The sequence below is a fragment of the Triturus cristatus genome, chromosome 9 (assembly GCF_964204655.1).
Source record: "Triturus cristatus chromosome 9, aTriCri1.1, whole genome shotgun sequence".
Lineage (NCBI taxonomy): Eukaryota > Metazoa > Chordata > Amphibia > Caudata > Salamandridae > Triturus > Triturus cristatus.
In genome coordinates, this window is record NC_140592.1 from 1,200,238,571 (window position 1) to 1,200,382,749 (window position 144,179).

Genomic DNA, 144,179 nt, shown 5'->3' on the forward strand with positions numbered 1-144,179 from the left:
TATCGATCAGGACAATGGTTTTACAAAATCGTCTTGCATTAGACGTATTATTGGCAAAAGAGGGCGGTGTCTGTAAATTGTTGAAGGTTCAAGAATGTTGCACGTATATTCCAGACAACAGCAAAGAGCTGAGGAAATATATAGTCAACATTACCACACTTCATGAAGAAGCTGCAGTATTGGCGGAAGAGAATGTGTGGGAAAAGATTGGGAAGGGATTTGGACATGTGGGAAGCTGGTTTGCAGATTTCGGAATGGGAATTCTTGGATATGTGCTGAAACCAATCCTGATTGTGGTGGTGTGTGTGATCTGTTTGTGGGGACTTGTGAGAGTGTACAAGTGGTACCGAGGAAACCGAGCTGAGAGGATTCTCAGGGGATATGAAAGACGAATGGCGCATATGCAAGATAGTCAGTATCAGGACCTAAAAAGAATGGAGGGTTTCCGACAAAGTGGGTTGGTTACCACCTCTGTATGAAGGGATTCGTGTGATGACAAGTTGTCATCAAAGGGGGGTACTGATAGAGCGTTGCTGATGCGAAAATTGTAGGGGTGCACCATATTCATTGTTAGTCAGCACCCGCATATAACTGAGCATGTTATCCAAGAATAATGGAAATGTATTCATTGAAATAGAAAAGTAGAAATGTAAACAGGCCTCGAGAGAAGAGAAAGGCCACCAGTTATTCTGAAATGCATTGGTATATGTGTAATGCTTAGTATAAAAATGTCATGCATTAAGAGACATTAAGTCATGTTAGAGGAATGAAGAAGGTAGTTCTCTTAAGTATGAGACGAATAATTAGAATTGGTAATGGTAGTGTGTTTAGTTTGAGGCCTAACCATATATGTAAAGTGAAGGCCTTCGTTTATTTTAGCCATGCTTTATTAGGACGACAGGATTTTAGCAAAGCTTAACCCCTTCGACGCTTATGATGGAACGGTTCCGTCATGCACGTCGGTTGGGCTGTGCTTATGACGGAACCGTTCCGTCATGGCCCTGCCCGCGCTCAGAACCTTCAGCACCGCGCGGGAATCCGCGCAGCGCTGAAGGGGTTAAATTACAGTGAATTGTGAAACCTCATGATGTTAGGGGTTTTTTTCTGTTCAGCATTTGGCTGCTGGTACAAGGCCATGTAGCTTGTTAGTTAGAATGAGTCTTTGTTCAAATGGAATGGAGACAGAAGGAGTAGACATGAAGCGAGTGGATTGGAATGTAAAGTTGCAACTCCTGGTACAGAGAAGGCCTGGGACCCAAGGTCAAATTCGTGGAAAGGAAGATGAAAGGATCCAAATGGAAATCTACTGAAGGAAGAAGCTGCCTGAAGGGGTGTGCTGAAGGACAGCTTTTTGGGGTTTTGTATTAGGGACAGAGCCTCGTGGGTTGGGCAGACTAGACTTAGGAGAGGGACGGAGAGGAGCATTATAGATCGAGCTCTCATATGGTGAAGACTTTTTAGGAAGTTTCACTTCCGACACCTTTTATGCGGTCCTCACCTGGAAGGGAATGTTGAGTAGGGATGTCACCTTAGGATAGAGTAGGGACAGCAATGATTTGACTCATGACTGTAACCTTTGATATCACTATTGCCATAGGGTACTTGATGCTTTTAGAAGCAGTAATCCTGTTTATTTTTAGTCGTATGCGGATACTTCGTAGACTGGCATTTGTATTAGTCCCCATATATCTTTTGTGCCTGGTACTGAGGTGCCTATATATTCAGATGTTTTTGCTGATAATAAAAGGTCAACCTCCCAGATTATGAGTCTTCTTTTCTGAGATGTCCAATTGCGGTAAATACGATTTGATAATTGTGTTTCTTCCCTCTACGCTATTCTGCAAGTAAAAAGATCCTGGCGACCTGAGTGGGTTCTTGTAGGTAATTAGATGAGAACAAGAACCGGCGTTCCCAGTACTTATAAGTATTAAAAAGGAAGGTTTCGGCCTGGCAAAAGGTTTATTTTGGCAGGTCAAAAAGGCAGTTTAAAACAGCACTACAGGATGCAGTGACAGACCTGGGACATGTTTTACACGTTTTGTGGGTAGCAAGATGAGTGCTGCTGCCCACTTGTAGCATTCCATTTACAGGCCCTGGATAGATCTAGTACTGTGTACTAGAGACTGACAAGTAAATTACATTTACTAACTTGGTATATACCAATTGTACTATGTTTTAGGGAGAATGCTCAAGCGCTTTACCACTGGTTAGCAGGGTGAAAGATCACAAAATCCTAATGCCAACAAAAATGAGATCGACGACAGAAGACAAACATCTGGGGGTGACCGTGCAAAAATGGTTAGGTTGCGTCATTGTCAGCGCACACTGCAGCTTTAGGTGTACCATCCAGCAAGGTCTGGGACCCACCTGTTGTGGGAGCAGCATGCATTGTCTCTCCCCTGTATCCGCTTCACCACCACCGGATACAAGGAAATACAATGGTGTCGGAATGAACACAAGGGGTAGGGGGTGGGGAACAAACTAAAACAATAAGTTAAAATCACAGGCTAAAACAAACATCAAAATAATAAACGAGTTGAGTAGTTGTCCTCCTGAGATTCTCCTCAGACCTGGATAATATGCAATGAGCGTGACATGAAATATCACAGATGGCAAGACAGTTCATCACCCCAAAACGGAAGCTGAAAACTTGCCACCTTACAGGAGAGACTCAGCGACTGCTCAAGGCTAGGACCAGGTGGCAGCAACTGGAATACGGACACTTTTATGTGTATGAAGACATGGACTAGGTTGCAGCACCTGGAATATAGAACACTTTTGTGTTAAGGCATCACACTGCAGACCGCTCTTGTGGTCGCAATATAACATAATAATACATAACATAGGCTCAACACATGTTACAAATCACACTATATTACAAACTATATGAGGAACGAACAGATGCACTATCTCTATTTGCATGCCGTTAGAGTAAGGCACCCAATAAACAGTGTTCTGTCGTCACACAAGTAATCAGTATTGTGAAATCACACACATAATACACAGTCACCAAGTGTCCAGTGCCTCCCTTGGAAATTTTTGATGCGCAGCTCAATGGGAGAATACGAAATTCCAAGGTTGCTGTCTGAAAACGGCAAAAAAGTTACAAAGTTTCCTGGGACCAAGAGTTCGCGGCCTACTGGCAAGATTATTCACTGGGGAAGAACCCCACCTAAGGTATGCGGTGGCCACCGACCTGTATCTCATCAAGCGGTCAAGTAAGTTCAAGAAGTACTTATCTTTTCTCAAGGTACTCAACGCAGAGTTACAGGTACGAGAAGTATGAGAAATGCTGCGTTGGGATAACCTGATGCGAAGCGCTGAGCATTCGGGTGCCGGGCTACTAACAGCCCTGAGTCACGTACACATAAGATGGCCACCAAGACTGAGGTTTTGCGAGACTTCGGCGAGCCACATTTACACCTCCGCCTGAGTCCCGTTGTCATAGTGGCTCCTGCTCATGGCGTGTGGCAGGGGCTGTGGGGGAGTTAAAGCTTAACAGTGAGTGCAGGCATAAAGATCCCCAAATGCAGCCTGAAGGTAAAAATAGCAGCAGTAGCTGTATAAGCCTGGACAAGCGAAGCCCTAACCCTGGACCTAGAGTGTGTGTGTGCCCTAAGCACTAATGTTTGTGCAACGAATGCCAGAGCAGATGCATGTGTTTAAGCCTGGATCATCTAAGTCATAACCCTGGACCTAGAGTATGTGTGCACCCTAAGCACTAATGTGTGTGTGCAGCATGCCGGAGGACACGCCAAGATTGATGAAGGCCTGGCAGCAATGGCCACCAATCTGCCACAGTACAAGCGGGCATGGAGGCAACCTGTGAAGTCCTGACAGTCATTCTGACAGAGGAACAAAAACATTTGCCTACACCTAAACCGTTGTCTCTCCTCTGGGAGCAGTGTTCACACCTCTTTCAGGGCTTGAGCACTCAGATGGCTTCAGCTGGAGACAAACGCAAATTAGCCTTCAGAAGCTTTAGGCAGGGAAAGGTAACTTTCTAAAAGTTATTTTCCTTAATATTAAGAAGAAGAATTCAAACTTCACCATTTAATTGGCTTTTGATCAAAATTATTAAAGAGTTGTCTAAATCATATTTATAGCAGGTACCTAATTTGAGACAGCAAAGGTGATATTAATATTGCTTCCACCGTTCCTCCATGCGCTAACCAGTGTTCCTAGAGTGAAAATAGCTTTTGAGTAGCAGTCTCTGTAAGGACAAGCAAACAATGGATTTGTGCTTGCACTATTGTTAATACCATGCAACCTGCCTTATTGACTAAGTCCATTTGGGTGGCTTATTAATATTTAAAAGGGAGGGTTTGACCTGTCAAATGGGTTTAGGATTGACAGGTCAAATTGTATTTTTTTACAATCCTTCTGTTAAGCTACAATGGTAGGCATGAATCCAGGTTTGCACTACCAACGTAGGGGATGGCACAATAGTGCTGCTGTCCACTAGTGACGCTTAACTATCAAGAATTGTGTACAACTTGTACCGTATACAAGGTAAGTTATGCTAATTCAATCATGTTTAAAAAGGGGAGAACACAGGCACTTTAATACTGGTGAACAGGTTTAAAATACATCGAGTTCTAGAGTCAGCATAAGCAGATAGGGCAAAACCACTCAAAAGACGATCATGGCCTTCAATTATGGAATCTTTTCTGGTCATGCAGCATGTTTTGGTTCAAGCTGGAAATTTATTGTGGGGCATTTGCAGGACGCCATTGGCTTGTCTCGATGTTTAGGGGTGTTTCTCTCTTCCTATGAACATATCATTGACATTTAACAAAGATGGAGTGAAACCAGTTATTTGTAACCTTACTTGAAGCAAGTAAACATTACACATATGTTCTCATTGCATAGGGGCAGATGACCCTTACATATATGCTACTGTTGTTTGTGTAACTGCATCCTGCCCCTTGTTTATGTGTTCCACAGCATGATTGGACACACTTTTTAATGACTGAACTTTGGTCATTTAGAGAACATGCTAAAACTGCTGAGGAGATAATTTCAATTTCTAGTGGATGGATATTAAATGATCTGGAGGTGATAGTGCTAAAACAATGCAACAATGAATGACCAGATACAGTACTCTCCTCCTGAGGTGGTGAATAACTGATGAACAGTAATAAGCGAGGGTTTGTTCTCAAAACAAACTCGGCAATGGAAACAATTGTTAAGGGCAATAGGGGCAGCTCACAAGATCAACCCTTATATTGTAAAGTTGTGGAAATGTTACTGAAAGAGATAGTAGCACTAAAAACAATATTAATAGTAATAAATGTAAGATACTAGAAACCCATGTACAACTATGTACCATGGAAACATAATATGAAATTACAAGAAAAAAGGTTAAAAAGGAATGCGTACCCAAAGAAAGGCCTGGAATACCTGCAATCATGAGTGAAAGAACTAGAAATTACAAACATTACGGTGGAGGACTGAGGAAATTCGATTTTCGATCACGATCGAATTGAGCCTCCATTTTGTGCTCCGCCGCCATTTTGTATTGCTCTCACTCAGGCAGCACGACGAACGAAGTCTTTTCTGCTTTTCCTGCAATATTGTGTCAAAATAGCCTTGTGCCTCTGTTTACAAAGCTGATGTTAGAGACTGGCCGAGTACACTATTCCCTGTCTGGTTTTTCTAATCCCTGTCTTGACTATCTGTTGGTTCACACTATTCTCTTCTGACTTTATCTTATCTTCTGGCCTTCACTGTCCTCTGCTCGTATTCTCTCGTTTCACAATTGTCCTCCAAAACACACAAACGTATCTCGCCACCTGCAAGTCAGTTGCGGACACGTTAATACCTTAACCTGTGGGAGGGACGGCAAACACAGTTGGAGGAGAGACTTCATCGGGTTACTCGATACTTATGTTTTCCAATCCTTTCTATTGGCTCTGATCTACTTCGAAACTATTCTCATTGGTTTCTCATGTATGTCTTAGGTGTGTTCTTGGTTAATGTATATGTCACCTATGTACTATAAAAGATTGTGCGCCACGGACTGAAGTGGCAGTCTCCTGAGAACATACCGTGTGTACTTCTAGGACAACTGTACTAGCTGCAGCTAATAAAATCTGATCTTTTACGCCGACAGAGTGTCCCCGTGTCTCTGTTAGCTGAAGCAGGTGAACCCAGGAGATTAAGGCGTACCCTGCGCCGCCAGACCCATAAGGTTTCTGGTTCTTCAGGACAAGATTAGAAAGGACTGCATGAGATTCTTTTGCAACAGGACGTTCTAGCAGGAAATACCATTCGCTACGCGATTCTTTTAGATATGCAACCCACTCTTGAAATCTGAAAGTCTCACCTAATAGCACCTCAGAATCCAACCAATAAAAAATGTTCCAGCACGTGTCCGCTGACATGCTCCCAGAAGACCTAGCAGGGACACCACAATAAAAAACAATTAACACTTTTTTCAAAATAAAACTCTTCCATTTTTTTAAGCATGTTTGGTAGAAGAGGAAGAAACTGAAAGTAGATAGACATTTTTACAATGGGATTTGTTGTAAAGGTAGGTAGGTTACGGTCACCTACAAACCTTTTGCCTTCACCCCTCCTGTTTGCTGTACTCATGTTTGTTGGGTTTAAGACTCTGTGCACTTTACCACTGCTAACGAGTGCTAAAGTGCTTGTGCATTGCCTAAAATATTGTACAATTGGCCTACACCTAATTGGCACATTTAATTTACTTGTAATACACTAGCAAATGGCATTACATGTAAACAGGGCCTGTAATTAAATGCTACTAGTTGGTATGTGGCATTCATTGTGCCACACATTACAGTGGCACTTTAAAACATATCTCAGTCGTGCCACCGCACCCTTTAGTGCAGTTTTAAACTGCCATATTGACCTGGCAAATGTACCTTTTACCAGGCCTAAACTTTAATTCTTAATACTTAAAAGTCACTTCTAAAGTAGTCCCTAAAAGCTCCTAAGGGAAGGAGCATGGTATTTAAAAAGTAGGACAGGTGGGTTTAAGTTTTGCATGTCTTCATAGTGAAAAACTCCTAAAGTTATTTTCCACCATTGGAAGACCTACCTCTCATAAAAGCTATATCATTTGGTACATTATCACATTTAATAAAGCTAAACTTCAGATTAGGAGCAGGTAAGAAAGTACTTCTTGGGCTCTTTTGAATTGTAATTTTAAATCCTTTTTAATGGTAAAGTTGAATTTTAAGCCACAATTATAGAAATGCCACATCTACAAAGTTGGAATTTCTGGGCCCAAACCTACAGCGCCTTTCTGCTTATAAACAAAGTCACTTGACTGTGGCTATGTCTTCTGTGATGGGTTGTGTATTCCTCACAGACTAGGGGACAAAAGGAGCTTAGGTGTGACAGAATGGGCTATCCTGGCAATATGGGTAGGGAAATTGTACCCAGCACTGAATTACACAATAGCCTTTTCTCATCCCCAAATGTCTGGGAGCCAAACCAAGGAAGGGCTGGGGAGTGGGACAGGTGTTGCCCCCCACACAATAGCTGACACAGGGTGTAAAAGATGACACTTTCAGACTCCCACATCAGATCACTTCTGGACCTGTGGAAGACTGAGAGGAAAGACTGTCTTGATGCCCATTTGCTGGAAGGACTACACTGCTGTCCTGCTGCCTGAGCAGGGAAGTATTGACGTGCTCCTTGAAGACAGGATAACCAGAGTTACTCAGAGGGCTAGCTGCTGGTCCTCTGACTGAGCTACAGGGAAACAAAAAGCTCCAGCGACCCTACAAAGTCCCTGGCTACTGCTGCTGGTCCCAGTTGGAGTGAGTGCTGGCACCCAAGTGGTGCCCCCTCAGGTCCTGGAACATTAGTGTGGAGCTAAAGTGGGCTCCCTCTACCAAAAGCCAAAACCTGGGACTTGGATAATTTTCCATGCAAAAACTGCTCTGAGAAGCGACAGGAGACTGAGACCTACCTGCAAGCTGATCCAACAAAGGTGCGTTGCCGGTGGGATTGACTTTGCCACAGCTCCCACTTCATCCTCCTCCACAGCAGCAAATCTCTTTTAGCTGGACCTCTCATTGACAGTATCCAGCCTGCAACCTCAACCCACTGGGGTATGTTGAGCTCCAAAAAACTTCTAAGTCTGAAGGTAGACATCATTACTGGAACCAACGGCGACCAACAGCCCATCGACGGTGACAATTCCCCCTCAGCCTGCAAATCCAGCTTTTCCTGGTCGAACTTTCCTGCCAATGTCCAGGGCTTCACCAAAACTTTGTCCAGTGGCTTCCAGTCACCGACGACCTCCTCTCAGCTACAGCCTGCTACCTTCCCCACTGAGGATTCTACCTTCTCCAGGAAATCTTCAAAACGTCTTCCAAGTCCAAAGGTAACTCTTGACTGGGCAAATCTGATGGCTGTATCGGACCCGTGCTCCATTGAAGTCAGCCTTCACTTGTGATTTTGTCCCTTCTTGTGCGACCAGATTCCCACAGTTGACACTTTGTTCTTTTTGGCACTATTTTAACTAAAAACTTTAAAGTTGCATACTTCTGTTTCCACTGATTGGATTTATTTTGCTGTCATTTTGTTTATTACAATATACCTGTTTTTTAAACTGTTGTGGAATTTTCCTTTTGGTGGGTTTTCAGTTTATTACTGTGTGTGTGCTGCATAAAGATGTTACACATTGCCTCAAAGTTAAGTCCGTCTGCTTTTGTGCCAAGTTACCAAAGGGTTAAGTGCAGGCTAGTTTAATGACTTTTTGTGATTCACCATGACAAGGATTGTGGTTGTTGCTTGAATAAGGCTTCCACCCCTCTCAAACAATTACCCAATTTCCTACACTTACCCTGAGGGAACTGTGGTCCTATTGGTTAGAGAAGAGTCAGAAGTCACCCAACGCACAACTAGTGCCAGGTGTAGATGTGGCACTCCCAGGCACCATCTTCAGAAAACGTTCTGGACTTGTGGAAGAAAAGACCTGCAGTCTGTGACTTGAGAGGAGCCCAGAAGGACTTTCCATGCTACCTCTTGTACCCAGGGCAAAAAAGTGGACTCCAAGGGTTACAAGTCTGGCCAACTGCTCAAGCTACAAGGATACAACTCGCTACAAGAGGCCCTTTCTGCAACTTGCTGACCACTTCCATTTGGAACAGCCCTGAGTCCTGCAGTTGGCTTCTACTGGCGTGAGTCTTGACCCCCCGGGTGCTGTTCTTGAAATTCAGGAATCAATGCCTGTGTCTCACAGGACTTCTCCTGCCACCCTGAATACCTGGGACTTAGAACCTTTACAGCTTGGAGACCTCTGGAGGACTGGGATAAACCTGCCAAGCTGTTCCAACGTTGCCACTGAGCTGAAGATTCAGTTTTCTCTCTGCAGATGCAAATCTGATTCAGTAAAATCTTGCAGGTAAGGTATCTGGCCTTGTGGAGCCCTCTTCGGCTACAGCCTTTCCCCAATAAATGGTTCGAGCTGGGAAAAAGTATCTAAGTTTGTAAATAGAAATCGTGACCTGTGAATGTGAATTGTTGAGGCATAAGGTTTTCTTGCCAAAAACCAACGGCTTCACCTGGACCTCATCCAACACCTCTCCGACTCTGTGGAGCCCTTCTCGTTTACAGTCTGTCTCTTTGCCCGCACAGGATACTGGACTTCCAGTTTTAGGATACTAAGGGCCGTATTTATATAAAGGGGGGCGACCCCTTTCTCTGCCAGGGAAGCAGAGTAAATTACCCCACCTCCCTGACGGAGGTGCTTCCTGCCTAAATTACAAATGACCGCCTAGCTGGCTGGCATGCCAATTAATTGCCATTTTAGCCTTCCTGCAGAGTGCGAGCCTACCCCCTTTTGAAAGCTCGACCTTGTGACCCACACCAGCACAACTGTTGTGTTAATCATATATAAATTGGTCTTATGCATTTGATAGCAAGATGAGTACATACAGGTGACCGTGTCTTAGAAGAAAGCAAAATGTATGAAAAGATTAATTATCTGTAGTGAAACCACATCAATGTTATTTGTAAAATATGTCCAGCTCACTGCTTTTCTCCAAAATGTTTGTAGCTTGCCTAACAATTGCACACAAAAAAACAGAAATAGTCTGGAATTAACCAGCTGAGAACGTTTTTTAGAATTTTTTTCATCACATTAAAACAAAAATCATAATTTGCCATCCAATAAGAAGGGAGTACATTTGTGTAAATACGAATTTAATGTTTCCCTAAAGTACAATGAACCACGTGTCCAAAATAAGATATGATCTAGTGGATTCGACAATAGGAAAAGCCAATTTACTAATAACAATCTTGCTTCAAACTTTTATGAAATTGACTCAGCTAAAGATTATGATTGATATCAAGGCGTATGGTACAATATTTGCACAGCCAATTAACCCAATTGTGAGGGTTTGAAAGGCGCGTTTGGAACAGACTGCAGTTGTTGTTTACTTGCAGAGGGTTTTAACTTTTCACACATGAGCCATTGACGGGTCCTCCTTTGAAGCTCGGCTGCCGAGGCAATGCGTCATCTTGATGCGACATTTTCGCGCCGCATTTCGTAATTGAAGCTAATTATAGAAGAAACAATGAATCACTCTCCGTGAAGCTGATCGCTTTGCGTGCCGTCCGGAGTGCATTTTAATTGGAAGCCACATTTCAAAAGCAGCTTACTTTGTGGCAGGTTTATTTTTCATTATTTACTCCGCACTTTAATATTTAATAATATCGGGCAATAGCTCCGCTCTTCGAACCAACCGGCTGCAGGCGCCCAAGTTTTACAAAGTCGCTGAAGGTTGCGGGCGGCAGAAGTGGAGTGGCATATGTTGAGTCTGTTGGGTACAAGAGAGTAAAGTTTATCGTTTAAAAATAGGAGACGGAATCACTTCACCTCAAACTAGGAGACGTGGTTCAGTCCACTGGATTAGTCGGCAGGATTACGTCACCAATTTAGGCCTTCATCATCACTGACTCCCACGTCGGTTTCGATCGCAATGTTGTGGCTTTCTGCACGTAAAATTCTGGCGCAAATTGTGCACGCAAAAATCGTACATACTGAGGGGCAGATTTGCAAGAAAATGACGCATCTGTAGAGATGCGCTCTATTTATAATACGGCGCACCATGGCACAAGGATTGACAGATGCGTCAGAAATTCTGATCTGTCGGAGCAAAAGTCACGCATTGCAGGAGTCGTGTCGCAAGCATGACGCAACTCCAGCAATGCATGTTGAGGCCTATACTTAATGACCTGCGTCACCCCTTATGCCTGCTTTAAGCAGGCGTAAGGTTTTGACGCAGTGGCGTCCTAGAATTGACACAGTGAAATCTTGTAGATTTTACTGTCACTTTTACAAGGCTTTCCTGCTTGGGAAACATCCACCCTGCATACATTATACCTGACGCAGGTATAATGTGACGCAGGGCTTTACAACATGACGCATCTCCCTAGATGCGTCACGTTGCAAATTAGCTGCATTTTTTACGCCCTTGCTGAACCACAAAAGTGACGCACAAGTTTCGCAAAAGTGTCACAAGGGGCTTGTAAATCTGCCCCTGAGTTTGTGCACCTCTGAAGATGAGAAAATGTACACCCAGGCCCAGATTATGCGCCGGCAACGTGATTCCTCATTTGCATGGGGCCATAAAGACCTTTCCCCTTACAAGGTGCTACTGTGTGCCACGCGATATCACCTCCCTTCTTATAGTCACCGGTGAGATGCCAGTATCACATGTTGTGCACACAATTAGCTGGAAACCATTGCAAATAGCAGGTTTCCACCTAATTGTGTGTAGGCTCTACTCAGCCAATGCCCATTACGGGTGTGAAACCTCTGCAGGGCATCAGCTGCAGCCTCAGAAGGTATGGGGCAGATTTACAAGCCCCTTGCGTCACTTTTATGCTGCTGTTGCATCACTTGGTGGCATAAAAAATGTGGCTAAAAATAATAATATAAATCCTAAATTATCAAATAATTACGGCATACAATCAAGTAGTATAAATCAGCAATACAAAATAACCAGCATAAACAAACAATAAAATTTAGATAAACCTAAAAGAGATAACAAGGAGTAGAGATTTCAAGTCATTCAAGGGGGTTTAAAATTTTCTGCATGGAGAGGTATAGGTTTCTTCAAGGCCAGACGATCAAGATACGTGGGGCCTCATGTAGGTAGCTAAATACCGGTCGGTAACGGCCGAAATTCGGTAAAAAACTCGTTACCGACCGGTATTTAGATAGTTGAGATGTAGGAGGCCAAAAACCCATATTCGGTAAATATGAATTGGTAAATACCGATTTCATATTTACCGAATTCTAAAATACCGCTTCAAAGTTACCGAATACATATTTTCCGAGTCGGTAAATATGAAGTGGTAAATATGAAGTGGTAAAACGGAAAAAGATATGTAGGTAAATTCGGTAATTAAGAAATCCTTGAAAATCGGTAAATAAGAGTCGGTAATTAACACTGATAGAAAGCAGGTGGTAATCATCAACAGTGCATATAAGCAATCCCAAAATGCAACAGCGTGGACAACATGGCCGCTCTGTATGTCATTGCAAGGCGGCTACGTCTACAGGCAGCAGGACTGAGGATATGGAGACGGGAGGAACGCATCTACAGACAGCGCATCACACTCTTCCAACTGACTGACGCAGAGATACATGAAAGGTACAGGCTACACCCCCAAACCATCATGGACCTGATAAGGGACCTGCACCCACTCCTGGACCAGCCAACAAGAAGGGCGCATGCCATACCACCACATGTGCAGGTTCTCTGCAGTCTACACCTACTTGCATCTGGCAGTTACCAGGGGGTGATAGCTGCGGTGGGCGGTGTATCCCAGAGTTGCCTGTCCCGTTTTTTCAGGAAGTTCCTGGATGCCATGATGCAGAGAATGCACCACTACATCAGCTTCCCAAACACACAGGCTGAACTGCAGAAAACTAAAACTGACTTTTATCACATGGCACAGTTCCCCCATGTCATTGGCTGTATAGATGGCACACACATCCCAATCTGCCCACCAGCTGCCACTGAGCACATCTACAGAAACAGAAAGTCCACCCACTCCATCAATGTGCAGGTAATCTGCGATGCAGGGAACATCATCACTGATATCGTTGCGAAATTCCCTGGGAGCACCCATGACTCCTACATCTTCCAGAACAGTGGGATGTACACACGACTGCTTGCGGGAGAATTTGGAGAAGGATACCTGCTAGGTAAGTAACAGTGACGCTCCATAGTACTCAGTGCAAATCATAGTGTATTGAGGCATGTGACTGATTTCTCCCTTCTACTCACCTAGGGGACAGTGCATATGCCGTGCGGTCATTCATCCTCACTCCCTACCTACACCCATCAACCCAGAGTGAGAGACGATATAATGTGGCACACAAATCTACACGCAATGTGGTGGAGCGCACGTTTGGACTATTGAAGAGCAGGTTTCGCTGCCTCCATAAGAGTGGAGGTGCACGCCAGTACACACCCATCTTCTGCTGCAAGATAATTGCCACTTGTGCAATGCTGCACAACCTTGCCACAAAGAGAGGCACAGAGGTCGAAATGACATATATTGAGGACAATGATGATGAGTCTGCACAGGCAGAGGCCAACGCAGCAGGAGTGCCAACAGCAACAGATGGGAGAGTGAGACGGGCAGAGATCACATGCAACTATTTCTGAATGAGTAAGGGGACACAGCCAGTAGTTGGATGCCATAACGTAGTTTAATCAGGCAGCACTACGCCACGACACAAAGGAAAACGTATTCCAACAACAATGAAAAATAAAATTTTGTCAGTTAAGGGTTACTTCACCCAATTGTGTCATTGTTTTGCCTGACGCTTCAATGTTTGCGCCCACGCGCACCAGTGCGGGATGGAATTGAGGGAGCGTCCTCACTGGCTGGGGTACCAGTGGCACCACGTTGACGCCTGTTGCTCCGACGAGTGTCTGGGACAGGGGGGGTTATGCTGCTCCTGCTGGTCGTGTCTTCTGTGTCACCAGCATCCAAAGCGCCAGTTGTTGCAGACTGGCTGGTGAGCAGCACTTCTAGTGCACTCGTGACCCTAACCATCCCCCTGGACACATCTGTGCTGCAGTGTGCAAGGCCCTCCTGCATCGCCACAGAGCGCCTGCAGAGCAGCGATGTGGCAGTTGCCAGCCGGTTCACTGCCCTCGAGGTCAGATCCTTTTGAAGTACTGGGTATTTTAGACCCAGCGGTGCAGGGGCACACACCCTATGACTTCTGGGTTTCACCCTGTTCCGGACCTACAGAAACACAGAGTCTTCTGGGTGAAGTCAAAGAATCGTTTATTGGCTGCAGACCAATGATAGGTATCCTAGAAGTACAACAGCGTGTATGTTCTCAGGAGACTGCTGAAAATCATAGGAACGGACTTCATCTTAAATACGCTTTTCCTTGCCTCAAGCATACATTCCTAGGTTTTATGATACGGCAATATACAAGTGTACATTACAAAGAAAAGGCAGAGTCATGATGACCATCCCACATTCCAGTTCGGCCAGCCCACAATGATTTACACAGTAAGATTCAGATCCCATGTTTGATGTAAAGAGACCCCCCAATAAACATGAGCATCTCCTGTTTTGGGAAACAAGTCATAAAGCAGGAACAAGCAGGTGTGGAAGAGATTAGCCGGGGGATTGTGTAGAATGAAAGGGTTTTATGACAGGTCAAGCCCTGATGCTAATCACAGGTGGACGGAGGAAGGGGAGCTCGTGAGACCGGTTTGACCCAGGGCAGCAGAGCCAGCTGCCCAGGTCATAGAGAAGTCAGAGGGAAAGCCCATGTACTGTGAGGCCCGTATTAACTCCATCATAGCCTATGTGAGGGCAATGACAAGATGGCCACTGCTTCCAAAATGGAACCCGCGTAGTTGAGCAGAATAACGTGTACACAGTGCATTCATAGCTAGAACGACATATAAAGCACTCGTACATGCCGCATTTACCATTTGCGGTTCGCTAATACCAACATAGACAGGGGTAGGGCCCTGTCCCCTACGCGGTCCCGAATATTAAAGTACGACAGACCCTCCTTTTGCCCTTACATAGGCAATCACTATACTCATCTTAATCCGAGTCTAGGTCAATGTTCACGAAGTCATGGAGATGTTGCTGTAGCATCATCCTGTTACTTAGCTCGTCCCTCGATACAGGTTTCCTTACACATAAGGTAGCACAGAGGCCACATATCGCGGGAGCACACTGTATACACAGACAGAACAGGAAAAGAATGGCTAAGATCATTCCAACGACCATCAGAACTTTCCAACCCCAGGCAGATATCAATTCCCAGAACCACCCCATCAGTGACCAATCTCCCTTATCCACGTGTATGGATTCAGATATTTTATGGAGTTTGGAGATGGCTTGATACACTGTTGGAGCATTATCTGGTATGAAAATGCAGCAACTGGATTGGATGACCTTGCATACCCCACCGCGGTCTGCAAGAATAACGTCTAGAACCATGCGGTTCTGCAGAGTCATAAGGCGATCCGCTTGGAGCTCAGCTGTCAGATTACTAAGGGCACCAGCCGTTACATTGACAGTGGATTCAACCACACGAGTCAGCTGTCTCAGGTTCCTACTATTGACCATAGGTCCCCAAAACGGCAGGAAACCCAAGAAGAAGTCTCCCGCTTCCTGACCGGCAGTATCCTCCTTACTAATCACACCTCTCACAACTCTGGTCTTGTGATAGTCAGAGGCAGCAGTAAATGTCGGCGGTAGCAAGTTCGCAATATAACATGTGCCCGAGAAATCAGGGGGCAGCCATGTATATGCTCGGTCATGACAGATGAAATATGTGCCCTTAGCAGCCAAAAACGCAGGGGAAAACTGTGACGGGAAAGTGTACGTTTCAGTACAGTCACTTCTTCCCAGTTGAGCTCTAGGATTCTGACCATTACCCTGTAAGCAGAACCGACCCATGTGGGGTACGACCCAGATTGGAGATGAGATTTTTCGCTGTCTTTCACCCAGACTAATACTATACCCCGTCGCGTTCCATCCTACATAAGGTCTCAGCTCTTCTTTGGGAATGGATGAGTATGCATCAATATCTCTACTCATATCGGCAACTCCTTTCATTAAAGCTTTATTATTGGTGATGGGTCTGATGGAACGCGGTTGGCGAGGGGAGTATGTATCTAGAGCATAGAGAAACATGGTTTGGAATGCCCATGACGATCCATTGTAACTGTACGGTAGCACCAGGTAGGGAATACCCTTGTTAATGGTATGGGGCATTAACCCACACACCCAGCAATTGGTCGTATTCATTACCAGTTGGTGCTGGTGCAAGAGCTGGATAAACGAGTTATTTACGAACTCTGATCGTCTGGTCTGTTCGTGCTCAGGCAAAGGGTGAAAAGAGTGAGAGGAGACAGTAGAAGGAGATATAGGCTGTTGAGTGGGTTCAATGGGTTTTTGAGCGGAGAAAAACACAAATCCTACAATAAACATTATGATACTACACAGTGTAAAAAAGCACAAAAAGACAAAACATTTACTTTTTACAATTCTACACATCCTTGCGTTAAAGTTCATTTCCTCAATCGGTCTCTCCATCTTAAAAAACTCCATCCTCTACTCGGGCCGCTCGCGGTGGATGAGTTTCTTCTGCTAAGGAGTACGCCTGTCAGTCCAGGAAAACGCCCTAGACTAACCAGAACCGTCGACCTAGCGTCTTCGGCCTGTACCCCAAAGTCTTGGCACCGCGACCCTGCGGCAGAACCCGGATGGTGGTTCGAAAAACAAAAATCAAGAAAGTCCTTCAGATGGGAGAGCAAAAATGTCAAAAGGGAAATAATGAGGAAATCTTTATTTGTCCATGGGCCTAGGTCTCAAATTATAGCGGAAACGGCCAGGTGCTGTTTGGTCTTGAAACAAAAGTTCAGGCTCAGTAGTGTCCAGTCGACTTGATGGTGGCACAGCTTCCTGCAGAATATTGTCACTCTCTTGGTCTGAAACTGTGTCTTTTAGGCGTGCGTCACTGAATGTTACAAAGCGAGGTACAATGTTTGTCTCTGAGTCGGCGATACCCTCCTTGACCCACTGGTCATATGGCAGAGGCAAGGGGACTACTTTGCAGTGGGTACCATGAATCCAGTGCTTCTTCCCTTTCACTCGCACTGCTGATCTTGTCGAAAGAAGAACAAGATGAGGGCCGATCCAGCGAGGCTCGTCGTTGCTCTTGCGCTGGAAGTTCCGGACCAGGACCCACGAGCCAGGGTTGATAGGGTGTCCAGGAGGTTCAGAGGCTTGGGGAAGAGTATCATGTACCTGTTGGTGCAAAACACGCAGTTTAACAGTCAAATCATACAGGTAATCGAGCAGTACTGGATGCTCAATCTCACTGAACTTCGTAGGTCTCGGTACACCCCATACGTTGGCGGGACGGCCAAAAACGACCTCGTAAGGACTAAGTCCCACTCGTGAGTGTATGGTCATTCTGGTGGACAGGAGTGCTAAAGGCAGAGCGTCAGGCCATTTAAGACCGGTGCTCGCCTGGATTTTGGCCAGCTTGAGCTTTAAGGCTCCATTGTAGCGTTCTACTAATCCAGCTGATTGGGGGTGATTTGCAGCGTGGAACTTCTGCTTTATCCCTAGCCCTTCACATACATTCTTCATCACTTTACCCACAAACTCACTTCCGTTATCACACCACACCATTCTTGGCATCCCAAACCTAGGGAAAAACTCCTTCACAAGGGCTTTGGCTGTGGATAGGGCAGTGTTATCTTTCAGAGGATAAGCCTCAATCCATTTTGAGAAAGCACAAACAACCACCAATACATATTTCAGGTTGTTGCATCTTTCCATGTGAATAAAGTCCAGCTGCAAAACTTCGAATGGACATGATGGGGGTGCAAAGTGACCAGCCGGAGTTGGGGTTCCCCTACCAGGGTTGTACTTCAAGCATACTATGCAATTCTTGACCACATTCTCTGCACACTTGGGAATCCCAGCATTCTGCCATACTGGAGCTAACAACTTACATATACCTTTCGTACTGATATGTGCCATTCCATGTGCCATAGTAACTACTGGAAGCACATATGCATCAGGCAACAACCATCGCCTATGTTCTGTCAGATCAATCCAACAACCATTCTCATCCAACTTACCCATACTTTCTCTCCACTTGCTTAACTCTTCCTCTGTGGCTTCAGCTTGAAGCGACTTCACACTCTCTATTGTGTTCTCACACATTCCAACATCATTAACCCATCTTGCGGGACCTGCAACATACATTCTAGTCTTCACATTCTGTGCTGTTTCTCTCGCGGTCTCATCAGCAAACGCATTCCCACGTCCAACATCATCCGTGACTTTCTTGTGCGCACTGCATTTCATGATCGCAACTTGCAACGGTAGGGTCAGTGACTCAAGGAGATCATTTACCAACTTGCCATTCTGAATTTTAGCTCCATGCGACGTCAGGAACCCACGCTCCTTCCACAAACGCCCAAAATTATGAGCCACGCCAAAGGCGTACTGGCTATCTGTGTATATGTTCACTCTCATTCCTTCAGACAACACACATGCTCTCGTGAGGGCGATTAATTCTGCTGCTTGGGCCGAATTATGTGGCACTCGTGCAGTTTCCACGACTGTGTGTAAAGTCGTGATAGCATATGCAGCAGTCGTGTCACCATTAGGGAGCTTGAAACAGGACCCATCTACCCATAAAGTGCCATCACACTCAGTCAGGGGAGTATCTTTTAAATCTACTCTCCCTTTCGTCTCTTCTTCTGTCCTGAACAGACAGTCATGCTGCTCAATCTCATCTGAGTCTGCGGGAATTGGCAACAATGTAGCTGGATTCAGCGTATTGCATCTCTTTATGTGTATGTGATTAGCTAACAGTGTAAGTTCGTAGCCCGATAATCGTGCACTAGTCAAGTGTTGTGTCTTAGTTCTATTTAATAATGTATCTACAGCGTGTGGAACCATGACAATCAATGTATTGTCCATTACCAAACCAGCCGATTGTCGGATAGACATCGCTGCAGCAGCTGTCGCTCTCAGACAGCTTGGCAATGCCCTCGCTACAGGGTCCAAGGTGGATGAAAAATACGCGCATGGGCGCGGTCTGTCGCCAAAAGGCTGTGTTAACACTGACAACGCACATCCATCTTTCTCGTGAACATACAATGTAAAAGGCTTACTGTAGTCAGGAGTGCCCAACACAGGAGCTGAACATAACGCATTACGCAATTCCAAAAAACTTTTCTGGCACTCTTCAGACCATGGGATAGGATTCGGTGTGTCTTTGCATGTTAAGGCTAACAAAGGTTTTGCCAATAAAGAAAAACTAGGGATCCAATGCCTACAGTATGAAGTGATGCCCAAGAAAGCACGCACTTCTCTCTGTGTCTTTGGCACACTCAACTGTGCAATAGCTTGAATTCTTTCTGGGGTCAGTTTCCTTCCCTCCTTCGATAAGAGATGACCTAAGTAGGTCACTTCTTGTCGACAATATTGCAGCTTAGAGAGAGACACTTTGTGATGGTAAGCGGATAAATGGCGCAACAGTGACAATGTGGCTTCTTTACAGATCTTCTCAGTATCCGCAGCGATCAGTAAATCGTCCACGTACTGAATCAGGACAGCGCCACTAGGTAAAACAAGTGCATCAAGCTGCGCTTTCAGAGCCTGACTGTATATTGATGGACTCTCACAGTAGCCCTGGGGAGCGCGTTTGAAGCGGAAGCTTCGGCCTCCCAGACTAAAACCAAAAATATCTCTGCTCTCTTCTGCAATTGGGATACTAAAGAAAGCATTCTTTAAATCGATCACTGAAAACCATGCAGCAGAGGCTGGAATCATCGTTAACAAGGCAGTTATATCGGGGACAACCGGAAACTGTGGCACAACAATCTTATTAACTTCTCTGAGATCGATCACAAATCTGTAAACAGGTGGCTGTGAAGGGTCCGTTCGTTTTAAGACAGGTAAGATCGGACTATTGCAAACGTTGCCTCTTGTCTCTTCTATCACACCCTTATGAATCAAGTCGCTAACAATGTCTAACAATGCTTTCTGCCCTTCATTAGAGATCTTGTACTGGGGAATACGTGGCAGTCTGACATTAGCCTTTAAAGTCACCACATATGGCGGTATCTCCAAGAGGCCCACATCATTGGGACCAATAGCCCAAAGGGCATCCGGAAGGGATGACAATTCAGGTGGCATCGTGTTTTTAGACAAGTACATTGGGGAAATTACTTTCTTGCCTAATGTAAGTTGTACTCCCGAAGGAGAACAATACAACGTGGCATGCAATCTTTTCAACAAATCTAATCCCAGTAAATTCTCACCACAACCTGTTGTCAGGATCAGGGGTGCTTTCAGCTCACAAGGTCCAACAGAAAGTGACATGGGACTAGAAATCGGGTTCCTAACTGGGGCGCCAGAAAAACCTACTGAAACATTTATCTCGCCAGACAAAGGTGCGCCAGGGAGTTTTGAATGCATGATTGAACTCTTTGCAGCACCAGTGTCTAGCAGAAAAGGCTCCGTTACATTGGCTGTAGTCACCTCAACATACGGTCCACTCTGATCCACTGGCACTGAAACAACTCCCTCTCTCTGTCTATGGCTGTCCTAGTAATCATTATTCTCTGCATCACCGTCCTCTACATAATAATCATTATTATAATACTGGGCCGTATTGCTAATCGCGTTAGCTTGCTGATCAAAGCTATTGATGGTACTTTGAGGCGGCAGAGGACGCGCGTTCTGGGGAACACTTCCACGCCCTCTACCTCTAGGAGCTTGCTGACCACCTCTACCTCTTGTGCCATACATATTACCGTTCCGCTGCATTAATTTAGGGCAACTATATTTAAAATGACCTTCCTCTTTGCAGTATGAACATTGGTTGGGACCTACAGGGACACGTGGTTGGTAATACCCGTTCATTTGCTGATTGTTCTGAAACTGTTGGGGTTGGTGATAGACACCTTGGGGTTGCCTATAATTATTCTGACCTCCACGTGGCGGATAGGCCTGCTGTAAAAGGACCTTTGTCTTCAGTTCCTTCGTTTTCTTCTCCGTTCTATCTTTCTCGTCTTTATCTCTATTTTCATAATACTGTGCAGTAGCCAGTATTTGCGCTGAAGAAGAAACAGCCCAAGAACTTTCTGAATCTTTCAACTTTTTACACAGGTCAGGAAGTAAATTCTGCACAAACTTGTCCACAAACAACCGTTGGCCACCCTCAGTACTCATATCCTGCCCACTGTGGTCAATAAACGTTTCTTCAAACCTAGTAAAGAAGTCTGACACTGTCTCATCTTTCTTCTGCTTGCATGCAGATAACTTGTCCCAATTTACGCGCATCGCCGGCATTATTGTCTTCATATACGTGATGATTCTACCAGGGAGTTCAGCTACTAAAGGTTCTGGTTTCGCACCACCAGTTTGTCTAGCATCAGCAGCAACAATGTTGGCCCATGTATCTCCTAGTTCTGCATTGTGATCTACATTACGAATTGATCCCCATAGAGGCTGTGGAACAACATTGCCAAACAACATGTCTATGTCGGCCAGATTCATAATGCATGACCCTGCCGTCTGTGACAACTCTTTATAATAACCTGCTGGGTTCTTACGGGGATCAGGTAAGGACTGCTTAAGCGCTAATACTTCAGAGCGCTTCCATGGAACATGCACCCAAACACGCTGGAAATGCGCTGCCACAGCGGGGTTACCACCGACAGCTGCAACCGCTTCCTTCCATACCGGGGGAACTTCTCTCATGGGGTATTGTCGCGCTTTTGCCTTTTTCCCCACAAGGACCTCTTGTTCAAACAATGACTGTTGGCAATCGTCATTCCTAAGTGACAATATAACCGCAACTGCTTTATCTACTTCGCGGTCCACAATTATACCAGTTCCAAAATCGAACCTCACTCTACACAATTCCTGCGGACTCGGATTTTTACCACTATCCTCCAATTCTTCACAGAGAATTTCGCACATTTTCTCAAACACATATCTCTGTTTAGGGGCATCCCATTGATGGAAAGTATTGACAACTGATTCCACATCATAAAGTGAAGGAAAAACGATCCATCTACGCGCCATGTGATCTATTACCTTTTTCTCATCGGGGTTAGGCAATTGGCTGCGCAGCTGCTTACGCTGTAAACCAGGAGTTGCACCAGATGACCCAAAGAGAGGAGACATTAATGTAGTAACCACATTAGCTAAGCGCTGTCGCGCCGAAGGAGAAGCTGAGGCGAGAACAGGGGGAAAAACAGAGGGAAGAAAAGAGGATGTAGAGACAGGTACTGGAGTGATGGAAGGAAGAGTGTTAGGGGAGGCAGTTACTGGATTAGGCAAAGTCGCAGGAAATGTGGGGGCAGTTGGAAGCACCACTGGCGGCGCTTGAGAGGGCTGCGCTACAGGAATAGGAACTGGCTGCAAAGCAACTGGCGGTTGCGGCAAGGCTTGCAGTATATGCACTGGAGGTGGCATATTTACAAGCTGGGGAGGCGCCGTGGCAGTTTGAGCATACGGGGGTGGCGAACTCAACAAATGTGACATCAGGGGATCTTTCTCCTTTTCTTCTGACTCATCCTGCTTAGGATGTGGCAAAGCTGGGTAACATTTGTCAATCCCTAACTTGCGCTGCCTGTGCAATTGCTCATTCATTTGCTCCTCTTCATTGTCTTTAAATTGTACAGCTGCTTGCATTACTGACATACCTCTCTCTCTTTTATTCTTTTTCGCTAACTTAATTTCTTTCTGTTTGGCTTCCTTTCGCCATAAGCGGAAAGAGTCAAACATCGCCGGCCGGGCTTTCTTCTTAAATAATTTAATTTCCAGATTATCTAAAATATCGGTATCAAAACTACCATTTTGGGGCCATTTTAAAACACCATCTTTCCTGGTGTAGTGGATCCACACTTCGTTATATGCAATGGGGCCTACGCCATGTTTCACATAGAGCTCATAAGTTGGAGTTCCAACCGGAGGAACCGGACATGATTCCTCTAGCTGGAAATCTTTTCCACAACCCAAACAAAATAATCTACCAAATAGTCCAGAACCAGGCATCTTCGCTCACTAGTCTAGATCCAAACGTCAAAGGATTATCGAATACGATATTCTCGTGAATACACGAATCCTCTGGCTTTGGGGTTTGCAAACACCAAATCACCAATTACCAAATCAAACCAAACGATCCCGAGGGATACCAAAACAAATGGGAGACGCTCCACTTATACTTAACTGAATATTGCTGATCGATGGCGTCACCAGAAGACTCTCTCGATTGTTTCGCTCTCTCAAACTCGTCAAGGGTCCAAAACAGGTCGATTAATCAGGGCAGCAGTCCTTCGTAGCCGTCGGGACGCGGAGAACCTCGCAGAAAAGACTTTCGGACCACGTCGACATGCAGGGGTCGATGAAGTGGCGGCCTTCCTCCGGAATTTCCACACGAAGCTCCTCACGAACCTCTGGCTTGGACTGGTACCGCTGAAATCGGCCCCACATTGGGCGCCAAACTGAAGTACTGGGTATTTTAGACCCAGCGGTGCAGGGGCACACACCCTATGACTTCTGGGTTTCACCCTGTTCCGGACCTACAGAAACACAGAGTCTTCTGGGTGAAGTCAAAGAATCGTTTATTGGCTGCAGACCAATGACAGGTATCCTAGAAGTACAACAGCGTGTATGTTCTCAGGAGACTGCTGAAAATCATAGGAACGGACTTCATCTTAAATACGCTTTTCCTTGCCTCAAGCATACATTCCTAGGTTTTATGATACGGCAATATACAAGTGTACATTACAAAGAAAAGGCAGAGTCATGATGACCATCCCACATTCCAGTTCGGCCAGCCCACAATGATTTACACAGTAAGATTCAGATCCCATGTTTGATGTAAAGAGACCCCCCAATAAACATGAGCATCTCCTGTTTTGGGAAACAAGTCATAAAGCAGGAACAAGCAGGTGTGGAAGAGATTAGCCGGGGGATTGTGTAGAATGAAAGGGTTTTATGACAGGTCAAGCCCTGATGCTAATCACAGGTGGACGGAGGAAGGGGAGCTCGTGAGACCGGTTTGACCCAGGGCAGCAGAGCCAGCTGCCCAGGTCATAGAGAAGTCAGAGGGAAAGCCCATGTACTGTGAGGCCCGTATTAACTCCATCATAGCCTATGTGAGGGCAATGACAAGATGGCCACTGCTTCCAAAATGGAACCCGCGTAGTTGAGCAGAATAACGTGTACACAGTGCATTCATAGCTAGAACGACATATAAAGCACTCGTACATGCCGCATTTACCATTTGCGGTTCGCTAATACCAACATAGACAGGGGTAGGGCCCTGTCCCCTACGCGGTCCCGAATATTAAAGTACGACACTTTCTCTGAAGTCCCCTGCGCCGTGCTGCCCTGTCCTCTTCGTACTTTGAGCACAGCAGCATGATGGATTGGGATATGTCCCGCATGCCCGCTGCCATCTCAGCCATGCCCCTTGCCATGGTGCTGATGCCCTTTTCAATGTTTCCAAAGGTATTGTTGAGGCCACGCATTTGTCGCTGTACGGACACCATTGCCCTTGCCTGGATGCGTTGTATTTTCACCATGGTGCCCTCAAGCCCTGAGAACACTCCATGGCCCTGCCCAAGGGGAGGTGGACTCTGCGGCCGAGCCCTGCGGCGCCGTCTGCCAACTGTGTGTTCACCATCAGAGTCGGAAGGCACACTGGCATGGGTTACATCCTGGGGTACAGTGGACGTTTCCGGCCCCCTCGAGTCTTCGGACGATGAGTCGGTCACATCCAACCTGGCTGCAGGACGCCTCCTCAACCTGTGCAATGCAGGTGGTGAAGATGGTGGTGACACCTGCAGGAGTGGGGATGCTGGCAGGAGCGGCGATGCTGGCTGGGGTGGTGTGACTGCCTGTGGTGCCGTTCCCTAGGCAGTACTGGTGGTGGCCTTCTCTGCGCTGGGTTTGTGGTGTGCCCTCTCTCCCTTGTCATGGCCAGTTCTGTGCGCAGTAGTGCCTGTAGACAGAAAAGCGACATCAGCTAAGTGTACCTGAAGCATTGTCTTGATGACATGACAATACATTTTCTGTACAGTATCTCAATGTCCTCTGCCTGCTACTCGCTACTGTGTGTCACATGCCCTGTTATTCTGTGCTAATCGTATCATGTGTAGGCTTTCAGGGACTACATCTCCCATGATGCATTGCAGGCATGCACTAATACCTGTACTGGAGTGGGATTCTCATAGCACATTTGGGGAGTTGGGTTAGGGGTGGGGGGGGGGGGGGCACATTGCTGTGCAAGCGTCTTACCTTGTTTGGAGGTGCCTCTGGCGGAGCTGTCAGCGTCCCCAATCCCCACGATGCTTTCTGGCTCAATGGTTGTCTCCACTAGCTCCTCCAGTTCCGTCAGGGCTGGTGCCCTGTTGCGTCCACCTCCTGTCTGGCTGGCCTCTTTTTTTAATTCTGCCACCTTCCTCTTCGTGATGATACAGATGTCGTACCACCGCTTCTTGAGGACATCGATGTCCCGGGGGGTCACTCCCATGGCATTCACCTGTGCCTGGATTCCTAGCCAGATCTTGCGTTTCTCTGACTCAGGCACTTGCTGTGACTGTTTTCCAAAAAGCTTCTGGTGCTGCTTCATGACCTCCTCCACCAGTACTTGCAGCTCCTTTTGGCTGAATTTCAGCTTTCGCTTCCTCTCCCCTCCTTCCCTCTCTGTGTCCTGGCTGGCCATTCTTGCAGTCTCCAGGGCTGAATCAGGCAGTTGCTCTCTTCCTCTCCTCAGCACTCCCAGCCTCTCCAGAGTCTGCTGATTGTGTGCACCTGCCTGGGTGTGGCCACTCCCTGGTTGGGTGGGGTTTAGGTAGCACAGGATTGGCTGATTCAAGTCATGTGTTTTTGTACTACCGATTCGGTATTTACCGATTCGGTAAATACCACTTCGGTATTTACCGATTCGGTAAATTCCGATTCATGTTTACCGAATTTTACCGAATCGTAATGTTTACCGATTGTTGACCTACATATAACTTACCGATTCTTAAATACCGATTCGGTAAAATTCGGTATTTAAGAATCGGTAAAAATTATTTACCTACATATGGCCCGTGGTGAGGGGTAACCAAAAAAGATCAACATTACGAACAGGTTTGCAAGCGGAGGCAAAGGAAACATCCAGTCTATGAAAATGACATAATGAGTTCCACCAGCCTTGTAAGGAAATGTTTGTTAGAGATTTCCAGTTGGAAGATATGTGATGGAAAGCAAGAGCAAGCGTCAGGTCAAAGAGGCCATGTAAGTGTACGGATAAGTTTAAAGATTCAGTAAGACTACCCAAGAAGAGAAAAGAATTTGAGAAAGAAGCAGGAAGAGGGAAGATACGAGAAAGGCATGACCAAATCTTCCCCCAGAAGGTAGAAACGACAGGGCATAGAAAGAGCAGATGAAAAAGGTCAGCATTAGGAGCACCACAAGTCCAACATTTAGAATCAGAAGAGGGTGAAAATCGAGACAAAGAAAGAGGAGAGAGATAGAGTCTATGATATAGATAAAATAAGGATTGAGTAAGAGAAGCAGAACGGGAAATTTTTAAAGATCTGGACCAAAGCTTATCCCAAAGAGGAACAGACCAGGCACAACAAAAATCTGCTTCCCAGGAAAGCTCCACCTTAGTTTTGACACGGTTAGGATTAGGAGATAAGAAAAATTTATAGATGAGAGATGCTTTAGGGAGTGTGGCAAGAATAGTAAGAAGAGGAGAGGGAGGTATCAGTGAGGACGAAGCAGGGAGAGAGTAGAAGCGATCAAGGATAATCGCCATGAGGGTTGTAAATTTCTGCAAAAAGGACCGAGGGCAATGAAATAAAAGTTGAAATTGGGGAAAGGAACAAGGTGAAGTACCATCAAAGAGTTGATTGACCCACATTACGCCTCTCACTCTCCAAGATTTCCAAAAAATTGGTCTGTTTTTTAAAAGGATAAGTGAGTTATACCAAATAGGGGTATTCAAAAAAGATGTACGAGTAATAACAGAAGGAAGAACCAAAGAATTTAAAAGAGAAAAAGTGTGTTTGAATAAGGGAAACAGGGAGTAGGGATTTCTGACAGAAAAACGTACCACTTCGGCGAAGGAGAAAGGTGATATTAATGAATGCTCAATGAAGAGCCAAAGAGGAGTAAAAGGGGAAAAAGTTGATGAGAGCCATCTCGAAGCTTGTCGTAAAGAAAAGGACCTATGATAAAGACGGAAATCCGGAAAGTTAACTCCACCATTAGATTTGGGTTTACGAAGGGTTGCAAGAGAAATTCTAGGTTTCTTATTCTTCCAGAGGAATCGCGAAAGAAGAGAATCAATTCGCTTAAAGTAAAATGCCGGGATATGAACTGGTAACATGGAGAAGGTATAAATTAGAATAGGAGCTATCATCATTTTAATTGAATCCAGTCGACCCCACCAGGAGAGAAAAAGAGGATTCCAGGATGAAAACAATTGATCAATCCTAGAAACAACAGCAGACATATTTAATTTAATTGAGGATGAAATAGAGTTGGAAAACCAAATGCCAAGATATTTAATCTTTGAACCATTCCAAGCAAAACCGGTAGAGGAAAAGAAATGAGGGAGACATGACGAGGTGAGAGGAAGAATTTCAGTCTTATCTGAGTTAATCTTATAGCCTGATACCAAAGAAAAGGAGTTAAATTCGGATAGTAAGGGAGGTATAGAAGATTCTGGATCAGAAATAAACAATAAGATATCATCTGCGTAGGCAGAAAGCTTTAATTGATTATTACCATATGGGAAACCAGACATAGAAGTGTTATTGCGAATGGAAGATAAAAAGGGTTCAAGAGTCAAGACAAAGAGAAGTAAGGAGAGAGGACAACCTTGGCGGACACCTCTTCGAAGAGTAAAAGGCGAAGAAAGTTGTCCATTCACAAGGACCGAGGCCCTGGGAGCAGAATATAACAGAGAGATCAGGGATATAAACTTGGGGCCAAAGCCATGCCAATGTAGTGAAGCAAACAGAAAAGACCAATCAACCCTGTCAAAGGCCTTTTCCGCATCAACAGAAATAGCAGCAAGAGGGGATGAAAGTGAAGAAGCTTTATTTAGTATATTAAGAAAAAGACGAGAATTGTCCGATGTAAGTCTACCTTTAACAAAGCCACATTGTTCTTTGCCAATGAGATGAGGCATAAGGGGATCTAAGCGCATCGCAAGTAATTTTGCAAAAATTTTATAGTGCACATTAACTGAAGAGATCGGATGGTAATTTTTACATAGTTGATGGTCGCGACCTTCTTTGGGGATCAAACAAATGGTAGCATCCTGAAAAGTACCTTCTGCTTTGCCAGATGAATAAAATGATTGAAAAAGGGTTACAAGTTTAGGCAATAAAATGTCTGAGAAGTGCAAATAAAATTCCACAGGAAAGCCATCAGGGCCAGGGGTCTTGCCTTTAGTAAGAGAGGTCATAGCTATAGAAAGCTCATGCAGTGAAAGGTCAAGTTCAAGATCCGGAAAGTTAAGATGAGAATTAGACGGTTTAGGAAGCTTCTCAAAATACTTCTGAATAAGAGAAGGGGTGGGAGGACTTTCTGGGGTGTAGAGCTGCTGATAAAATAATTGAAATTGCTCAAGTATTTCCTTATCCTTATGAAGAAGAGCACCGTCAGAGGAGTAGATAGAGTCAATAAGAGTGCGTTCTTTACGGGATTTAAGATAGTTAGCTAAGAGTTTACCCGATTTATTGCGACCCCCATAATACCGGGCGCTACTACGAAGAAGAATTGAGGAGGCATTATCTGTAGTTAATTTATTAAACTCCAGCTTTGCTCGCAATAGATCCGGTGACATAAATTTGTCTGAGGAGGTATAAAACTGATGTTCCAAAGATTTAATATGTGCCAGAGAGGTTTTCCGCTTTTGAAGTTATAATTGTTTTTTCCGAGAGACAAAGTCAATAACAAATCCCCTCGCAGTGGCTTTAAAGGAGTCCCAAAGAGTATGAGGAGAAATACTAGGGTCAGAGTTAAAAAGAAAGAATTCCTCAACAAAAGAACGAAAAGAGGAAGAGAAATTGGGATCGGTGAGAAGAGCGCTATTAAAGCACCAACGGGAGGGCTTGGGATGCGGTGGGAGCAGGTCAAGATCTGTTACAATGGGAGCATGGTCAGAGATGACAATAGCTTCAATCGAGGAAGACAGTACATTCTGAGATAAAGGCTTAGAAAGAAAGATATAGTCAAGGCGAGAAAAAGATGAGTGGGGAGGAGAGAAGAAAGAATAGTCCAGCGTGTCAGGGTGTGCAAGACGCCAAGAATCAATAAGATGTGATTGCGAAATGGTGTTAAGAAATTGTTTATGAGGCTTGTGTGACGTGAAACGAACTGTGGGCTTACGGTCAAGGAATGGATCAACAATTTTGGTTACAATCCCCACCTAAAATAAATGAATCATCCTTATATTGGATACATTTCCTTGTAATTAAAGGCCAAAAAGAACAATCTGGTTGCACAGGACCATAAACATTGAAGACAGTTAAAGGAATGGAGTTAAGTAGTAATTTGGCTAATATCCATCGTCCATCAGTGTCTGTCTCCTGAGACAGAACCGTACACCTAAGTCTTTTGTGAAGAAGGATAGCAACTCCATTCTTTTTATTGCTGGAAGGTGAAAATAAGACTGTACCCACCCAACTCCTTTTTAACTTAAGGGACTCAACATCATTAAGGTGGGTTTCTTGCAAAAGAATAGGGGTGGGCAGAATTTGCGTAATCGCGTTACGCAAATCTCCGCGAAACGGTAAAAAATCTCCGCGAACATGCAGAAATTCCGCGAACACGCGGAATTGCTTGTTCGCGATACTTTTTTCCTGTTCGCGATCGCTGTTTGCGTGCTCGGGGTGAAATATCTCGCGAACACGCATATTGAGAACGCGAACAAGCAAAAAATTTCGCGAAGTTGCGGAACGCAGATTTTTTGGGCAATTTCGCGTTCTCTGAGGAACGCAAAATTACCCAAATTCCGCAAATTCCGCGAGCGGAACGGAATTTACCGCCCAGGCCTACAAAAGAACCATATCTGGGTTATAAGAAGCTAAATGTGAAAGAACTCTCTGCCACTTAATAGGACTAATAAAACCTTTTACATTCCAAGTAACAACTTTGAATTTACAAAAAACATAGAATCAAATACGACAGAGACAGTAAAACAGATGCATGTGCAAAAAGAAGCCGAAAAAAAGGAAGAATAGGAAAAATATCGAGAAAATAGACCAGAGTAGAGAAGTCGAGGACAAAGAAAAATGAGGAAAAACAGGGCTTGATCAACAAGTAAAGGGGAAAGAAAAGGAAGAATGAAACAGGAAAAAAGGGAAGAAGTTACAAGAAAAGACAGTACATATCCCAGAGGGATGACTGAAGTAAACATACCTGAGGGGAATACGAAATAGGACAACGGGGAAGTGGCGACACTCAACGAGACAGACCACCCAAAACGGGAGACCGGACCGCACCGTACAAAGGACAAGTCCGAATACCAAACGGAGAGGACATCCATCCAGCCATCTAAATAAATAAGAAAGAATAATTTAGATCAAGGAAACACAGACAGAGGAACAAAGAATAAGAATTCAAATATGACACACAATGCAAAGAAATGAGGAAGTTGGGAACAAAATGGTCAAAAACAAAAAGCACACACTATTATTAAACAAGGGAATGAAGAAAATTATAACGAGACGAAAAATGGGGGAATGTGTGACTCTATAAACTGATATTAGAAAACGAATGTATTGAAACAACGATAGAAGTATAAACAGAAAACCTGTAGGGGAAGAAAAAATTAGACATAATCAGGAAACCTGCAAGGAAGAAAAAAAAAAGTCAAGCAGTCAGCCACAAGAAGAGGAGGAAGTCTCCATAGCTGGATTAGAACGTATATGAAGGAAGTTTTTGAGTTCAGCAGGATCTTGAAAAGTCCATGTCTGATTTTGATGAGTAACCTTGAAAGTACATGGAAAAAACAAACCATATCTAGCACCAAGAGATCTTAGAGGTGCTCGCAGAGACAAAAATTCCTTCCGTCGAGAGGCAGTAGCATTCGAAACATCCTGAGAAAGAAACACTCTCTGCCCCAACCAGGAGACTTGACGCTTGGCTCTAGCCGCTGAAAGAACGGAGAGAAGATCCGTGAATTTCAAAAAAAGAATAATGACTCCCCTTGGTTTGGTTGACGTGGAAGAACGAGCGCCGAGTCTGTGAGCTCTCTGAATGTTAAGAGAGGTGGTGGGCGGCATATCCAAAAGCTTCGGAAGAAAGGAGGAGAAAAAGAGCACAGGATCATCCCCTTCCAAAGATTCCGGCAAACCATAAACACGTAGGTTATTCCTCCTATTCCTGTTTTCCAACTCCTCAGTATGTTGCTGGAATGCTAAAACAGACTTTTCCAAAGAGGTAACCCGTTGAGATGTAGACTGAAGATCCGAAATCTGTCGCTCCACAGACGTCACTCTATTATCCATGGATGACCATTTCTCTTCAAAAAACTGCATTTTATCATTTGTTTCCTCTACAAACGGGCGAAGAGCACGAATTTCCTCTAAAAGCATCTCCATGGAAATAGGGGATGGCGATTTGTCTGGTGAGGAGGAGTCGTGTTTCAGACGCTTAGAGGAAGTTGATGGAGGTGAGGGTTTGTTGGAAGGCGGCTGCGCCGAAGAGGTGCGAGGGAGAGACACTCCCGCCATTGTGGCGTCTCTGGGGGGAGAGTCCACCGTGGAAGAAAGCGAGGCTGTTGTCACCGGAGTGCTCCCCGAAGGAATAAAGACGAATTTTGGATTGCGTAACTTGCCCATAGAAAGTTAAATGCTTGCAACCATGGAGTAGATAAGGAGACTGTAGAGCAAGAAAGTCCAGAGTATAAAGGAGCCCACTCACATGCCACACAGTAGCAATGACCATAGGAGAGCAGAGAGAGTGGCTAGAAAAAACAACTCAAGAGTAGACAAGGCAATCCATATACGCTGGGCAAAGAAATGGCGACGTCTGCTGTGAAGGAGTTTGATGAAGAAAAATGTCCAAAAACTTGTATAAAATTAAATTACCACTGGAGGGCAAACAAGTGCAGTTCTATATCCGCAAAAATTGGTGTCAACATCTTTAGGAATGCCCAAACCAAGGCTTGATTGAGTATAGCTGTAGGAAAGCCATAGGGTCGTATTTAAGAGAGCCACAATCTGAAGATTACCTCATTCCTGTGGTGTGCAGCAAAAAAGATTGAAAAATTCAGCTTCCAGGTAACAAAAGTGCATCCAAACGAGTTTGAGGAGGAAGGAGAAAGTGCTAGCAAAACACGAGCAATGCACTAGACAAAATGGTGGCCGCTCTGAGGGGAGAACGAGCGCAGCCAAAAACGGGTCATTCTGACTCTAAAAACGGCGAAAATAGCGCTCACCAGAAGCGCGCTGCCTTCTGCCACCGGAATCCATCCTCCAGTGTGCTCGGCATGCGAGTGAAGTCGGGACCAGGATAAAGTAAAAGCTCCGGTGCGCCGGAGGTCCCGAGTCAGGCTGCCATCTTTGTTGGCGCCGTGACCACGCCCCCCACTGCGTGACTTTTAGGATGCCACTGCGTCAAAACCTTACGCCTGCTTGAAGCAGGTGAAGGAGTGACACAGTGCAGTGGGAATAGGCCGCAACAAGCATTGCTGGAGTTGTGTCGTGCTTGCGACACGACTCCAACAATGTGTAACTTTTCCGCCAACAAATGCATCAGAATTTCTGACTCATCTGTCAATCCTTGCACCATAGTCCGCTGTATTGTAAATACGGTGCGCCAATGGTGGCGCAAGGGTTTTCACACAGGCGCAGGGAAACTGATGCATCTATACAGATGCGTCAGTTTCTTGTAAATGTGCCCCTACGTATTTTACGTGTTGGAGGGGGGAAGTGATAACTTTAAAGTGCCTCAGGCAGTGCTCAGCACAAAGCCCCACCCCTTGCAAGGCACACACCCTCCCCACAAGGTGAAACATTTTCACAAGTTACAGGTCTGGGCCATGGCCCAATGCAAATGAGGGAACACCCTCTCAAGATAGCACTTGCATTATATTTACATCAGCGCAATCAATATTCTAGAGGGGTCTGCAGTCCCTTCTGTAATACTGTAGTGCTCTGGGGGGGTCCTTTGCATAATATGCCCACTGGTAAACATCAGACTAGAGATGTCACTTTTAACAGTGAGCACATTCACACACAAAATAATGGGCAACTTGGTGATGGTGCTTCGGAGTACAATCCCATAGCAGTAAATGCTGAATTGCTGTAGGGCCTGCAGTGGCCTTTCCACTATGCTTGCTGCTGGTCAATGCTTTCCAAATCATGACAAGCAAGACTGCCAAATTGCAGCTCAGTAACTCTTCCATGCGTAGGTCCATTCTCCATTGAAATAGGCAACTGCACATGTGGGTTCATTCTTGGAGTTTGTATGTGCAATAAAAGAGTTAGTTCTGTGTGTTCATAGCCAAGATGTGCACGTGATCTGGTATCTTTTCACTTGACCTCAATTACAGAAAAATTGAATGAACAATCCATAAACACAATATTGACACAAAGACTAACTGGCTGTACAAGTTAGAAATGCATAAATATTGACAGATTTGGTGTTCTAGGGAAAGTTACATTTTGTCCCTCCCTTTATGGCAAAGAGGCCACGTTTGCTGATATCAGGGTCAGTCAATCGCACACTTTGCACCTCAAAATGGAAGGTAGTGGAACCAGAGGCGTGATGTGGTAGGAGAACCACTGATTTATGATATTACTCCCAGTCAGCCAAACCTTAAATTACCCCAAATGTGTTTTAGGTACCCTGTATGGCTTCACTGGCATCTGAGAGGGCTGGCACGGTGGGGGCCAGTGTCAGTGACACCAATGCGTTTGACTTGCACCAACTTCACAAATGTATTACGCACATTGTTGCGAGGCAACTGTTCAATGTGAAGAGAAGTATGTGATGAACAAAAAACAATTATGGAGCATTCCAAATCCCATGGACATGGCCTATTGCCCCTCCCATAAACCCTTCCATCTGCCAATTTATCAATCAGGGACTATCCTATCTATGCTGTCACCATCAGACTATTACCTTTACCCTCGCACGCCTGTCACAAATTCCTCCTCAGCTGAGGAATTGGAGTCGCACTTCTCTTCAAAGCCTAATCATGCTTTGTTTAGACCTGCTTCCATCAATCTACATTTCTCAAACAATGCATATATATCTTGCCATTGTTCCTGAGAAAGTTTACCTTGGAAATGTATGTGGGAACAATTGTAAGGAGAGTTATTTCGTAGAATGTAAAGCCTCAGTCTCATCTTGTTTTAAAAAAAAACAATTGTGGCCTCTTTGTAAATTAGTTTTTTAGATGTTTCATGCTGCTAATTGCATTCATTTTGTCATCATCATAACGTATGTTACTTTCCGTCCTCTACTATCATCCAAAAGGATTGGATCAGGGGCGGCTGGAAACAATAAAATATGGTGAGGCGCGATGACCACATACTCACCGTATATGCTGCACCGCACTTGCTGGTCACCATTCGGTGTCGTCAGTGGGATCGGGATTCTGGTATCCATGAGCAGGCAAGGGAAGGACTTCCTTCCTGCTCGTGGAACACGAATGCGAACAATCCTGGAGCTGCTCTCATGCCTTTTTCAGCATTTGGTTAAAGCATGCTCACCCAGCGCTCATTTTGAGGCTGGGGCCTGTGCCAACAATCCCCAGGATGGTTCACAGCCCTTGGATTGCTGGTTCTATAGTTCGCATGTTGTAAAGGACATCTGTAGACAGCCGGCCAAACTGAGATACACACTGTAGACCAGTGTAGTAATCCTGCATTTGCAGGATTCAGCCCGCCTCAACCCTCGCGCTGTACACAGCACGTGTGGTGGCACAATAAAATGGCATTGATATGCCGATTTATTTATTTGTGCTTGCCTGCTGCACTCGCAGCAGGCTGGGGGATGCTCCTCCACCATTTAAGACAAGCCACCCCTGGATGGGATGTCTCTCACGCTACCTTATGAATTTGGTGAAATTCTGCTTATAGCTGACCAATTTGAAGTGGTCCTTTACTAGTCTTTACCTCCTCCATCAGGATCTCTCTGCTCTGTAGGCAGTGTGTGAGCTAAACAAAATGGAACAAGTGACATCAGCTCAAAGAGCTGTACACAATTCCTTTGGAGGCTGGGAAGGAGTCTCCGGAAAGCTGAAAGTGGATCGCACAAAGGGATCGCACAAAGTATAGCAGCTCTTAACGTTTTGAGTCATTAGTTCTTATTATTCTGGAAATTAGTCTTCTGCATAATGGAGAAGAGGTCTCCTAACAGCTTGCTGTATATGAGCCCTCAGCACTAAAGGCCAAGCATAAGTCTTAACTGAGTGCAAGATATGAATTCATAGAAAACTAGAGCTCCTGCTCAGTGGGAATGTTTGTATGTGCACAGCCAAGATGCACACGTGGTGTGGTGTCTCTTCACTTGACCTCAGCTGCAGGCAAATTGAATGAGAAATCCATAAACACAAAATCAACAGAAAGACTAAGGGCCTGATTACAAGTTTGGTGGACAGGGTTATTCCGTCACAAACGTGTTGCATTTCCTTTCTGCCAAATTACAATTCCATTATATCCTATGGAACTCGTAATACGGCGGACGGGATATCCGTCATGTTTGTGACGGGGTATCCCATCCACCAAACTCGTAATCAGGCCCTTAATGGACTGATAACTTAGAAATAAATAAACATTGACAGATTTGCTTCTCTATGGGAAGGGACATTTCACCCCTCCCTTTCTGGCAAAGAGGCCACATCTGCTGATATCAGAGTCAATCAATTGCACACCTTGCATCCCATCTTAAGATTGCCTTGCTCTATAACCAATGCTAAATCCTTCCACAAGCACATTTATACTGATATAAAAATAACCCAGTCTTAATATAGGTGAGTTTCTTGTAGGATTCAGAAATGGGTTCTTAGCACTGAAGGCAAAATAGGAGCAATCCTACCTTCAACAGAGTGCAGACAGTAAGCATGGAAGGTTGGGAAAGACCATTCAGCAGATGCAACATGAGTTCCTCAGCTGGCATAAAGCAGCCATCAACACTGTAGGCCTTCAGCAGACTGGACGGGAGACCTCAGCTATGCCATATGCACCATCAACGATGAAGGAAGACCTATAACATAACATGTATTTGTAAAACACAGGTTCACCCGTCGGCATCTTAGCACTGAATAACAGGTATTTATTGTTACCAAACTCAATGGTACTCATTTTATCAACCTCAGAAGGCTGAGTTGACCCAGTGGGATTTGAACCTGGTGGGATTTGAAACTGTGACCATGAAGTCAAACATAGGCCCCTACAGTGGATGCATTAGTCCGCTAAGCCACCAGACCCAGCTAAAGCACTTAGCCACATGGTAGGGACCCTCAGCACAACAAGTTGCTTATTATTCCATCAGTAGTGAAGTCTTGACACAATTCCTCTGAAGACTGGAGATGAGGCTTGAGTATTGCTGTCATACAGGAGCCCTCAGCACTGACAGCTAGGATCAATCATCTGCACTGTGGGTTGGATATGGGTTCCAATCAGCAGGCTTGATGTGGGTCCTTAACTATATATAATGGGCATGAGACTCCGTTAAATTGGTAAGGAATCCTCACCAATTTGGCATGAAGCTTTATGTGAAAGGGCAGGAGTTCTCAGAAGGTATGCTCTGAGCTCTCTATCATGAACACTATTCAAGAGTGGATCTCAGGACATGAACCATCATCACAAGTTGAATCAGATTCTACATTAATGCAAGAGTGATAGGAGCCTTCGTCACTATGGGTGGGTCGTGGAACTTCAGAAGTCAGGAATCGCACTCTTTACACCACAGATGGAGACCGCTGCGCTGACCTCACTTGAAATTTTTGTAATACCCACACAATCAATTTTCATACCCGCTGACACCACAATCATTCACTATTTTCTCCTATGGTATTATAGCTAAATGGTTTCACTCGAGACCCACAACATCAGGATCAGTGTCACTACATGGCTCACAGCCCTCCTCCTTCTTCACCCTGATCCCTCCAGCAGCCAACAAAGTACTTCCACTTAAATCTGTTAACCTCTAATGGGCTTCCTCTTATCTACCCTCTTACAAATTATCTTCTATCCCTCTCCACATGCATTCTTCTTTTTCTCTCCTACCTTTTCAACTTTGCTTACAGCTACCATTTACCCTTAATGTGTCACATCTGCAGTGGTACTGCCACATCTGAAAAAAGAAGCATTGGTAGAAGCATTGGTAAAGCCAATAGGTCTTTGGGAACTATTGGGTTAGCCAGTGCCTTTTGGCGATGCTGTGCTGCATCAACAAGATGCTGTGCAGCACAAGCAAACATTAATAACAATGGTTGTGATGTTGTCGCCACTGCTGGAGTACCATTTTGTTGACGCACGGATGCATGATGATGTGTACATTCGCAGAATTCTTTATGCATGTATACCTACTAAATAAACACAGGTGCCATTTTTTTATTACCAAAGTGCTTTTTTTTAAGGCGGGAGGGCCCTCAGCAACTTGCTGCATGGTTCTCTCCTCCAAACAAATTAAAAAACAAGTTGGGCATGAAGGCAAAGGAGGAGTGGGTAGGTGGGAGGCAACAGGCAGCGTGCAGGGGGATGTAAGTGAGCACAGAAAGGAGATCAACATGAGATGGGAAGAAGCACATGAATGAAAAAGCAACACAGAGTACAGGGAAGGCAGGGACGTTGGAGGGGGAGAAGCTCTTAAAATAGAGCTTGCAACATGAGGAAGACTGTAGCATGGTGCACAGCGAGAGGTTTTTGAGGGTATCTAGAGAGCTGGAAAACACATACACTCACAGAGTGCTTGAGCAAAAAGTAAAAAATTGTTCCCAGGGATAAAAACCATCGATTCAAAGAGTTGTTATAGAGGCATAGCTCCAGGGGAAGGAGGAACAGAAGAGGGTCTAGCTGGGACAAGCTGTTGAATAAGAAGCAAGCAAAGAATAGTGATAGTAAAGCCAACCAATGGTAAGCAATGAGTAAGCTGTAAGCACATTTATGTTCTTGGTAAGCACACAAAAGGTTTTAGAAACTAGTCGGCTTGCATTATCTGGTAGGCTCGACCGAATACCGGTCTTTCTTTTCTTTCACTTAAACTACTTAACTGTTTTTGAACTGTATTTCCCTTGTCATGGAGAGAGAAAGTGTATTTCGGGAAGACCCTGAGCATCTGCTCTTCAACCGTCTCTCTCCACTTGTCCACTAAAGCCTTTCCTGATCCCCTTCAGTGTGGTTTTTATGCTCTTAACTCAGCCAGGACTGATACCATACCTTTTCTATTCTATTCTATTCTAGACACAGTTATATAGTGCATGGGTACCTGCAGGCCTCCCAGCACTGGCAGTGTGGCTAAAGAGGAGACATTTTGAAAAACGAGCTCTGGAACAGCCAGGTTTTTAATAGGCCTGGGCAGAGTTTGTGGGGTTCCGCTAGGCGGAACTCCTCGAAGTGCTTAAAAAAACTCTGCCGTGCTCCATGGAGTTCCACCAGCGGAGGAGTGTGGTAAGTCGCACTGCTCGCTGATTTTTAGTACCGGGAGGTTGTCCCACACTGTAAAATCAGCAAGAACGGCACCACACGAAGCACAAGAAGGCGCTGCTTCTGCCGCTCGAGTAGATGTTCTACTTGAGCAGCAGCTTCCTCAACACGAGCAGCATGTTTCTCAATGTGAGCTGAAGCGACCTGCCATGATCTCCCACTTTGATCAACCTCACCGGGAGGTGGTCTAGTACATGATTTTTCTCGCTCGCCGAGCACAGAGTGGGCAAAACTCAGTCAATTCCGCCGGCGGAGCAAAATTTGTTGCCCAATCTCTAGTTTTTAATCCCTTGTGGAAGGGAAATTCCTTATCAAGAACTTGAAGAGAGTGTTCCACAGTTTAGATGCATTAAGTGTAAAAGATCCTCCCCTGCTTTTAGTCTCTTAATCAAAGGGATCTAAGCCAAAAAGGCATTATAGGAGTGCAGCAATCTCCCAGGTTTATAGAAAAAAAGCAATGTTCTAGAGATCGCCGGACCATTGTCAAACAGTGCCCTGTGTGCAATGCAGAGGGATTTAAATGTAATCCTCTCCGTTATTGGCAGTCAGTGGAGGAAATGCAGGGCTTGACGCACAGATCAATGTCTCGGTCGATTAAACAGTAAGCATGGTGCAGAGTTTAGTACCACCTATAGTTTTTTTAATGTGCCTTTGGGGGCTCCCAAATACAGGGAGTTGCCATAGTCCAGGCGGGAGAGGATAAGTACCTGGACCGCAATTCTCTTTGCCAAGGGAGAAAGGAGGGATGATATTTTGTGCAATATCCTTAACATCCCATACCATGTAGCAGCTAGTTTAACAGCCTGGGTATCAAACTTGAAAGACACATCTAGCCACATCCCTAGGTTGTTTATGGCAGGTTTAGGTGATGGGACAGGGATTAGACATCTTGGCCAACTCAAGTGCGCAAGGGAAACTAGTTTATTGCCCAAAAGTATAAGCTTTCTTTTTCCTCCGTTCAGTTTGAGACAGAAGCTCTTCATCTACTCTGAAACCTTTTCCAGACAAAGGCCAAAAGAGGGGGCTGAAGAGCCATCTGTCTGAGTAAGCGAAAAGACCAATTGCTTGTCGTCAGCATATGATATTATCGAAATCCCAAGAGGGAGGATGATCTCTGCAAGAGATCTCAGGTATACATTGAACAGAGTTGGGCTTAAGGACAAGCCCCGTTGTACTCCGCATTTTAGCAGAAGACTGTATCAGACACAGTTTCCCTTAAAAACCTTGTAGGTCCTATCCTTCAGAAAAGACTCCAACCAAGCAAGTGCAGTTTCCATCATGCTCGCATTCTGTAATCTCTCCACAAGGCTATTGTGGTCTACTGTGTCAAACGCTGAGCTAAGAACTAAGAGGATGATCACCACTGAACCTTCTCGATCTAGTAGCCTTTTTGCTTCTCCGAACACTGGCAGCAAGGCCATCTCAGTATTGTGGTAAGGACGGAATCCAATCTGTGATGGATGCGAGATGTCATACCTCTACAGAAAGAGAGACTGATTAGTGTGTCTTTCCAGGATTTTGCTAATCTCTGACAAGAGAGAAATTGGGTGAACGTTTGCGAGATCCAGTGGGCCCAGATAGTGAAAGACTGGCCAGTTTGAGAAGGTTTGACAAAATTACCTCAGCTGCTTTAGCCAAGGTGTGATGTGGGGCTACATCCTTACGAGAGCTCGATTCAATTGTACTAAAAAACTCTGATATGCTTTCGACTGTTGAAGCAGGGAAAACACTCAGATTAAATGGACTGAGGACCAACCTTTTTTTGGAGGGTCCCACAGCAACCCCATAAGGGTTGGCTTGAAATGTGTTATGCGTTTTGGGGGATTTTCAGGTGGAAAACGTTTTCCAGGTCACTACATCGTGCCGCAGATACTTCTGGAGATGGACCAGTAGCAGGAGGTTCTAGTAGGTGTTAAACTACCTGAAACATTTCACGTGGGGCATTAATTTTCTCTTCAAAGCAAGGTGCTTTAGCTTTTCTTTTTATCTCAGAGCGATAGACTCTGGCGGTGTACCGATATTTCTGCTTAGCTGAGTCACCAAAATCTCTTCTACATACTCTTTCTGCTTGATTTCACTGAGGTACAGAGAGTACCATGGAGCAGATTGATTTGTAACTTTTCTCGTGTTAGATTGTATCGAGACCGCCATATCCAATTAAGCTTCTAGTCACTGAGATATTTTATCATTAGTGTGAGTCTGATCAAACCCTAGAGAAGGTTTATAATTCAACAAAACTTCTTTCCGAGTTGCCAAAAGGAGTTTGCATTTGCATTGAGCAATCAGCCAACTTTGACTCTGTCAACCATGGTCCTGCTTTACACCCTTAACATTGTTGGCATTGTTGGCAATGTCCTCAAATGTTTCTCTTTTAAAATCTCAAATTCTGTTTCTGTGTGAGTCCTGGCCTACAGCTCTTTGCCTTGGCAACCATCTACGAACCATTCTAGGCCCCCTTTTGGGCTCATAGCACACCCGCTTACTTTGACAACACTGCCTCCTTAAGATGCTCCTACCAAGTTTATGATGATGAAATCGAAATAATCTTTGCCACTTTTCACACACCTCATCTCTAGACTACAATCTCCCACTTTCGCACTGACATCAGAGACCTGTGGGCTTAGTGAATACATATGGTCAATTTTTCCTTCTTCTAAAAGAGAAATCATCTACTTTTCAGTATCTTCCAACCAATCTGCATTGATTCAACTAATTTTATTCCCATCTGGTGACATCACTCTTTAAACCCATGTCAAAGACTATAAAAATTGCACACTTTCTTTTCCACCATTGCTCTGGCAACCAGATATACATTTATTACATATTAGCCCCCTATGCTTACACCCTATATACTGTGATGTCTCCTCATGTAAAGTGTTTAGGTTCTAAATGCTCTCACTTGTGCTTGCTTGTTCAAAATATTTATAGAGATTGCTATAAACCGAAGCAGATTTGACACGAGCATGAACCTGCATGGTGGACATGAACCTTGGAAAGTGTAGTCTTATTGCACTTCAGGTTGGTAGAAATCAGCCTTTAGACTGCTTTGTGAACTTTAGCTCTTTCTATCAGCTTTTATGAGCCCTCAGCCGGACAGGCACTAATCTGAAGCTTCAGTGATTGACATAATCCCTCAAGACTGCAGATTGCGGACAGGAGCCCTCATCAATGCGAGCTGGCGATGCACCCTTAGATCTGCATATGCAAAGGGCCTTTGAGCACCGCAGACAAGACTGGTTGCTGTGCACTGCAGGCTGGTAAATTTTAGTCTTGAGCACTTCAGACTGGACAGGGTCTCACACATGGTCCATCACAAGCTGCATACCATTGTCGGTTTCCTGTTTGTTCAGTCCATTTATGTTTGTATTGTTCTCTCACTAGGAAATTTGTAAAATAAATGAGAACTATGGGCCTTATTATGATGACGGTCAGACGAAAATCCGACTGCCATCATATCAGGGACGGGACCACCCGACTTGCTGTTGGCGGTCCCGCCATTGGTATTACAATGCGACCGCCATCAAGTGGGTCGCAAAGTGTAATTTTTGAATTGAGGCGTGTGCTGTGGGCTGCAGCACATGCCGCAGTACAAAAAATACACTTTTTGCATGTCCCTGCATTATGTGGCAGGCACCATGCAGTGACTGCCACATGTTGCAAGGATATGTCGGGCGGCACCAGGGCCCATGTCTGAGGGCCAGAGAGTGGAAGGGGGACCCGCTAGGGGCACCAAAAGTCACTTTCTGACAGCCGTCTCATGGTGAGTTAACTGCCATGAAACAGCTGGCGGAAACTGACATTGTAATGCCACCATTGTAGGCATTACAGAATGTCCGATCCGCCCACCATCCTAATGTGGCAGGCGGTAAACACTATTACAATGGCAGTGGGACCTCCACCGACAGGCTGTCAGTGGCAGTCCCACCGTCATCGTAATCAGGTCCTGTGTGCTCATATTTTATGTTTGTTAGAAAAACATAAATCCTAATCCTTATTTTAGCAGTTGTGTGCAAAGCTATTACGTTTCAATTCATGCAACGCCCTGGCTAGCTATGCAGAATGCCTGGCTAACAGCAGTTTTAAAACAAGCATTTGCAATGCAATAGGTCCCGCATTTTGTAGAGTTAGAGCTATTGGCACTGTAAATGACAAAGGGCCAGATGTACGACGCGCAAAATAGCACTTCGTCAATTTGCGAGTCTTTTGCGACTCAACAGTGTTATTACTCTGTTTTGCAATTCCCAATTGGGTCGCAAATAGAGAGGCTCATGAATATTAATGAGCTACTCGCAATTTGCGACCCCATTCGGAATGGCAGGCCCTCCCAGGTATGGTGGCCTGCTGGGCTCAGCAGACCACCATGGCTGGCACTGATTTTAAATAAAGCAGTTTTTTTTTCAATGCAGCCCGTTTTCCTTAAAGCAAAACGGGATGCATTTAAAAAAGAAAAAAAATTACCCCTTCCCTTTTGCGACCCCAATACCACACTCTTGAAGAGGGTAGTAATTTGCGAGTGTTTTGTGACCACAATTGCGGTCACAAAACATTCGTACATAGAAATGCGGACGCAATAAATTGCGACTCGCAATTCCTAAATAGCGAGTCACAAATAAATTGCGACTCGTTATTTAGGAATTGTACATGCCAGCAGTGATTTTGCATGCGCAAACAGGTTCGCAAACCTGTTTGCGCATGCAATATCACGTCGTACATCTGGTCCTAAATGCTCTACCAATGTGTTTTGGTTTGGAGTGTAGTGCATGTATGAACAGAGGACTGAGGATGGGGAATTACCACTGGGAACAGAGACACAGCTTCAGCACTGCCTAGAGGATATAGAATGGGGGAGTTACTGACGGACCAGAGTAGCAGCTGCAGCACTGTCTAGGGGGCTAAGAATGAGGAATTACCACTGGGAACAGAGACACAGCTGCAGCACTGCCTAGACAACTTAGAATGGAGGAGTTACTGACGGGACCAGAGTAGTAGGTGTGGCACTACCCCAGACAGTACCATGTGCACAGGCTGCAGAAAGTAAGCACACTAGAAAATCTAGCAGTTCTGTTAAATGCCCCCACCTAACCCTGTTCTTTAACCTTCCTGCTCCTACCCTTGAGCCCTGGCACCTCACAAAGTTAGGGAAGAACATCCACCCTTTTCCCATTAAACCACAGTTTCAGAAGCGTAGCAAAGATTGCCAGTCAGCACCCTGCAGCAAGGCAAAGGATTTTGGTGCTGTAAAGAATCAGTTTTGAATATGAGGCATGGGTTTGTCTTCTCACACATTTCATCAAACTCTCCAGATTTCATCCCGTTCACTTGTATCCCATTCCCTTCACTAATGCAAGGCCATCGGAAATTCCGGAAACCCTCTAAGTGGCCTTCTTTATCAGAATGAGCTTTTCAAGACAAATGAACAAATAAATACATACAATGATACACGCCAAATATCACAACAGAACTGGACTCAAAACTTCGCAAGGGGTCCCATAAATAGACTCAAAACTCCAAATGTTGCCTTTAGAGCTGGACACAAAACTTAGGATGTGGCCTCTGAAGTGGACACAAAACTCCATGTGTAGTAGCCAAACTTGGACACTTCACTATCCTTTTTTTGTTGCAGTTTTATATAGCTTGAACTTGACCCAAAGGTATTGGAGCGCTTTACATCAGCACCAGTTGCATTACAGATTGACACGTTCATTTTAAAAAAACGTTTATGGCCCAGGGAAATTAAGTGATTTGCCCAGAATCACAGGATGTTTAAGCCTCCTGCCAGACTTGAAGCTGGTTCCCCAGCTTCAAGTGTGGACGCTCTAGCCTTTGGAAGTAGGCACAACATTCCAGATGGTGCATTTAGATTTGGACACAAACCTTCAGATGTGGTACCCTAACTTGGACACACTACTCCAGATGTTGTACTCAAGCCTAACAATGCAACACCAGATGTGGCATGTAGAATCTGAAGCAAACCCCCAGTTAGTGCATTTAGAACTAGACACAAAACTCCAGATGTTGCCTTTAGAGCTGGACACAAAACTCCACATGTTGCTTTTAGACCTGGATGCACAACTCAAGATGTGGCCCCTAGAACTGAACACAGAAATCCAGTTCTGGCCCTGGAACTGAACACAAAGCCTGTAATGTGACCTTTAGAACTGGAAAGAAAATACCAGATGTGCCCCGAGACTGAGGCATACAATTCCAGATGGATCCCTAGGAACCGGTCTCCAAACTCCAAATTTAGCCCCTGTAATAGAACACAAAACTCCAAATGTGGCACTTAACCTGGAAACAGAACTCCAAGTGCAGCCCTCATAATGAAAGGCTAAGCTCAGGATGCAGTGCCCAGAACTAGACACGTAACTCCAGATGTGGCCTTTAGTACCAGAAAAAAGCACCAGATGTGTCACTATATTTGTACATAAAACTCCAAATCTGGCCCTAGAATTAGACACCAAAATCCTGGTGTGGCCTTCAAGACTATACACAAAACTTCAGATAAGGTACTCCTAACTAGACACATAACTCTAGAAGTGGTATCCAGAACGTGCAGAAAAAAACTCCAGGTCCGGCCTTTAAAACTAGTGTAGGAAGCTGGCTCTGTATATATTTACAAAAGTGAGGTATAGTGTGCACAGAGTCCAGTGGAACCCCAAAGGTAGGCACAGGTAAAGTTAGATAGTACCTCACTCTCTATTTGTGGCTGTGTGGTCGAGAAGTAAGGCAGAATCAGAGGACAGAGTTAAGCATTTGTTTTACCCACTCAATCAGCAAATTATTTCACACACTCAAAGACTGAACTTCAGACCAATTGGTTTTGTATAAAAATATTTCTTTAGTTATTTTATTTTCTAGAGCCAAGCAAGCCTGGCACACGTAAGTTAATAAATACTTTGCAGTAAATATACAGTTTGAAATGCAATTGTAAATGTACTTTGAAATGGTTACAGTTTTAATTACTGGTAATGCAATACTGTGAAATGCTGTACATATACTTTGTATCAACTTTGCAATGAAAATTACAGGTAAGTTACTTTTACGTTACTTTTGAGATAACTTTTTAGATTACTTTTTCTACTCAATGTGATATGCCTAGATATCACACTGGGACATTTCCTAGAGAAAAGGTAAGTAAAATCAGTTTTGCTCAATTGTTATTTTTCAGGTTTCCATACAAAGCAACGCCACACTTAAAACATTTTTCAAAGAAAAACAGTCAATATGTTCCTATGGAGAGAAATGAAGTTAACAGTTACCAGGTAAGTAATCGGTCTTTGGAGTTGAGCTTCTGGGGTTAGAACAAGGGATCCCCCAGGGTCAAGGATGCACTCTCGTTACACCCTCATCGGCACTAGGGCGGCTGGGTGCAGAGTGCTGATGCCCAATGTTATCTAACGGGGTACAGGGGGCCTCCGGTTGGCAGCTGCTGGCAAGCAGGCTACTGGGTTGTGGGAGCAAAGCTCTTGGACTTTAGCTCAGGGCAAATGGGGAGACAAAGTAGCACCAAAGGTGCACCCTCAGCAGCACTAGGACAGCCGGGTGCAGGGTGCTGTTTCGGCGTCGGGTGCCCAGTTGGTTTCAATAGGGAACATCCGGTTTGCAAAGGCACTGCAGGCTCGGGGATGAAGGTCTTCTGGGTGCGACCACCACTTTGAGAGGTAAGTTGGGAAGTTAGGGGTTGGTTAGACACCGTTGGTTTGGGCACACAAGGCCACGGGGCGTCGGGTGCAGAGGTGCCTTGTGGGGTCGGATCTTCTTGCTAGCTCCTGGTCGCGGATAGGGGGGCTTTCTGGATTTAGGCTGCAGGCGTCGGCTGGAGGCTTGAGGCAGGTCAGGGGTCGGTGGATCTTGGGTCAGGATCGCCGGGGTGACCTCTCTGTGGTATTTGCCCACTCGAGCTGTGGACAGCCGGTGCAGAGTTGGGCGGATCCGCGGTGTCCGGCTGGAGCCAGAGGGTGCAGATGAACAAATCCGGTGTTCATGGGAGACAAAGTCTTTTTAGTTGAAGGCAGGCAGGTCCTCCAGGATTTTCAAGGTTGCTGGCTGCAGGACACACCAGGATTTCGCAGGAGCAGGTTCGAGTGGGAGACAGGCCGTTAGGGCTGGGGCCAAGTTAGTGGACGTCTTCCTCTTGTTAGCTGCTGCACGGCTGTTCGGTCCTTCTTCTTCTTCTTCTTCTTGCAGGTTCTTGTCTGAGGAAGCAAGGTTCAGGGGTGCCCCTAAATACTAGAGGGGGGCATGAGCCTGTCCATGTTGGCTGAGTCCCCCATCTTCAAGATGGCGTAGACTAAGAGTTGTGCTTCACCTCGCCTCCCCCACCTGAGGGGTGAAGTTGGCAGAGGTGGGCACACCTCTCTCCCTCACTTGTTTTTCCCGCCGGTTCTCCCGCCCAAAGTGGGGGTCAGAACCAGTGGGGACCAGTTGCTGAGAGCAGCAAGTGGCCTGTGGAAGCTCATAAAGGCGGCAAGCCTTTGAAGCTTCCCCTTTGTGAATCCTGCCCATCCTGGGGGAGGAGGCTTGGTACCTCGTCCCAGGATGTGCATTGTTCCATGCCACAGAGAGCAGCAGGCCCAGGGGTCCAGAAACATGTCTGGTGGTAGCACCTGAAAGCAGCTACTCAGCCTGGTGACTAGTTGTAGGTTAGTTTTCAGGGGGCATCTCTAAGATGCACTCTGTGTGCATTTTCCATTAAATCCCACACTGGCATCAGTGTGGGTTTAATGTGCTGAGAAGTTTGATACCAAACTTCTCAGTTTTCAGGGTAGTCATTATGGTGCTGTGGAGTTCGTAATGACAAACTACCAGCACCATATACATTAATGGCAGCACCGCACTTACAATGTCTAAGAATGGATTTAGACACTGTAGGGGTACAGGGCTCATGCACCTGTACCCTCACCACTGGTATAGTGCACCCAGCTAGAGGTGTGACAGAATGCAGAACAATGTCATACATTCACCCCAGTACAAGGATCTGGGCCTAAACCCATCATTTTTTTGCTCACCATGCCATTCCAGTTTGAACCTAGCCATATGTAAATCAGTCTTGACCCTGTGCCTCATGGGAACAGTTTCAGCCCGAACTGCCAAGCCAGGTCCTCCTTGGACTGGAAACAAGCATCCTAGGACCAGTTTCGGGGTTTCACCCCACTTCAGCCAGGATTGCTTGATTCCATTGGCATGGAGAGCACGGGACCCACGTCTGAGCATACCCGTCCCACTGGGGTGACAAATGCAAAAACAGCAGTTGATGGACAGAATGCAGAACAATGTCATACATTCACCCCAGTACAAAGATCTGGGCCTAAATCCATCGGTTTTTTCTCACCATGCCATTCCAGTTTGAACCTAGCCATATGAAAATCAGTCTTGACCCTGTGCCTCATGGGAACAGTCCAGCCCGAACTGCCAAGCCAGGTCCTCCTTGGACTGGAAATAAGCATCCTAGGACCGGTTTCGGGGTTTCACCCCACTTCAGCCAGGATTGCTTGATTCCAGTGGCATGGAGAGCACGGGACCCACGTCTTGGCATACCCGTCCCACTGGGGGTGACAAGTGCAAAAACAACAGTTGATGGACAGAATGCAGAACAATGTCATACATTCACCCCAGTACAAACATCTGGGCCTAAATCCATCTTTTTTTGCTCACCATACCATTCCAGTTTGAACCTAGCCATATGCAAATCTGTATTGACCCTGTGCCTCATGGGAACAGTCCAGCCTAAACTGCCAAGCCAGGTCCTCCTTGGACTGGAAACAAGCATCCTAGGACCAGGGAGGCGGAGTGATCTAAAGAATTATGATGGATTAAACCCAGATCAGTTGACTGGGGGTGAGTGCTTGCAATGTTCAACACTCCGTCCATCATCCCGTTTGGTTTTACACAGGGATGTGGGCCATGTCGACTCTTCACTTGTTCTGCTCCAAGACATGCATCCTGCTAAGGCAGTGTGTGAGTGTCAGGGTACAGGACCTCTAAGGGTGGCACAAAAAGTGCTGCAGCCCAGAGAGGCCTTCTCTGGTCACAGTGCCCTGGGTACTGTGGTACCATTACAAGGGGCTGATCTGTGGCCAGAGATGCCATTTGGGTTTAGGTTTCAATGCAGTTTTAGGGAATGAACATAGGCCCTGGGTACCTGATTAGCAGGAGCCCAGGGCACACTCAGTCAATGCACATCAGCAATTCAGCAAAAAGTGGGGGCAACCATGCAAAAAGAGGCAACTTTCGCACATCTAGCCACAAACTCGAGATATGGCCACCAGTACCACAAGGAGAACATGTGGATGCATTAAAAATGTGCAGGCCTCTTGAACTGAACATAGAAAGTTTCCTTCTGAAGTAAGCACCATGCTCCAGATGCGACCTCTAGAATTGGCTCTGTGCCCAATCGAAATGTCCATAAGTTGCCAATACTCCAGATGGGACCTTTAAACTGGCACTATATTCCTCAGGTACCCTTTAGAAAAAGGCACCTGTGAGGTGCCATACCCCATAACATGACACAATACGGCTGACATCACCAAGAACTAGGCACAGTACTGCAGATGAGGCCACCAGGGCGAGATCCATGCCTACGGATTAGGCCACTACTACAGAGCAATATTACAGATTCAGGTGCATGGGTGTGAAGTGGCATTGGAAACCGCCGTCAAACCCAATGGAGGACTTCAGGAAAGTGCCACTGATGGAAGAGGAGAAAGTGTCCGTGGGAATCAAAATTTCGATTCTTGATGAAGAGTACCTGAAAGCAGATGGGATAGAGTCTGGGTCACTTGTGAGTGACCAGGGGCTCAGTATACGAATGCCCACCGATGTTGGGTGCTTGTGGATAGATGTTGATGACCTTGACTCTGTAGCTGTGGGGACCAGGCAATGCTGAGGATGACCAGGAGCCAGATACGAGCTGTCCCACGAAGGATGTTGAGTGCGGAGGGGTCGGTGTCCAGTGGGAGCACAAACAAGCCTTGGCAAAAGCAACCCATGTAGGAAGTCAAGAAGTTGCAAGAAGAGGACAAGCAAGGTCCAGGAGACTCACCACAAGCAGGGGAGTCAGGGAAATCCCAGAGCAATCAGGAGAGCCCAAAGAACACATAGTTGACCCTCCACAGGACCCACAGGTCAAAGACACTGGAGGACCTAGTGCAGCTTTCCAAAACAACAGGCCACGGAGAAAACAGTGAGATGTGGTTGAAGCTCTTTGCAGGAGAAGTTGCCAGAGGTTGGGGCTACTTAGAGACCAATGCACTTGCTGCAGAATTGCCAACAAGCATTTGCACTTGCAAAAGTACGCCGTGCCAAGGTGTTTGGGTATTGCAGCCCCCACGAGGGATTCTGTCCTCAAACTGGGTGAGAGGGCAGCTCTGGCCTCGAGGGACATAAAAACCTACCTCCTGTCTAGTTGAGCCCTTTGGAGTCTGTAGGAGCTTGAAGTCAGCTGACCGTTCAGCAGTGTTGCAGTGCCTGTGAATGCAGGGGAGTGACTCCTTCACTCCAAGGGAGATTATCTTCAAGTGTCTTGGATGTTCCACAGGTCCTGCATGGATCCTGTAATGTGCACAGGCACAGACGAGGCAGCAGACTGAAAGGTAGATGAAATCAGGCCCAAACAAAGTCCAGGAAAGTCCAGAGTGCTCAGACGGTAGAAGTGCAGTGGTTTCAGTTCTGAATCTTGTTAACAATGAATCTAGGGACCGACACCCAGGTAAGCCCTTAAGTACCCTAAGGAAAGGTTTGGGAAGATTCAGGAGACCCTCCCTGGGGAGGGTCTGGACAGGGAGGAGGTTACGCCTATTTCCTTTGTCCAGTTTCACACCAGAGCGGGAGCTAATGGCTCCCAGGACTGGTTTGAACTGGACTATTCACAGGGACACCAAATGTGCCCCTCATGCAGACTTTTAGGCACTGGCAAGCGCACCCACCCAGCCCTAATACACTAAATCTTGTCTGGGAGGTGGTCACACGTTCCTGTGATTGGATTCCTATTGATCTGCCTTCCCTTGCTTAAGCTTGGCAGAAATGCGTCTTTTGGTCGGCAGCAACCATTTTGTGCTGTCTGGGACTAAAAGGCTGGTACCGGGAACACTGAGAGCCTAACGGAGGGCTCTCCTGATGCTTGGAATCATACCTCCCACACCGTTTATGGTGTGGGAGGTATGATTCCAACATGTTTGATACCAAACATGATGGTACTTGTTGCAGCCGTTTTCGATATGGTCATCGTGCGGTCACGCGATGCACCTCTATGTAGTATATGGCTGCTTCCTGACAACCCAGGAGAATGGACTCCGTAGACTGCAGGGGCACCCTCTCACTTAGAACCAATCATCCTGCCCTCAGGATTGTAAAGGCCTACTAGAGGGGTGACTTATAGGTTTTACGTACAGTGACCCTTATATATAGTAAACCTATATCCTTAGTAAGTGGTGCATGCACCAACTTACACAGGCTGCGATGGCAGGCCTGTAGTTCCATTTTGCATAGTTTCTCATGGGTGGTATAATGCAAGCTTCAGCCCATGGGAGACCTCTGGGGTACCTATGCCCTGGGTACATGGGTAACATATACTAAGGACTGATAATGGTACCCCAGCAATCAATCTGGTATTGTACCTAGGTACTAACATACCAGTTTAGGAAGAACGCTGATAGACTGGGGTCCTGATTAGCAGGATCCCAGTCAGACTAGTCAAAAAAAGTGTCACATCAAGCAAAAAAGTGGGGGTAACCATAAGAAGCAAATCCTACTTTCCCACAGCATAGCATCGAGAATAAGCACAGCACACATAAAACATGGGCCCAAATCAGGGACAATAGAGGGTGCAGGTATAGCTCAGAAATCAGGTACAGGTGTGGGCAGTAACAGTTACATCACAGTGGGCAAAAGTAGCTGAGGCACAACACAGATGGCACACGCAGCAGAGGGCACAGGTACAGCGCAGAGTACAGGACAGGTACAGCAGTGGCTGAATCTCAGGACTCCCTTCCAATTGCTCCTCCCTTGCCCATGAGCCTGTGCTGGGATTTCCTATGCCACCCGTGGAGTGTACCAGGGTGTGGGTGCTGCTAAGGTGCAGGGTAAAGGTTCGGTGCCATTGGTACAGGGAAAGGGGATGTAAGTGATCTTCTAACTCATTACTACTAGAAAGAAGCACGGTGCACCTCAGCCCACTCCAAGCCATAGCTCATCTAACGCGCCACAATCATGAGCTGCAGCACACTGGGCCACTCCCACCCAAACACAATGCTTAATTTGCAGTGAGGACATGACGTAACACACAGAGCTGCCTACTTTCGCACTGAGGAACCAGGTTCGAGTCCTGGTCGCCCCCACCAAGTTAAAAAAAAAAATCAAAATGTAACAATGGCGAAAGGGAAGATAAATATAGACTGTGGCACAGTACTTGAGATTGGATCTGCTGTTGTGGCCGTTGGTGTGCTGCAGTGGGCTCGGCTCCTGAAATGGAGTGGGGTTTGCTTTGGCAGCCTAGGCAGACTCGCACATCAGATCGTGTTGAAAAAATAGAAATGCAAGTTGAAAATAGTAATGCAGGTGATCCCCACGGGTGCCTTGCAGATGAAAAAACATACAGTATTTAAACAAGTGATAGGACTGAGCCTGCTGCAAGGTAAAGCACCTATCATGGGGGCTCTTGACGAGTGTGTTTACTGTCACCAGCCTCAAGCAGTCCCATGAGAGAGGAGGGTCCATCACATGCTGTAAGCGAAGGAAGCCTCAAGGACGATGTGATGAGCAACAAAAATGTTCACTGAGTGAAATCGCCTGGGAGGAAACCAGGTACCCAAAGGAGGGGCATTACCAATAATGCACCACTAACAAGCCAGCATTTCTGAATTTCCACAAATAACAACCAATGGTAATCAATGGGTGTGCGAAAGCCCTTAGAAGAGGATACAACAGGTTTTCCAGAAAGCACAAGCGCTGTCGAGACTCGACCTAAAAATAGAGGCCACTTTGGACAACTGCGGGTCTGGCTTGCTTGATAGCTGTTCACCCTTTACCTATTGTGAGTTCCTACTGGATCAAATATTCCATCTGCATAAAAAACCCCAAGTCACCTCACCCATGCAAAGAGATGCCTGCCCTTTTTCACAGCATAAGGCACCCTTGTAAGCGCACCAAGCCTGCACCACCTGCCTGCCCATAGCTTTCAACACACAAAATCACCGCTCCTACCCCCACTGTAGAATGTCTTGGCTGCCTTCCCCACCATCTACCTCTGTACAGTGGTAAAATGTACCCTGTGCTGCCATTTCTATATTGGGCAGGAAATACTGAATGGTTTGGTCACCCACCAAGTTCCATCTTGAGGATGTCCCTGTGAGGAAAACGTGTAATATTTTATTTGGGATAAGCAGCAGCCATTTTGGCTGAGGTGTTCATTTCCTTTCCTTTGTAATTTTTATGTCCTCTTCTGCTCGTCTTTTCCTGCCTGTGCTATCTATTTCAGTTGACTTCCTGACTCAGCTAAAAGCAATTTACATGCTGAGAGTTTGTAGCTGCTAGTACATCTGTTGACTGTCAATCATTTGTTGCTGCCATAAGCATTTCTTCACCCCCTCCCACTTTGCTGACCATGTAGTTTTTATCTGCCCTTATTTGTTGATAACTATTTCCAAAACTTGCTCTTCATAATTCTGTTCATGTACTTACACTGCAGGAAAACTGTATAAAAGCTCTGTGTTCTGTGACTTCAGTATACTACCTCCTCCAGCACTTGAGAGTGCTGTGTGGACGAGGTCCCACTCATGAGTGATTAATAAACTTGTTATTTATTCCTACTTCAGTGCTGATCTCTACTTTGCTGGTTTTTGAACCTGTGGACAAAAGAGTGATCATGTACCAGTGTACCCCAAAAAAGGTATATTTCCACACCTGTGTGGGACATTAATCATCTGGAATGATTCCACAGAACAGCAGTGGGTACCACTCTGGAGGCAGGGCAGGGGAGGCAGGAAACATGAGCGCTTCAAAGGGAATCCTCTAGAAGTTTCTCCCACTTCAAAGAAGGCACAAGGTATAAATATTGGACCACAGCCACCAAATCTTCAGTTCACTTCTGAACCTGTGGAAGACTCTGCCAGGAAGGACTGCTGTGCTGCTTAAAGGACTGCCATTCTACTCAACTGCTGCCCTGAAGCACTGCTGCTCTGCTGTGCTGACCTGCTGCCCTCTTGCCCTTGGTGAGAGGACTGGAACCTGCAACCTTAAACCAGGACCACAAGAGTGACTCCAAGGGCTAGTCTCTTGAAACCAACCCCTGGACCCTGCAACTGTGAGTCCTACCCTGCCAAGTGATGCCACCCCTGCCCTAGACCCTTGGAAGTGGTCCTGAAGGAGCTCCACCAGCCCATCTGGAGACCCAAGCGATACCAAAGGGGATAATGGACGGAGCGTTTGAGCAAATCAAACACTTCCCCCAGTCAACTGATCTGGGTTTAATCCATCATCATTCTTTAGCTCACTCCACCACCCCAGTTCAGACATGGCCATATGCAAATCAGTCTGACCCTGTGCCTCATAGGAACAGTCCAGCCCGAACTGCCAAGCCATGTCTTCCCTGGATCGGAAAGAAGCATCCTGGGACCGGTTTCGCTTGTTAAACCTGACTTAAGGATTGTGTTGCTCTTATGACACCATGCTTGACGAAAGGGTAACGCAATCCAATGATAAATCTGGGTCTAGGTGTGCAAAAGGCGAACAAGTGAGAATCAGGAGGAGCAAAGTTAAGGCATAAAACATCTTTATTTCGCTCCGCCTAACTTGTAATCAGGACCAGTGTGTATATTTTTCTTGCCGTGCATCAATGTATAGTGCATGTGCACTTCTGTTCCATGCTTGATGCAGGTGCTATAAGTGTGAGGGTTCACGAGTGGGTTATCGTGGGTAGTTATTTTCAGAGATGCTCGGTAAGTGAAGCTTTCTGGCCACGAATAACACCGCGATCTGTTCAGACGTCGCTGCTATCTCCTGCTGCGGGATATGAGGTGCTTGCGAGATGGCTTTATCCCAAAGGTCATGCATTCAGTGACGATCTAGCAGACTCATTTATGATGCAAACTGCGGCAGTGAAGATAAAATCCAAAGTAAGTGGGTTAATAATATATTGCTGGTTACCATGTAATCCGGGCAGGAGGAGGCGGGCTGGGGAGGTTACTGATATAAAGCATGACTGGGACCAGCTGCATGAAGACGGATGCACATCTTTAATAGCTCTTCCTTTAACTGCAAGACATGTACAAGTGCAGACGTCACATAAAACAGGCTCTCCGACTTTGCAGAATAAAAAGGCATAAGCCTCCTCAGTTGCTTTAATTGATTTGTCTGAAAGAAAAAGGACGCATCTGCAAGAGCTGAAATCAATTATCCCTCCCTTGGAGTCCTATAAAAAGGAAATATAAATAATCTATTTGTCCTTTGATGCCACCTTGTTTTGTCCATCCACCTACGTTCATGCTATTGCCTTCTTATCATACAGCATTCCAGCTGTGTAAATTGTGTTTTACGTATTTTTTTGGGTGATAACATGGAATTTAACCCTGCCTCCATAGAGGGACCCCGACTCCATGGGGTAAATTCTATGTGCTAGGAGATTGTGAGTGCACGCCTAAGAGTCTTTACAGCGCAGTAATTTCAGCACTGAACGCAGAATATCTTTGTGGTTACATTTTATTGCTGCTAATGCAGCTGTGTTTGGTTGTAGTAAATGGGCAATGGCAAGGCTATACTCTTGGTGGCATATTTACGAGCCCCAGTGCGTCGCACTTGCACCACACTTTGTGATGCAATGGTGGCGCAACTGAAAAAAGAGATATTCCGCGTGGTCCTGAGTGGCTTCATAATTCTCGAGTAATGTAACACACGCAAATCGCTGCATTTTATTACTCTGCATCAGGAAGGTGTTTCCATAGATGTTCCCACACAACATCCATGGATTTTGACACTTTACCAGATGTACAAGAACAGATAAACCTGGGATTGCACCAAAAAGATACGCCTCCCTGGAGAGGCGTAACAGGGAGAAATATCTTTATTTCTCCTAGTTTCTTCCTCTTTCTATGTTTGCTGCATCTTGCAGTACATATTTAAAGAGGACAAAACCTCTCAGGATTGTTTTTGTGCAGGAAGTTGCCCCTTCCTGCATAAAAACAATCCTGCATGCAAAGCAAGCACCCTTGCACCATGGTGCAAGTATGACTGCGTTCGCGCTAGGCAGCCCATTGTGCACTAGGGCAGGGCGGACAACTGGAGTGCACCATATTTTTTTAATGCAATGCATTCCTGCCCTTTCCCCACCACACAGCAACACATAGCACCTTGCTGCGCTGCACTGCGCCACTACTCCATAAATATGCCCCTTACTATCGACTTCATTATGGCGCTTTGAGATTTGTGATTATATTTGCATATATCAACCCATACACATGACTTTGGCTTAATCTCAATCTCACGACTCTTGTTAGGAATGCATATGTAAACAATTGGGGTAGTTCTCCGTTGAGAACTGTTGGCCAAATATTTGAGAAACATACTTTTGTCATTTGAATACTGAAAGCTGCTACAAAATATATTCAAACAGGGGTTCTTAAGGACTTACAGTTGAGGTATTATGTCCTAAATCTTTCCTATAATTAATGTTATATGGCTCATAATAAGACATTGGTGACTCTTATTAAGTTACCAAATAGAGGCAGGATAGATGACTAGCTGTTTCCTAGAGAACAAGGAGACATCCTCAAGGTGTTGGCTAATAAATAAGGGGTCAAAAAATATTCTTGAAACATATCAATCAGTCCAAGAGGTCTTTAGAGCAACCAAATCAAGTTTGAGAACCTAAATGTTTCTTGGCTCAGAATCCACAGCTTTAAGGTCTTGCATGACATATTACACCCCAGTTAGATTAAATAAGTGGGGCTTTGAGAGTCATCTAAATGCTTCCACTGTGGGCATATAGAGACTGACACATCTCATATATTTGTAAATTGCCCCAAAATTACCCAAAATTGAAAGGGATGTGTATTGAAATGAATCATTTATTGAGGAGAGTGATCACTTGGAAGTTAAAGTTGCATTGCTGGGTTTTCCCCTTGAATTCCAGTCAATATTCTTTGCAATAATAATTACAAGATTAGGAATTTGTCACTCATGGTTACATTTTGCACCCCCACAAGGATTTCCTTGGTGGAGGGAATTTGTATATCTTACAGGACTGAAGTTCTCTCTTCAAGGAAGTAATAATTTGATAAGGGTCTGGACACCTATTATTGATTGGCTTATTTCACTGATTCCTGGAAGACTGAATGAAATTATGTTAGATGTATTGCTTGTAATTGATATAGATGGTAAAGTAATTTTAATGTAGAGGGTTTTGTTGCTGCTACTTGTCTTTTATTTCTGTTTTAGGGGCCAACCTGAGCAGTCACTGGCACACGCCTGAGGGTGAGAGAGTGGCTAGACACTCAGGCGAGACGAGAGAAGCATGACTGGGGCTCTGAGATCGTTCTCAGGCTGACGGAGATAATGCTCGATGACACAAGGCTCTTGCATACATGCTGAATTCACACCCGGTATTTTTAAGAACAATGGTCCCTAGCGTAATCTTGATTAGAAAGACTAGTTCAACATAGACTTCAATGAGACCTATGTGTGTTCCTCCTGTTTCCAGCCGGACAGAGGAGCATTTAATCTTGAGTTTCACAAAATTATAAATTAGAATAGTGAAGACTGATGAAACAAGGGCACAATCCTGTACCGAGTTTTCAACAGAGAGAAAAGGGGAAGATCAAAAATAGAAAGAAATACAAAGAAATAATAGGCAAAATGCTTTGGAGCGACCATGGGGGCTTACAATACAATAATCAACTTAAGTAAGCTCTGGCCAACAGCGTCCACAATACATTTTCACAATGGATACAATGTGGAACTGTTATAGAAAGTCGACGTGACGTTTCGATCCCTAGCTCCTAGTGTAGTGGGATCATCATCAGGACTAAAGAGTTTACAAACAATTGCCTGGTATAAATGCAAAGCCTGTGGAGGTTAATGAGGGAAGAAAGGGGAGAACAAGAAGGATAATCAGCATTTCGTTTGACAACTTTCAACAGAACAACAGCAGAACAACAATTGTGTGCTCAGGAATAGTGCCTCATGCGACAAGTTGTGATGGAAGAGTTGCCAGATTCCTGCGACGATGCGGCGAGTAGGTCGTGTGGTGGTCGTGGCAGTGATGGAGTGCGAGGCAAAGGATAGTGATGGGCGGTCTTGCAGTAGAGGCGATTGGTTTCGCAATTATTAGTTGCTTGGAGAAGTGCCTGGTGCTGGGCAGGGCGTGAGAGTGATACTTGACTAGATTCGGCGAATGCCTTTGCGAACGTAGAGGAAGAGTTGCCAGATTCAGGCGACGAGGCGACGAATTGCGTGCGAAGCTATGGTCGTGGGGTGATTGTGGCAGTGATGGAATTTGTGGCAAGGATGGCAGGTAGTAGTGACGGGCGGTAGTGTAGTGGAGCCGAGCGATTACGCGATTATTAATTGCCTGGCGAAGTGCCTAGTGCAGGGCAAGGAGTGGGAGTGATAGTTACCAAGATTCGGTGAATGCATATAATCATGATGCGTCAAGGTGGAAACGTGGAGAGCGGTTGGAAGCTCCTAGAAGTTGCTGGGGATGGAGAACGAAGAGCGTTAGGGGAGGGTATCCCCGTCAAAAGGTGTTTTTGAAGGCAGTGTGCCGGGCTACCTGATGGGCTCTAGGGGGGAGTTCCAATCTGGGTATCAGCGGGAACGTCCGCGTGGAATGCCACCTCTCATTCCATGTACCCACCAGACATCTCCGCTCTCCCCAACTGGCCCTCGCCACCGTACCTAAGATCCACAATACTGGAACGCCATGCCTCTCCACCTCAGGCTCTCCCCATCTCTGGCACAATTCAGGAAGGATCTCAAGACCTGGCTCTTCGAGTAAACCACATCGCCCAATCGGGCATTGCAAACCCCCCTGCCCCCTTCACCCCCAGCGCCTTGCAGCCCTCACGTGTGAGTAGCCACGCTCAGCAAGTACTGATTGATTGAGATTGACAGAACTGATAGGGTGGGCCCCCTCTGACTGGAGAATATCTGTCCAGTCGATATCCTGGTATATGTCCATTACTTTCAGCTCAAGGAAACCCTCCTTCGCAAATCCAGATACCTTCATCCCCTGTAATTCTGAGGATAAACGCTGACGCTATACCAGGATCTTTCGGCTCTCACACTGCAGAAAGGACGAGATTTTACACCTGTGATCACCTACCTTTGGAACAAGGGCATCACCTATTCCTTGGGACACCCCTTCCGCATAGTTGTTCTCTAGGAAGGGAAGCTCCATCAACTTCGATCGTTGACAGAGACATGCCGGGTGCTGAACGCTGAACAGTCTGAAGAGCGACAGCGGGCATGCCCCCAAGAATGGAAAGTCTGGAAGAGTCTTAGGAGGCAGGGGGGCACAGCCTCACTTAAAGGACTGCCCCTGATCCTGCAACCATGGCTATGGAAAGGAGTGTGGTACTGGACACATTGACTGGTGAATCTAACAGGCTGGAGAAAGCCTGAGCACCACAGAGGCTACCAGCTCACACTAAACAGTAACAGTAACAGGGGTTGGGGACTTTCGGGGAAGGGGTGGGAGGCTACTCGATGGCCTGGAGAGCAAGGGTGGCCATATTAGTCTCCCTCTCTTTCCGAGGTCAGGTGGGTTCTAAACTTGTGGAAATCAAAGGGAGGCTCTTAGCATATACTGTGAGAGTGGGAGACTACACCTACACAATGAATTCTTTATTTGCCCCTAATGACAGCAAGGATCAATTCCTCCGATGGGCTGTGGCAGAAGTAATATTCTCCCAGGACAGAATTGTGCTACTAGGGGGAGACCTTTATATAGTGTTCAATAACGACCAGGACAGATCAGCGCTCTGCTATAGTCACACAGGGGCCCTTTGCTGGGAGGGAGCCCAATGACTGTGGGAGATGGGAATGAGGGACCTTTGATAGGACCACCATTTCCATGCTCAAGACTATACAACATGCCCAAAAGAAATATGCGTGCCTCACTTACTAGGGATGAGGAAAATTCAGACTCTTCACAATGGTAGAGATTGAGTCATGATCCTTATCAGACCATGCCACGGTGTCTCTTGCCCTGGCCCTCCCCCTCTGCAGTGCTTCCCCGTTCATGGAGAATGCGAGAAACCTTGCTCCATATGCCTGAGGTAGTGAAGAGATAACAGACTTCCTTGCCATTAATGATACCACTGACATATCTATCACTATCACTATCCTCTTGAAGACCCTAAAGGCTGTCACTCTGGGGGAACTGATTGCCATATTAGTGGCAAAATCTGTTGTGACAAGAGGGAACATATACGCGTGCAAGTACAGGAATAAGAGCGCATACACAAATGCATGGGAGCCCTGCAGGTTTGAAGACAGGTAGAGGCGCATGTGTGCAGCTAGTGGGTCTGGACAAGGCGTAGTATGCCCTGCTGAGACTCTGACACTCCTTCTATGTGGGGAGTGATAGATGCAGGTGACTACTATCCAACAGACTTAGAGTGCAGCGGCAAGTCACCAGAGTGGACTCCATGTTAGCGCAGAATGGTACTGAGATCGTGGGGCATGGCCTCATTGCATCCACCTTCGGGGACTTTTACAAGAAGCTTTATTTGGAGCAGACTCTCACTTTGGATGAGCCAGGCCTTTACCCGAAAGATGTGCATACTCTGCAACTGATTCCAGGCCAAGCAGACACTCTGGATAACCTGATTCAGATTGAAGAGGTCATTCTCACCAGCGCTCACCAGATATGCCACATATCTCCAGGACTGGATGGCTTTCCAGTCCTCTTTCATAAGACTTTCTGCACTACACTCCCCCTAATTCTAACCTGGCTCTTCACCTCAATTGCTGAGCCAGGAACTGTATTCCCAAACTGGGGAGGGTAAAAAACACTGCAACTCCTACCACCTGATATCCCTCTTCAATGTGGATATTAGATTGTTCACTCGCATCCTAGCTGCACAATTGGGTCCACGTATGTCGGCTCTGATTGGTCCGGATCAGACAGATTTTGTCCCACGCCGACTGTGCAGTGACAACACCAAATGGATCATCCACCTAATCGACAAGGTCAAATGCTCTAGGAGGGAAATAATGCTCTTGGCCATAGATGCAGAGGCATTTGATCAGGTTCATTGGCCTTACCTAGAGGTGATGATCAACCACTTTGGCTTTGGAAAGTGATTCTGCACATGGTTCCTTAATAACTATGGCCAACCGTGAGCGACTGTCCAAGTAAATGGTCAGACCTAAGCCCCCTTTCCCATCCGCAGGAGTACATGGCAGAGTGCCTGCTGTCACCCCTGCTGTTTGCTCTATACATGGAGCCTTTAGCCCAATCTATACTGGACAATCTGAACATCACTGTGGTTAGATTTGGTGGGGAGGAATACTCTGTCAGCGGCAGCCTTTATGCTGACGAAGTCGTAGTGGCACTGAATGACCTTTTTGATAGTCGTAATGGCACTGGATAACCCTGGCCTTTCTGGTGGAAATTGAGGTCTTTGGTCGAGCTGCAGGATTCCGTATTAATATCCAGAAGTACCAAGCCCTCAATGTGAGAAGGTGGTCTGATATATGCTGTCGACTAGTTCTAGTGGGCACCTTGTATCAGTCCAAACAACCCCTTATGGTGAATGGTTAAAGACAACCTTATATGAAAGCTATCCTAGTGGTAGCTATGGAGAGCAGCCTTCAGGCTAAGTCTTGAAGGAATGTAAAGCAGCTTGTGTTACCAGTCTATAATCTCTTGAATGATCAGATGAAAGGACAACCACACCAGGTATATATTTAAAATATATGTATTTAGGTTAACAATCATCCCTCTAGTTTCTTTATGAGACTGGAGTTCGAAGTACTTTAGTTACAAGTGATCAAGCATCAAGCACAAATACACATTTGGGCCCTAGGGGCGTACCAAACCAAATACCAAACAAGCATTGGCATAGCCAATAGGTCTCGCCTTTGGGACCTTGTAAGTGTTTAGCCATGCAATAGTTGTTGTTGCACCAAAGAAATTGTGCTGCATAAATAAATACTTATAAGGTCCCAAAAGCGAAACCTATTGGCTTGTATGCTTGTTCTTTGTAAAGAAATAGATGCTTGTTTCTATTTCTTTACTTTTGCTATAATCGCGGCACCGGCGCTTTATTTTTAACATTAAAAGTAAAGCGCCGGTGCCGCGATTATACCAAAAGTAAAGAAATAGAAACAAGCATCTATTTCTATACTTTTGCTATAATCGCGGCACCGGCGCTTTATTTTTAACATTAAAAGTAAAGCGCCAGTGCCCGATTATAGCAAAATCGCCTTCATGAAGTACCCGTGACGGAGACATATGGCGGCTGCGCGCGTTCACGCGCACATGCACGCAGGCTTTAGGCCAGCGGCTGCAGCACTTTGAAAATCCCCTTACAAAAATTCGAGCAACAGCGCATGCGCTGTTCTAGGCTCGACCTAAACGACTGCTGATGCTCAGATGAGAAAAAGGGTTCGGAATTTTACTGGGTGACCTGACATTTCTGTCTGAGAAACATTATCTAATTTTGGGTAATTCTGCAGCTACTAGGTGCATTTAGAAATATTATATAGCTTATTATTCTTTAGTTTGAGAAAACAAAAATACGTATGCATTCGGTCCTAAAAGAAAATTCTAACCAGCCTGAAGTCAATGTGTAGTTTTGGGAGCATGTTTTTTCTGTTTATTTGATGCAAGCAGACGGCACAGTGGGGGTCAGTCTAAGCCTGGTGTCTCAAAGAGGCGAGTCCCCTGTGTCTTCTAACTCCCCCTCAAATACCCCTTTTAAAGGGAGGTGCATTTAGTGTCACCTTCCTTTGAAGTGGAAGCTGCTGTCTCGCTCGCAGTGCTGAAGACAGCGGCTGCTATTCACAACATACAGAGCTAACGCCAATCACACTGCCAAGTGTGAAGAAGCAGGCTGGAGCCCATCAAAGCCACGTCATCAATCCCTTCAGACCAAAGCAACATGGCGCCAAGAGTGTGGACATAGTCAAGAACTTGTCACTTCCATTAGAGCTGAAGCAATTCAAAGATAAAGACGCACTCTTCTCAACAAAGGCAGCAAGGCCTCGGGTTGCTATTTCACGGTGCGCCATGTTCAAACTGCGATATTCTCACCAGTCAAAGTACGTTTTGCATGCCACCCGTTTAGAATACCCAAGAAGTAGATTTGGCGGGAGAAAGTGAGATCGTGTTTTGTAATAAATTGGGAAATTCACCTTTCTAAATAGTGAAAGTGGAACGAGCACACTGCATAAACATTCAAAATGCCTCAAGCTATTTAAAAAAAAAAAAAAGAAAAGAAAGATTGGATCTTTAGAGGAGGAACCTTTTGTTAATGAACAACTTATGCAGAAAGCTCTGTATGACTGCACCAGCCCCGTGCCAGGACCCACATTTACTAAACTTCACTTAAAAGAGCGCCGCTTGAAAAACAGCAGCGCTACATTGTCCGACTGCTGGAAAATGCTAGAGTTAGAGAAAGTTCCCCTGCTGATGATGTCACCAGCCCCTGCTGATGATGTAATTAGCAGCGCTAGCACAGTAAAGGCTGTTTAGCGTGACGTACGGCAATGTGCCATAGCGCAAAGGTGTGCTGGTGTTTTGCACAAGGGATTTGTACCCAAAGCACACGTCCCGTCCAGTACAATTTCTTGTGTGAAAACAGAGGCAGAAAGAAGCGAAGCCAAGTTCGACATGTGCTTTTCTCTAAAGCACACACATAACAGTATCAAAGGCGTTTGACTTAAGCCCGATTTCACTTGGCATGAGGTTTCGAAGCAAAGCCAAGTGAGGCTATTATTTAATGTATCTGGCTTTGTGCCATACCCAGGGAAGTTCCCCGGAAATACGGCTTGCTTGAATTAGCATGGACGGTCTTATATTGCACAAAATAGTTTGGCACTCGGCAAACGTCAGCTTTTGAAACTACAAAAATTGCAGCACTGCTACTTGCACTAAAAGGTGCATTGAGCTAGGGGCTTGTTTATGAGGAGCTTGCGCCCGCCTTCATGAAGTACCCGTGACGGAGACATATGGCGGCTGCGCGCGTTCACGCGCACATGCACGCAGGCGTTAGGCCAGCGGCTGCAGCACTTTGAAAATCCCCTTACAAACATTCAAGCAACAGCGCATGCGCTGTTCTAGGCTCGACCTAAAAAGTGGTATAAGAACCACAATTGGAATAGGCACTAGGCCTATTGCCTCTAGAATCGCTGGGACCCCAAGGAACCACTCAAGGTAGTGACACAGGGGACCCACGGGAGCTATATGCAGTGTGAAAACATAACCGCGGGTTCCTATTATCTTCTATGGGCAATGTCGCGGTTGGAAATTTAAAGATTAGGGACACTTCTAATCGAGTCTGGATCAAACCCTTTTGGACTTAAAAAGTTCTAGGGCTAGCACCCACGAGAGCACCAGTGTACTCGAGTTACCTCACCCAGGGAAGCCGGGTGCATGAGTGTCTTTTGGTGTCGGGTCGCGTCGTTGATTTCAATAGAAGCCTGCAAAGAACTGCTGCTGCCGTGAAGAGGAGAAGTGTCCGAAGAGATCCAAGCCTGGATCTAGGATGTAAGGAACCTGAAAGCAGAGGGGGCAGAATCTGGGTCACTAGCCAGTGACCGAGGGCAGGATGGACCAATGCCTACAGATGTTGGGTGCTTCAGGTGAGTTGATGGGTGTCTTGACTCTTCAGTCACGAGGTCCAGGAGGCGTCGACGAAGTCCACGAGCCGGATCTCGAGCTGTCCCACAAAGTCTGTTGAGTGTTGCGGTGTCGATGACCAGAAAGGACCCAACAAGCCTTGGCAACGGCAAGTCACTGGAATTCAGAGAAAGGACTGCAGTGCAGACCAGCAAGGTCTGAGGGACTCACCCAGCAAGGGTAAGTCGGGGCACGTCTGGAGAAACCAGGTAAGCTCAATCAGAAAAGGAGTCACCTTTGTGGGGACCTGCTAGCCAATGGGGTAGTGATCGCGAAGGAGCCTCGAGTGGTTGATAGAGATCAGGGTGTGTATAATATTCCCACTACCACGGATAAAGTAATCTCACAGTTACACGCACATGCATACATCATACGCTAGGGCCCATTTCACTAACATACGCTCAAATACTCTACCAGCAATAAACCTGTGGAAGGAAAAACTCCTAAACACCCTGCATCTATACCGAGGTCGATAAGACCTGGTTTTTGTGACTGTCCTTAAGCATAAACTATACAACATATACAGCAATAATCAAAAATGTAAACCCAATAATTGACAAGAAAGAATATCCAACACCATGTTTAAAATTATATTGCTTTATCTAAATTAGTCAAAGAAAATCAATCAGAGTAAATCATTTCTCATAGTTACCTATTCTAGCTAAATGTCAGAACGGGTCAGGACAAGTCTCTCGGTAAATGTCTCTCAAGACGAAGTCCTTTCAGCATCAATCCTCAGCAACGCAGATTCGGTACGCGGCAAAGGCAAAATGGCAAGTGGCAAAGACCCTCTCTAGGCTAACATTTCTTATAGTTTCTAAACAATAGAAAGATACATTGGAAACATAGAAAAAACTATAATGTCCGCCGGACTTGCTGAGCAGAGCGAGAAGGAAAGGATGTAACATCGCTACATTTGAGAATCTCCGCTCAGGAAAAGTACACATAATGAAGACTACGGAACAGGAACCAAGAAAATAAAACATGTATCATATTAATCCTGCTTCTCCTCGGCTATCGAGCCACAGTTCAGAGCTTCTCTCTAAGGCTCCTTTGTTTCCCAAGGCTGCCAAGGACACTTTCATTTCACTTGGAGATCTCCCAAAAACTGCTGCTGTCCTCATGGAAAGTTCTTCAAACCAGCAAACAAGGACCATGGTCAGTTAGCTTCAGGACCATTTCCAGCAGGGGTCTCCCTCGTCACAGTTTTCATATTATAAATCACAGCCAGGCTCATAAATCGGCCATCTTTTCTAGGCCAACATAGGCCTCAATAGACCATCTTAATTAAAAGAGACAAAAACAACGTTACCACAGCATAGTGATTAAACAGTGTTAACCCCACTAATACCCTTATGTGTATGCATTTATCTAGCACTTGCAACATAGAAAAGCATTAATTCGGAAAGCATTTTGTGCTCAAAAATAAACAGCACATAGCAACGTTTAAACATGAAAACACGCACGTTATTTTTAAAACAGCACATTTATGCACACCCACGTGTAACTCTCTCTTGTTAGGACAAACGGATTGATTAATATAAACACACTTTCACAAGACAAATAATTAATTATTAATTATTAATAAATTAGTACAACGAATAGACATGCCAGAGCTTCAAAAGCCACTGAATTTTCAAACTGAAAACTCTGCTCCAGCAATCCCCCCTTTGGTGATTTTATCACCAAATAAACCCAAAAAAAAAATTAGTGAAAATTTAGTCCCATTTTAGGAGAAATAGGAAATGTCTTTTCCCCTTACACAACATTACACACCAGTCACTCTTTCATCATCCCTTTTAGTCTCTAAGTAAACACTCTCCCTCAATTCTTCTAATTCAATTTCTTGGGGTTCTCTTTTCAACCTCTTGTTTTTCTTTTCTTTATTCAATTTCTTCCTCCCTCCCCTGTTTTTACAACACACACACACCAATCTTATTATCAATAAAGCAACAATTATACAAGTTAAGGGAAACAATATTCTACCTATAATAGTACTACCTATTTTTGCAATAAAATCCTTAACAGCTATCATTTTATTAGCTATTTTAGTCCACAAACTCTCAGCTTCAAGTGGTACTAATTCTTCATGCAAATCAGTAATATTTTTGATATAGACCTTCAGGTCTTTGCTTTCGTCTGGAATGTAAGTGCAACAATGTTGAACTTTCAGCATTCCACAGACTCCACCCTCCTTGGCCAATAGAATATCAAGGGCAAGTCGATTTTGCATAGACATGGCACGTACGGCACATAATTCCGTATTCACCAAAAGAAACCCTCCAGCGGTATTTGTCGATAAGCGATCAACCACTGTGGACAGTTTCCGAATTCCATAAGTATTCAAAGAAATTCCCACTGCTGGAATCAAAACCCCAAAAATATCACCCACTATTTCAGACCAAGTTTCTCTCTTAAAACGCATTTGTAAGTTAATATGTTCCACATCTGTTATTTTATCTATATGAAAAATCTTTGGAAAAACCAGGCCCACATAACACGTGCCATACCAATGGTCAGGCAACTTGTAATAAGCCTTATTCCCACAAACATAATATACTCCTGGAAAAATTGTATCTTCTCCACCTCTGAAACCCCAACCTGTTGCAATGAAGTATGTATCATGGCACTCACTAGTCCCGACAAAATATGTATCATATTGGGATTTCCTTCTTGTAATACAAAGTTTACCCTTCTGTGGTGCATCTAGAGCTAAAGTTGGACTAGCCCCATTCTTCAACTCTTTTCCCATCTCAATGTCCCAAATTGTCTCACTCACTTTATATTTTCCTGCTTTCTCATGCATGTTCAATCTCCTTTCTTCTACCATATCCAGGAAAGCTTTCTCCTCTCCTTTCAAACTGCAAGTTAAATTATTCTTAAAAATGTAATCTAATGTTAATCCTTTTTCTTCAATAAAAATCTCACCAGAAGTGTTAGCTTCTTTAGCTGGATTCAGCTCTTTGTTCATTGGCAAATGTCCAAAAATACTATCTCTGTTAGACATCTTATAATCTACTTTCCCTAACAAATAAAAAACACTACTTAAAATACTACAGGAAATACCATATGTAGCTGGTAAATGATGATAAGTAACACCCTCTGAAACGGATGCAGGTAATTGCATACAGACGTAGCAATCCCTTACTTCCATTGTTTTCACATATTCATATAACAGTTTTGAAAAAACATTACTAGAAAAAATTATTAATTGACCTATCTTTGTGTATGTAAGTATTACTAATTCTAATTGGAACTACTTTCTGCGAATTCTTCTCTACATTTGTCACATTCTCTGTATGCATCTCAAACTCTACTTTAAAAGTAACTAATAAAACTAAAACACCCCATAGAAGCATTAATAATCCAGTACAGCAGCAGCACATTCTACACCACCTTTTAAAGAAGGCACATCTATTTCTATTATCTTCTATGTTAGCCATTTTAGTTTAGCCTCTACTACTCCACTACTGTTTGAACTTCTTCAATTCTTCAGCAATTCTTCAGCTTTCAGTTTATCCAAATGATCTCTTCGTTCACTTAATCCAAGTGAATCCTTCCTTTATTCAGTTTGGATACTTGTCATTCTTCACTCCAATTTCTTCAACATCAAATTGTATTAAATCTCCAACATCAAAATCCTCAGTACTCGACTCTTCTCCAATGTCAGTCAAGAGTACTTTCAGAATTTCACCAGTATCTTCCTCAACCACTTCTCTCAAGATCTCTTCCGGATTATCTCGAGTCACTGTTTCTTCTTTTCCTCCTTCAGACAGTGCCACATAAGACCATTCCGGTGATCTGTACTTTTGGTTGGGTCTTCTTACTCTTTTTATTTCCACTGGTTCGTTTAACTCCTTTGATTCTTCTTCTTCAGCTTTTGAACTTTGACTCGAAACTTCATTCACTTGTTCAGCTTTCGATGTACTTGCTCTTATTATTTTGTATCTCAGCCTCTTAACTCTGTTGTTAGGCCAACGATCTCCTCTCAACACCTTTTTCGGCTTTATTTCTTTATTACTTCTTTCTCCAATCCAAGTTCTCTTTCTCAGAACTCGACCCTCTTTTTGTTCATCCTCATCATCTGTTTCAAGTGCCTCTTGTTTCCGTTTTCCAGCAGCTTTCTTCTTTTCCACAGATTTTTTCACCACTCTTTGAGACTTCCCTACTCCTGTCCCTCCTCGGGTCTCCGACACGCAATCTTCTTGCTGTCTACTTGTCCCTTCACCTGGCTCATCGAGAATGTTCCCTACACCTCCTCGGGGGTCTTCCGCAATCTGTCCCTCTCTATCTTCTTCTGACCCTACTTCTTCAAGTATAATCTCAAGTGGTTCTTCAATCTCCTCCTCTTCTGATTCAGGAGTAGTCTCTGTGTGATTTCTCTTTTCTTTTCTTTTTCCTTCACTGCTGTTTGAAACTTCAGGCTCTCTTACAGAATCTGATCTTTTCTCTGATACTCGCAGTGGTTCATTCGAAGCTTTTCCTACTTCTTTCCCCACTGATTCTGTATCTTCATCATCACTGGAATCTGACTCTTCAAAATACTCTTTACCAGTCCCTTCTTTTGGGTTTGGAACTCTCAGAGTATGACTTGCATGTACCCAGTGCTTCACTCCAGCACACTTTACTGCAGTCGTCGTAGTCAGAATAACTTGTCTCGGCCTTCCCCACCTTGGAATCAAGCAATTTCTTCTTCTGTGAACTTTTATCCTCACCCAGTCTCCTGGACTCAGATCATGGGCTTGATTCTTCTCAAGTGTGGTAGCTTCTTCCTCAACCTGGTGAAACACAGAATGAACTGCGTCAGCCAGGCCTTTATAGTAATCCAAAATCATGTCATCAGTTATTGTCACCAACTTATTGACAGGCACGAATGCATGGCGCATTGCACGTCCCATGATTATCTCGTGCGGACCCAAACCAGTAGTTCTATCTGGAGTAGATCTCATAGTCATCAGAACTAGAGGTAAAACATCTGGCCATTTCATGCCAGTGGCTAAGCACATTTTTCCAATTCTATTCTTGATTGTGCCATTAATCTGCTCAACCACACCAGAAGCCTCTGGTCGGTATGCACAATGTAGCATCTGCTGTATTTTCAATGCTTCACAAATCAAACCCATAAGCTCATTTTGAAAGTGTCCACCTCTATCAGACTCAACTGTTACTGGAAACCCGTACCTAGGAATCAACTCCCTTAACAGTAACTTTGCCACTGTTAATCCATCATTTCTTCTAGTCGGGTAAGCTTCCACCCACCTTGAAAATAAACAGACTACCACTAGAACATACCTCAGTCTGTTTACTTGGGGCATTTCAATGAAATCAATCTGCATTCTTGTAAAAGGACCTCCTTCTCGGCCTATTGTTCCCAGACTCACCACTGTCTTTTTCCCAGTGTTAAATTGCTGACAAACTAAACACCTCTGACAGATGCTTTCTGCAATTGTCCTGAACTTTGCATTGTACCAGGTTTGCTTGAACGACCTAACCATCGCGTCCCTCCCCAAATGTCCCTGGCCATGATACATCCTTGCCATTGACGACAAGATGAAGTTGGGCATTACTGGTCTGCCATCTCTGTAGACCCAAACATGGTCTGTTTCTCTTGGAGCACATCCTGCCTTAATCCAATCTTTTTTCTCTTCCTCTCCTGCCTCATCTTGCAACTGTTTCACTTCATCCCAGGTTTCTAAGACATTAGTAAACATCACAGAGAGTAAAGACATTTCCCCTTCTCTGTCCCTGTTGATGGACTGATTTGTTTTGGCACAGTATTGCGCAACATCGTTTGATTAACGGTTTCCGACCGTTATAAAATCCTCCCCTAGTCCATGGGCAGCACATTTTACAACTGCTAACTCCTTAGGAAGCTGTATCGCCTCAAGCAATTTACCAATCATTTCAGCATTCTTTATCGGAGTTCCACTCGATGTCAAGAAACCTCTTTGTAGCCAAAGTTGGCCAAAATCATGCACCACTCCAAATCCATACTGACTATCAGTCAATACAGTCGTCCTCAAATCTTTCCCAATTTCGCAAGCTTTTGTCAATGCTATCAATTCAGCAACTTGCGCAGACTTCACTCCTTTCAATGGTGATGCTTCCATGACCTCTGAAACTTTGCATACCGCATATGCTGCACATAGCACACCATCATCATTTCTCAGGCATGATCCATCCACAAACAACACATGATCACTCTCATTCAAGGGTAGATCCCTTATGTCTGGTCTTGGTTTTGTACAGTACTCAAGCACATCCAAACAATCATGATCATCTTCCATCTTCACACCCACATTTTCAATATCTGGCAAAAGTGTCGCTGGATTCACATTCACACATCTCTCGAGAGTCACATTTGATGCTCCCAGAATCACTTTTTCATATTTAGTCAATCGACTATGTGACATGTACTGAGTTCTACTTCTTGTCAAAAGAATTGCCACATTGTGAGGTACAAATACCCTTACAGGATATCCCATTATGATTCCCTCACTTTGTTCCAGACTCCTGCATGTTGCAGCCACAGATTTCAGACAACCTGGTAAACCCACAGCTACAGGGTCAAGTGTCGATGAGAAGTACGCAATAGGCCTTCTCAGTAATCCATGCTTCTGAATTAACACTGAAAGTGCACATCCATTTCTTTCACTGCAGTACAGCTCAAATTCCTTTTCATAGTCAGGCATACCCAAAGCTGGAGCCTCACACATTTTACTCTTGAGCTCTTCAAATGCTGCCATTTGTTCTGCATCTAGATCCAATGGATCCGTCATTTCACTTTTTGTCAGTTTAATCAGTGGCTTTGCTATCAAGGAAAAATTAATTATCCACTGACGACAATAACCCACCATACCCAGGAACATTCTCACTTCTCTCTGGGTTTTTGGAGCTTTCATTTCTCTGATTATTCTGATCCTGTCATTAGTCACTTTTCTCAGACCCTTTTCAATATTGTGTCCAAGATAATGCACCTCTTTCTTGCAAAATTGCAATTTGGCTGGAGATACCTTTAACCCTCCATCTGCCAGATGATTCAGTAAAGCTATGGTATCTACTTCACAAGCTTCACGTGTCTTTGATGCCACCAGTAGGTCATCAATATACTGCACTAGCACTGAACTCTCGGGCATGATCAAACTTTCCAACGATTTCTTCAATAACTGATTGAATATCGAAGGACTCTCCGTATACCCCTGTGGGATTCGACACCATGCTAAGATACGCTGGCCAAACCTAAATGCAAAAATCGGCTGGCTATCATGATGCAATGGAATTGAAAAGAATGCATGACACAAATCAATCACTGTATACCACTCAGCATCATGTGGAATTTGATACAGGATCACTGATGGATTTGGCACAATAGGACAACATGCCACCACAATTTGATTAACTTTTCTCAAGTCCTGTACGATCCTAAATTTCCCATTGGGCTTTTTTAGTCCCATTATCGGTGAATTACACGGACTACTCAGTAGTTCTCTCAGGACTCCTTGCTGAATCATTTTCTCAATTATAGGAGTTATCCCTTCAATTATTTCTGGTGTCATTTTGTATTGAGGAATGTTAGGATATGTAATTCCCTCTTTTACTGCAATTTTTACTGGATCTACATTATTCATCAATCCCACATCCTCTCCAGTAAAATCCCAAACTGTCCTTTTCACTGTGTCTCTCAGCTCTCGAGGCAAATCCTCCGGATTAAACACAGCAAATGCACCAATTAATTCACTTTCTCTATTCTCTAGAGTCACTCGGTACAAAACATCTTCATCTGGTGTCTCAAAGGCTATTCCATCCGGTGTACAAAAAATTGTGCAGTTCATTTTGCACAACAAGTCCCTACCCAATAGGTTCACTGGACTCGTGTCACAGACAATGAATCTGTGCATGTCTGAAAATTTCCCTATCTGTACCCTTACAGGTTCAGTAAGACGTGTTTTGATTTGCGTATTGGCTACACCAACTACTTGGATTGCTTCATCCGAGAGAGGAAGATTTCTAACATCTGTTGACCTGACAGTTGATCTTGTCGCACCTGTGTCTACCAAAAAAGTAACACTCTCCTCATTTATTTTCCCATCCACAAATGGTCCTGCCTGGTCTATTTCTAGAGTTGCACCAAGTATGCACTTCCTCTCCTCGGCACCGTCAATAATCACCCTCAGACTCACTCCCTTCACTCAATAACAAGTACTGTTGTACTTTGTTAGAACGTCTTGGTTTGTTTACCTGCTCATCATTGTAGAATCCTGAATCCTGATTATACTTTTGTAACCCTCTATTCTGCGGCAAGGGCGGTTTTGGCTCTTGACTCTGCTGTCTCACAACTTTCTGTTGTTGCTGCTGTTGATTATTTCCTTCGTTCTGCACCTGTTGATTTAAGGATTTGTTTTCATTACTTACTAATGGTGGATTAGGACACTCCGATCTCCAATGCCCCAATTGGCCACAGTTGTGACAAGGAAACTTTTTCTTCGCTTCCTCAAGACTTCCTTTTCCTTTCCCTGCATATCTAGGTCTATTCCCTGCATTATTTCCTAGATTATTTGCTTGTTCCACTAACTGTGCTTCCTGTCTCTCCGCAACTTTCACTTGTGCCCACATTGCTTTCTCTTTCAGCTTTCTTTGTTTTGCTTCAATTTCATCACTGAAGTATTTTGCATGCCTCAGGATCTCATCTACTTTCTTACTCTGCCAATCCACTGTGTGCTCACAAATTCTCTCACCAATTTCAGGTCTAAGGCCATATACAAATCTGTATACAAGATGACTCAAATCTTTGTCACCCAGGTGTTCATCTCCACTGAATTGTTTAAATGCCAGTATCAGCCTCTCGTAAAAAGCATGAACTGATTCTTTCGCTTCCTGTTGTGTTCGATCTATCTTTACCCAGTCTGTCTCTTTTGCAGGTACTTTACTCTTCAGGTATACCATCACCTGATCATACTTCCTCATTACCTCTGGATCTGGTGCCCCTGTTCTTGGGTCTCTTGGATATTCCTCAGTAGGCAACTCACAACTATTTTACACTCAGTCCACAAGTCTGCTGGAACAATTATATCAAACAGACTATTCAGGTCAACCCACAGCACTTTTGACAATTTCACAAACCTATCTACCTGACTATACCACTCGACGGGCTTTTCTCTCAATCGAGGGAAATCATTCGTGAATGATAAAATATCCTGTCTGGTCCATGGAACATGTACATATCCTCCTCCAGGTATTTCTCTCATAGGATAATTATCCACTGGTTTCTCCTTTTCTCTCACTGGAAATGCTGAATAAGTTGTTCTATCTTCAGCCTCATCTCTTTTCTTGTACCACCTATCCTTCCACTTTTCTACATCACCCCATCTTCGCAATAATGCTACCATTTCCTTAATCTGTCCTGTTCTACCAGTAGCATTCAAATTTTCAATATCCTTCTCTGTAAAATCCATCCTGTAAGTTCTTTGTAAAGCTTTCACTTTATCAATCTCAACTCCCTGCTCATTTGCTATTGCTCTTAGCCTGTCATGTGTATTTCTTGCTCTCCAGGTAACACTCTTGCACATAAACATTAGTTCACCATCATGATGACTCTTCAGAATCTCTGTTGGAACTGTTCCTGTAACAAGCTCTTCTAGTTCTACACGTAACTTAGCTACATCAATTACTTGTGAATCTTTATCCTTTTTCGGTAGAACCTTCATCCAATCATTCAAATCATCAACTGTTATTTCAGCAGTTTTTCTCACTGGAACCACTCTCTTTTGCAGTTCTAAAATTGGCATCCCTGAACAACTAGCTTCACTAGCATCCAATATTTCACTACATGTGTCATGTCTTGATTGTCTCAGGTCACTTCTTTCTGCTCTTTTGCCTGAATCTCCTGAAGGACCAACTGAATTTGTCAGATTATTCCCAACATATGGAATCACCAGTCCATTCTCACCTGTCCTCTGTTTGTCAAACACAGGCATAACCGGACCTATTGTTACAGGCACCGTAACAGCTTCTAGATTCTTCGTTAACTCCCTAATCTTCTCTGTTAACTCTGTTGTAGTTCTGGCTAATTGTCTGGCATTCTCATCAAGGTAATGATCACTTCTTACCTCAGGTGTGTCATTTTCTGTCTCACTAACACAAACTGTATCTCTTATCGGAGAAACAACTGGTGTACTTTTATCCGGTTCTGGTCTATATGGAGGTGGTCTTTTGTAAATCATGTCATTCAAGACCTCATCTTCATACTCATTAACTCCATATTTTCTTATTTCTGACTCAGGAACCCTTTCTGCTCCTCCTTCAACTGTTCTCATCGGATATAATCCCTCTGACATACTAACATCTCGCCACCTTTTCATTCGATCATGATGAGTCTCACGATCATGTCTCCTCCCAAACATATACCTATAGTACCCTCCAGATCTTTGTTTTTCTCTCTCATGTACTTCCTCTTCCCATTCCACTAAAGCCTCGAACTGTGTAGGTCTCGGTTTCGGGTCAAGACATAACATCTTTTCCCGTAAATTTCTCAACACGGCCAGATTAAATGAACCATGTTCTGGAAATGCTAGAACACCATCTTCTTTAGTATACCTAACCCAATTCTCCAACCATATGCAGGTATGAAACCCATGTCTCGCAGCCATGAAGGATGCAGGTGTTTTCGGTGGAGGTAACAACTCGCCCTCTCTTGTTTTAACATCTTTATCCTTGCTAAACCACTTTTTAACTTTACCAAAAAATGTTTTCTTCTTTTTCTCTTCTTGGTAATACATTTTAGCGTTTACAAAGAACTCTCTACTCCTTCCGTATTATAAATATACAATACGAATTTTCAACCAATAGCAGCGCGACTCACACTAACGCACCAATCCTGGAGCGTCTACGTCACTAAATAGCCCTTCCAATCCTTGCGTGGCTCACACTAACGCACCAATCCCAGCGCGAGCACTATTCTGATCTACCATCCAATCAGAGCGCGGTCTTTCTGACGTCAACAGTCGCTGCAGTTTGTCTCCTGTCTTCTGTCACTCGTCTACCCCTCCTTTACAAAATCTTTTCAGTAGACTTCGTGTCAAAATTTCTACAAAATCTATTAGTTACAACATAAAAACATCTCCATTGTCCGCTTCGCTAACCACAGAATAGTAAAAGAGAGTCTATTTCATAAGAAACCTTTCATTGACACAGTAGCACTTCTTCTACTCTGCCCTACTAACATACATTCATTAACTGTTTCCTCTAGGACTTGTCCAAAGAGTCTTACAATCAACTAAATGTACAAACATTCACGCACATTCATACAAGGAAATATAGTACATACGCACAGAATCCTGCTTCCCGAGAACAGACAATCTGCTCCACTACAGAATTATAACATACACCAACTAAGCAAGCTTTCTTTGCCCAGTTCTTCAAACAAGTTCAGAAAATACCTATTACTCCTCCCGCGATAAGCTTTAACGGAAATCCTTACGGATCCCTGGGACTTAAGACCAGAGTTTCACAGATAACCTTCACTATCATACACACTCCTTATATACCAGAAATATCTAATAGTAATATACGACGATGTCACTGATTCCGAACCCAGACAATGTGACGCGCAACTTCGATTGTCACACGTTATTCCCCAATTCCTTCTTTCCCGAGAGCAGCATATACTTCCCTCTGCCCTACTACGGAACTGCTACAGCTTCCAAGTTCCAGAAGCACTACATATAACTCAACATTACGACTCCAACATATAGTATTAGTACATATACCAACATGGACCAATAATCAATAATCAATAAAAGCAATCTTATCAGATCAAGACAATCATCAAAAACCATCAAACTCTGCTACCAGGAAATTGATAGAGATCAGGGTGTGTATAATATTCCCACTACCACGGATAAAGTAATCTCACAGTTACACGCACATGCATACATCATACGCTAGGGCCCATTTCACTAACATACGCTCAAATACTCTACCAGCAATAAACCTGTGGAAGGAAAAACTCCTAAACACCCTGCATCTATACCGAGGTCGATAAGACCTGGTTTTTGTGACTGTCCTTAAGCATAAACTATACAACATATACAGCAATAATCAAAAATGTATACCCAATAATTGACAAGAAAGAATATCCAACACCATGTTTAAAATTATATTGCTTTATCTAAATTAGTCAAACAAAATCAATCAGAGTAAATCATTTCTCATAGTTACCTATTCTAGCTAAATGTCAGAACGGGTCAGGACAAGTCTCTCGGTAAATGTCTCTCAAGACGAAGTCCTTTCAGCATCAATCCTCAGCAACGCAGATTCGGTACGCGGCAAAGGCAAAATGGCAAGTGGCAAAGACCCTCTCTAGGCTAACATTTCTTATAGTTTCTAAACAATAGAAAGATACATTGGAAACATAGAAAAAACTATAATGTCCGCCGGACTTGCTGAGCAGAGCGAGAAGGAAAGGATGTAACATCGCTACATTTGAGAATCTCCGCTCAGGAAAAGTACACATAATGAAGACTACGGAACAGGAACCAAGAAAATAAAACATGTATCATATTAATCCTGCTTCTCCTCGGCTATCGAGCCACAGTTCAGAGCTTCTCTCTAAGGCTCCTTTGTTTCCCAAGGCTGCCAAGGACACTTTCATTTCACTTGGAGATCTCCCAAAAACTGCTGCTGTCCTCATGGAAAGTTTTTCAAACCAGCAAACAAGGACCATGGTCAGTTAGCTTCAGGACCATTTCCAGTAGGGGTCTCCCTCGTCACAGTTTTCATATTATAAATCACAGCCAGGCTCATAAATCGGCCATCTTTTCTAGGCCAACATAGGCCTCAATAGACCATCTTAATTAAAAGAGACAAAAACAACGTTACCACAGCATAGTGATTAAACAGTGTTAACCCCACTAATACCCTTATGTGTATGCATTTATCTAGCACTGGCAACATAGAAAAGCATTAATTCGGAAAGCATTTTGTGCTCAAAAATAAACAGCACATAGCAACGTTTAAACATGAAAACACGCACGTTATTTTTAAAACAGCACATTTATGCACACCCACGTGTAACTCTCTCTTGTTAGGACAAACGGATTGATTAATATAAACACACTTGCACAAGACAAATAATTAATTATTAATTATTAATAAATTAGTACAACGAATAGACATGCCAGAGCTTCAAAAGCCACTGAATTTTCAAACTGAAAACTCTGCTCCAGCATGGTCACACTTGGAGCTGGCCCACGGGTCACTCGTGGAGTGGAGGCCAACACTCTTTGGTGCAGGAGGTGCTCAAGGCAGGGGCTGCTCAGAGCCCAAAGCACGACTTCGAGGAGGACCAGGAAGATAGTGTTGCCGCAAAAGTTCATGGTGTCCAGAGGTCACAGTTCCATTTCACCTACGATAGCCATGGGCCTCAGCTTTGCTGTGGACTCAGGGGAGCCTCATGAAGTCTGGAAATCTACCTCTGGGGATGCAGAGACTTCGGCGTCCGGCGAGAGCTTCAGAATTGCAGACCAGTCAGTTGCTTCTTTGTTGCCTGCCAAGCAGGGGAGTCACTCCTTGACCCAAATGGAGATTTCTTCAGTCTTCTAGTCAGGATAGAAAGTCGAAGGTCCAGGATATATGTTGCAGAGTTTCATCCAGGGTAATCTAAAGTCCTAGGGACTGGATTCCTATACTTATAGTAAGTTTAGGGGATGGACTAACTCTAAGGCCCCACCTATGGGTGGGCCAGGAAAGAGGGGTGGTTACCCCCATTCCCTTTGTCCAGTTTCACGCCAGAGTAGGGGCAGGTAGCCCCTGCAACCGGTTTGAACTGGAGTATGCACAGGGACACCAAGTGTGCCCCCAGTTCAGGACTTCAAAGCACCAGAGAGTGCTCCCGCCCAGCCCCAATACACAACAGCCTGTCTGGGGAGGTGGGGACACCTCCCTTCGACATGAAACCTACTGTCCAGGCCTCCCCTGCAAGAGTTTCGGTCAGCAGCAAGAGGCCAGACCCGTGTCTGTGGCAGAGGCATCCATTTTGTGATTCCAGGGTTCAGGAAAGTCCTAGCGGGTTTAGCCAGTGTGAACATGGTTCTCCCTCTAGAAGGGTGCAATGCTACCCCCGCCACCAGAACTGGTGGGGGGGGGTAGTATTTCAAGCATTTGACACCAAACACAACATGTTTTGATGCAGCCATCCCAATGTTAGCATTTACCGTGAGGTTATAATGCACTTAAGAGTGTATGGTATGGCTGTATCAGAGAACAGCCATAAGGAAGTATTTCTGAAAGCTGCAGAGGGGCTCAGCTCATGCTTGGGCACCCTCTCACATAAAACCAAGCACTCTGCCTTCAAGATTGTCAAGGCCTGCAATAGGAGTGGCTTATAGGTTTATATGTGTCTGTATAAGGTAGTGATATAGGTAGCCTATACCACAGTAAGGGGTGCAAGCACACCCTTACCCAGGCTGCAGTAGCAGACCTGTGGTGTCATTTTGGAGTGCTTCCCATGGGTGGCATAATATATGCTGCAGCCCCTGGTAGGCCTCTGAGGTACCTATGCCCTAGGTACATAGTATACCATATACTAGGGGCTTATAAGGCACTCCAAAATCCAATTAGATATGTACCTAATGTACATGGAAACCATTTTAGAGAGGAAGCAGCTAGGCTGTGGTCCTGATTAGCAGGGCCACAGCCAGACTAAGGTCGAAAAACAGTGAAACACCAGCAACAAGTGGGGGTACCCATGTGAAGCAGATCCTACTCTCCTACACTCAACCTTTCAGTCCCTCTGGCAACAGAGGCGCTGCTTGCCCGCCAATATCCTATACAGTGGATGATTACCTCCATCTCCAATTTAGGGGGCCTGCTGGCCCCAACATTGAAGTCGACTTCGGCCCTCAACTACCACACCTTACTCCGGCAAATCAGGAGAGACGTGGCCCACTGGAAACACTATCGGATATCCCAGCTTGGGCAGCATTCAAGATAATCCCCCTCCCAAAAATCCTGTTCCTTTTACAGGCCCTCCCAATAGAACCTACAGCAGGTATGATCCAGTCACTGCAAGGAGAGATGAACTGCTTTGTTTGGGCAGATGGGAGGCCTCATATGAGTTGAGAACAGAGTTAAAGGTCCACAAAATAAGATATTTAGGAATTCCCAACTTCCTATACTATTACCAGGCAGTGCAGCTCCGTTGTGTGGTGGAATGGGCTAGGGAGGAATCCGAGAAATGCTGGCCATTTATGGACTTGGCAGTTTATGGGTCTCATCTCTGGAAGTCCCATTTCTAAGATGACCACAGAGAGCATGGAGCCTTTACTCCTCTCCTGTCACTTAAGCCACTCTTGAGGTGTGGGATCAGATGGCAACACTTAAGGGCATATTATCACAGAATGCTACAAGTCGCCCGCTAACACCTCAGGACAGAAAAGATAGAAACTTGAGTTAGGAAGGCAGATGAGGCATAAAAATGGGAAGATGGTTACTAAAGAGCACTTCACACAGCGCATAACATAGCCAGCATCAAAACTGCTACTACAAGAGCTACATATTGGTATTTAACACTGGCACGCCTTCATTGGGGTAACCCGGCCCGTTGCACAAATTGCTTGAGAAGCTGCGGGTCTCCTGTAATGTTACTCCACCTGCTATGGGACTGCCCCAAACTGGGACATGATCCTATCAGAAATAGAAACCCACTTTCACACACGGTTACCTCGCTCCCTGCTCACACTATCTTAGGACTCCCAAACGTTCTCACCTTTCCGCTTAAATCCCTCAAAGGGCAGCACATTGGTCTTGCATTAGGGGCAGCTCTGCAGAACATCCTTACACACTGGGACACTAACAAACTGCCAACGAACCTCAAATGGTTATACCGCTTCTGGCACATATTGGGAATGGAGAAACTCACCCTTGCACTTATCGTTCAGAGCGACGCTTACAGGGAGCTCTGGTGACCGTACATTGCTCTCCCGCTCATGGAATTTCAAGAAATTATGTGCCTTATGTCTCTATGCATGCTGCACTTCATAGATGCTATAACCTCTCACAGTCTGGAGACGCCGACAAGGGGGAACGCACGAATGGTACATAGTGCTGTACTAAACAGATGACATTGGCTATGAGTACTCCGTGGGAAGGGTGAGGGTGATGGGGGAGTTTGGTAGAATTTTTGTTGAATTTTTATCTAACTGATTTACATATGGAGTGATGTATCACTTATTGTTCGCTTGTTTGTCTTCATTGAAATGCAATAAAAAGATTCGAACAATAAACCACAACTGTCTGTCTTCCTTCCTAGAGAGACTATAGCCCAAATGCTTTAACCATCCCCATGGCAAATCTGAGAACATTTGTTTTTTTCAGGAAAAATAGTCGATCCACACCAGCCTGGACTCCCCTGGGTGTTTCAGTTTCAGAAATGCATGGGGTTGGTAGCTTTCCCTGGATGCCAACTGAGATTGGCTCCAATACCACAGCTAGTAGACACATTGCTAGAATTATTTATTTTCAAAGGAAAAATATCAATGTTTCCTTGTTGCATTTTGAGGCTTTTAATATAAAAGCTGATATGCCCATCCACACAAATGGGGTACTGAAGAAGTGTGGGAAAACAGAACAGTAGAGTAGTTGTTACTATCAAATGGATTTATTTCCGTTTTCGCTTCCAAATGTAAGTCACTGTGCAAGAAAAACATATTTTTCAAATTGCCTTCCAAATCACACCATATTGTGGGTAAACCTAAATTAGAACAACTATTATACATATTCCTAAACTCAACTATTAAAAACAATTATTTCTAAATTCTAAATCTTTGGCACATTTAAAAAATGGATAGGTTGCCTTCATACCCATTTGCTATTCACTAGGTTTCACCCAATGAATTGATGCATGATTTGTACACAATGAACAATGAGTATGAGCTGCAGGTCAGTTCATTGCTCTGTTTATCACATGTGTTTGGACAACCATGAAACATGATATATCCCTAAAATGAGAAGAGTTAGACAGATGTAATAGTATATTGCTTTTGTAGATCAGCGTAATAAAATTACAGAAGAAAACACTGTCACCTATTTCTAGTTTTTTGGTAGCTTATTTTTATTTGTTTTTTAATGCAACTATTAGTTTCTTTGAGACAACCGTGAGTGATCTACAAAACTGATCCCTTGCTGGCTCCTTTTATAAAATATACAGATTTCAAGGCTCGGGCATGGATGTCATTCCTGTTTCCACCATATAAACTGCAAGTAGGTAAAAACCATAAAAACAGAAAAAAAATGTCTACCACTTAGAAATTTAAATTGCAGAACCTGTGGTCAGAAAGTGTTTTGTTTTACATATCTGCCTGTTCCTGAAAACAGGGAAGAGAGTAATCCTAACACAGCAAACCTTTTGATGATACCATTATTAAAAAGTGAACCCATGCTTTTGTGCACAGTACCTTTTCCCATTTTCCCCAAAACAAAAATGTTTGCTAAATTGTGGCTATTTACCCGGTTCTTTCCAGAGGGTTCCACTATCCATACACACAGCGTACCACTAGAATCCCCAACATGTGGGATAAAGTGATGCAAATGTGACCTGGGTAGCTGATATTGAAAAAGAAAATGAAGGTTTAAGCTCAAATTGCCCCAAATATCAAATAAGTGCTCACCACTAGGAGGTCAGAGCACTGCGGTTAAAGGGTTAATGTTAATATCCATATTTGCATACTTTCCTCTTTCACTAATAGAGTATTCAGTTTTCAGGTCAATGTAAGAGGAACCAATGAATTTGCTTATGATTATATAGCATGCCAGAGTGCAGAAACACCTAACCCACCACCTTAAGATAATAGCAGCCCTCACCCTCTGCAGGGGTGAGTGAAATTACAAATATTTCTATGTGCGAACTTTGAAAAACATTTGTGAACGTTTTTCAACGTTTCTGGAGTTTTTTCAATGCTTGAAAATTTTAAAAAAACAATTTTGATGGAAAAATAAACACTGTTAGGAAGTACTTAAGTTGAATTTCAAAGTTGACATACAATGTAATCTTTTTGAACTGCAGTTTTTGTCAACTTTGCAAACCTGTGAGTGTGAAAACGACAATTTGCTCATCCCATTCTCTTGATAATTTGGGTGGTCAATAAACCTATTTTTTCGGTTGGTCCTATCCTCCTTTTGAGTGGTCTGTTTATGTGCTCACACTCACTTAGTTTGGGACACCAAATGGCGCACCTTTTCTTGCTCACAGTTAACTCTCTAACATGACTCCTCGATCCACCGACAGTTTGTTCACTAATCACTACACATGAGCTGTGAAAGTGGTGCCTGTCAAGAGCTGGCGGGGAGAAACTGAAACATAGGTGAGGAGCTGCACAATGCAGCTTCCGGGACACTCACACCTTTAGACATGCTAATAGGGAATGTGGAGACCTAGAAGGCATAATGATGCAAGGCCGGCTTTAGGGCAGTCCAACCAATGCCATCACTCTGGGTGCCAAGGCCAAGGGGGCACCCTCTGCATGAGAGGCTGAACTGAGATAAGAGCAGAGTGCAGAGATCTTTGTGTGTGTGGCAATGAGATGATCATTCTGGTGATTAATGCATTTGAGGGCAAGATCTGCATATATTCAGTCACAATTTTGACTCAAGGTACAGTAGGATAGAGGAATATGCTCCTGCTGCAAAGCACAACGTGTGATATGCAGATCACAGATTAATATTTTATGTTGCGAGCTCAGTAGGTTATTGTTTTTATCATAGAAATTCTTATTTTACTTGGAATTCAACAGTAACAATCCTTTAAATATGCATGGCATCAAAGTGTTGCATGCATATGAAATGAGTAGGTTTAGGGCTTTATGTTTTCCCCCAACAATCCTTTGCTATTCTAAAGTTGCTAAATAGAGTTACTTTGGGTAGCAATACAGTTTTATTATTATGACACCTGGGTCATTGTTTTACATTTACAGGATGGAGTTACTGACAGATTGCATATAGTTTGTATTACAAAAGTGATCCAAATCAGGTGCAAGGTGTTCTTTTGGGGTTACCTTTCTTGCATAAATCCTAGATTGCCTTGGATATTAGCCCTTAAGCAACACAAAGTAGCCATATGAGCTACTTTATGTCAAGGAGGCATACCATGACTGGAGCATGGAATTTCCATGCACAAACCCATGGATTTTAACTCTAATCCCTATCTACTAATTTTGGTAGACAAGGGTGGACATCAAAATAATTAAATTCTTCAAGGCAAGCATAAAGTTGAAAAAAATATTTATTTTATCCAAACCTTTCGAACTTTGCAAGTGTGCTGCGCTGTACAGTACACATGCAAAGTGGTAAAGTGTTAAACTTTGTCAAAGCATACCATTTTGGGCCCGAAGGGCAGCCTTCCAGTATAAAACCTAAGCTTGACATTACACAAACACCCTTGCACCATGGTGCAAGAGTGTGTGTTGGCGCAAGGCAGCCAAAGATATGCCAACACCTTAGTAGATATGGTGCTGTCCTGCTCTCTCCTTTTCATGCAACCCAGCATAGCAATTTTGGCTACTGTACATCATAACAAATTAGTTAATATGCTCCAGACCAAGTACTCTTAAGATGTATTGCCTACCAGCATGGATGCCATGAGACTCCTACACCTTGTAGTCCTCATTGTCTTTTCCTACACATTGATTTACACACTTGTACGACTCATTGTTGCTGTATAATGTTTATGATGTAAATTGCTCTCACAGTCTACATTAGGCTGGGTAGCGCTATAAAATAAATAAACCTGAGAGAGGAGCTAAGGAGAGATGGAGGGCACCATTGGAGAGTGGTAGGGGGAATCTGTAAAGAAGGAGATCATTTGGCACCAAAAAAGCTTGCCGCGCCTGGCACTGCTCTGGTCCTGTCATGCGGGCATTTATGGTGAAGAGCAGAATGCCTGTTTTTGGTGCCTGCAGTGCAATATAGTGAATTTATGTACCCCAATGTTTCTCCGAGTTAATGCTGTATTTTCAGATAGTACAGCTTGAAAAGAGTGACCTTGTTCTGCCTCTTTTGGTTTCTGAGCTGCGTTGTCTAAAAATAAAGCACTAACTCAAAGAAATATATGGTTAATTGAATTCACTTACTCACTGCAGATACATAAGTGAGATGCTGAGCTCTGCACTTGCAAAGCCCACCATAATACAGCATTTTCAGCTAAACAACTCAGAAGCGTGAATGACATATGCTGGGAATATGCCCTTGGTGTTTAATTCTTGCATTAAACTTTTTTCAAGGCGCACACATAGTTTCAAAGCAGGGCACCTAGGTACAAAGAGTGTGATTTGTCCAAGATCAAATACTTTGGTAATGTTGGAGAACTCATATTGTATTGCAGGGCTGCTTATTCCAAAGGGTAACATTTAAGCGCTGGTTGCCATGTAAGTGGATGGCACTGTCTATCCCGAGGTAATATCCAATCCAGAATTCTTTTTACTAGAAGCTTACTAACAGCTTTTAGATTGATTCTAAGTACTTCCAGACTTGGGGAAAAAATGGGAATAGAGGAATAAGATTAAAAGACAACTGCCCAAGAGCCCACAATTTAGCCGAATTGAGAGGCCGGGATTCAAATCCATGGCCTAGATCGACACAGGGAGATAAAAAACCTAGAATGGGATTTAACAGGCCATGCTGAGGCACCGTGCGTGGCTGTAATGTAGGACAGTGCAAGTTGTCTCCTTGCATTACACTGCACCGAGAAGGCGTTACATGGGTGGAACGTGGGAACTCCTACAAAAACACCCATATGTTCTGATGCATTACCAGATTTATCAACACTGGTAGACCAGGGAATGTATCAGAAATGTACGCCTTACCGGCAGAGTTGAAATGAGGAGAAATATCTTTATTTGTCGTTGTTATTTCCTCTTTCTATGGGTGCAGCATTCTGCAGCACAATTAGAAAGAAGAAAATGTCACTAAGGATTGTTTTCATGCAGGAAGGTGCTCCTTCCTGCACACAAACAATCCTGCCTGTAACACAGGCACCCTTGCACCCCAGTACAAGGGTACTTGCAATGGTTCTAGGCTTCACTGAGTGCAAGGAGAGGACAAGAATGTGCCTATCTTGACCGATATGGTGCATTCCTGCCCTGTCCCTGCCACGCAGCGCAGCAAGTTGCCTTGCTGAGTTGCGTGACATAATGATAAATCAGGGCCCATATATTCTAGTTTCAGAGTTTCCAATTAGCCCACTAGACCATGACTGGGGTGGCAGTGAATCTGATGGAAATGACTACCTTCCCAGAGAAATGTCACTGGATTGTGGTCTCTGTCTAGATTTATAATTCAATGTCTATTTCCAGCATGTTTCGATAATGTAGTAAAGGAAGGATAAGATGTTAAATCTGATGTACCCCAGTAAATTGTCCTGTTAATTTGTGTGTTTTTCTTAGCACTTGCTGCCTGTGTTGTGTACATTTCTAAATGCTCCCACAATAAGTTCATATAACAGGAAAAAGGTAGAAGCAGATTGGGAAGCCCTTCTTTTGACCTTAGAAAAGTAGAAGGTGACAGGGCAGTATCCAAGATGGACTCTGTTGTTTTCCATTAGTGTTTCAGGTTTTGGTCCGCAGCAAATCTATTCTGATGTGTCCATGATCGCAGTGTCTCTACATGCTGAAAGTGTCTACGCATGCGGAAAGTGTCTACGCATGCGGAAAGTGTCTACGCATGTGGAAAGTGTCTACGCATGCGGAAAGTGTCTACGCATGTGGAAAGTGTCTACGCATGCGGAAAGTGTCTATGCATGCGGAAAGTGTCTCCACATATGCAAAGTGTGTAGGCATGCATAAAGTGTGTAGGCATGCATAAAGTGTGTAGGCATGCATAAAGTGTTTCCACATGCGTAAAGTGTCTACGCAAGCGCACAGTGAATACTCATAGAGAAAGTGCTCTTCGAAGTAATAATGGAAAGCCGGCCACCCTAGTGATAACCAATGCACAATCCACAGTAACAAAATCAATCAATCAGGGGTTTATAAGCGCGCTACCCACCCGTGAGGGTCTCAAGGCGCTGGAGGGGGGGGGGGCGGGGTGCAGCTCTGGGTCAGCCGAAGAGCCAGGTCTTGAGGTTCTTCCTGAAGGTGTGCAGGGTGGGGGAGCGTCTGATGTTGACTGGGAGTTCATTCCAGGCTTTGGCTCCAACAGAATGGTGATGGTGGTCTCCAAGTTATTTATTTGTAGAAATGCTACTGTTTTCGACAACGCAGTAAATAATATTGCTGCACTGTATTGATGGCTGTTTACATTTTAGCAGAGAATTAGTTTGACGGATATGGTTTCTTAATTAAATGCGTTTGCCTGTGCTTGTCTCTAGAAATGCGATTTGTCTTGCGCGTGTCCCTTGATAGCCGCGTGCATTAGAGCGATACAAGTCAGAATGTAACATAATGTGTAGGTTCTCTGTTAATCAAGACATAACAACACACTTTGATAAATCAGCCAATTATGAGGGATGAGTCATATACAGTTAATTGCCTTTTAGTAACTTTACCAAGCGCGTGCACCCTTATCGAGACACGAATGCAAAGATGCTTATATGTGTTTTATGCGGCAGAGGTATCATAAGAGCTCAGCCTGCCCCTTTTCGTATTTAAATGCATATTTTGAGTGCTTTTTTCCAACACAATAAGCCATCACCCCAAGCATTAATATAATATGATAACTCCATCAGGCCGGCCTTTGTGCCATCACTGCAGATTGTTTCTCTGAAATTATCGAGCCATTGTTCCTTGGCAACAGGCAGTTAATTATGGAGCATTTATCCCCGCGACCTTTCTATTGTGGCATTCACTGAGCGGTCACGTCGTGGGCTCTGCACAGGTCTCAGGCTGCAAAGAGAAGTGATAGCCGCACGCGACCCTGCAGTACGAGCGCGGGGTGCGCTGATTGCTGGCAATCAGCCTATTGACGACGAGAGCCCATTGTGCGCCGCACATGGATTAAAGCTCAGAGTTCTGATGCAGTCAAATGCTCCTGGCGCTTGGAATGTCTTCGGCAAATTGCAGGTTGTAAAGGAGAGAACGCGCAGCCCAGTCTGTCCACGGAAGGTCTCCGCCCCACGCATCACCCGGTTATGGGGCTTTTCGACTCGGATCTGCAGCCCAATTTAAATGGGTTTCGGATTATAATTTCCTACATAGTGCTCACCTTTACTTTATCCCCCAATTTAGAATGTTTCATGGTTTCACTTCGCTGAAGAACTTCGATGTTGTGGGCTGATTGATGAAGGCGTTCCATGGCTAGAGGCATGGCTGAGGCTGTCATAACACTGTTTTATGCTAGGAAACATAGGCTGGATTACTTGGAACAGGCTTTAGAGTATCCTTAAAGAGTTACAATGAACATGATGGATTTTCTCCGGCCTTGAGTTAGAAAAGGGATACTGAAGACTGCTGTAAGCCAAAGACGGTCAGTGCTTATTTTGAGCCGGTGGTTGCAAGTGCAGCGCACCAGCTCTCATTTTTGGAGACCAGCGCTTATTTTTCCTAAGCACCCTTTGAAGCAGAGCAAGAGAGAGAAACACATAAAAGGGTGAAAGGGAAAGATGAGAAAGCAGTGAAAAGATGAGAAAGCAGGGGTGATAAAGATCGTGCAAGAGTGAAATAAAGAGGCAGGGAGTGTCTGGTGGTGGATTAAAGAGGCTTGTGGTGGACCGAAGACTACGTAGCCTTCTTATTCGCTACCCCAAACATTGATTGCACCAGCCGCAAGATTCTGAGCAAAATGACACTTATTCTTTTCCAAATTAAGCACTGAGAGAGTGTTAAGACTCTTTTAGGAATATTTTAGTCATTTATGGCTTGTTTCTTCACTTACTGTCCTAAACCAGGGGAAGAAACTTTATTGCACAAGGTCATCACTGCATAAACGATTGGTACACAAGCAAAAGCAAGGTGGAGCAAAGTATTTTTTGGGGGGGAGTTGTATATAGCGCTAACTCGACCCGAAGGTATCAGAGCGTTTTACATGAGCACCAGTTGCGTTACAAAGGTACACATTCAATTTTGCTAGGCACAGGGAGATTAAGGGGCATATGTATCAAAGGATTTTGTAGTCCCAAACGCTGCGAATCGCAAAAAAACAGCGTTTGCGAATACAAAATCGCAAAAGGAGATGTATGAGGCATTTCAGCCTCGCAATCTTAAGGAATGGCTAAATTAGCGATTTCTTAAGTTTGCGTAAGCATTTAAGAAATCGCAAATTGCGATTTCTGAAATGCAATGAAACACGCACCCAAGTTGTGCGATTTCTCCTTAAGAAATCGCAAATTACCACCAACTTCAAGTTGGTGGTAAGTTGCGATTTCTTTGAAATATGCACTTTTTTGCATATTTCAAAGTGCCATGTGGTGCACATACATGCCCTCAGGGCATGTATGTGCGCCATATGTGCACACATGCTGATTTCAGGGGTGCATCAGGGTGTCATCATGACACCCTTGCACCTTTGAAAATATTCTCAATTTGCGATTAGCAAATAGCGATTCGCAAATTGAGAAGGACTTTCCATTCATTGCTATGGGCCTCCTGGCCCATAGGAATGAATGGGAAGGTATTCCTTAATTGCGATTTCGCAATTTGCTAATCGCAATTAAGGAATTTTAAGAAATCGCAAAATTTGTGCGATTTTTTAAATACATCCCGTTTTGCAATTCTCAAATAGCGATTCTCAAAAAATCGCTATTTGAGAATCGCAAATGGAGATGATGATACATATGCCCCTAAGTGATTAACCCAGAATCACAGGATGTTGAGCCTCCCTGCCGAGACTGAATCCAGTTCCCCCGCTTTGAGGTCGACCGCTCTAGCCGTTAGGCCATGTTGTGCCATGGTTTATCCAGAATCACTGACGTCTAAGGGAATTACCGCTGAATGTCCTGGTCTGATTCTCGAAGCGTTTCTGTGGCAGGAGTTCTGCTGCAGGCTTAGGAGTGAATTACTCATGATCATCTGCAAATAAGGCACGCTCACTGAGTAGAAAATCTATTTTAGTATTTCCTAAAGCTTCTTTTCAGAGTACTGAACATGTACATCTGTATATTCATTATAATGCTTGTAACCTTAGTGGAAGAATTGGTATTTTGACATCAGCATGGATAGTCTGAAAGCAGACTGCAGGTGAATCAAGCTGTGGCTCACAGTGACATGTAGTATCTGGCAATGAAGGATATTCTGGACACGGCAAAGCTGCTGATCCTATGCATGTAAACTTTCTCTCTCCTTCTAAAATTATTTTTCTTCAAAATAGGAGCAAAGCTATAAAGATGTTAACTAATGTGGTAATGACAAAAAAAGTTGTTGGGCGGGTGAGTTCATTTCTTATGTGTTGAGCCTGGATGTGATTGGATGATTTTGCTGTAGGTGGGTGGTAGAATACTGAGTCACCTCCCCACATGCATTAACTGGTGTGTTATGTCTTATCCTTATTGTAATATTACGTACTGGTGGTCACCAGTAGGTAGTCATAGTTAGTACCTAGTTTCCATAGGAAGTGCATTTTTGTTTTGCCAGTAACTTTAGCACCACTTGACGAATCTTCACAATAGTTTTAAAAGCTTTACTTAAGTCGGTTCAGCTGCTGTTAAAAATGTTTCGGGGTGATCCATCAAGTGAGGACCGAGATTAAAGGGAGGTCCTCATGCACTCTCCCATAGGGATTTTGAACATGACTACAGCCCGAACCGCTGAACAGAATTACACCAAATTTGGCAGAAAGCTAGACGTTGGCCCAGAAAGCACGCTCTTTGTGATTTTATGTAAATCCGTTCAGTAGGTTTAGAGAGGTTAAAGAATATAGATTTCTGGGGATGCAAATCCTTGCTGTGGACTCGCGGATCCACAGTCCCCGTGCTGAAATTTGATTGGCTGCCAACACTTCAATCAGGAAGTGTTCGCAGCCATCTTGGGACTCAGCTTGAAGCTGAGACCCACAAAAAATGTAAAAAGAAAGTAAAGGGGACAGGATAGGAATACACTGTCCCCCCAGATATGATGGGGGGGACCACAAGCTCCCTGCCAGGGGTTAAAATATTTTTTTTAATTCAATTTTGTCACTAATTTGTTGTTTGATCTGTGAAAAAAAGACATGCGGGCTCCCGACCATCTTTTTTAGGAAGCCCCCGGGTGGGTCAAACCCCAGGATCAGTGTTTTTAATTATGCGGGGGTGCTCACATGGCACTGCCACCTCTCCGTGGCAAACAATAGTAAAATGATGCAGGGGAGGCCCGTATGGCTCCCCGCTGCCCTGGGGAGTCCCACCTCCCCAGGTCTATTTATTAACTTAGTGTTTGGGAAGCCCGTACCGCCTGCCCTGCAGCTCTAGGACTGCCACCTCCCCATGGTTAATGCTCTTGAAATGGGGGCTCATGAATCCCCCCTGCCCCTGGGGTCAACCACCCTCCCAGTGGCAAAATATATTTTTTTAAATGGGATGGGGGGCCACCTGAAGCCCCTCCTAGGCCGTTCTCGACCCCTGGGACTGACACCTCCCTGGGGCAGGCCCTAAAACATGAAAGGAGGGGTGCTGCACGGCCACCCCTCTTGGAGCCATACATGGCCCTGGGGACCATCACACCCCAGGGCAGGCTCCTGCTATGTCCCGGGATGTCCATCCCCGGGACATAGATGTTTGCTATAGCTTGGCGGGAGCTTTACAACTTCCACCAAGCCATTGCAAACTGTGCATATCTTCCAGCAAGCGAGAGCATTAAGAATGATTTTCCTTGCTGCAAGCAGAGCAGAATTACTTTTACAGAGAGGGAGCTGCAAGTTCATCAGCTCCCTCTATGTAAAAGCAATGCTGGCTCCCGCAGGAGGCGGGTAGCTGGATGAGACAGCAAGTCCTTTGAGGCTCCCGCCACAGTCCCCAACTCTTGTAGGTGGATGCCGTGGGTGGGACCAGAGCACCCAGAGTAGAGGCTGGGCGGCGGGGAAGGAGTCCCCATGTCCGAAATCGGCACTGGAGGGGGGCAGCATTGTCACGCTTGCCTAATTTAATTAAAAAAAGAGGCTGGGCTCTGGAGCTGAAATCAGCCAACGAGGGGGGCCACCCGCTTTGATTTGTTAAATATTTTGGTTTAAAAAGGGCCGGGCCCTGGGAGATGGGGTCCTTGGGCCCAAATCCGCCCAGAGAGGGGAGCCCCGTGGCCCCCCTCCCCTAATAAATGTAAAAAAATAATTTTCAAAAATTCCGACTGGCAAGTTACTGGAGGCCCGCCCCCTTTTCTCCACCACTCTGCAAACACTCCTCCTGGTGCACTACTAGTTGTGGGATGAAGTCCCCTTGGCTACTGAGGATCCTTGGGGGCTAATAAGCCCTCCTGTTACCTCCTGTAAGTCCCATACAGCATGATTGCTGAGAGATGTTCAGAGGCCACGCCCCCTTTTTCCACCACTCAGCAAACGCACCTCCTGATACTTCACTGGTAGGCTGATGAAGTCCCCTTGGATGCTGAGGGTCATTGAGGGCCAAACACCCCTCCTGTCACCTCCAGTAAGTCCCACACAGCGCAACTGCTGAGAGTTGGTTGGTGACCCGGACCCCTTTCTTCACCACTCTGCAAATATACCTTCTGGCACACTACAGGTTGGCGGATAAAGTCCTTTTGGATGCTAAGGGTCCTTGGGGGTCAAGACGCCCTCCTGTTGACTCCAGGAAGTCAGACACAGTGGGATTTCTGAGAGCTGGTCGGAGGCCCACCTACTTTCTCCACCACTCTGCAAACGCAGCTACCAGGAGGGCTTCTTGGCCCCCAAGGCCCCTCTGGAGTAAAGTGGACTTCATTCCCCAACCAGTAGTGCGCCGGGAGGCGTGTTTGCAGAGTGGTGGAGAAAGTGGGGCATGGCCTCCGAAAACCTCTTAGCAATCCCACTGTGTGGGACTTACTGGAGGTAACAGGAGGGGTAGTGGGCCCCCAAGGATGTCCTTGGGGGTCAATTACCCCTCGTATTACCTCCAGTGTGTCCCACACAGCAGGATTGCTGAGTTCTGATACCAGGCCACACCTTTGCCCACCATTCTGCAAACACTCCCCCTGGCATACTGTTGGTTGGGGGATGAAGTCCCATTAGCTCCTGGGGGTCCTTAGGGACCAACTAGCCTACCTGTTACCTCCAGTAAGTGCCACACAGAAGGATTTCTGAGAGGTGGTCGGAGGCACCGCCCCCTTTCTTCACCACTCTGGAAACACGCCTCCTGGAGTGCTCTTGGTTGAGGGAAGACATATTCTTGCCTCTTGAGGGTCCCTGGGGGCCAACTAGCCCTCCTGTTACCTCAAGAAAGCCCCACAGAGCTGTATTGCTGGGAGGTGGTGCTGAGAGGTGGTCAGAGGCCACGCCCCCTTTTTACACCACTCTGCAAACGTGCCTCCTGGCGCACTGCTGCTTGGGGGATGAAGTCCACTTTAGTCCTGAAGTCCTCAGGATGCAAGGGCCTCTCATCAACCCACCAGCAGTGTGCCAAGAGGCACGTTTGCAGAGTGTTGTAAAATGAGGCGTGGCCTCAGACCACCTCTCAGCAATCCCACTGTGCAGGGCTTACTGGCGGTACCTGGTGGGCCAGTTGGCCCCTAAGGATCCTCAGTCGTGTCGGGGACTTCATCCCCCAACCAAGAGCGCACCGTCAGGCATGTTTGCAGAGTAGTGGTGAAAGGGGGCGGGGCTTCTGGCGAGTTGCCGGTTGGTCTATTTTGTTTTAAATTTAGGAAAGCGGGCTCTGTAACCCCCTTTCCCTTAGCATTTTTGGGCCCCGGGGCTGTGTGACTCACTTCTAGAGGCCGACATAAGCCCTGGGGACCCCATCCCCCAGGGCTGGGCCTTTATTTTTTATAAAGGGGAGGGGGCCATGCATCCCCACGCCAATTTCGGCCCCGTGGACCCCATCCTCTGGGGCCTGCCCATTTATTTACTTTTTTTTTTAAAGAAGGTGACCAGTGTGGCCCTCCTCCCGTGGCCGATTTTGGCCCCACGGACCCCTTTCCCCGTGGCCCTGCCACTTCATTGGGGACCCTGGGGGATCCCCAAGGCCCCCGCGGTCCCTGCCGGCTGCCCACCCACAGCGGGAGCCGGCATTGCTTTTGGACAAAGGGAGCTGCTAACATGCAGCTCCCTTTGCCAAAAAGCAATTCTGCTTCGCTTTATGGAAGCAAGAGCATTGAAAAATGCTCTAGCTCCCATGAAGTTAAGCAGAGTTTGCAATGGCATGGTAGGAGCAATGCCCTACCATGCCATAGCAAACTTCAATGTCCTGGGGTGGGCACCCTGGGACATTGCTGGAGCTAGCCCAGGGGGTTGGTGGTCCCCAGTGCCATGGTTGGCTCCTGGAGGGGGCCAAATGGCCCCCCTCCCATCATCTGTGTATTCCGTGGAGGTGGTGGTCCCCATGGCCGGGGGGCCGCAACGGACCCCCACATTTAATTAATTGGTGCCACGGGGAGATGGCGGAACCCAGGGCCATATGAGGGGGCTCGCACCCCCCCACACTTTACTTTTTAAATATAGCCCCAGGGAGGTGGCGGTCCCTGTGGCTGTGGGGGGGGGGCAGGAGCCCCCGCTATGCATTTATTTTTAAAAGGCCCCGGGGAGGTGGCGGTATATGGGAGTGGGATATATATATATATATATATATATATTACCTACTGGCGGTCGCCAGTAGGTAGTTATAGTTAGGACCCCTTTTCCATAGGAAATCCGCAACATTCTATTTTGAATAACTTTGGCGCCGGTCAATGAATCCTCGCGAATTTCTCAAAATAGGTGGGGCGCTACGCTCCGCTCCTACCCTGAAAGTCTCGGGGGGATTCGTCAAGCGGGGGCTGAGATAAAAGGGGGGTCCCAAAACGCGTTTTTCCCATGCATTTTTCCATAGGACCTTTAGACAGAGCTACAGCCCGAACGGCTGAACAGAATTACTAGAAATTTGGCAGAGAGGTAGTCCCTATGTCAAGGAAGTGCCTTTTGTAGGTTTGGTGTAAATCTGTTCAGTAGATTCTGAGAAAATAGCCTTTAAATCAATATATATATCTGAGCCCGCTTACGGTACGCTTACCGTACGCTTACCGTACGCGTACGGTGGCGTGCGCGAGCGCGATTCTGATTGGCTCTTAGATCTTAGTAAACATTCGAATCGGCCGAAACCAGGAAGCGGCGTCCGCCATTTTGTCTCTCGCACTGAGTGTTATTTATCAAACATGATGCCCAAAAACATGTTACGGGGCTGTTTTGACAACTCCCTCCCACATAGTCATGTTGAGGGAGTCCCCAAACATCCCCCAAGAGCAAAAACGGTTTTATTTTTTTTTCGGCAATTTCGCCGAGTACGCTTACCGTACGCTTACCGTAAGCGTACGGTAAAAAATAGAAATAAAAAAAACACTATCCACACTTACCCCACCCCCTGTGGTTTTGGTGGCCGTAGGCCACCAAATGTACAGGGCTTATTACATCAGAAAAAAAACTATATTTTGGCAACATGAAATTATAAAATCGAAATAAAAAAAACACTATCCACATTGACCCCACCCCCTGTGCTTTTGGTGGCCGAAGGCCACCAAATGTACAGGGCTTATTAAAGTTGATAAAAACCGTGCACGGAACGCACTGCGTTAAGTGGGCGCGCACGCCTCGAATGGCGTAAAGTAACTTAGCATTTAAAAAACCGTACAAATTCACTGAAAAAACCATAGGTTTCACACACGTTATAGTTAGGAATTAGCATTTAAAAAACCTTGCAAATTCACTGAAAAAACCATAGGTTTCACACATGTTATAGTTAGCGGAAATTTTACTGATAAAAAACCAATGAAATTGCCCCGTTATAGTTAGTGCTGGCAACTATAACTCACGCGACCGCAATCTTCTGCTGATGACATATGTGTCTTTATAAAAAAAAATATTTGTAATATATGTATAGCTAAAAATGTATGGAAGAAGACATGGGCAAATAAGTGTCTAAATACAGTATTAGCATCAGCAGAGGATTGCGGTCGCGTGAGTTATAGTTGCCAGCACTAACTATAACGGGGCAATTTCATTGGTTTTTTATCAGTAAAATTTCCGCTAACTATAACATGTGTGAAACCTATGGTTTTTTCAGTGAATATATATATATATATATATATATGTATGTATATATATAGATATATTATCTACTGGCGGTCGCCAGTAGATTGTTATAGTTAGGACCTATTTTCCATAGGAAATCCGCAGCATTCTATTTGGAATAACGTTAGCGCCGGTTGACGAATCCTAGCAAAAGTTTCCAAACTTTTGGCCAGCTCCTCTCCGCTCCTACCCTGAAAGTTTTGCGGTGATCCGTCAAGCGGGGGCCGAGAAAAAAGGGGGGTCCAAAAACATGTTTTTCCCATGCAATTTCCCATAGGATCTGTTGTCGCAGCTACAGCCCGAACCGCTGAACAGAATGACACCAAATTTGGCAAAGAGGTAGTCCTCAGTTCGGACTTGTGCCTTTTGCATATATGGTGGGAATCTGTTCCGTAGTTCCTGAGAAAATTAGGGTAAAAAAGCTAGTGATATCTATGGCCTCGGAGGATCCGCAGACCATACCCGCACAGTAAGCGCACCCTCCCCAAACCGAGCACGCACCCTCCCCGAACCGGGCGCGCACCTTCCCGATCGTGCGCTGAATGCTAATTGGCTGTTGAGTGTCTCTCTACATTCGAAACCAGGAACTGTTGGTGGCCATTTTCTGCCTCGGTAGAAGCGAGGCTGAAAATGCAAAGGGAATAAGTGTGTAAAACATATAAAGGGGGCAGAGTGGAAATACTCTGACCCTCTAGAGGTGCTTAGGGGGTCTCAGAAGGACCCCCTGGGGCCCCCTTTTTTTTTTTTAAAACACGGGGAAATGCGCGAACGGTGCGCGCATCCTATCGCGTTGGATGCACGGATTCTCTCGCAATGGGTGCGCGGATCCACGGCAACGTTTTTTGAAAAACGACAAGAAATCATTGGTTGTATGACAACTTTCTACACTGAAAGGGAGGGTGTATATTTCAGTTTTTTAAAGGTATGATTGTTATTGGTTAACAAAAACAGATTGTAAGGAACATAATATATGATAAGCTGATATGTTGAAAAGTCAAGCACACTTCCTGTCTTGTGTAGGAACATTGTGTGCTGAACTTGTGACCTGTGAGCTCCGTGAAATGTTCCATGACCTGTTTCTATGGTAACAGGCAGAAGGCAGATTGGAGGAAGGGTTGAAATGTATTTCAGTTGGAAAGGGTTGAACTGTTTAACCAATAGAAATGTGTGTTTGCTTTTGAGTTTATGTGCGAAGGATTGTGATTTGATGTTTACATGTATATGTGTGGAAAATGAAAGGGAAACTTTTTCATTCTTTGCTTTTGCTGAGAGGTGCACAGTGCAGAGATTCTGTAAAAGAAAATATGGTGAGTGATTGATATACTTCTTAATCTACAAAAGAACTTGAAAGATGAGTTATTTAATTGTGAGGGGATGTATGTAGACTATTTTGATTTTAATCAGACTAATGTATTTTTCCTGCTAAAGTGTAGGGAGTACTTTTTTTCTCTACAATGTGTGTGCATGTAGAAACCATTCTGTGATAAGCATTTGTGTTTTTCATGTGTTTGTAAACAGGTAACTGTGCAGTTTTTATATTTTGGTAGAATTAGAAACCAGTCATTGTTTATGAATTTATGAAATGAGTTATGTTGTGTTTCTATTAGGCCTGGGCGGTAAATTCCGTTCCGTTCGCGGAATTTGCGGAATTTGGGTAATTTCGCGTTCCGCGGAGAACGTGAAATTGCCCAAAAACCTGCGTTCCGCGACTTCGCGAAATTTTTTGCTTGTTCGCGTTCTCAATATGCGTGTTCGCGAGATATTTCACCCCGAGCACGCAAACAGAGATCGCGAACAGGAATAAAGTATCGCGAACAAGCAATTCCGCGGGTTCGCGGAATTTCTGCGTGTTCGCGGAGATTTTTTACCGTTTCGCGGAGATTTGCGTAACGCGATTACGCAAATTCCGCCCACCCCTAGTTTCTATACTAAAATGTAGTACTACTGCTAGATGAAGAAATGTGTTTTGGTATAGTGCAACGGATAGTGTTGTTTGTCTAGAATCACACAGTGAGTCTGTGTGCATTTGGGAACCACTGTGAGAGAAGCATTTGGTAACATCGTGTATTTGCTGACAGATAACTGTTTTAACTTGTCATGTTGTGAAGTTTTAGTAGCATTAGAAGACAGTTATGGCTTATGGTTTGATTAAATGAGTCAGGCTTTGACAGAAAAGTACAGTCCTGAAATATGTAGATTGTGTGCAGTTCCCTTACCAGTTGCACTGTAGTGAATGAGTTTTTGTAAACTCCTAGGGATAGTGGTGCATGTCTAGAATCACAGTGTGAGTTAGTGTGTATTTGGGATCAGTGTGAGAGAAGCATTTGGTGATATCATGTATTTGCTTACAGATAACTTTTTAAAAACCTGTCATGTTGTGAAGTTTTAGTAGCATTAGAATCCAGTCTTTGGTTATGCGTTGATTAAATGAGTCATGCTTTGACACTGATGTGCTGTACTTAAATATGTAGATTGTGTTCAGTACCATTAACTCTTCTAGACTAGTAAATGAGTTTTGATAAACTCCTAGGATAGTGTTGATTGTCTAAAATCACACTGTGAGTCTGTGTGCATTTGGGTAAGGATTGTGAGAGAAGCATTTGGTAATATTGTGTATTTGCTGACAGATAACTGTTTTAAAACCGGTCATGTTGTCAAGTTCTAGTAGCATTAGAAGCCAGTCTTTGTTTATGCTTTGATTAAAGGAGTCAGGCTTTGACACAAAAGTGCAGTCCTGAAATATGTAGATTGTGTGCAGTTCCCTTACCACTTGCACTGTAGTGAATGAGTTTTGGTAAACTCATAGGGATAGTGGTGCTTGTCTAGAATCACACTGTGAGTTAGTGTGTATTTGGGATCAGTGTGAGAGAATCATTTGGTAACATCATGTATTTGCTGACAGATAACTGTTTTAAAATCTGTCAAATTGTGAAGTTTTAGTAGCATTAGAATCCAGTCTTTGCTTATATGTTGATTAAATGAGTCAAGCCTTGACACTGATGTGCTGTACTTAAATATGTAGATTGTGTGCAGTCCCCTTACCCCTTCCACAGTAGTGAATGAGTTTTGGTAAAGTCCAAGGATAGTGTTGATTGTCTAAAATCACACTGTGAGTCTGTGTGCATTTGGATAAGGATTGTGAGAGAAGCATTTGGTAACATCGTGTATTTACTGACAGATAACTGTTTTAAAACCTGTCATGTTGTCAAGTTTTAGTAGCATTAGAAGCCAGTCTTTGCTTATGCGTTGATTAAATTAGTCAGGCATTGACATTAAAGTGTAGTCGTGAAATATGTAGATTGTGTGCAGTTCCTTTACCACTTCCACTGTAGTGAATGAGTTTTGGTAAACTCCTAGGGATAGTGTTGTTTGTCTAGAATCACACTGTGAGTCTGTGTGCATTTGGGAACCACTGTGAGAGAAGTGTTTGGTAACATCGTGTATTTGCTGACAGATAAGTGTTGTAAAACATGTCATGTTGTCAAGTTTTAGTAGCATTAGAAGACAGTTATGGCTTATGCTTTCATTATATGAGTCAGGCATTGACAGTAAATTGCAGTTGTGAAATATGTAGATTGTGTGCAGTTCCCTTACCACTTGCACTGTAGTGAATGTGTTTTGGTAAACTCATAGGGGTAGTGGTGCTTGTCTAGAATCACACTGTGAGTCTGTGTGCATTTGGGTAAGGATTGTGAGAGAAGCATTTGGTAACATTGTGTATTTGCTGACATATACCTGTTTTAAAACCGGTCATGTTGTGAAGTTTTAGTAGCATTAGAAGCCAGTCTTTGCTTATGCTTTCATAATATGAGTCAGGCTTTGACATAAAAGTGCAGTCCTGAAATATGAAGATTGTGTGCAGTCCGCTTACCACTTCCACAGTAGTGAATGATTTTTGGTAAACTCCTAGGTATAGTGGTTGTTGTCTAGAATCACACTGTGAGTCTGTGTGCATTTGAGAACCACTGTGAGTGAAGCATTTGGTAACATCGTGTATTTGCTGACAGATAACTAATTTAAAACCTCTCATGTTGTCAAGTTTTAGTAGCATTAGAAGCTAGTCTTTGCTTATGCATTGATAAAATGAGTCAGGGTTTGACATTAAGGTGCAGTACCATGTACTATTCTGTTCACTGTGGCAGAACTGAAAATTTAAAAGTTTTACCTAAGCACTGTCCTAGAAGTAGTCTGATTATTTAGTCAGTTTCTAAGTACCAAATAAACTGCTTCAAATGTCTATGCAGTATGCATGTAGTGTTCTAACATACTATACACTTGTCTTTTACACCTTCAATTCCCTAGTCAGTATCCATACACTTCCAGGAAATATCCTGTCACTTCCTTTGCAGTCCTCTAGAGACCCATTCAACAGCATGTACTAATCCATTCACTGTGCCAAAACCCAAACACTTATAAATTCACCAAGACACTCTATTTCCAGTACTCTAATGATTCAGTCACTACCTAAGTATTCATGCACAGAGCCAGGTCTTAGCATATGGACTTCTTCAAACCCCTATCCACTATGCATGCAGTCCTCTAAGCACCTACACACTTGTCTTTCACACCTTCAATTCCCCAGTCAGTATCCGTTCACTTCCAGCAAACACCTTGTCACTCCATTTGCACTCCTCTAGTGACCCATTCAGCATCATGTACTAATCCATTCACTGCGCCAAACCCTAATAAATTCACCCAGGCACTCTCCTTGCAGTACTCTAATCAATCAGTCAGTACCCAAGTACTCATCCAGTGACCCAGGCCTTAGTATATGGACTGCTTCAAACCCTTATCCACTATGCATGCAGTCCTCTAACCACCTACACAATTGTCTTTCTCACCTTCAATTCCCTAGTCAGTATCCATACACTTCCAGGAAATACCCTGTCACTCCCTTTGCAGTCCTCTAGTGACCCATTCAACACCATGTACTAATCCATTCACTGTGCTAAAACCCAAACAGTTATAAATTCACCAAGATACTATCTTTGCAGTACTCTAATCATTCAGTCAGTGCCTAAGTATTCATACACTGAGCCAGGCCTTAGCACATGGACTGCTTCAAACCCCTATGCACTATGCATGCAGTCTTCTAACCACCTAGACACTTGTCTTTCACACTTTCAATTTCCTAGTCAGTGTCCATAAAGTCCAGCACTTGTGACTGCCTTTGCACTCCTCTAGTGACTCATTCAGTACCAAGTACTAATCCATTCCCTGTGCGAAAAGCCTAGCACTTATAAATTCACATTGGCACTCTCCTTGCTGTACTCTAATCATTCAGTCAGTACCCAAGTAGTCATGCAGTGAGCCAGGCCTTACCACATAGACTGCTTTAAATGCCTATGCAGTATTGATGCAGTCCTCTAATCACCTACACAGTTGTGTTTCACACCTTCAATTCCCTAGTTAGTATTCATACTCTTCTAGCAAACACCCTGTCACTCACCCAGTGTGTCTCCTTATAGTACTGTAATCATTTAGTCAGTTAGCATGTAGTCTTTTAGTGAGGTAGGCTTTAGGGCATGAACTGCTTCAAAGTAGTATGCACTATGCATGTAGTGTTTTAACGATCGTCACACTTGTGGTTCAGGGCTATAGTTTCTTAGTCAGTTTTTATATAAAATGTGTTTGTATAGTAATAGAATGGTATAAATTTGAAAGTTATTAATATACATTTATTTGTGATTCTTTTTTACAGATACAGAACAGGAGTGTTTCTCATCTGTTTGCACTCTTCTCGTGCAAGATTGTTTGGATGAAGGGTCTTTAGGTGTTTCATCATACTCGCTGTGCCGCACGAGTATTTTTTGTTAGGATCCCCTCGTAACAGAACTCTTTGGCAAATCTTGCGAATGAAGAAGGTGGCATTGGTCTGTGTTTGCCCCTTGGAAAAAGTTAAAAATGTCTTCACCACTGAAGAAAAACGTTGTGGGCGTCGTGCCTTCTGCAAAATAATTTCCTCAGATTCGGTAAATATTTTAAAGCGGCAACATTTACAGTTTTTGTAAGTTAAACTTATAACATTTTGTTAGCTGTATTCATTTTATATATCTGTGATTTGTTTCTTGTGGTATTTTGTTGAGAATACATGTTGTTTTTTTTTAACAATCTTTTTGATTTTCCAGGTCTGTCGTCGACATCCGTGGTTCCCACAGGAGTGTTCCGCTTTGTTGTTTTGTATTATTGTTGTTACATTTTGTTTATTAGTTTATTGTTTATATTTATGTTAACCCCTTCCACGCTCATGACGGAACCACGCCGTCATGAGTTACGGGCGGCGTGTGCTCATGACGGCGTGGTTCCGTCATGCTGCGCCCGCTCCGCCTACGCGGCACTAATTCCCCGCCAGTGCGGGCGAAGTACTGAGTGGGCGGAGTCGTGACGGAACCACGCCGTGCCGCGCTCACCCCGAACCCCCCCCCAGCGACGCAGCGGAATTCGCGCCGCAGCGAAGGGGTTAATAAAAAAATAACGTTTGAAAATAGTTTATCGTTTATATATTTATTATTATAAAAAATAAAGATTGAAAAAAATTAATAATGTTTTTGGTTGTTCTCCTAACTGCTGTGTGACTCTTTCTTGTTCTTATTACTGTTATTTGATGGAGTCCACCATGGTGTTAAATTTTGGGGCACTTATCGCTGGAATACTAGTGATATCTGCAGAACTTCTGAATAATGTGTTAGATTTATCTCAACTTTACTTCCGTTAAAGTGCTGATAATGAAATGGAGAGTAGCCGTTCCCGTGCAAAAAGACATGAGGTGCACCTTTGCGATTTATTCTAAATACTAAAATCCTGTATTGGATTGCACTGAGGTATTGGCTGCACTTACATTGTACACACGAAATCTATTAAGAAATCTCATTGTATTTATATTGATTGGGAATAGTGCGTCAGGTGGTGGATCTTGGCGAGATACACTGCTCAGTTCGTATATTGCTGTGCACATGAAAAAAATCACATCACAACTTTCACACCAATTGCAATGCGAAACAAATTCCGGCGATAAGACACGTTAGCACCAGGGATTTTACACCTGCTTTCTGATGGTGTTAAGCAGGACAACTACCTGCACCATGAAAGGGAACACAGCCAAGAGCCACACCAGAACACCCACAGGTGCCATAGAGTCAATGAGCATGATACAGGGATACCCATGAGGGCCAGAAGACTCATCTCAACAACTCCAGGACCGCCAATGCCCCCAAAACCCACATCTTAGTAAGTGTGTCCCTGTGGTCATTGTCTTAGTATGATAGGCACGAGCCCTGCAACATCATAGTGTGCTGTCACCTCAGCGTTGGCAGTGAGCCTGGATGTGTAGCTACGTATGCATCCTCCTGCATGCACATCTGGCGTGTGCTGGTCTGGGGTTCACAGGTTAGTGCAGGGGTGTGCCTATCTGGCAAGGGGAACGGGGTGTCTCGGACATGTCTGTGTACAGTAAGTGTGTCTCTGTGTTCTGGTATGGCCTGTTACAAGAGACGCAACAGTCGATGTTGTAAAGTGGCATGCACCACCTCCAAACGGCACTGTGATGTTGTTGTTGGATTGTAGCAGGACATGCGCAAATAGGCATTACAATGGCGTGCCGTACGAGTGCACGAGATACAAGAGCTCACCATACAAAAGTGTGGGGGCTCGTGGGAGGGAGGAGCAGCCGTTTGGCAACATAACACGCAGTGAATTCGACCATGTGCCACATGCTGGGCATCTCATCCATGATGACCACGGTTGCAGACATCCCACAACACCAACGACTGGCCTTTGTACACATTCTGTATGAATGCAGCGTGGTTTTCACTTCTATGTTCGTTCAGTGGTGTGATGTTGGCAGGTTGTGTGACTTGTGCTCCTTGTTGGTGTGTTTCATTTTGGCCATTGTTAGTCTATATGTGTGTTGTACTTAATTGTGCATGTGTGCCATTCTGCCCATCTCCCTCTCTCCCCCCACTCTCTGCTTCTACCTCTTCCTAGTGCTGTTGTGTCTATAATTTTGTTGCTGCACACATACATACATGTAAAAATACATTAGAATAGTTCCTTGATTCTTTTAGGTTTCAAAATATTCAACAACACATAGAAGTCAGAAGTGCAACGTATTCTATCAACACACTTTCTAGCACATTCTACAATACGTGCAGGTTAAAAGTTCATCAATTTTTTAAAACTTTATGATATTTTTTTTGTAACATTTTCTTGAACATTTAACGACACATGCAGGTTAAAAGTTGACGATTGTTTTAAGTTCGAACAGTGCCTTCCAAATGCAACTAGCAAGTAGGTGTGGTTGAGCTGAGCCAATTTTATCCTATGATATGTACTCCACGTTGAAACTGCTTTTTCTTAACCAATCACAAAGATGCTTTTCCACAAAACTAATGTGCACCCTACTTTTAAAAAAGAATGCTTTTCATGATATCTTCAGAGATAAGTTATAGATAGGAATTAGCATTTAAAAAACCTTTGAAATTCACTGAAAAAAACCTAGGTTTCATGCACGTTATAGTTAGGAATTGGCATATAAAAAACCTTTGAAATTCACTGAAAAAACCAAAGGTTTCAGGGGCGTTATAGTTAGGAATTGGCATTTAAAAAACCTTAGAAATTCACTGAAAAAACCATAGGTTTCAGGGGTGTTATAGTTAGCTGGACATTTCCCTCGTACAAAACCCTAGAAATTTCCCTGTTATAGTTAGTTCAGCTAACTATAACTCGCGCCCCCGCAATGCACTGCTGATGACGTCACATATTACATCACTCATGACATGTTCAGTGACATCACTCATGACATCACTGATGACATCTCAAATAACATCACTGATGACATCACTGATGACGTCATCCATGTGATAAATTAGTGCATCTTCTCACACCCTAATATAACCTTTGATACACCGACTCAAAATTTCAGACGGCCATTTTGACAACCATAGATACTCCAATACCAATAACTACTCACCCACTCATTGAATTTTAGGTCTACATACATCTCCACTCACTCACCTGTACAGTCACTCATACTTACAGTCACTCTTTGCATTTATACACCTATATAGACACTCACACACCACCAATCATCCATTGTGGTACTGATACATCTAGTCAGTCATGCAAATAATTAATCACAGTAAAATGTACTCACCTATACAGTTAAAAACACTCAAGTTCACTTACTCATAAAAATACTAACAAATTCTGTGTCTTCCTGCAGAAAAACAAACAGCACATGACACAGATATCCTTGCACCATGGCGCATACAGCCACTCCCAAAATCACACACTCTCACATATAGATAGTTATATACTCTTACACACATATACACTGCGTTTCACATATGTAGTTACTGACACATGTACAACTGAGATATACATTCAATCACTAACACACCCATACATACACTCACCCAACCATACAGTCCATCACAGATGCACTCTTAAAAACATGCACCCACTGAATCACCACATCTAGTCACAGAGTCACACACACCCTACCCACACAAACACTCAGGCAACAATACAGATACTCAGACAACCAATCAATAACCCATATAGACACTCATATAGCTATTCACAAAACCACGCAGCCACTTATACACCAACACACAGACACATACAGACATTCACACAGTTTAGTCACTAGTCTGCAGTAAGACACATTTAATGACTCACTTATAGTCTCAGTTACGTATCTAGAAAATCATCCATTCACACAATTGTACACCCACTTATTTTTCAACAGGCCTTTCCCTATATATATTAAACATAATAAAACTGTTCAGAAACACATACTCAATGGATGACGTCAACAGTGATGTCATCAGTGATGTCATTTGAGATGTCATCAGTGTTGTCATCAGTGATGTCACTGACCATGTCATGAGTGATGTAATATGTGACGTCATCAGCAGTGCATTGCGGGGGCGCGAGTTATAGTTAGCTGAACTATCTATAACAGGGGAATTTCTAGGGTTTTGTACGAGGAAAATGTCCAGCTAACTATAAAACCCCTGAAACCTATGGTTTTTTCAGTGAATATATATATACACACACACACACACACATTATGGGAATGCTGGGTGGGTCGAACTTTGGAGCTACCCACACATTCCAGAACTTTCCATCTCAGTAATGTGAGGAAAAAATAGTTTTTGGGGCCGAAGTTTGAGGTTTGCAAGGGATTTTGGGTAACTGAACCTGGTGAGAGCCACACAAGTCACCCCGTCCTGGATTCCTCTGGGAGTCCAGTTTACAAAAATGTACAGATTTCTAGGTTTCCCTAGATGCCAGCTGAGCTAGGGTCCAAAATCCACAACTAGGCACATTGTGAAAAAAGGGTCCTTTTGCACTCGAAAATTGTGGTGTGCCGACATTGCATTTTGGCCCGTTTCCTGTCATGCGCACTAGGCTTACCCACACAAGTAAGGTACAAATTTTATCAGGAGACTTGGAAGAATGCTGGATTGGGGGAAGTTTGTGGGTCCCCGCTGATTCCAGAACTTTCCATCACAGAAAACTGCGTAAAATGTGTTGTTTGACAAAGTTTAAGGTTTCCAAGGGATTCTGGGTAACAGAACCTGGTGAGACCCACACAAGTCACCCCATCCTGTATTACCCTGGGTGTCTAGTTTTCAAAAATTTACAGGTTTGCTAGGTTTCCCTAGGTTTGGCAGAGTGAGGGTCCAAAATCCACAGCTAGGCACATTGCGGAAAAAAGGGTCAGTTTTCGATGGAAAAATTTGATGTGCCCATGTGGCGTTTCAGACCGCTTCCTGTCACGGGCACTAGGCCTCCCCACACAAATGAGGTACCATTTGTATCAAGAGACTTGTGGGAATTCTGGGTGGGTGGAAGTTTGTGACTTCCCAAAGATTCATGAACTTTCCGTCATAGAAAAGTGAGGAATGTGTTTTTTTTGGGACAAAGTTTGAGGTTTGCAAGGGATTCTGGGTAACAGAACCTGGTGAGAGCCACACAAGTCACCCCATCCTGGATTCCCGTCTGTGTCTCGTTTTCAAAAATGTATGGGTCTGCTAGGTTTCCCTAGGTGCTGGCAAAGCGAGGGTCCAAAATCCACAGCTAGGCACATTGCGAGAAATGGGTTCGTTTTTGCTGAAAAAATGTGATGTGCCCAAGTTGCGTTTTGGGCCGTTTTCTGTCATGCGCACTAGGCCTACCCACACAAGTGAGTTACCATTTCTATCAGGATACTTGGGGGAATGCAGGGTGTGTGGAAGTTTGTTGCTCCTCATAGATTCCAGAACTTTCCATCAAAGAAAAGTGAGGAAAATGTTTTTTTTTAACAAATTTAGTCATTTGAAAGGGAGTCTGGGTTCTGGGTACAGAACCTAGGTGGGTGAGAGACACACAAGTCACCCCATCCTGGATTCCCCCGGGTCTCTAGCTTTTAAAAATATACATATTTGCTAGGTTTCCTTTAGTGCCAGCAGAGTGAGGGTCCAAAATCCACAGCTAGGCACATTGTGAAAAAAGGGTCTGTTTTCACTGGAAAAATGTGATAAACCCAAGTTGCATTTTAGGCCGTTTCGTATCACAGGCACTAGGCCTACCCATGCAAGTGAGGTACCATTTATATCAGGAGCCTTGGGGGAATGCTGGGTGGGTGGAATTGTGTGGCTCCTGCAGATTCTAGAACTTTTCATCACAGGAAAGTAAGGAAAATGTGTTTTTTGACAAAGTTTGACAAAGTTTGAGGTTTGCAAGAGATTCTGGGTAACATAACCTGGGGAGAGCCACACAAGTCACCCCATCCTGGAGTCCTTTGAGTGTCTCATTTTCAAAAATGTACATGTTTGTTATGTTACCCTAGGTGCTGGCTGAGCTAGTGTCCAAAATACAAAGCTAGGTACATTGTGAGAAAAGGGTCAGTTTTCACTGGAAAAATATGATGTGCCCACATTGCATTTTGGGCCGTTTCCTGTCGCGGGCACTGGGTCTACCCACACAAGTGAGGTACTGTCATGATTTGTGTTGAACTTGGCCGTTTTGGCAGGTTCACCCCTGAACTTTTTGCCTTAAGCTCTGACATAGTGGTAGTGATTTTTGGCCTCTGCGCACTTTAGCACTGTGGCTCAGTGTAAAGTGTGTGCGCTCTCTGAGTGTGTGTGGTGAGATTGGCCTGCCCTCCCATAGGAATGCATGGGGGATATGTGTGTCCATGACAATTCCTGATGTGAGAGGAATGCAGGGTCGAGTTTAGTATGTGCAAACTCGTGAGAATAAAAGCTGCGCAATGGTGTGTGCAGATTTATGGTGACTAGTGGAGAAGTGCCACTTTTAGAAGTTGGCATTTCTGTGTGCTGTGTGTCTGCCTGCCTGATGTGAATTGCATGTCTGGCTGGTGATTGACAGGAACAGAGAGGGCTGGGGAATTCCAGGAGCCAGGGTGAGTCAGCCCAGTGGTGAATGGAGAGATCTACATGCAGATGGGAGGGAGGAGTTGCACCTGGGATCTGAATAGGACTGTGCCTTCCCTCCACAATGCTGGCTCCGCCCCCTGTGGTGCGTCTAATCCCTGAGCCCCCACCTGATAAAAGAGAGAGGAGCTGAGCAAAACAAAGTGCTCCAAAACTCCCCTATACCAGTTCTAACTGGTATCCCTAAACCCTGTGCTGTGACACAAAGGGAGTTGCTAATATAAATATAGAGGCTATGACCCCATGAAAATGTTCTTGTTCGTGTGCTTGAATCTGCGGGGGCATGCTGCTGCTGGGGCCCAGGAGGGCTTGCCTCCCTGGGCCCAGCCTTGCCCCCTTGCTCCCTAGAGGAACTTTTGCTGGACTGGCTACTCTTTATTCTTTTTAAGGATTCTATGGCTCACTAGCGCCTCGTGTGCGCTTTCCTTCAATGCTCCTAGGAGAGGAGACCGCGGGTGCCTTGCAGCGTCAAGCTGCCCATCGCTCCGGAGGGAATCCCCAGTGTAAGGATTTCCCCCACATTGCCCTGATCGAGCGGGTGCCCACCCCGCTTATTGTTCTATTTTACTTGCAGGTGCCCACCCCACTAACGCTCCTATTTTAATAGCAGGAGCCCACCCTGCTTTATATTTTAAACCACGAGGGAGCCTACCCCTCATTGGCACCGAAAAGAATTCACCACCGCGTCCCGATGGCACAAAGAGAAAGTCAGGCAACGTCACACCTGACGGGGCGGGACTTCCACATTTGCGAGGGAAGCCCGCCCTTGTGTCCCGAGAAGTAGCCTGCGGTCATGCGGGGCTCCCATGAGTTAAGGGAAGCCCCGTGTATGCCGGCGAAGTTCCTGGTCCCAGGAGGGGGCCCGGGTGAAGAGGAAGAGGCGGCATAGGCCGCCGATGGCAGCACGGGGCCTCCAAGAGTGAAAGGGAAGCCCCGCGCCATGAGAGGAGTGCTGCCAGCCCCGCATGCAGAGGAAGCTGCAACCAGGAGCAACGATCAGAGGAGTCCTGCCCACAGCCGGTGAGTGGGGCTCCGGGTTTTCCTTGGTGTAATGCCTTGTGGAGGCAGAGTCAGGGCGGCCCCGTCTGATAGCGGGCCGCTCCAATGAGAGGGGCAGTATTTATGTAGTTATGGGCCCCAGTGAGGCTTGTGGGTAAGTTCTGTGTGGCGCATGTTTATTTTGAGAGTATGTGTGCTCCAACGCTTGGGGGCATGATTTGTTTGCAGAGCCCCGGGTGGCTCCAATGTGTGGCATATTTGTTTTCAGAGCCCCGTGTGGCTCCAACGAAGGGAGCACATTTGTTTTAAGGGCCATTGAGAGCCCATGCCTCTTTTTAACATTCCCAGCTGCCCAGCAAGTAGTGGGCAGCTGCGCCGTTTAGGCCATTCTTCCTTTGGGGGACATGTCTTCTAAGTTAGGAGTGAGATGCACTCCTTTGCCCCTGACATTCACAGCTGCGCATCACTTAGTGCCAGCTGCAACGTTGAGGCCTGTGCAGATTGCGCACCCGTGACTGTCTTTGGCAGCGCGTCCTGACATTTGGGACATAGGGCATTTGAGCCCCTTTTTGAGATGGCCAGTTGGCTAGGGGGACTGTTAGGATTACAGGGCGCCAGGCCCTAATGTGATTCCTGCCTCTACTATGGTCTTTCTTAGGAGACTATGTGTTGATGTGATTTATGGTGCTAGGAAATGTGATTCATGTAGTATGATTTACGCACCCTGTTTTGATTACCTCTAAATGTGTTTTTTATGATTATGAGGTTGTTTTGCATACCATGGTTTATGCTAGTGAGATTATGTTCCACCCTGTGCTTTATGCCCCTAATGTGAGTTATGCTTAGGAGGTTAGGGTCTAATGCGTTTTAGACTTATGAGAGAATTGCATAATGTGTTTATGCTGGTGAGGTTGGCACAGAATCAATTCGCGCCTAATGTGATACTATGCATAATGTGGTTTATGTTACAGGCTGATGCTGAGTACAGTGGTTACCAGTAGTTACTGGTTGTGTTCTATGTTTATGATAAGTTCTACATTTACTAAGTTCACTTTGTGATGGTTCTGACAGTGGTCCAGTTGGCCCTGTCAGGTGTAAATAATCCCTTGTAAATATGATCTAGTGCCAGGTGGCACCATGTATATTATGTGTTTACTCTTCTAATGTGTTATGAGAATACAAAGGCTAGTTTTGAAAAACCTTGTGTCAAGTTCCTTTTGTAGTGTACCTGGGATGTTGTGGCGGTGTGCGTGCACAAATGCTTTACACATGGCCTCTGGGATAATCTTGAATGCTCATGCCAAGCTACCAAGGGGGTTAGCAGTGGTTATCTTTGGCGTGTAACTCCCTTGCCCTGACTAGAGTGGTTGTCTCTGCCTGGCTTTGGCACAAGCCTTAGCCAACCAGAGATCCCATTTCTAACAATTTGCAAAGCACGGGCTTCCTCAAAGTCGTGCAGAGCAATACAGTGTCAAAAAACCCACCCCTTTACCATGCATCCAGCACTACCTGATGTAGGAGTTTTGTGTGGGGATTGATAGTGTTGATGTATAATTGTGTGAGTAATAACTTTCATGTATTTATGAAACTGTATAGTGCCAGGTTTGGTTTGAATATCATGTGAACAAATTTATTTGTTATAGCAATGCTTGAGAAACCATTACAAATCTATATGATGCTTTGTTTCTAAGGGTGATACTGGTGCCAGGTTGGGAATTCACCCGAGAACACTTGAAAGGCAAAGCGCATTTGAACATGCGTCCGGGGATGCCAGAAAGGCCAAGTCCTTTTGAATGCTGTTGGCAGCACAGGATGCTCTGATTCTTTGAACTCGCGTCAAACTCCGGTAAAGAAAACCGTATTCGCCGCAAGAGATGTTCACGTAGAACGTGAACAACGTGGCAGCCATCTTGGGTGTGGTCTGACTATTTAGGACCACACCCACCTTCCAGAAGGCGCTTAGTCTTCTGCCCACCTTTGCATCAGGACCTGCTTAGAGGCCTTTTTACCTGGAAACGTCGTGGAACTCCAAGCTTCCTGTTCTTCTTTCCTGAGAACCTTCCGGAAGCCCTCAACAGCAACGGAACCTGTAAAGAGAAGAAACAAAAGAAAGTTAAGTACTTTGTTTTCTCACTTGGTGCCCATCGCAGGACAGAATTTTTGGAAACACTTTTCCACAAGCGAAGGAAAAGAATTCTTTTGAGAAAATCGGAAGTGCATATTTGGACATTGAGAAAGTTAGGAAACTTTAGAATTTTGTTGGACTTTCGGACATTTTGCACTTAAGTAAAAAGGGGCAAAGTGTATGTTTATTATCATTGGGGATTTGTTTCTCTACACTTTTTGTTTTAAGGCACAGGTCTACTTTGAGAAGCAGTTGAAAAGACGGAGAAAGTAAGCTGAGCTTTATGTTCATAAAAGACAGATCATTCGTAATGTGAGTTTATTTAAAACCTGAACACTTTCAATAGCTGAATGTTTTCTCCCAAAAGGTGATGCAACTTTTGGAGTAAATCCTACAAGATACATTACATCCTTTCGGCTCTACAACTTCAGCTGCACAACTCAGACTTCCACAAGACCTCCACAAGAAATACTAGGACGTTCTCCCTATCAGCTCCAGATCGCAGGTAGGACAGTTACTTAATTAATACAAAGAGGTATAATACAAGCAGAACATCTAATGCCCTTCAAAAACTCTTACAAAATTCTTTATATGTGAAATTAGAAAAAAGTATATTTCACACTACTATGGTGGATTTTTGGGGATACGTTATCAGCCCTTCTGGCATTTAAATGGATTCAAATAAGATCATGTCAGTCCCACTTCGGTGAAACAAGTTCAGAGTTTTCTGGGTTTCGCCACATTTTATAGGCGCTTCATCCGTAATTTTACCCAAACCATCACTCCCATCACTAAGCTTCTCAGAAAAGGCATAACATTTGAATGGAATGAGTCGGCTGAAAAAGCCTTTATTAAAAAGATTGTTTACGTCAGCCCCTGTGTTAATGCATCCTGACACTGCACGTCCTTTTATAGTTGAGGCTGATGTATCACAATTCGCCTTAGGTGGAATCCTTTCTTAAAGACACCATGATACAGGACAAATGCATCCCATGGCCTATTACTCCAGAAAGTTATCTCTAGCAGAACTGAATTATACCATTGCAGATAGAGAATTATTGGCAATTAAAGCAGTTGTTGAAGAATGGCGCCACTACTTGATAGGTTTTAGACACTCAATTACGATTTATACTGATCACCGAAACTTACAGTCTCTACGAACTGTTAAACCTCTTTCTGCACAACAATTGCGTTGGACATTATTCTTTAATGATTAGAGTTTTATTATCACGTTTCGACCTGGTAAAGAAAACAATAAAGCGGATGCTTTATCACGCATAGGAGAAGAAGAAGACATTTCCAAACAGTCTGAAGCTTCACAGCCTATTCTTCCTGTGCATTGTTTTCAAGCCAGCATAACAAATTACAATGTAATAACCCTTATACAAGACGATTTCCAAACAAAATCAAAATCAGAATGGCAAAAGTTATACCCATCACTGCAATGGAAAGATGAGATTTTATTCATGAATGAACAGATCTTTGTACCATCTGTAACTGTACGAACTAAAAGTATTCAGTTACATCATGATACTCTGTTATCCGCTCATCCCGGAATCACAAAAACTTATTTAGCAGTTAAGCGTAAATTTTGGCGGCCTTCTATATTCAATGACATCCAGAACTTTGTTGATACTTGTGCGATGTGTACACAAAATAAGGCACAGCATCAAGCTCCTAGTGGTCTTTTACAACCTTTACCTATTCCTCCCCAACCGTGGCACACTGTTTCCTTTGATTTTATCATAGAACTTCCCCCTACCGTTAAAGGTTTCACCACAATCTTGACAACAGTAGATCATTTTTCTCTCAGGGCTCATTTTATACCCTTAAAAATACTTCCCTCTGCCATGAAATTAGCTCACATATTTGTAAAAGAAGTAATACGGTTACATGGAATCCCATCTATTCTGATTTCAGATAGGGGTCTCCAATTTATCTCTCATGTTTGGCAACATTTTAGTGACTCATTGAACATGGAAGTGCAAACCTCTTCTAGTCATCATCCTCAAACAGATGATTTAACGGAACGCACCAATCAAACTATTGAGCAATATTTGCATTGTATGTTAATAACTTGTGGGCAAGAATGGTCAGATGTTTTATGGGCTCTAGAATTCGCATATAATGACACAGAACATGCCTCTATTAAGATGTCACCATTTTTCTGCACTTACGGTCACTATCCTAAAAATAGCCGAGGTAAAATTGATGTCTCAAATTTGGTTCCATCAGTAAATGAGTGTGTGACAAAATGAGTTGACATTCAACAAAACGATCAGTTTCATCTCGCAAAAGCAAAAGAAAGCCAAAAGATGACTGCAGACAAACACCGCTCTATTCAGCCCTTATATGCCATAGGAGACCAAGTATGGTTGTCCACAAAAAACTTATGGATTAAAGGTTACAAAAAATGTTGTCCTCGATTCATTGGACCATTCCAAATTGAACACATTATCAATCCTGTAAGTATGAAACTAACCCTACCACCCAAATATCGACTCCATCCAGTCTTCCATGTTTCCTTATTAAAACCTTATAACCCTTTGACTCGTCTAAAGACACCTCCTCCTCCGGTAGAGGTTGATGGAGTTCCGGAATTTGAAGTTAAGGCTGCTCTCGACGCAAAAAGAATCTGTGGGAAACTCTTTTATTTAGTGGACTGGAAAGGTTATGGTCCTGAAGAGTGCTTGTGGGAGCCTCTTGCTCATTTAAAGAATGCTCCTCGTTTGGTGAAAGCTTTTCATTCTTGATACCCTCAGAAACCCTGGCCCATTCTAATGGTCTTAGGGGGGATTTTGAGAGGGGGTACTGTCATGATTTGCAAAGCACGGGGTTCCTCAAAGGCGTGCAGAGCAACTCACTGTCAAAAAACCCACCCCTTTCCCGTGCATCCAGCACTACCTGATGTAGGAGTTTCATGTGGAGATTGATAGTGTTGATACATAATTGTGTGAGTAATAACGTTCGTGTATTTATGAAACTGTATAGTGCCAGGTTTGGTTAGAATTTCATGTGAATGAATTTATTTGTTATAGCAATGCTTGAGAAACCATTACAGATCTATATGATGCTTTGTTTCTAAGACTAATAATGTTGCCAGGTTGGGAATGTGCCCAAGAACACTTGAAAGGCAAAGCGCATTTGAAAATGCGCCCGGGGACGCCAGAAAGGCCAAGTGCTTTTGAATGCGTGTTGGCAGCACAGGATGCTCTGATTCTTTGAACTCACGGCAAACTCCGTTAAAGAGAACCGGATTTGCCGCAAGAGACGTTCACGTAGAACGTGAACAACATAGCAGCCATCTTGGGTGTGGTCTGACTATTTAAGACCACACCCACCTTCCAGAAGGTGCTTAGCCTTCTGCCCACCTTCACGTCAGGACCTGCTTAGAGGCCTTCTTACCTGGAAACGTTGGTGGAACTCCAAGCTTTGGTGTTCTTCTTTCCTGAGAACTTTCTGGAAGCCCTCAACAGCAACGGAAACTGTAAGGAGAAGAAACAAAAGAAATGTCAGTACTTTGTTTTCTCACTTGGCACCCATCGCAAGACAGAACTAGTTTTATGAGACAAAACAGTCAATTTTTGGAAACACTTTTCCACAAACGAAGGAAAATAATTCTTTTGAGAAAATCGGAAGTGCATATTTGGACATTTAGAAAGTTAAGAATCTTTTTGAATTTCGTTGGACTTTTGGACATTTTGCACTTAAGTGAAAAGGGGCAAAGTGTATGTTTATTATTATTGGGGATTTGTTTCTCTACACTTTTTGTTTTAAGGCACAGGTCTACTTTAAGAAGCAGTTGAAAAGACGGTGAAAGTAAGCTGAGCTGTATGTTTATAAAAGACAGATAATTCATAGTGTGAGTTTATTTAACACTTGAACTCTTTCAAAATCTGAATGCTTTCTCTCAAAAGGTGATGCAACTTTTGGAGTAAATCCTTCGAGATTCATTACATCCTTTCAGCACGACAACTTCAGTTGCACAACTCAGACTTCCACAAGACCTCCACAAGAAATACTAGACCTTCTCCCTATCAGCTCCAGATCGCAGGTAGGACAGTTAGTTAATTAATACAAAGAGGTATAATACAAGCAGAACATCTAATGCCTGTGTGATAAGAGCCCACCAACGTCCAGTATCCCGCCCTCCTCCCTGATCCCTATTTTTTAATCCAAGTGGGTCTAAAATCAATAGTTACTCATAGGGAACTGGGAAGTTGTTCCCTTGCATCTCTGCAAACCTAAATATGCACAAGACAAGGTAAGAGTGCATAGTTGTCTGACAGGTACCACTTTTATAGGGAGACTTGGAATTCTGGGTGGGTGAAAGTTTGTGGCTCCCCTCAGATTCTAGAACTTTCTATCACAGAAAAAGGAGGAAAATGTGTTTTTTTACAATGTTAGAGGTTTACAAGGCATTCTGGGTAACAGAACCCGGTGAGAGCCACACAAGTCACCACATCCTGAATTCCCCTTGGTATCTAGTTTTTATCAATGTACCTGTTTGCTAGGTTTCCCTAGGTGCTGTGTAAACTAGTGTCCAAAATCCACAGCTGGGCACAATCGTGAGACAAGTGTCAGTTTTCACTGGAAAAATGTGATGTGCATACATTGCATTTTGGGCCATTTCCTGTGGCGGGCACTGGGCCTACCCACACAAGTGAGGTACCACTTTTATTGGGAGACTTAGGGGAATGCTGAGTGTATTACAATTTGTGGCTCCTCACAGATTTCAGAACTTTCCATCACAGAAAAGTGAGGAAAATTAGTTTTTTTGACAAAGCTTGAGGTTTGCAAGGGATTCTGGGTAACAGAGCCTGGTGAGAGCCTTACAAGTCACTTCATCCTGGATTCCCCTGGGTGTCTAGTTTAAAAAAATGTACAGGTTTTCTGGGTCTCCCTAGGTGCCAGCCGAGCAAGGGTCAGAAATTCACAGTTAGTCACATTGCGAAAAAGGATCAGTTTTCACTGTAAAAATATGATGAGTCACGTCGCCCTTTGGGCTGTTTCCAGCTGCGGACACTAGGCCTATCAACACAACTGAGGTACCATTTTTATCAGAAGACTTTGGGAACACAGAACAGTAGAACAAGTGTTATAACCAATTGACTTTCAATGTATTTCTGCTTTTCAAATGTAAGAGAATGTGTAAAAAAGAAGTCTTTTTGAAAAATGTACTCAAACTCACATGCCAATATGGGTATCCACATTTTGGGAGATGTGCAAATAACTACCTCTTCTAAACTCTATATATATATTTTTTTTTATGATATAAGAATTTATAAAACATGTTTATTGGTTTTTCAGACATTAAAGAAAATACATTACAGCCATTAACGTATATCATCAGACAGAATAGGATGCAATAAAGTGAATTTCAACTTCGCACAGTAAGAAATACATTTTGTGATTTGAATAAGTGGTAAGTCAGTCCAGGACATTGTTCTCGCACGCAAACTATTCCGACACATATCTGGACAGGTCTTACAATAAGCAAAGAATTAACAGTGATCATGGCTTTATCTACACAGGTATCAGAAAAGTTATTATCACGATGGAGCTTGTCATCGACATCATATAACTTATGTAGGATATAATACAACATATCAACTGGCTTGTAACAGAAAGAGAATAGAGAAAGTGATCAGTACAGAATGTGGCTCATCATATTGCACAACCTTATAATGTACACAACATCATGATGCCATCCCTTCCAGAGTGTCGGGCGAGACCTCCAGTGTCTGTGCTAGAAGATAACTCTGAAGAGTGTTACACATATCTTTAGGCCTCGAGACATATGTAGACAGTTGTTCCTGGCAATATATTAAGTCATTAAGCCATTCCTTGAATTGCGTGCACGACCCCTGCCCCACCTACAAGCCACTCTTCATTTAGCTAGCAACACGGCGATTTGGGGAAGGGCTTGGTGTATCCTAACAAAGCCGTCAAGGGTGTGCACTCTAAAGAGATTGCTGTCATCTGTTCCAGGGCATCAAAAACTTGCGCCCAATACTCATTCACTCATGGGCAGTTCCAGGCCAAATGTAAGAAGCCAGCCCCTGAAATTCCACATCTCTCGCAACTATCTGTGTCTTTCAATTTAAATTGGAACATTTTGACTGGGGTATAATATAGACGCTGCAGGAATTTATAATATGTGATGCGTAATCTGCCACTAGCAGATATTTGTTCTGTTTGTAGACAGCAGTATTTCCATTGTTCATCCGTCATTTCGGACCCTAAGTCCAAGTCCCATTGTGCACGGGAGGAGCAAGGGGATACCGTCTGTTGAGTGCGTATAGTATGATAAAGCATGGAAACCAAGTGGCCCGGTGATGTAGCACAGAGCATCATATGCAAGGGAGCAAGATTGGGGGGTTCCTGAGGGAACCCCGGAGTAATGGAGCGGATACCTTGACGGAGCCGGACATAGAGAAATATGTCCAGAGGAGAGAGTTGTATCTAGTGAGATCGGAAGTACGGAATGTCCCGTTATGATAGAGATCTCCCCATGCGACAAGTTTAGTGCGCTCGCAGAGTTTAAGAAACCCTGTTTCCTGAAGCAATTGCATGCGTGAATGGTAGGAAAGTGGAAGCCATGGCAAATGCAGAACAGGGCAATGAAGGAGGACCCGAATACGATTCCAGGCGTCAACCGTGCACATTAACGTGTTGGGCACCATGTCGTGTGCGCGAGTGTCTGCGCATATCGTGCCATCCAGGGGAATGGGGTCTGCTAACCATTGCTCTACAGGGACCTGTGGCACATACCGAGGGGGGTGGAACCAGAAGTAAGCGTAATGGGCCTGTGCACAGATATAATACAGCTCAGAGTCCGGAACATCAAAACCTCCCTGCACATTCGGCTTCGTGAGCACGTTCCATTGTATTCATGGCTATTTGCCCCCCCCACACCAGCCTGATCATTTCTGACCTAAGGGTCTTAAAAAAGTGTCGACCAGGGTTATATGGGATATTTTAAAACGGATCCAATAATTGCGGAAGCACCACCATTTTTATCAAGGAGACTCGTCCTGCCAAGGAAAGCGGCAGCGAGATCCAGCGAGTGACACATCCTGCAATACGGTCCGCAGCAGTGCCATAGTTTAGGCGCATACGTTCCTCACTGTTTCCCAAAATGTGAATCCCTAGGTAGCGTAGGTCAGTATCGCACCATTCTAGTGGAAAATCTAGGGGGAACTGAGTGACCGCTGGTGTAAGAGGAAAGATTTACGACTTGCCCCACCAAATATGGACCCCAGACAATTTGCCGAAAACAATGAATTCTTGTAAAAGTGGGTTAATATTGTGTTTTGCGGGTCTCTTACATAAAGGGAAATGTCGTCCGCATACAAAGATATGAGAATCTGCCTCAGGCTCCACAGCAGTGCTGTATCCTGGTAATGCTGCCGCAGCTTAGTGGCTTATGGCTCGATCGCGATAACGAAAAGCAGGGGAGAAAGTGGGCCGCCCTGTTGGGTACCTCGAGAGATAGGGAACGCGGCAGACAGATATCCGTTAATTAGGACTTTGGCAGTGAGAAGCTGATAGAGCAACCGTATCCAGGAAAGAAACAAAGGGGGGAAGCCCATTCGCTGTAGCACCCCGAGAAGACAGTCCCATTCTACAGAGTTAAATGCCTTAGTGGCGTCTAAAAAAACTGCCGCCAGCGGCAGCTCAAGGTCGACGTTCTGCAGAATGGAGAAAAGAGTACGAAGATTATGTGTGGTGGTTCGTCCAGGAACAAAGCCCGCCTGATCGGGAAGAACAAGCTTTTCCATTAGCAGGGCTAATCGATTGGCAATGACTTTAGCTAGGATTTTTGTATCACAGTTATGAAGAATAGTGGCCTATATGAATCACAGTGGATTGGTGACTTGCCAGGTTTGAGAAGGGAGGTAATAAGCGTCTCTCTCATAGAGGGGGGGGGGGGGAGTGTGCCATTCTCAAGTGATTCCTCATAGATCTTTTTTAGAACCGGGCCATAATATCTATATAAGTTTTATAAAATTCAGCAGGCAACCCGTTTAAGCCGGGAGGTTTTCTGGACTTCATTTGCATTATGGCTACCCGAATCTCATCAAGTTCAAACGGAGCGCAGAGGAATTCCCTTTGTGAGTCGCCCAACCAGCCAAGCGCCACTTCGCCCAGAAAGCTGTCCAGCTCGAAATGGTCTTTCCTTTGTGAGGTGTATAATGTGGAGTAATGGGTGGTAAAGGTGGTAAGTATATCAGTAGTGTCACGATAGACTACCTCTCCAGGCCCAGAAACCTCTAGTATATAGTTGGTACAGCGTGGACGCCATATCGTCTCAGCCAAGGCCTTTCCGGGTCTCTCACATTCTCCATATCTACGAGCCACCCAGTATTTCCCCCTAAATTTTGTCTTGCGATCTGCAGTTTCGAAGTACTACAAAAGTTTCTCTCGGAATGAATGCTGAGTGCCCCTTTCACCCCCAGCTACCAGCTGTGTCTCTAATGTCTTAAGCTCTGCTTCCAATCTGCATAGCGTACCCTGTATATCCTGAAGCACTCCTGAGCTTATTGAGATGCAAAATCCCTGAATTGTGACTTTGAATGCTTCCCTAATTGTTTGAATATTGTTGACTGAGCCTCAATTCCTTTGAAAGAAATCCTGAATTCTTCTTCCAGCTTACTATGAAATACCGTGTCTAACAGCGTTAAGGGTTGTAATCTCCAGCTACTGCGTGGGGTATTGTAACCAGGAGGGAAAAGCGTAAGTTTAATAAGGGAGTGTTCAGAGTATGTTCTAGCCAAATGTGTGACTTCTTTTATCGAAGGCCCCAGACTACGGGAAAGAAGGTAATAATCTAAACATGCCCAAGATGTGGCTTGCATTGTGAAAAGTGTACCTTCCAGTGTGCGAGGGTGGATATGGCTCCAGGCGTCCAGAAGGCTGTGGTCTGTACTGATTCCCTGTAGGACTTCATATGATCTGTTGTAATGATGCTGTACAGGGTTGGACCTGTCTACTGCAGGATTGAGGGCAACATTAAAGTCCCCTCCCCATATTATGTGGGTAGAGCCTATTTCTACAATCTTTCCCCATAGCACAGTAAAAAAGTCAGGAGTATCGACATTAGGGCCATAACAACATACCAGAGTAACTGAATCCATACCTATGCGACCCCATGCAAGGGAATATCTCCCATTGTGATCTGTTAATATACCAGCTAGAGCAAAAGGAGTCAGTTATTTAATAAGTATGTCCATGCCTCTGGCGTATGATGAGTACGAGGAGAATAACCTGTGGCCAGCCTACTTTTGGGCAAAGGGAGTGGTGTGCAGTGGATTAATGTGTGTTTCTTGGAGCATGGCAATATGGATCTGATGACGGTCTAAGTATGCCATTATCTGGCGGCATTTCCGTGGGTCACCTAATACCCGAACATTCCAAGTGATTATTTGTAAGTTCTGGTGAGCTGCCAAGCTAGCCTTTGTCACTACCTGTGTGTAGGAGATAACAGTTTAGACCTGTGTTGTGTGCAGAGAAAAAAGGAAAGCATCCGCATTTCTGTCTGTCTTGCTGTGTCATACATGTAAGAACAAACATAAAAACATAGCCCCCGCCTCCCCCCAGCCACTGAAGCATCCCAATCATGCCAGACATCTGTACCCCACCTCCACCCCAACACCTAAATATTCAAGCACATAACGGTGCAGTGCAATTCAGAGGGGGAATGCCCTCGGGAGGAACTCTTAGGCGTATGCTCATACACACCTCACCCTCAAAGAGATAGAGGGATGGTGACAACGACCTCTAACAAAGTTGGGGTGCTCGGCTCAAGTTATCATTTTGCCCAGTGTATCACTCAACTGTTCTGCAAAGGATAGTGCCTAATCAAAGCGGGCATGGAGTCCCGCACTCCCAGGGCAGCAAGTCATCACAGCATCACAAGCCTCTTGAGAGTCGTACTTCATCCTCTACATCTCTTGGGTCACTCTGCAGTCGGCGAAGTTGATCTGGGTGATGCATCTGGTGTGGTGGAGGTCATGTGCTGGCGTTTAAGACGTTTCAAAAAGTCTTCTACCTGCTGTGGTTTAGTGAAGAACATCTGCTTGCCTTGGTGAGTAATTCTCAGGCAGGCCGGATATAATAAAGCGTACTCTATTTGTGCTTGTCGCAGCTTTTGTTTGGCAGGTAGGACCTTGCGTCTTTCTTCCTGCACATTTGCCATGAAGTCCGGATATATGGTGAATGAGGTGCCCTGAAAATTAAGTTGTTGTTTTTCCCGGGCCACTTTCAGGGCAACATCTCGGTCCCTATAATTCAGGAGCCGCACAATAATGGGCCTGGGCGTGCTTCCTGGTGGAGGATCGGGACCTAATGAGCGATGCGCCCGTTCGACAATGAAATAGGAAGACAGAGCCTCAGCTCCGATCATGGCAAGTAACAGTTTCTCTACATATTCTTCCAGTTTGCCAGTATTTGTACTCTCCGGGATGCCAAGGACGCGTATATTATTGCGCCTGCTTCTCGCTTCAATATCTTCATTCTTTGCGGCAATGATTTTCAGGAGCTTGTCCATTTGTGCCACGTTTACTTGAATGTGGCATCTCCAGCATCGCAAATACGGCGCTCTGTCTCCTTGATATGTTCTTCGTGGCCATCCAGTTTGTGAACTATGGCATCCATGTGTGTGTTCATGGAATCCATTTTTTCCGAAATAGTGGCGAGTCCTTGCCTGACCTCTAGCAGTATAGCTTTCATATCTACTTCTGAAGGTGAGTGCGCCTCTTGAACTGGTATGTCATTGCTCCTCTCAGTTTCTTCCTGGTGTAGCCGGGCGCTCTTCTTTGCATCAAATGTCAATCTTGTTGCTTTGCGTCAGGCTTCCCCATGATCAGTACGTTGTAGCCTCATACCTGACGCTCGGCGGTGGAGTCCAATCTCCGGAATCCTTCAGACAAGGATCAAGGAGTGCAGGGTTTCTTTGGTACACTCTGGCAGAAAGGGCAGCTGATGTTGGCGGGGTCTCTGTCACTACGATGGTATTCAATCTACCATGGGTATACCAGTCCCTCAGACGCTGTCGTGCCACAGGCCAGCGTCACTTGTAACACCGGAAGACGGCACCTCTACTAATAAGGAGCAGCCAGGGGAGAGGTCTTCCTATCCAAAAGAATTGGGTGCAGCACCCTTCGCCGGCACCGCATAATGCAGTGTGGGATCAACCCCTCCAGGTATTTCAACGCTGTAGCAGAGTACACCTGCACCGAGAATCTATGGTGGTAGCTTTTACCGGTAGTGTGGGTTTTCACCACTAGAGTCTATGTCCAGATAATACGATCTGACGCGCCTTCCGATCGGGCCGTAGTAGGGAGCCCCAAATAGCTGTGTGAGTACCTTTCTGGTTACTGGGTCCCTACACCCTTCCGCCGCACTGCAGCAGCAGCACGTCCCAGGCACCTATGTTCAATGATCACCATAGTGCGCCCCGCGTCAGCACATGAGTAACCTTCAGAGCTTGTCCAATGCCACCATAACGGTAATCTCTGTCATGCCCTGGTAATCAGGAGTTGGGGTGTGAAACCCTGCCTCATTAGCTCATCTTTGGTGCGTCTTGCCACCCGCGTGATCGGGACAGAAATGGCACCACACGCCCCAGGGGCTGATGCAGGGCGAATTATGCTGAAAAGGACTTTGCCGCCGCTTCTGTAACCTCGCCTATGAGGCAGATGATTGTGCTGGCTAGTAAGAGCTGCGAAGGAGTATGCACTCACCACTCCTCTCTAGGCGCTTAGGATGGAAATCGCGCCGGTCAGGCCCAGACGCCTTGTTGCCGCTGCGGCACTCGCGTAGCGCTCCGCACCCAGCAGCAGTTCAAGACGGAGCAGGGTCATCCGGCGCCAAAAGCAGGATCTGCCGATAGCAGTGCAGGACACTCTGCTGACAGCTTCATATTCGTGGCATCAGCTCTCGGAAATGCAAACAATGTAGCGCCACACATATTTCATCATTACAACCTTCTGGGCAGGATATTTGAAAGGATAAATGTGCTGAGCTGCAGGAGCCTCACTCCGGTGTGGCCATATTGCTCATGCGCCACCTAGCGCCCCCCTAAACTCTATATTTTGTTCCCATTTCAGAAATACATAGGTGTCCTTGATACCTATTTTTCACTCTTTATATTTTACAAAAGGAATTGCTATATACCTGGTACACAATTAAAACCCATTGCAAGGCGCAGCTCAGTTATTGGCTCTGGGTTCCTTGGGTTCCTGGTGAACTACAAATCCTATATATCACCACATCCAGAAGGGTCCAGCGGATGTAACAATAAATTGATTTGAAAAATCTGCCATACTTAGAAGAAGTTACAGGTGAAAATGTTGGCACAAATGGCTGTGTTATTCAACTTACTTTCAATTTTTTTTTAGTCCAACTGTTAGTTTCTGTAGGAAATCCTTGAAGGATGTACACAAATGACCCCTTGCTGAATTCAGGCTTATTTCTACATTTCGGAAATGTATAGCTTTCCAGGATCCATTATTGCTTTCACACCCATTTCTACCACTAACGGGGAGGAGGTTGAAAGCACAAAAAATAGGACCAATAGGCTATTAAAATGCCAAAACTGTGTAGAATATTTAGGTTTTCTGACAAAAGTCTGCCTGTCCCTAAAAGCTGGGAAGATTGTGATTTTAGCACCAAAACTCTTTGCTGATATCATTTGCAGGGAATAAAATAGATGCTTCTTCTGCTACACTTTTGTCTCAATTTTATCCCCAAAACCAAAACCCCAAAATGTAACTGTATTTTGGCTAATTTCCCGGTCCCCTCGAGGGGCATTGACAAACCCTGGGTACCTTTAGAGTCCTCAGGATGATAGAAAAAAAAGACACAAATTTGGCATGAATACCTTATGTGGACAAAATGTTACGGGGCCTAATCTCAAACTACCCCAAATAGCTCAAAAAAGGCTTAGCACAGTTGGGGAAAAGGCCTAGTAGCGAAGGGGTTAAAATTCGCAAGAATAAAAACTCTTCACTGGTTTATGTACAATTTGCAAATCATGATAAAACAAAGTGTATTTTTCTCAGACACTAAATCATAGCCATACGGTCTAGAATTAATTCCTTTACTCATTCCTCTTGGGAAGGCTAAAATGCAATACAACTGTTTTAATCTAAAGCCCGTTAGCAGAAATCGATGGTTAGATACAGTAACCCTAATAAGATAGTGTTCCATCAAATGAACTGTCTTTAACAAAAATAAGCCAAAACTGTAATAGTTCAGGGCCTTCTCTATGAAGCTGGCGGTCTGAAGTGGTTGCCTTCTGCGTCCAGGCAAGGTCCGCCTTTACTATTTGCTCAGGTCTCTCAAACAGCGCCAGACAACCCAAGCTGGCAAACGAGGATCTCAGGTACTCAAGCCATGGAATTCTCTGGGCATGATGAAGGGATAAATAATTCCTTAAAATAACCCTATTTAGCTGTGTCTCCTCTTGTGACCAAATAGAGATCCATCTCACTAGCAGTCGGAGAACCAGTGTGCCCTCTAAATACAGTGCTCTTCGCTTTTGGGAACCAATAATAGTGGGGGTACATTTTGAAACCGCAAAAGGTGTCTAATAGTTTTTTCAGCAAGCTGCAAAGAAGACTCTCCCCTTGTCCCCATATATCGCATTCATACATCAGAGCAGAGATACATCTAGTTTAATAGATATTCAGAACAGCCTAAAGTGGTTTCTTATCTAGCCTTGTAACAAAATTAGACACAGCTGTTGTAGCTCTGGAAAATGTTTCTCTCTTAGTGGAATATAAGAGAAACCAGGAACAGGCATCATCAAAAACGACCCCTAAATAGGAAGACGAGGGAGCCTTGGGCCACGATTGGCCCTGGGTATAGATTGTTTTGACCGTAGATTGCTCCGGGCCTATCACCATCACATAGGACTTATTATAGTATATTGTCGGGACCCAAGTATTCATTAAGGGCACAAAAGAGTATACTGGCCTTTGCAGACCCACTCATGTTCTGGATAAGAGCATTGCATCATCGGTGTAAAGTAAAATGGGTAGAGGCCAGTTTCCAGCCATAGAGGGCTTCTGCTCATTAGATATAAGATGTTGTTGCAAACCATTTATGTTCACAATAAACAACAACAATGCAAGGTTTGCACTCATGTCACACACCACACAGTACCTTAAAGAAATCAGTGCATGCTCTCTCTGAATTATATCTCACAGTAGCTGACATATTGGTATGCAGGTCTCGAAGAAAAACTACAAGACTGGTATCCACACCATTAGCTAATAACATAGCCCATCATTTTACTGAGTTAACTCGATTGAAGGCATTCCTCAAATCCATTAAGGCCATACATGGTAGTCATGTACTTATTGATCAAGAGTTGTAAGTTTAGGCATTGGTCGACAGTGCTCAGTCTAGGCCTAAAGCCATACTGCATATCTGAAAATATGTGATTCTCATTTGCCCATCTGAGGAGTCTGTTAAACACAACCATCACCACGACTTTAACAAGAGTCTATTTGAAAAATTGACCAATATCATTTATGGTCGTCCTTGTTGCCCTTTTTAAAAATGGGAACTATTACTGAGGTAGAAGTATTATTGAGGCAGGCCATTAAGGAGTCTCTCCTTAACTGCCACAATCAAAGTCTGAGTGAGCACAGAAGCCCAGATCTCCAGTTCACTCATATTCAAATCTGCTGGGATCCCATTTGGGCCGGGAGCCTTGTTTTAAGATTGCCTTGATATACCAACCTTAACTTCCTCCACTGTGAAGACCAAAGGTAAAGGACCTAATATATCACTTGCCATTAAGCGTAAACCGAATAGTAAGGTGTCAGGAAAATTAGTCACCCACCTTTCAACTGATATATGAGAACAAATCCTGAGCCCGATTTACAGAAGTAATCTGAGACGAACGTCTAACTTTATGACTTTCGGTATTCACAAAAGGCATTTACACGTAGTAAAGTTAGTCTTTTGGTCCAAGTTTAGACCAAAAGTCTAACTTAGACCAAAATTCTAACTTTTCTGCTACTAAAGTTAGACTTTTGGGCTAAGTTCAGACCAAAAGTCTAATTGAGACAAAAAGTCTAAAATTAGTAGTAGTAAAGTTAGACTTTTGGTCTAACTTAGACTTTTGGTGTAACTTAGACTTTTGGTCTAACTTAGACTAAAAGTCTAACTTTACGACTCATAAATGCCCTTTGTGAATACTAGTTAGACTTTGGTCTCAGATTACTTATGTGAAACGGGCCCCTCAACTTGACTAGGAGGGGCAAACAAAGGGTGGTTAACTATACTCCAAAATACACTACTATTAGCAGAACAACTGACATCATTAGGTGTTCCCAAGCCTATTCCCTCAAGCAGCACCTTTTGGTCTCAAGATTGTAATTAAGGCAGAAAGCTCCAATCAACTCCTTATCCCTGGGAGAGGATGTTAGGGCCTTAATCAACCTTCTATGAGCCCTAGAGCACTCAGCATCAAACCATCTATACCCGGATTTATTAAAGGGGTTTAAAGCCAGAGAGGTCAATAATTGTCACACACAGTCTCCCATTTTACTGAATGCTGCTAAGATGTCTGGCTTTTCTGCTTTGACAGTTCAACAAGTGGTGAGCTTAAGGCTGCAGGTATTAAACAATTTGTCCTGGTAGTCCTTTGGGTCTATTTTTGCCCATGTAATTGTTCTACCCTATGCCACTGTGAATACCACTCTAGCTTGTTTGCTTTAGGATCTAGAACTTGCCCTAAACCTACACAAAATTATGCTAATGGGGTTGTGATCGCTAAAAAGAGAATCGGTCTAAAATCAGTGCTAGCCCTGATCAAAATAGGGGAAACAAAAGTATAATCAATATTAGAATTACAACCTATTGCAATGAGTGTAGGGTGGCTAGTCTTGGCCCCTTTGTCAAAACACAGCTTTAGAGTAGGTACCAGGTCAAATTGATTAATTATAGAGTTAAGAGATTCACCTTGGCATGAGTGATCCATATGCAGACAATTCAAACTAATTTTTAGGTTTTACTATGAGGCCTGCCCTTAGAGCTTACGCCATTATGTCTGGGTATAATCTTCAGATTTATAAATGACGAGAGAGTGTTTTCTTATCTGTGGGTTTTTTCATTTAGAAGTCTGCAGATGCCACAGTAGAAGAGGTGGTCATACATGTCTCATATCTATTTTCAGTTGTATAAGTGTATGTTAATTCCATGGTTTGAGATTCTAGGTTTGACTGAGGAATGTGAGAGACATTTATTCTAGATTCTGTACAGTGTAAGTAGGTCAAAAAAGTATACTTTTTTTCTCTTGGATGCATCAGACTCCAAATATTTACTAGTGCAAAGTCAAGCTAACTTAGGGCCTGGTTATGAGTTCAGCCTGCAGTCACGTCAGTGTCGGATTTATCGCTACTAACCCTGGGCGTAGTTCAAATAGCAGTGCTACGTGTAGCTATGCAAAGTGCACTTCGCACTACGCGAGACACGCGTAGCGCTACGTGAACTGCGTAGTCGCCAACTTGAGGTTGAGGACGGCTAGCGAGCAAAAAATGCCAACTACACCATGCGATGTGATTTTGCACTGTGCTACGTGCAATTCGCGTAGCGCGAAGTAGCACAAACTACGCAAACTTCGCCAGCGTAGCTTAGTTGTCCACCCAGGGTTAACCGCTACAGACTAAGCTGTCTGCCTGCCGTATCACGATGTTGTCAGATTTCAGAATGAAAGACCACTGGAGCACCGCTAACACCAACAGCCATTCACCGCCCTCTGTGGTGTTGGTCGGGGGAAAGCAACTGCCATAGGGCGGTACAGAGTAGTTTCGCCATCGTCCGAATTCTGAGTTGGTTTTCTGATCAGCCAACTGTGGCGGGGGAACCGCCTGCTTTGAGTCATCGAAAACAAAGGTTTTGGGGTGCATACTCACCCATTTCCTTTTCTTCCCTTCAGTCTCTGATGTGGATCCCTTTTCTCCAGGCCTCTCCTTCACATCAGCATCTTGACCCCGAAGAAAATGACCCTTTGGGTGCAGAAATCCCTGTAAGTTCATTTTGTACTATTAACCATTGACTGGAATGAGCTCAAGTGGTCAGAAATGGGTAGTAGATGAGAGAGTTGTTGCACAGCGTCCAGAGTGGATGACTCCGGAGTGCGGGGTTCAAGTTTTGATCACCGGCAGCAGCTCATCTCAGCATCATGTGACTCAGGGCAATAGCTCACCTAATATCCCTGATGGCTCCCAGTGCCTTGAAACCCTTAAGGGGGTGATATGTTTGCACCTTAACAAATAGGATTTATTATTATTATTAGTAGGTATTTTTTCACATGTGTTGTGCATATGTGTTCATTCACCACTTGTGCAGTCAAAATATACACACATGCATCGACAAATAGGATAAAACATTCACCATCTCCACTGCCGGTCAATCAGAGACATCATAATACGACAGGTCGGAGACAGCTGCCACTGTGGTATTCTTCGGACCGCCGCGGCAGCAGTATGATGGTTGGGCTGCTGAACTCTTAATCAGGCCCTTAAGCTATCAAGACCCTGTCATTGTTATTACTTCAGTCTATTGGTCCAATTTGGTCTCAGGCTTGACAAATCATAGAAATGGAAGTTATTTTAGAATGGATTGGGGGCATAAATGGAACCTAAGTACAGTATTTTCATCACCTTAATTTTAGCAAAGACACACCAATCTTGTCGGTCTATCCAAGTTCTCATTAATTTATGCGGCAGTGTCTTTTATAGGACTGCAATTCTGCATTTTGGTGGACGTAAATTGCACGCATTGCTGTAGGAGAATAACAACAAATCACAACAAAATTTCGCGTGTGTAACCCTGCATTTAGCACTATTCTTAAATGCAAAAAGCACCCTCACATCAAAATGCACCTGAGGATACATTTTGCGCTAAGAAAATAGAGCTAAATGCAACAGACCACAAACAGCTGCTCGTGCTCTTGAGGAACTTTGATTTTCGATTGTGATCGTATCGACCCGCCATTTTGTGCTCCGCCGCCATCTTGTGTTGCCCTCACTCAGGCAGCACGACGGTCGAAGTCTTTTTCTGCTTTTTCTGCAAGCTTTGTGTCAAAATTAACCTTCTGCCTCTATTTGCAAAGCTGGTGTTAGGTCTGGCCGAGTACACTAATCCCTGTCTGGTTTTTCTAATCCCCGTCTCAACTATCTGTTGGTTCACATTATTCTCCTGTGTTTTACCCCTTTAGGAGGGGTGACAAACACAGTTGAAGGAAAGGCTTCTTCGAGTCATCTGATACGTTGTTTTTAAACTTTTGCTATTGGTTCTGTCCTGTTTTCCAACTTTCCTTATTGGCTCTTTCTTATGTACTCTGGGTGTGTATTTGGTTAATGTATATTTTACATATATGCTATAAAAGGTTGTACGCCACGGAGTGAAGTGGCAGTCTCCTGAGAACCTACCTCATGTACTTGGACAACTGTACTAGCTGCAGCTAATAAATCTGATCTTTAACGCTGACAGAGTGTCCCCGTGTCTCTGTGTAGCTAAGCAGGAGAACCCAGGAGATTAAGGCATACCCTGCGCCGCCAGGTCCAAAAGGTTCTGGTTCTTATACTGGCGCCCAACGTGGGGCGGCTTCAGTGGTACCGGTTCTGCCCGAAGGTCGTGAGGAACCCCGCAAGAAAATTCTGCAGGAATCGCAAGCCACATCAAGCGACCCCTGTATGTCGAAAGTGGTCCGAAGGTCTTTTGCAGCGCGGTTACCCCTTCCTGACGGCTACTAACTACTGCTGCCCTGACTGCCGCCCTGCCTTGGCCCTTCCTTTGATGATGTATGGTAAGGCGAGACGATAGACGGGCCTCTGTTGGTGTAAGAAGACGTCCTTAGTTAAGTATCTTCGTGAGTCACGCCCACAATTTTTGTCCTTTGTTTCTTGATCCTCTGGTCCTTAGATTCGACTATTGCAATAGCCGAAGCCGAGGGTAAGTGCATTTGTGCTGCGTAAACTGAGTTTTACCCCCTTGAAGTTTGTGAACAGTCAGGTAAAATCACGAGATGCCTGGTCTGACTACGTTTGGAAAACTTTGTTGCTTTTGTTGTAGTAGGGATTCCCGACTTGAGGACTCTTGTCCGATTCCTTCGGTTGGAACTCCCGCATATGAGCTCTATTCAAAACATGGTGTTGGCCCCATTGCCTTTAACGCGGCATGGACCCGATACACGAAGAAAGATGGTGTTTTAAAATGGCCAGAAAATGGTAGTTTCGACTCTGATGTGCTAGATAATTTGGAAGCAGTTCTATTCAAAAGAAAAGCCCGGCCGGCAATGTTTGACTCTTTCTGCCTTTGGCGTAAGGAAGCCAAACAGAGAGAAATTAAGCAAGCAAAACGAGATAGGAAAGCACAGGGTATGACAATTATACAGGCTGCCCAACAATTCAAAGATAATGAAATTGATAATGCGATGGAAATTTCAGAAAGACAGCATCGTATGGCGATAGATAAATGCTATCCGGTGTTGCCCGTTTCCCCTTCCGATAATAAGAAAGATTTAGAAGAAGATCCGCTAATGTCCCATTTATTGAGGTTGCCTCCGCCCTATGTACAAGGTAGTAATGCACCCCAGTTGTTACAGCCTGTTCAACTTCCAGTAGTACCTCCGCCTGTTACGGCTCTTCCGCATTTGCCTCCTCCAATATTACCGCCTCTGCCAGTTTTGCCTTTAACTTCAACTTCTTTGCCCTCATCTTCCGATCTTCGATCTCCTTTGTCTTCTGCTCCTCCTGCAATTATCGGTTCTCCTTCCACTAGTTCCCCTAATACCTTGTCCCCTATTCTTATGTCTAATTCTCCGTCTGTATGTAAGCGTCTCACAGACACCGTCACTGGTATTCTATCTCCTTTCTTTGAAGCTTTAAATGTGTCTCTGGCTTTTGCTCGAAGACAATCTCGCAGTCAGTTCCCAGATTTTGAAGAACGAGAAAGGTTGGACTCTCTCGCACGTAAATAGATCAAGAAAGGTCCTCAGTATGGTGTACCTGACATTATGCCTACTTTCAATGGTATGCGCCTACGCAAAGATATGTTTTTAATGCAATGTGCGATACTCTCATTAAAGAATGGGAAGATTTGAATTCAAGTCCGATCCCACAAGATCTGTTAGATGTTCAGGCTGATTTTGATAAAGGACTTGTTGTGGGTTCTAAGGTTGAGAAAGCTGTAAGGACACTTATTTCTTATAGATCCTTATTGTCCTCTCAGGCTTTCCTTGATTCTGATCCGTCGGTTAGACTGACATTGAAAAATTATCCCATGAGAGAGGTTCCTCCAGTATGGAATGAAGAGGTTGCAGCAGTAGGTGCTAATCCAGCTATTCCTGCTCACTTTCAACGTATATGGGTACATGTTCCATGGAAGCGATCTGAAGTTTTGGTTCTTAAGCAGACTCTACCGGATCCTCGTAAGAACCCTGCAGGTTATTATAAAGAATTATCACAGACAGTTGATGCTTGCATCATGAATCTAGCTGATATTTATATGTTGATGGGAAATGTAGTTCCACAGACAATATGGGCTAAGATTCGTAAAGAGACTCACGCACAGGAATTAGGTGCTAACTGGGATATTATAACTGCCACAGATAGAGACCAAGTGGGTGGTGCAAAGCGTGACGCTTTGATTTCGGAACTCCCTGGTAGGATTATTACATTAATGAAAACGATGATGCCCGCATTGAGAGTTAACTGGGATAAATTAGCAACATGCAAACAGAAGAAAGACGAGAGTGTCTCTGATTTCTTCACTCGTTTCGAGGAGACATTTATTGATCACAGTGGTCAAGATATGGCTACAGAGGGTGGTCAGCGATTATTTGTGGACACATTTGTATTTAATTTGCTTCCTGAGTTGTCGCACAAATTGAAAGAATCTGAAAGTTCATGGGCTGTTTCTTCTTCTGCCCAGATATTGGCTACTGCACAATATTATGAAAACAGAGATAAAGAAGAAAAAGAAAAGCAAGAGAAAAAGACGAAAGAACTAAAAACAAAGGTTCTTTTGCAACAAGCTTATCCTCCTCGCTATGTTCAGCCTCAGTTTCAGCAGCCTCCACAGTTTCAGAGGCTGTATCAAAAACCTGAGCCATATATTCCGCGACCTTTGTTAGGACCTAATCAATGTGCCTATTGTAGAGAAGAAGGTCATTTTAAAAGTAGTTGTCCGGTTTTGTTGCAGCGCAATGGAGCATCATCTGCTCCACGAGGTCGTGCTGGCCTCCAGTCAGCAAACAGAGGTAGGGGTCGAGGCATGTCAACTCAAGAACAACGTTCCCTTCCTCCTCCCAATTCTGTGAACTATTTTGATCAGCAAAATGTTAGGTCTACGCAGTATTATAATGAAGATTGTTATGTTGAAAGCGAGAATGAAAATCTTCACACTAACTAGGACAGCCATGGACAAAGTAAGGGAGCTGTGTCGATTCCAGTAGATCAGAATGGACCCTATGTTAATGTCATTACAATGGGTGTTTCAGAGCCATTTCTCCTAGATACTGGTGCGATGAGAAGTTCTATCATTCATTCCAAACTCCCTGGGGCACCTTTGTCTGGCTCAACAAATGTATCTGTAGGATTTTCTGGTGCCCCTGTTCGTAACCCAGTTTCTTGCCCTTTGCCTATTTCAATTGGCCCTTATGATTTGGATCTCCACTTCTCTTGACGAATGGTTGCTGTGAGAATCTGTTGGGTCTAGACTTATTGAAAAGAATGCATGCTACGATATATTGTTCTCCTTCTGGTGTACATCTTACTCTAGGACAAAACCTGATCTCTCCAATGTATTTGTCCAAAGATCAGTTTCCACCTGAAATGCTTTCTCTTCCAACAACGCTTTGGGCTACGGGTCCGAATGATGTGGGTTGTCTTGAGATTCCACCTTATGTTGTCACTCTTAAGCCTAATGTTGAATTGCCACGCATTCCGCAGTACAGAATTTCTACTGAAGGTGAAAAAGCGCTTTTGGAAATCATTCATGATTTGATTCAGAAGGGTGTGGTTGAGGAAACGAGAGGTAACATATGCAATAGTCCTATTCTTCCTGTTCTTTTACGCGCTCTGATCCTTCTCAGCCTCCTGTATATCGTTTCGTAATTGATCTCCGGGAGGTAAACAAAATTGTTGTGCCGCAATTTCCCGTAGTACCAGATATCACTGCTTTGTTGACAATGATACCTTCTACAGCGACTTGGTTTTCTGTTATCGATCTAAAGATTGCCTTCTTTAGTATTCCCATTGCTGAAGAGAGTAGGGATATTTTTGGCTTCTCTCTTGGAGGCCGACGCTTCCGGTTTAAGCGTGCACCTCAGGGCTATTGTGAAAGTCCCTCTATTTACAGTCAAGCTTTAAAATGTCATCTTGATGCTTTTCATTTGCCGTCTGGTGCTGCTCTTATCCAATATATGGATGACTTGTTGATTGCTGCTGATTCAGAAGATATTTGTAAAGATGTGACTGTTGCATTGTTACGCCATTTGTTTGATCTGAATCATAAGGTTTCACCTTCAAAATTACAATACGTTCGTAGAGAGGTTATCTATTTGGGTCATCTTCTATCAAAGGAGGGACGACGATTAACCCCAGAACGAATTCAGGCGATTGCGCAAATGTCTGTGCCGTCCACACAAAGGGAGGTACGTGCCTTTCTGGGGATTACTTCTTATTGTAGGCAGTGGATCCCTAACTTCTCTCTGTTGGCCAAGCCTTTGTTGCCACTCACTTTGAAAGATACGCCTCAGCCCCTTCCATGGACTGACGAATGTCAGAGAAGTTTTACTGACTTACGTACTGCTCTATGTTCCGCTCCTGTATTGGGTACTCCCGATTACAGTAAACCCTTCACACTCTACGTTTATGAAAGAGAAGGTTGTGCGTTGTCAGTTTTAACGCAGCGATTTGGAGACAAACAGCGACCATGTGCATATTTTTCGGCTACGTTAGACCCAGTAGCTAAAGCATTGCTTAGTTGTCTCAAAGCAACAGCAGCAGCAGCGATTTCTATTCAGCAGTCTGCTGGAACAGTGTTAGATAACACACTTATTGTTATGGTGCCGCATGCAGTGGATACCTTACTGAACCGAACAAAAACGCAACATCTTACGAGTGCTCGTTTGTCTGGATACGAGTTGACACTTTTGGCTAGTCACGTACACATCAAACGATGTAATACCTTAAATCCAGCTACTTTCTTGCCTCTTCCAGTGGACAAACATGACCAAGAACAACATGATTGTGTCCTCCGTACCGAGGAAGAGACAAAAGGAAGAATTGATCTGAAAGATACGCCGCTAGAGAATCCGGATGGAATTTTATGGGTGGATGGTTCTTGTTACAAGCTTCCGAATGGAGATACAGTTTCAGCCTATGCTGTTACTACTCTATAAACAGTTGTGGAAACCGCACATATCAGACACAATTCGGCTCAAGCAGCAGAATTGATAGCTTTAACGAGAGCATGTGTGTTGTCAAAAGGAAAGAGAGTAAACGTGTATACCGTCTTTGGAAAGAATGGGGTTTCTTTACTTCTCATGGCACTAAAATACAACATGGCCAATTAGTGACTGATCTTCTTGAGTCACTTTCTTTGCCTGCCCAAATAGCAATTGTGAAGTGTAGTGCGCACAAAAAGATTACAGATGATGTTGGTCGAGGAAATGCATTTGCAGATGAAGTAGCGAAAAAGACAGTGAGAGACGCAATAAGTCGAATGTATGTGGCGGGTCCTGCAAATTGGGTTAGAGAGAGAGGAATGTATGAGGATACAGTGGAAAGTGTAAGAGCGATTCAGAAGGAGGCTTCAGAGGAAGAGTTAAGCAAGTGGAAAGAAAGTATAGGAATGTTGGATGAGATGGGTTGTTGGGTGGAATTGTCTGAACACCAACGTTGGCTGTTACCAAATGCCTATGTACTTCCAGTAGTCACTATGGCGCATGGTCCAGCTCACCTAAGTGCAAAAGGTATATGCAAGCTTCTAGCTCCAGTGTGGCAAAATAAAGAAATCCCAAAGTGTGCAGACAATGTAGTGAAGCATTGTATTGTTTGTTTGATGTACAGTCCGGGAAAGGGAACCCCAACTCCAGCAGGTCACTTTGCTCCTCAGACATATCCATTTGAGGTGTTGCAGATTGATTATATTCATATGGAGCGATGTAACAACCTCAAATATGTTCTGGTGGTAGTATGCGCCTTTTCAAGATGGATAGAAGCATACCCTCTAAAAGACAACACAGCCTTATCCACAGCGAAAGTTCTACTAAAAGAATTTTTCCCCAGGTTTGGTTTGCCGCGCATTGTCTGGAGTGACAATGGAAGCGAATTTGTGGGCCAAGTCATGCAAAAAGTTTGTGCAGGTCTTGGTATCAAGCAAAAGTTTCATGCGGCAAATCATCCACAGTCAGCGGGTTTAGTAGAATGCTACAACGGAACCTTAAAGTTAAAACTAGCAAAAGTTCAAGCTAGTACAGGACTCAATTGGCCCGATGCTTTGCCATTAGCTTTTCTGTCCACCAGAACTGCAGTACACTCTCGTTTGGGACGTAGCCCTTACGAAGTGGTTTTTGGATGCCCAGCTAACGTATGGGGAGTCCCTCGCCCTAAGAAATACTCAGACTTGCCATATCCAATGTTAATTGACTACTTGCATGACCTTACGACTAAATTGCGTGTTCTCCATCAACAGGTTCAGAGTGCTTTGCCGGAGGTTTCCACAGACCCAGGTCATTCCATCCGGCCAGGTGATTGGGTCTGCACCAAAAATTTCCAAAGGACGAAAAATTTGGAGCCCAGGTGGAAGGAGCCTCGGTTGGTACTTTTAACCACGAGAACAGCAGTCAAAGTCGAAGGAAAGAAAAATTGGATTCACGGTGTGCATTGTAAGAAAGTGCCTTTGCCTCTACCCTTCGATCAGTGGGTTCGTAGGGGTGTTGGTGACTCAGAAAGTGAAAAATTCCACGATTCGTGCCTTTCAGCGATGCACACCTGAATGGAACATTGTCTGAGAAAGAGGACGACGACATTCTTCAGGAAGCAATACCGTCACATCGTCGCTTGAATACGACCAATCCACGAACATTGTTCCAAGAACAAACTACACCTAATAAAGAACATTATAATTTGAGACCCAGACCAAAGAACTCTTAAGATCTCTCTCTCCTATGTAGTATTCTGTCCCGGTTGCAAGGTCACGGTGTGGTAAATAAAATTCCTTTACCGGGACTTAATTTGATACGGAAACATAATAAAATAGCTCAGTAAAATGAGAGGCAGAATCCGTGGTATTAGAGGTTCGGAATGGGCTTTATTCCAATGAACGATTATAATCGGTTGCTCCAAGTTCCATCACCACGGAGGTTCAGGAAGTGAAGTACATACATGATTGACAAGAAATGACTTTTATAGTACATACATTACAATGAAACGAATGCAGAAGGCGTAACAATTGATAAGGAAAATGACGATTCATATGCGTAACCGAAAATGGGTGTAATAAAGAGTAAAAAGGAACATAATTGGTTATGATGTCATATATAGGTGGATCTATAAGATAATACTTGGCATAGATGCGCGCGCAGCAGCATGACGTGTGATTGACGTGCAACTAGGGGGTGAAGGGGACTTGACATTTAGCTCTACATGTGGAGACGAAAAGTCTGGGGGGTCAAGTCAACCTAATCCCAAATCATATCTAACATCCTATGTTTAAAGAACTATGTTATCCACAAAAGAAGGACTCTCGGACAGAATCTATTCTATACTGACTGTGCGTGCGTGTACAAGCGTCTAAGTGTCTACACTAAATGCGAGGGGGTAGGAATATTCCATGGTAACAGGACTATGAATTACTTGCATAAAGACAGAGAAGCCGAGCCCTTTGCTCGGTAGCTGGAAGAATGTTTACTTAAACTACTAGGCAGGAATGCATCGGCTAAGGGGGAAGCAGATAACTCGAAGGTGAAATACAGTTCTTGGCAGAGAATAGGCTGATGTCAGGCTTCGTGAGCCGCGCAGAGAATGAGACAAAGTTCATGGTCACAGATGCAGGCTCAGACTGGAGCTTTCAGAGGCAGAAGGCAAGAAGAGTTTGACGACAGAATCAGGGCCTACTTGCCTGGACTGTAAAATGGCATAAGTGAACCATATAAAGCCGGTGGCCTTTCGTACTTAGGAATGGAATATCCGGTCCATTCATGGCGGATCAACAGAGGACATGTTAACGGTGGACGCACATGTATTTGCGTCTTCATAACTGGAACTGGAGGAAACATACATGTACTTGTAACATGCACATAGAACCGTTGGGGTCCAAGATAGGGGACATAACTGACCAGAAAAATCCATATTTCCACAACGGTAGGAGTCTTAGTTGCGACCTGAGTAGTGGCAATAGGCCTGCAGGACTTGCAGTGTCATAGTGTGGTAAATAAAAATACCGGACTGAATTTCATACGGAATCTTAAAACAAAGTAAATAGCTCAAAATAACAAGAGGCAGAATCCGTGGTATAAGAGGTTTTCTAATGGGCTTTATTCCATTCAAAATGGCCGACTCGAGTCGCGGCCTTCAGGTTCCGTCACCACGAGGGTTCAGGAAGTGAAGTACAATAATTCATTAACAGACATGTATTTTTATAATAAGTGCATTTACAATGAAACGAATGTAGAAGGCGTAACATTTGATAAGAAAAGCGACAAAACAGTGACATAATCGAAACTAGGCGTAATAAGGAATAAAAGAAACATGATTGGTTAGAATTATCAGACATAGGTGGATCTATAAGATAATACTTGGCATAGATGCGCGCGCGGCAGCATGACGTGTAATTGACGTGCAACTAGGGGGTGAAGGGGACTTGACATTTAGCTCTACATGTGGAGACGAGAAGTCTGGGGTCAAGTCAACCTAATCCCAAATCATATCTAACATCCTATGTTTAAAGAACTATGTTATCCACAAGGAAGAACTCTCGGACAGAATCTATTCTATACTGACTGTGTGCGTGTACAAGCGTCTAAGTGTCTATATGAGATGCGAGGGATAGAAAACTTTCCATGGCAACAGGGCTATGAATCACTTGCAGGAGGACGGAAAGGCTGAGTCCTTTGCTTGTGAGCTAAAGGAAATGTTTACCTAAATCACTGGACAGGAATGCATCGGCTGAAGAGTAAAATAGATAATTCGAAGGTGAAATACAACTTCTTGGCAGACAGGCGAAAACTGGCCGAGGCAGTCACCGTTAGCTGCACAGGGAGTAGGACAAAGTTCATGGATACAGATGCGAGCTCAAGCTGAAGCTGTCAAAGACAGAGAGCAGGGAAAGGCTTTGAGGACAGAATCGGGCCTACTTGCCTGAACTGTAAAAATGGAGTAACTTAGCCATATAAAGTCGGTGGCTTTTCATACTTAGGAATCGAATATCCAGCCCATTGATGGCGGATCTGACAGAGAACATGTCGACGGTAGACACACATATGTTTGCGTCTTAGAAACTGGAACTGGAGGGAACATACATGTACTTGTAACATGCATATAGAACCGTTGGGGTCCAAGATAGGGGACATAACTGATCAGGAAAATCCACATTTCCACATTCCCTCCTTGTCCCCTTCTTGCCCTTCACGAGACATCAATCTTCATCATTCCATTGATTTGCTCATGGAGCATCATTTCTTCTTCCTTCTTCTTCCGGTATTTTGAACGAAAACCTTGATGTGGAATACACGATGTGGCACACAGACCACAAATCGCTGGTCCACATTGTAGGCATAAACAACAACTGAAGAGCATAAGAAGGCCAATACCTAGGAAGGATAGAACTCTCCATCCCCAGGCTGATATCACACTCCAAAACCACCCGGACCACGTCCAAGTGCCTGGATTCTCGTGTATCTGGCTTACAATCTTATGAAGGCGTGTTATAGCTTTATATACAGATGGCGAATTTTCTGGTATGAATATGCAGCAGCTGGATCCGATGACCCTGCAAGCTCCGCCCCTATCGGCCAGGATGACGTCAAGGACAAGACGATTCTGGAGAACAACAATTCTCATCACTGATTGTTCCTCTGTCAGATTGCCTAGGGCGGCTATAGTCTCGTTTACTACAGCTTCAAGAGTCTTGGTGAGTCTGCGTATCAGCTTACTATTTGATATTGTACCTATATAGGGAAAGATACCTTTATTGAAATCTACATACTTGTCCCATGCTGTTTCAGTATAATCGACAACTGGGAGATCTCTTTGCTCTCTATTGTGTACTAAATGAACATTTCGATAATAATCAGGGGGAGCTAGGAAAACAGGTGGCAAAAGGAATGCTATGTAACAGGTACCATCCCAATCTAGAGGCAGACGCATATATGCCGTCTGACCACATATAAAGTAAGAATGGCGAGAAGCTCTAAATGAAGATTTACCTTGATCACTATATTCTACTGTAGTAACGCATTGGCTATGGCCCATGTGTATGGAACCAACTTTTCTTACACATAATTCACCCTTAACTGGAAATACTGACATAGTGGGCAGAATTAGTTCAACTTCGGATTTGACATTCAAAATCATAAGATTAGGCGTAAAATTACCTAATTTATACACTTCATTTTCTAAATCAGTTCCTGTTCTACTGGGGTGACCCTCCTTATTAGGGTGACAGACTTTGAATAAAACTAAATTCAGATTTCCCCATATCCAATGTTGTTGATAAACTGCTGTGTCTGGGTCTATGGAATTTAATAAATTAAACCATGCTCCACAGGAGCCATTGTGTGTGAACGGATGTGGAAAGAAAGGCAGAACTCCTTTGTTATTCTGATAGGGAGGGAGTCGGCCACACACCCAACAATTGGTGGCATTACTAGTCTGATGGGAATGATGTAACATACTAATGAATGTGTTATTACGCAGCGCAAGTCTATAGGACAACTCATGTGGCGGTAGGTCACTAAAAGAGTGTTCATCAGTTATATTGAAAACACGTTTAGAATCAGGATAATACATATGCAACAATATACTTGCAGTAACTATTAAAAAACTCAAGAAAAACAAAATTAATAAAGTCACAATACAGTGGCTACGCAGTGATTTACAATACGCCTGTCGTTTCAACATTTCTCGGGTATTTTCTCTACTCAGGTCCAAGGGATACATGTCGGAGACAATTCAACCGCTTCACCTTGGAGAGGACTTAAACAATCAAATTGCTCGACTGTTTGGGCCTAAGCTTTAATTTATAGCACTGAGAGTCATTCTTTTCAACAAAAGGAAGTTTTGAATCAGTCTGTGAGGGAGTGCAGGGCACAGTGTCTATATCTGAAGGTAGTCCATGGAATTTTTTGACGTGACTTGAATGAATCCACCCTTTACGTCCCTCGATCTTCACGGCTGTTCTTGTGGTCAACAGGACCAACTTCGGTGCTTTCCACCTGGGCTCCAATTGACTTTTCCTGTCGAAATTTCTCACAAAGACAAGATTACCCGGAACAATGTCATGGGGTTTCGCCTCAGTGTTGTCGGGAAAGGCTGCAGCTACCTGTGAACGAGAAGATTGTAGTGCAGACATCAAGGAAGCCAAGTAATCTGTCAGCATGTTACAGTCAATGTCAGTTATTTTGCGTGGTATAGGCGTCCCCCACATATTCGGTGGTCTACCAAAGATCACCTCATACGGGGATAGCCCTGTTCTAGAGTGTGCTACCATTCTCATATAAAAGAGTGCAACTGGTAATGCTACTATCCAGTCGACACCTTTCTCTCTACATATTTTGGACAGTCTGATTTTCAGTGTCTGGTTATGTCTTTCTACGAGACCTGCTGCCTCGGGGTGTCGGACACAGTGGAATTTCCACTGATATCCCAACAAAAGTGAGACATGTTTCATTAATTCGGATGAGAAAGGCTGACCGTTATCTGAATATACAACACGTGGTAAACCATACCGTGGGAAGAATTCTCGAACTAGCTGCTTGGCAGTAGTCGGGGCAGTGTAATCTGATACGGGATACGCCTCTGTCCAACGGGAGAGAGCGCAGACAACTACGAGGACATATTTGAATCCTCGACAACGTTCCATCTGAATATAATCCATCTGGAGGACTTCAAAAGGATGGTCAGGAGGCTGAAATCCACCCTGCTCTACGGGAACACTCTTTCCTGGATTAAACTGACAACATATCATACAGGTACGAACTTTTTGTTTAGCTGCTGCTCGTAAATGTTTGTTGAACCAAATGTGCTGAATGCTGTCTAGCATAGCCTTCTCTCCTAAATGTGCTGGACTGTGAACTGTAGCTATAATGGCTTGAACCATGGAATCAGGGAGAAACCATACAGATTTCTCCTTTGTCATCCACCCTTGATCTGTCTGGATCCCTCCTAGTTCAGTCCACTTCTTTATTTCTTCTGCTGTGGCATGTGTCTGTATGTCAATTACATCAAGTGCGGGATCCTTAATTGTCATACACTGTGTTGGGGTCTGAACTATTGGCTTTGTCATGTCTAATGTGCGATTCTGAGCAGTCTGTTTAGCTGTTCTGTCAGCTAAATCATTGCCTTGAGAAATGGTATCAGTAACCTTCGTGTGTGCTTTACATTTCATAATCGATATAGCAGTGGGTAGATGTATTGCGTCTAACAAAGCATGAATGAGGGGTCCGTGCTGAATGTGGGCACCATGGGACGTTAAATAACCTCTCTCTCGCCACAGCACGCCGAAGTCGTGTACAACTCCGAATGCATAACGTGAGTCAGTGTATACATTAACTTTCTTATTTGTGGCTTGAATACAGGCTTGCGTTAGAGCAATGAGTTCTGCTGCTTGGGCTGACAAAGTATCTATACAATTTGTTTCAATAACTTCAGTGTCTGTTGTGACTGCATACGCGGCCACTAAATCTCCTGTACTTGCTCTCATGCATGATCCGTCTACATACAACGTCAGGTCTGGATCTAACAATGGAACGTCTGTCAAGTCTTGTCTAGGTTTCGTCTTTATTTCAATGATTTCAACACAATCATGAGCTAGTGGGTCTGTTCCAATTACAGGTAATAGTGTAGCAGGATTCAATGTATTACACCGTCGGATCTCTATGTGTGGTTGAAACAATGTCAGTTCATAACCGGTAAGTCTTGCTATGGTCAAGTGTTGTGTTTGTGTTCGGTTCACAAGAACCTCTACTGCATGTGGTACTTGAACTGTCAATGGGTGTCCTAATACTATGGCATCGCTTTGTCTGATTGCTAAAGCTGTCGCTGCCACTGATTTCAGGCATGCAGGCAAAGCCTGAGCTACGGGATCTAATGTACTGGAAAAATAAGCACATGGCTTGCATGATCCTGCTTGATCCTGAGTGAGTACTGACAAGGCAGTACCTTCGCGTTCTGTAACAAAGAGTGTAAAATGTTTGCTATAACATGGCGTTGCTAAAACAGGTGCTTGACATAAAGCTTCCTTTAGGCTTTCAAAAGCTTGTGTATGTTCCTGAGTCCAAGGGAGAACAGTCGATGTGGCTGCCTCCTGTGTGGTTAACTGAATAAGTGGTTTTGCTAGAAATGCGTACTGAGGGATCCACTGCCTACAATATGAAGTGAGGCCTATGAAAGCTCGCACCTCCTTTTGTGTCTGGGGTATTGACATGTTAGCAATTAACTGAATGCGATCTGGTGTAAGCTGCCTTCCCTCCTTGGACAGCGAGTGACCAAGATAAATAACTCGCTGAACACAGAATTGCAGCTTAGAAGGGGACACCTTGTGCCCCTTGTCGGCTAGGAAATGTAAAACTGTCAGAGAAGCTTTTTCACATTCTGACTCGCTTCTTGCGGTGATCAGCAGATCATCGACATATTGAAGCAGTGCAGTATTGACTGGCATGTGGATACTGTCAAGTTCTCTTTTCAGTGCTTGGCTGTAGATGCTGGGGCTTTCTGTAAATCCTTGGGGAGCGCGTGAGAATTTAAAACTGCGCCCATTTAAACTGAATCCGAACAAGTATTGGCTTTCCGGATCTATTGGGACGCTGAAAAAGGCATTCTTGAGATCGATTACAGTAAAGAATGTTGCTTCGGAATCAATTGCTGTCAACAATGATGATATATCAGGGACCACAGGGAATTGTGGTACAATACACTTGTTTAGTTCACGCAAATCAATAACCAATCGGTATACTGGCGGAGCAGTAGGATCAGTTCGTTTAAGAATCGGAATTATCGGTGAATTACATACATTGGAGTTTGTTTCTACAACTACTCCCTGGGCAATTAGCTCATCAATGATTTTCAACAAAGCCACTACAGCATCATGCGGTAACTTGTATTGTCGCATTCGTGGTAGTACCACTCCTGCTTTCAATGTAACTCGATAGGGTGTAATGTTCATGCAGCCAACATCCGTAGGGCCTTGTGCCCATAGATGTACTGGTAAAGTCTGTAGTCGGGGATCCATGTCTCTAGACACATAGTGACCTTTAAAATCACGTAAAAACAACCTTACTCCTTCCGGAGAACAACATATTATGGCTCCTAGTGCTTTCAGAGTCTTAATTCCTAACAGATTTTCTGGGCATGATTTAGTAAGCAATAAATCTGTAGTTCGTGTCAAAGGTCCTAACGTAAGTGGTAGAGGCTGTGATACTTCATTAACAATAGGTTTTCCTGAAAAACCAAGGGAAACATTTTGAGAGCCTGAGAGGGGTGCCCCTGGAACTTCACTACGTTTTATGGTTGTTCGACTTGCCCCTGTATCGAGTAAGAATTTTCTATCTTGACCTAATAATTCACTATGTACATAAGGTCCTTCTTGATCTACAGGAATCTCGATAAGCGGTAAGTCGACTTCCCTCTCTAGGCTGGTTCATGCGTAGCGCTGATACTCAGGGTATTCATACTGTG